General features: G+C 39.2%; 1 protein-coding gene across 1 annotated transcript; it reads left to right on the top strand.

Moving 5' to 3' along the window:
• Nucleotides 1-40,249: 40,249 nt before the first annotated feature.
• On the top strand, nucleotides 40,250-118,784 carry LOC145992635 (gamma-aminobutyric acid receptor subunit gamma-2-like). The gene is made up of 9 exons (XM_083129005.1): nucleotides 40,250-40,434; nucleotides 51,607-51,701; nucleotides 60,421-60,488; nucleotides 62,854-63,095; nucleotides 64,686-64,768; nucleotides 77,131-77,277; nucleotides 82,276-82,474; nucleotides 89,162-89,420; nucleotides 118,129-118,784. Exons 1-9 carry the CDS (start codon nucleotides 40,367-40,369, stop codon nucleotides 118,348-118,350), a joined length of 1,383 nt encoding a protein of 460 aa, XP_082985131.1. The 5' UTR covers nucleotides 40,250-40,366; the 3' UTR covers nucleotides 118,351-118,784.
• The last annotated feature ends 19,106 nt before the right edge of the window (nucleotides 118,785-137,890 follow it).

The following is a 137,890-nucleotide window of genomic DNA, read 5'->3' as shown; positions in this document are numbered from 1 at the left end:
GACCGAAAATTCAAGAGTTCGTGTTAAAAAAAAATCGTGCTAACTGGGGACTCAAATTTTATTGTTGCAATACAGTTCTACATATTAACCATTTACAATACGTATTATGTATGTCGTCATAGAAAACACTAGTACAGTACTACAGTAATTAACTTTAAAAGAAAAGTACTCACAGGTCATTTTCTGGTGAAAAATTCCTTCATATTGCGCTTTCGCAAGATACGATAAGACCTACTCATAAGAGCAATAATGCCTTGATCCAAAGGCACTTGATGTTACTCGTACTGGCTACGTCTTAAAGAATAGAAAAACACATCTGAACACACAACTGAATTTGTTGGTTAAATACGTATAAGCTCATTGTTGCCGAGATGATCGCGATTGTCGAGCAATTGCACCAAAGTTTTAATCTCGTTGTTACTCGTATTGGCTATGTTTTAAAGAATAGAAAAACATATCTGAGCACATTGTTGATCTGAATCTGTTGGTTAGAATACTGTATAAGTCAGTGGCGTGGCGTGGATTTTTAAAAGTGTTACCGGTTATCAGTAGGACATTTAAGGAAGACTTGGACGCCTCCCCACCTCATGCCCCCCCCCAATGTCTTCCAAGTAGTTCATATAATATTAATCTGGTACGTATGCAATTCAATACTAGATTTTGGTAAAGTTATTAATCAGAAAAGAAAAATGTTGACATAAGGACTAAAGTGAAATCGCAAACATTGGTTGTTGACACAATAATACGTAATTTGATACTTACAGAAACATCGAAGGCTACTTATAGAGCAGATCAATCCGACTTTGAAAATAGTTATATGATGCTGGGATCCCGGGTTCGAAACCTAGCTTGGGCATGGGCGTTTGTGATGTCTATTCATCAATTTAATCATATCATCACTCATCCCCATCTTCGCAAATTAGCCAAAAGTGGCACAAGCGAAGCAAAATCAATCAAATCAAATCAAAAAACTTCTATGATGCTGTCATAAAGAGAAGTTTTTCATTTGAATTTGAATTTTTGGGTGCGTCATGGTCCATGTTATCCACATCTGAATTCGACACGTTTTTTTTTTCACCCGAAAATAGAGTACATGGCCAACAAAAGAGTTTAGACAACTGCAAACATCCACATAACCACGGATAGTCGTTATACCACGAAACATTGAAATGTCGGTCATATCCAGCAGACGACTTGGTTTTTAAATCGTTCAAAATAGGCTTTGGCCTCCCTTTCGCCACAATTTCGATTTTTTTCTGCAAAATAACGAACCGAAAGATTGCTTCAAAATATCTACTATCGCACGATTACACACACTGTCCAGATAGGATGAACCCGCAACCTCGGAACTCGGAGCAAGCTTCATAAATTAATTGACAATGCCCGAAAACAACATAAAGACGAAAGACACCAGTCACAAAACTCCCACTGCACAGTCCCTCCCACAAACCGTTGTTTACTATTGTAACACGTAAAGCACCCTCCTTGCCCCCTCCCCTCTCAGCATCGGCCCTTCCCCAATATTTCGTTCGGAACCTGCAAGAAGTCCAGTTCTACTAATGTTGCCATCTTAGTTCTTTTGAAACCAGATTTGCCCAAATCGCGAAACATTTTCGTTTCAAATAAGACGTATGTAGAGTAGATGAAGTCTTCATCTGTTTCCTAACTACTCCCACTCCCATGTTTCGCTAAATCCACTGAAATCTCATTTCTGACACCACTACCATTTCGTATATTTTACGTCCTTTGCTACCTTTAAGGCTTTCGCTTTATAGGATAATCGTGACGATGACGATGCGTGGTGAATTATTGAAATAAAATTATTATTTCTTTGTGTAAGTAATTATTAATTTTTATAATTATGTAAGTAAAATAATAACAACGAACATTGAAATAACCATTTCTTGCTGAGGATTCGAACCTGCGACACCTGACACTTAAGAGCGTGCTAAGATAACAATCGGGAAATTATGCTTGTAAGTATTGTTTTCACCCAAAAACAGTTCTACCACCTCAAAAACATTGCTTCAATCCCAAATTATTGCATTCCTGCGACAACGTATGTCAATGTCAATCAGTATTATCAACAATTATCACAAATTCCCGTAACCGAAATAATATTATATGTGTGAAATATAGAATTTTAGGTTGACATTTTTAGAAGGACAGCGGACCCCTTGACCATACCATTCCCTCTCCTCTCCTTCTCGCCCATGATGTCGAAGAAGGACAAAGAGGACTTTCATAATCGCTGATATTTAGTGTAAATACAAAATATCACTTGGTAGTTTGCTTTTGCCCCAGTGTGATTTGATTTTTTAAAATTTTGATTTGGCGATTTAAGTCCACTTCATGAACAGTAATGCTAATCGGGACAGTTTAAAGTTGGATCCGAACCACTTGTGCCTCCACCGGGTATCGAACCCGGAATCCCTTGATTATAAGGCGGCGACGCTACTAACACTGCGCCATCGTTCCCCAGTGTGACTGGACACCTTCAGAGTAAGATAGACCCGATTAGGCGACTTAGCTCTTTTCTGTCAATTGAATATGGCAACACTGGTATGTTTCCTGTAAGCATCACCGGCAACTGCGCCGGCTAAACAGCCCGCCTCCTCCTCCCGTCATAACAGTCTTTACCGCTACGCGAAGTCTTCCTTGCGTGGGCTCAGGGTCCTTTCCTCATGTTGCCTGTGGAGGGTACCGGATCAGTCAGTCCTCCTCTTCGCTTTTGCCGGTGTCAGAAAAAATGGCAGTTTGCAATGTTTACTTTACGACAATATTACCAGTTTATGTACGTAATAATATTTTAAGACGGGTTCTTCAATTCTTTATATTTTGGTGTTACCTGCGGTAACAGCGGCTACATGCACGCCACGCCTCTGGTATAAGTTGATTGTTGACAAGATGATAGAGATTGTTGAGCGATTTCTTACATACCTAAGAGGAACGACAGAGGAATAACAGAAAAAAAGTTATGAACAACTTTGAAAGTTCGTGTTAAACGAGATCTAATGACGCAACGTACTAAAAAGCAGTTCGTAATTCGTGGTAACCGAAATTCGCGTTAACCGATAAAACTTTCTATAAGATATAATGTCGGGACCAACATTTTGTTCATGTTAACCGAGTGTTCGTCTTAAGCGAGTTTGTGTTAACGAGGGTTTACTGTATTATTATACAGATTTTAAAAGAAAATGTTCAAGACTCATTTTGATCGCAAATAGAAAAACCATAAGGTGTTACATTCTCATCTTTTTCATATATAGGAATATTTCAAATTGTTTACTTTATCTAGGAACTTCTTGTGGTAGCGAGTGAGCTATTTCTTAGCTGTTGTCCCCAACAGGCTCATTGCTAGTTTTAGATGTCTCCGTTGTCCCCTCCCATGGAAGCAAATGAAAACCTAAAACAATGAGTAACAATTAGAGGAGAAGGTCTAAATATGGGCGAAGGTTTAAATATGTATTTTGGAGTTATTAGCGCTCCCGGGTGCTGAAGCCTGGCAGAGGCTATTGTAACTGGTTATCTGTCAAGGACAGGCACGTATCCAGGAATTCCTTTCAGGGGGGGGGCTCAATACCATTTTTTTAAGGGAAGTAAGAACCTCACAATTGTATGTTCAAGACCAGTGGTAGCAATTGGGTTCCAAACCCGGGGGGGGGGGGGGGGGTGCGGAGGGCGTTGCAAGCAAAGTTTACTTTCTCTTGGTAGACAAGGCTTAACATTAAGAGGCCATAATGTTGAGGCAAGAAAATAAAAAATGGGGAGCAACTATCCCTTAAATCGTCGCCACTGTAAGGCTGTATTTTAATCAGAACGTGAAATCGGAACATTTTTTACAACTCGACTCCTCTGTTTCCATGCATTAACATTGTGTGCCGTAACCATCTCAGTATGTGTGTTTGTCCATTTCTTCTCATCAGGCATAAAAACGTCTATGGTGTCTTTGAGTGTTTTTACGTAGCTGTTACACATGCACGGGTTGGACAATCCACTCGACAACGCGAGATTCAAATTGTGGGCTGCGAACTGGACGCAGACAGCTCTCGAATATTTCTCTCTGATTCGAGCCTGAACACCACTAACGTGTCTTGTCATGTTTGCAGCTCTTATAAAAGCCGAAACCCACCAAATTGTTCAGATTCAGGCCTTAGCACTCACAAGTGCTAAGCGGAAGCTGTGACAGGCATTTTTGAAGTGTCTTGTCATATATCGGCACGAAACAAAGGAAGTCTTCTCGAATACAGGTGGATCACGAAACAATTAATGCACAGTGAAAACCCTTCCGTTCCCAACACATCTAATGTTTCGTCTCCCAGTATGATGAAATGCTTACTCATTTATCTCCAGTGACGTGCCCAAGGGAGGGTTGGTGAGGTCATAACCCCATTTGACCCAGTATTCCTTTTTTTTTTTTTAAAAAAAAAAGAGAGGAACGTCAAAGACAGGAAAAAAATGGCAAAATCAGGACTGACAGCCAAAAATAGTATGCGTAACCCCTCTCCCTTCCGAAAATCCTGGACACGCCTCTCTTTATCTCGGACATATTTTTTTTTAAATCAACTCACCAGAAGTTTTTATCATTCCGTATTGGAGATTGAAGTAAGATGCGTTCTTCCTGCAGGTTTGGATATGATCTTTTAGGGTGCTGTCGTCTGCCTGCTTCACACCTAACCTTAACAAGGCCCTACTTTTCCATCCTTGTGTCTTGGATTTTCAAGACTTAAGAAGGTTTCAGACCGAAGGGACACGCGATACATGTCGATTGGAATGGACCAATGAACAGCAACGTTTCACACCGTAGCGACACAAAAGGCCGCACAAACCTAATCTTCAGGCGACACGGTGTGAAATCTCTCTTATTAGGCCACTGTCATTGTCACCTCGAAGTAGTAGCTCTTATTGACCACAGAAAAAAAATCTCCTCAACCGGTGGGAATGCTCCTCAGTTTCCTTCTCTCTCCTATATGTTCTGTGCTTTTTCACTAAACAGGCAACACCTTACGATTTGATATACACAGGACATGTACTATGTAGACATTTTAACGAATAATCGGTTGAAGTCAAGAATAGCTCAGTTGGTAGAGCCCTGATTTGGGTCCTGGTAGAGCCTTCAATTTCCACCTAAAATGTCTACATATGCAACATCTTACTTTCTCTTCTCGACATTCATAAAATTTTCGGCTGTCTCTTTATGGCAGTTAAGTGTTTGAATGTGTTTCGAACCCAGTAGGCTTAAACAAAGTATTTTTTTATACCATAAAATTCTCGGACTGCGTATACGAAATTTAGTTCTGGATAAACTAAATCTCACTCAAAACTTTGATTTTCAGTTGATCTATGCAGCTTATTTCAGCTTATTTCTGTTTTAATAAACCACTCCAATATCCGGTACTGCTGAAATATTCACTTTAGAGAGAGAGGGAGAGACCTTGATCTCTTCGGCCCTCGAACCGAACTAGCACTACAATGAGGCCACGGAAGTTCTGCTGTCGTCAATGTCTTCATTTTCGAATCACTATATCTTATAAAGCAACCAGAGGATGCTGACTGATCTGATCACCAATCGACTGTATGAATTGTCACACTGACCTCTGAAATCTCATTAACCAATTCTTTGTACAGATCAGCCGAAAAATTGAATCCGCGTATTTATATCCTCATAATATTCTAGAATGTTCCGCAGATAAAACGATTCGTTAATATTGCCAGTAGTTGACTCCTTCTCTCATTCAAGAACGTACCCTCTCCCTCCTTCCGGAGATTAGAAATTACAACGAATCGCCTTACGTTAGGCGCTACCTTTGTTGTGGAGCTTCCAAATGCTGACAAGTTTCTACATAGTGCTCAAGTGCACTGCGACAACACCGAAAGCGCAAGAAAAGTTTAAGTGCAATATTATCAACAACATGGTTATAGAACATTCTCCGTCTTGCCTCGATAATTGTCTATCTCCTTAAATCATCGTCACATTATTCAAAAAGCCAAAAACCTAATTTTATCTAGTGTAAAATAAAAAATTTCCTTGGGGGAGGGGGGCTCGAGCCACCTCAACCCGACCTTGGATACATGTTATTAACAATAACAGGATTATAGAACATTCTCCGTCTTCTCTCGATAATTATTTCTCCCAAATTATCATCACATTATTCAAGAAGTCAAAATCCTAATTTTATCTAGTGTAAACAGAAAAAAATTCTGAAGGGAGGCTCGAGCCTACCGATTCCCACCTTGGATGCGTGCTATTGACAATAATAAGGTTATAGAACACTCTCCGTCTTGTTTCGATAATTATTTCTCTCAGATTTATAAATTTATTATCTTCATATTATTCAAGACGCCAAAAATCGAATATTATCTAGTGTAAATTGAAAAATTTCCTGAGGGGGGGGGGGGCTCGAGCCATCTCATCTCCACCTTGGATACGTGCTATTAACAATAACAGCGTTATAAAACATGGTATAAAACATGCTTCATCTTGCCTTGATAATTATTTCTCTCCTTACATTATTTTCACATTATTCAAGAAGCCAAAAACCTAATTTTATCTAATGTAAACTGAAAAATTTTCTGGGGAGAGAGTCGAGCCCTTGTGCCCCATTTTGGATACGTGCTATTATCAATAACAGGGTTACGGAACATTCTCCGTCTTGCCTCGATAATTATTTCTTTCCTTAAATTATTGTCACATTATTTTATTTCACATCACAAGAAACCAAAAACCTCATTTTATCTAGTGTAAACCTAAAACTTTCGGGGGGGGGGGGCTCGAGCCCCCTAAGCCCCCCCTCTGGATACGTGCCTGGTCAAGGATATGATATTAGCTGTACATAAAACAAATGTGCGCTTTTATAATGCCATGATTTGTTTGTGAAATACGTACCACAGAGAGCGAAAATAAATTGAAGAAGAAAAATACCTTGATGGTCTAAATATGGGCTATGACATGAGATCTAATGTTGAGATCACATTTTCAACAAATATTTGGATGTTTTTCTTTCGATTTTTCCCATTCCGCGTGATTTTCAAAACAACAGATTATTCATAAATATGAATTTTATAACGTTTAGCGATAAATGACTGTGTTTTAAAATTTTTATTGTTTTTTGTGATGTTGCCACTAGTAGCCCATATTTAGACCACAATTTTGAAATACATCATTTTACCATTTTTTGAAAATTGCTTTTTTTTTCAAAAACAAAATTGAGACCTTCTATACTTTATCATGCTATTACATTTAAGTATATATTTCATAGATATGCATTTTAAAGGCAGGTGCTTGATATATTATTTTTTCCTCTGAAAATGACAACAGAAAAAGGGGGGCCCATATTTAGACCTTTTTCTCTACTTATATTGACAGCATGTCCCCCAAAATCATCCTCCTCCCATGTCTTGCCGCAGTGAGGGGACGTATACTCTGTCCCAGATATTTCTGGAGCAGGCGAAGGAAAACAAGTCTCTGCGCAAATAGTGACGCGAGACGGCTCCACCAATGAGCACGTGAGAGAGAACGGGATTGCGTGGAGAGGGGGAAAGCGACTGCAGTTACCAGTCTTCGCAGCAGCGTGTACTGCTTCGCTCTGCCCACTCGATTTCCTCCCCTTCTCTGACGCTATGCGCGGTCTTGCTTCAGAGTTAGCTGGGACAGGATATAGTGCTTCAGTGATGATGTATCCATTCTAATTTTTAAAGAACAAGAAAAGTCATAAATTAGTGATAACATAAAATCATGATCATGGACAATTTGGTATACGTATATTGTGTAGCAAATTTAGTACATTGCTATTAAGAATTTATGAGTGATTGGCACTCATCTTCTCCTTCATTTACATTATCTTATTCTTTCCAGGATAACAATGAATATTTGCACGTATTCTCTGGTTACCTTAGTGGTCTTATGTGGTATGCTTCAAGATAATATTGTTGATTCGACAGTGGACAACTCGACAATCGCAGCAGAACGACCACGGATATTGCATAGGAGGAAGAGATATTTGGTTTTTCCTACGGGATCTCAGGTCAAGGTAATTACCTTTCTGATAGACACGTCCACCTTGGCTGATGAACTATTGAATTAGTTCAATTGTAATACAGGGTGGCGCATATTAGAATAGTAATGCCAGTTAGCAACCCTGTCGGAACGAAGGTGCGCATGCGCAGAAGTCTCCCATGCTTAGGCGCCAATCAATCTGCCATGGAATGTTCACCTGTTCAGACACGAATCGTGGTAGTGGAGGCGTTCATCCGAATGGGTTCCATTCAGGAGACGCACAGAGAAGCATCAGGACGCCAGAGAATGCTCCTCCGACATGAAGACATCTGTTCCTGTGTGCCGCCATTGGATCACTATTGTGTGACCCATCGTATCATGTGACGCTCTGGCACGGTTTGACGGCGGTCATCATCGTAATGCTTGCAGCGTCTCTTGAATGTAACCCGTTCGGATGAACGCCTGCCTCCACTGCCATGATTCGTGTCTGAACAGGTGAATATTCCATGGCAAACTGATTGCCAAACTTGCAACTACGGAGACTCTGCGCATGCGCACCTGCGTTACGACAGGGTTGCCAACTGATGTTGGTAGATACAATATGCGCCACACTGTAGTTTTACCACTGAACTGGAGTTAAGTCGTTCGTGAACGAGATCGAGATATGTACTGCTTAGTTTATGAACGATAGAGTGAACGAAAATGAAGCAGTTAATTGTTTAATTTATAAACGATTCACAATGGACTGAGGTAAGGAATTCTTGAACAAGATCAAAGCAGTTCGATTCTTTACTTATGAATAGGGAGCGGAAGTTGATGAAATGTCATCTTTTTTCTTACATCTTGGACACGATGCCCATTAAATATACACAATATTACACTTCGTCTAGAACCCAAAAAATATAATTTTAAAGTGCATTTTTTGCCAATTTTCAGGTTTTAGGTCATTTTCCCAGATTTTCGGCATTTTTCAGTAATTTTTCGCAATATTCAGTGTATAGTTTCGTCATATTTGGTCACTTGTTTCATTTTGGTAATCTTCTTGAGTCTTTTCACCAAGGTGAACACAGGCCTATACATATCTCGGAGGATTGCAGTTTAGGAGAAAAAGAAATGCTGAACTGGTGACAGTCTTCGTTGTGTCGGGGGAAACCACCAGGTGCCCGTCTGGGGCAAACTCAGATATTTCAAACAATTTCTGATGTTAAAAATTACTTTTCCGACGCACTTTTCCCTGGGGGGGGGGGGGGGGGCGTGTCTATGAACCCTTGGTTTCTGATTTTGGTTTCCCTATTTTTTATACAATTTATTAAATTTCTAAACAGAAATTATCTTACGTGGATCGTGATAATTTCTTTTTCTTTATGGTGCCACAGAAACACACCACACTACATCAAAGATGCAAAGATGCGCGAAGAAATTATGAATTTTACACCAATTTATTCAGTGTATACGACTTTTTTTTTATTAAATTGTTTTAAAATTATTCAGTTGCTTCCATTGGAAATCCTCGTTGCATATGTTAATTGAATGTGCATATGGTATCATTTGGTGCCTTCTTTTTACAGCAAGATTGCATTTTGTTTAATTTCCTTTTCATTTCAATTTTTAACCTGAAACTAACAAATTTAATTTTTTTAGGACATTCTATAGGTCATATACCTATATTTTTTAGGTCATCAACTTCCGCTCCCTACTTATGAACAATATAATTTCACTTAATTATTATAAACCTCTTGTGGAAATATAGAGGTAAGAAAATTGAAAGCAAGCGTTTATGTGAAAATTCAAACTGTAAGTATTTCTATAATTTATGGCAAACCATGTCGAAACATGCAGGAAAGTAACTGCCTTGTTGTGTCTAGTTACCTCAAAAGTTATAGTTATTAATTTAAAAATAAAGTAACTACAGTTACTCTAGTAACTCGTTATCCAAACACTGAAATAAAACTTCTTATTATGAGGCTCGAGGTGTATTCTAAAATGAAAAGAAAATGATAATAATAATTTAATATTTATACTTGATTAGAGAGAGAATAGATCGAGTATCGTAACAAATTGTCAACATGGACGTCCGCAGGATTATTTTTAGCGAGAGGGAAGCAAGGTATTTTTTTCCAGGGGGAGCAAACAAGGCACATTTTCCCCCATAATAGTGTTGTCCCCTCAAAAAACATTGCTTCAAATTGAAGTTTTCATGTTCATGCAATAATGAACACATATTATTGTGGCTGAAATGAAATTATATGTGGGAAATATATAATGTTTGGTTGACTTTCAATTTCCAGGACCATTTCCATTTATTATTATTATTATTATTTGCATCGTATGAATTTTCAAGGAATTGATTTCTACGTATGGTGGCGTTGTCAGAAACTTAATGGAATTTTTGTTTCAGTTCTTGAAACTCTTATAGCGCAAAACAAATACAATAAATATGGTGGTGGACACTTTGCTTCGTAATAGTTATACACAACACTCTACGAATCGCAAAACATGCAATATTCCTGGACTTAATTCCACAATTATTCATAGTTTCATTTGTGCTTACGCAGTATCGAAGTGTTTCAGCAGATATTTTTCGTTCCTGACAAGAAAATGGAAGAAATAACATGGAAGAAGATTTGAAAGATGTAAAGAACTGCCAGTAGGAACAAGCTCCCCTGGCTCTAACCTTGCAACTCTTCACTCTTGTGATGTTTATTCCAGTTGACGCTGAGGATCAAGGGAAACACGATCAACTTGGCAGACAGCTTGAAGTATATCTTCGGTCTGACCACCTCCTTCGACGTGCCCTACAATGCTTCGGATGTCGTTTACATTGGTCCCAGAAGGTTGCGAAGGGACGCCTATGAGCAGTTTGAAGGGCTTATTTCACTGTGAGTAAACGTTGCAGATTTTCTGCAAGTAACCTTGAAATAATATATATTTTTTTAAGGCGTTGTAAAATTAAAAGTGGCAACCACTGTCAGGAAGAGGTGATAACACTGTGCATGTGCTATCAGAAGGTGAGCATTTGTCAGTTGGGGACAGTAGCGAAGCGTGGACTGACGAAGGAGGCAAGCGATAATTGTTGATTCATATTTTGCCCCATCCCAATTCATATTAAGGTGGCGCTTCTGACACAGGGGACATAAACATTAAAATATCCATCCAAGAGAAACACATGCATGGATGATGTACTCACCACAATAAATTCCAAACTACTGTAAATGTCGCACAAAGCCTCCATGAGATAATTGTTAAAAGTCAGGTAAATCGGATGTAGGTCGCCTCGCTTCCACGATTTTCATATCTACATTTTTCTCCCTCGAGCTAAACGAAGCAGATATAAATTGCTAAATAATACATTCACCGCTTTGGGTTCCCCGATGGCGTAGGGGTAATGTCGCCTTGTAGTAAAGGGGTCCTGGGTTCAATACCCGGTTGAGGCACATTCAACGATAGTTCGGATACCACATTAAACTGTAGGCCCAGTCCTGATTAACCTATCTGTGCAAACAGTGAACTTAATAATCCAACTGAAACAAACAACACCCGCACTTCGGTGTATTATCAATCGTTCCTAAATTCATGTTCGTTTCGGAGCACAAACACCAGCAACACTCACTCACTTCCTCACAAATTCTTTCCCCAACTAAAAAGCATCCAAGCAAGATCACTTTGAAACGCTCTGAAACAACAGAAAGTGATACCAACCTAAGTATTTCCTTAATCACAGACAAAGGTAGTGCCTTCATTTTATCACTCACGGGAGAGAAGATATATCAGTTTGGATATAGAAATTAAGCTGTGGAATCAGAATCATTACAACAGAAAGAGTATGTATGCAATGTTTATGTAATAAAGTGCCATAATAATACAAAATGTTTCTTTGTTCTTAATGTGTACAATGTATACGATTTAGATTGTGATGTTTACAAGCATCAGAAGATAGTTCCTTTTTCAGAAACTTTTTTCCACCGCAATTTCTATTCAAAAGCCATCAATTTATTGAATTTACTTGTAAAATTTGTTAAACATTTAACTTGAATTACACTGTAAATAATTTGACAGTTGGGAAGAGGCCCCGGCGCCCACCCAGCGTCGAATAACATGGGTACCTGGGGGAAACCCTGGGGGGTAAAGGCGGTCAGGGGCGTGATGCTGATCACATCACCCCCACTCACGACCGGATCAAGAAAGTGTGGAGCGTTACCCCCACACCCCCTATACGCCTTCATGGCGTGGTGCTAAGCACAGGGGATCACTTTACTTTTTACAACACTGTAACTCTCAACACTGTTGACGTAATTCGAGCTGGGTGCAGACACATTCCTCTTCCGGGAATCACAAGCGCTCGCCCTTTCCATTTTTGCTTCAACCACTAATGTCAAATTTTTGACGCGTTTTAAAATTCGCGAAATACAAAATAATTTGTAATTTAAGTGACCTACATGGAATTTAGAGTAGTGATAATGGTTTCTTTAAGTTATTTTATGATTATCAGTATCCTTGTGATCTTCTATATGTGCTCATGAAGACACACATTGGTTATTGGTCTGCTCTCAATGTTTCCTTTCTGCTTTCCGAGAAGCACTAAGAAGCTCAGCTTTTCTGTGAGGGTTGAGGCCCGTTCCTCCAACCAGATTTCACGCGTGGCCATATTATCCTTTTGGGTGCATTGGTTCCCCGTGTCGGCGGCCGCAAGCAGAGAGTCTGCTGCTTGCAACGTATTGCTGAAGGAGTTTGAGGCCCTAAAATCTTGTGAAATCGATTGTGATGGAAACTAAAGCCCCTATCACACGGAACTTGATTTCTAGTAGGAATGCCCTAGTTGGCCCTGAACTAACTATTTAGGTAGCAATCATGGCCGCCTGGCTGACTGCTTGACTGGTTTGGAGGAATAGGACATGTTCTAATTGCTACTTGCTCTCCTCGACTGGATTCTGTGGAACAGCCAATCAGAGCAAAGTTTCGCCATGTGAAGATAATCTGTTAGTGTGCAAAGGAGCGCTTTTGTCTGTGGTTTCCGAGTGTTACTCCAGCAATGTATAACGTATACAGCATGAAAGGCGCTTTGAGTTACACCATCTATGCTGAGTGCACGGTGTTTACATTTGAAACAACTAAAATATTCTTCCATACGTGTACAGTAAACGTTGTAAAGTATGTATTTAAGCAGTGCCATTGTTTTGTACCTAATAACGTTTATACGAAACGTTATTCCTCTCGGTTGAATAGTTATCGGCTTTTAAAAATGTGAAGTGATACATCGTTTACATCTCACGCGGCCGCCATTACAACTTCCCTCGTATGGGAACAAAAGTCTATCGACAAGTACGCTGATATGTATCGTGTGAGGCGAAAACTAGCAAATTGGTAGCCAATCCAACGCCAACTAGGGCATACCTAATGGAAATCCAGTTCCGTGTGATGCGGGCTTAAATAAGGCTAAACCATTAAGTACATTAAATAATATTTTAATAGTGCAAACAGTGCTTGTATTGCTGGTACTGTATATCTTCGCCCCTGGTTGGTGCCCATGTCGATGTGTGGAGTACCATAAGTGGTCGATGCAGCGAGCTTTGTTGTGTATGTACGAGGTTGAAATGAACACCATTTTGCTCACTGCCCTAAAACATGTTTGCCAAGGTAAGACAGCGATTTTTGGATCAAAATCCAGGTGGCCCGTGTCAAAAATTTACGAGAATGTCATCAATACTTGCATGAAGCCTGTAACAACAATACCTAGCCGTATCTGATGTTTGCACAATATTGACAATATAGGGAACCCAGCATGATGCAATTTTCCTCATGTTCTCCCTGACACATTCCAACCTCCTCAAGAAATGCACTTACCCACTGTGCAACTATCAGGTACATATCAGCACTCGCTGCACCGACCACTTTTGGCACTCCACACATCGACATAGGGCACAACTGACAATGCTCACCGTCTGATAGCACATGCACAGTGTTGTCACCTCTTCCTGACAGTGTTGCCATTTTCAAATTTACAACCCACGTATTTTGCTGACATAGAAGCAATATTTTTGAAAATCTGATTACGTAGATACCTTAATATTTTTCGTCTCCTCAAACGTACTCATTATTTTAAAGGCCAACATTACCTTAATCACTCAATGTCTAGGACCTGATGCCAGTGGGCGGAGCCTGATTAGTCAGACTTGACGAAAGAAACATGGCGGTGACGGTTTCCATGACAACGCACTGCGCGATGAAGTTTTCTTCCCATTTGTCCATATCTTGCTTGCTTGCATGTTTGATAGATTCGGTTTATTATACTTCGCTTTTCTGCAATTTTTGGCTAATCGCGAAGAGGAGGACGAGTGATGATGTGATGAAATTGATGAAGGGACACAGACAAAGAGCGCCCAGGCGAGAATCGAACCCGGGGCCGTCGTAACGCGTTGTGATAACCACTCCGCCACGGTGATCTGCTGTCCATATCTTGCAACAGCAGGCGATGTTCGTCACATATACCTAGGTAAACAAACGTAACAGAAACGATAAATAGATTTACGTATTTGCCTACAAAACATTATTTTTTATTGTTTATTGATCCTTCTTTTCTATACTGGTGCAATTACAACTGAACAAGCTAGTGATGCTTCACAAATAATATTTCAAAATGCCAAAAAATCACATGCTTCCTTGTGGTGTTGCGGGGAGGGTGTTCCGTCACATCTCACATCTCCAGAATCAGCGCCTAGAATCTCCTTCAAGCCCAGAAAGATTTTAAGGTTAGCACCCCCATAATCAAGAACATATTTAGGGGGTCCAGGGGGTCCGAACCCCCCCGAAATAATACAACTATATATTCGTTTAGCAGTTGTTGTGTAATTTCCTCTGAACTTATTGGAAGACAAGGATTATATTGGGATCATAGGGCTTTGAGGGACACAAAGAACGTATTTAGTCGGTCCGTGCCCCTCCCCCACACTCACCCGAAAAACCTATTAAGTATGAAAATTAAATGAAAATATGCTCGTTTAGCACTTGTATAATTTCCTCTGAACTTATTGGAAAACAAGAATTATATTTAGATCATACGGCTTGAGGGACTGGAAGGACGTATTTATGAGGGGTCCAGGGGTCCGGACCCCCGAAAGATTTACGAAGTACTTAAAATTAAGTAATGAAAATGGATTGGATTGATTTGGTGTTTTAAGTCCACTTTATGCACAGTAAGGCTAATTGGGACTGGATCCGAACCACTATGTGCCTCCACCGGGTATCGAACCCGGGACCCCTTGATTACAAGGCAACGACGCTACAACTGCGCCATCGAGGAGGCCCAAGTAATGAAAATATTAGCATTTGTTGCATAATCGATGGTTATTAATTTGCTCTGAACTTCTTTTTTAATCAGAAACTTACTTTTCTCCAACTACATGTGACATCATTTTTGTTATTCGATAATTATTCAATTATTAATCTATTTGACATTAATTTCATTGCCAGAGCACTTGTTTTTATGTAAATTATTCCGATCTTAACTAAAGGTAAGCTACGTAATGAATATGAGCTGTTATATCTCTATTTTTAGAGCTACAGGCTTTTTACCTGATCGCAGTAGCGAAGCGTAGTCTTACGAAGGAGGCAAGCAATGTTTCAGTACAACAAAACATGTAGTACAACGACATGCCGAGGGGAAAGATTCAAGGTTTATAGCCTCATTTACCCAGTCGCTGGATTTGTCAAAATATCGTAATAAAGTGACTGTACTAAAAATAAACCATATGATCCGCAAACGTCACATTTACTTTTTTAAAAAAATCCAGGTAACGTTATTCATATGATATTAAACGTTTTGCATATGCGAACTTTCCGCATACGACTAAAGGGAGACGGAATTTCTTACTTACTTATTAGTACCTTTATTTGTTCATTATTATTTAATATGGTCAAACGGTGACCAAACCGATTTAGATAAAAAAAAAATGGGAATCATTTGTTTATTTTACGCTGCATGATGTAATTTAGTATTTTTGGGCACCCTAAAAACCGCATTGGAGTAACTTAAACACTAAATAAAAAGTTAAACACAAACAATAAAAAATTCATTTCAAAGCAAAGAAACACATGCATAGACGATGTACTCACCACAATAAATTTCAAACTCTTGGTGTTGGTCGACCCCCTTCCACGATTTTCATTTTAACACTTATCTCTCTCGAGCTAAACGAAGCAATTTTCAATTGCTCAATAATACACCCGCACTTCATATCAACCGTTCCTAAATACGCGTTAATTCCGATAAATTCACAGCACAAAACACGAAGCAACAAACACTCACACTATCCCACGCGCTTTCCACAACTGCAAATGCAAGCATCTACACAAGATCACTTTGAAAATCTCTGAAACAACAGAAAGTGATACCAACCTATTTCATTAATTTTATCCGTCACAAAGGAAAGATATATCAGTTTGGAGATAAAAATTACGCGGAGGAATCAGAATCATTTCAGCAGAACGAGTATGTACATTAATATTTAAGTAATAAAGTGTCATTCAATGGCGTGCCCGGGGCGAAGGGGGGGGGGTGGATGGTAGACATAACCCCCATTTGGCCCAGTATATCTAAGAAAAAACGTCAAAGGAAGGAAAAGATGACAAAATGGGGACCGTAAAAAGACCCTGGGAACACCACTTGCGTCATAATAATAGAACTTAAAACATATTCGGGCCTCCCCGATGGCGCAGTGGTAGTGTCGTCGCCTTGTAATCAAGGGGTTCCGGGTTCGATACCCGGTGGAGGCACAAGTGTTTCAGATCCCATTTTAAACTGTAGGTCCAGTCCCGATTAGCCTTACTGTGCATAAAGTGGACTTAAAACAACAAATCAATCAATCAATCATTAAAACATATTCTTGTGCTCATAATATGCAGAATGTATACGATTTACTTCTATGCCATGTACAAATATCAGTAGATAGTTCTTTCTCAGATAGCTTTATTTTCACCCCAAGTTTTATTCAAAAGCAGTCAATTTATTGATTGTAAAATTTGTGAAAGAGCTCACTTGAATTACTGCGTAAATAATTTGGCAGTTGCAAACACTGGTAGCGGTCAACACGTCTGGCGTAATTTGAGCTGGACCGACCAGGAAGCAGGGTGCAGGACCAAGGTCCGTCCAATCTTCCCTCCCTCCCTGAGAAAACTCTTCACGGGGGTGCAGAAATTCCACTGCCCCAACTCCCAATGTCAACTTTTTTTACGCGTTTTTCATTTCGCGAAATCTAAAATAATTTGTAATATAATATGATATATATGGAATTTAGAACAGTGACAATAACTTCTTTTAGTTATTTTATGACTAACAATTATTATTATATTTGCGATCTTGTTTACGTGTTCATGAAGACAAATATTCGTTACTAGTCTTTGCTGGCAACGTACCCATAGATGAATCCTTCTGCTTTCGGTTGAACTCGGCTATTTTCGGGAATCACGCAAGCTCGGAAAGCACAGCTTTTTGTAGAAGCTTTGTGGACGGGTTCCACCAGAATTTCACGCTTCGCCATGTGACTCCTTCGGAGGCCTTATTTTCCCGCAGAACGGCTGCAAGCATTGAGGCTGGTGCTTGCTACAGAGCTGCTGGGGGAGTTTGCGGCCGCATTTTTTCGCGAAATCGAGTGCGATGGAAACTAAATACGGTTAGAACATTAAGTACATTAAATGATATTCGAATTATGCAAGCAGTGCTTGCATTGCTTGTACTATATCTTCGCCTCTGCCTGATCGTGTAATAATAATATAATATTAATTTATGTATTGTAATTAGTATTAATTTGATTTAATATAATATTTTAATTTAAACATTATTATTATTATTATTATTATTATTACTCCTGAGACACTTGGTTTGGACCCCCCCCCGAAACATATTACTAGATACGTGCCTGCCCATAACACACCCTTTAGGTGTAGCCTACTTATGAACACTCATTTGTCTCTTGGAAGCATGCTATTGTTTTAAACATGAGGAAACGAGGCCGCCTCCGTGGCTGAATTGTTAGCATATAGCGCCACGACGTCAGGGCTTCCAGGTTTGAATCCCTGCCTGGGCATGTGTGTTCTTTGTTAGTGTCATCAATTTCATCATATCATCACTCAATATAAGGGAACGGATTTATATGTAAATACATATTTATGTATGAAGCTGAAATCAGTTATATCTTGTATTATCTTTGTATATCATGACATGTAGACTCGAGAATTTAGTTTCTATTTTCATATTTGTACATATATTAGGTTTTGGCTCATATTTTACATATTTTAGTTATTTTTACTTAATATTTCCACATTTCAGAACATTTCTCAACATATATCCATATTACTACATGTCCCCGTGTGACCAAAAGAGTTGGGTGAGCTTCTTGCGAATAACTGACAAATTTGAAATACCGTATCGTACCCAAGGTATTGGGTAAGAAGTATAAAGTCTTAGTATAGCAGGAAGCAGATAAAGGAATGTGAAATAAGCAATTAGGCAAACGTCAGGTTATTGACTTGGGAGACGAAGAGGCTTTGAGTGTTGGAATTGTCAGGGGGTGTGATGAGTTGGCGAGAATACGAGAGAGAGTAAGGACTGCGGATTGTGAGAGAGAAGCAAAGTGGAGAACGATTATTGGACGATGGTGTGTGATTGAATCGATGTCTGACAGGGAGGTCAGACAAGTGACATTTGAGAGGACAAGTGTAGGAACAATCTTCATGTATTTGTAAGGCAAGTAATATCCTTTTCTAAACCAATCCATATCGGTTCAGTCATGGAGAATACAAAAACCAAAATCTAACTTAAGTTAATTTCTATTGCCATTCCTTTAAAGGTAATCTCTCGCATTTATCACATTTAGGCCAAGCGAGTGATAACCATTTGAAAGATGAATGAGGAATAACTACATCACCCAATACAATCTACAGGTTCTTGATTCGATCCCAACGTAGTTTTAGAGTTGCATTACGATACACTCCTATTACTTCTTGCGATATTCAACGCAGTTTTAATCAATATAAATCCATCCTAAGAGAAAACAGAAGGAAATTCCCGTTCGGACACTAACGGCAAAATTTTGTTATTCATTGTTTTGGAAGTGTTGTTTTACAATTAATGTCAAATGCAAGCGTACTGCATTTTATGTATCTCATGAAGTGTCTTATATTATTAAAAAGGTAAATTTTTACAATTTTGAGTCCATTTAAATTCATATTTTGGTGAAAATAACTAAATATGTATTTACATATTTAGCACATTTTTATTACATATAAATCCGTTCCCTACTCATTACCATCTTCGCCATTAGCCAAAAGTGACAGAAAAGCGAAGTATAATAAAAGCAAATCAATCAATCAATCAATATGGAAAAAATGAAAGGCTTCACACTAAAATAGTAAGGTATTATTGGACTTAGATACGAAACCTGTCATCGTGGCATTTACCTGCTGATCTGAATTACGGAAATGAAGCAATACCCATTGAGTACAATAATTGTCACATCGAATTCGTGCAACAAACAAACGAAACAAACAAGAACAGCAAGAATGTTGAGTTTTGAATAATTAAATATTTTGATAGCTGTATTCGATCAGCGCTTGTCAAAAAAATTCCTTTAACAGAAATTTAGAATTGTTGGAAATTGCATATTTGTGTAATTTTACATATTTAACTGCATATGTCATCATCAGTAGCGATGATTGGGAGCTAAAATTGCTTGGGAGGTGGCAAGGAAAATTTACTTTCTCCTTATAGACAATACTTATCATTAAGTAAGGAGGCAACTGCCCCCCTAAACCCCGCCGCTGTTATTTTGCTATTATATGTATGCACATATTTCATAAGTGAGCACGGTGCAAATAATGAAGCTCCTTTTATTACATTTACTGCAGTCTATATGACTTCTCTATCCCTTGCTGCATCGTTATTGCATGTCTTTAATAGCAGTACTAACAGAATCTAAACTATTTTGTAAGTGTTGTAATTATTCCTTATCCTTCTATTAAGGCTTGGCCTGGACGGCCGCGCATGCGTCCTGAGGAACATTTGTGAAGCGTCACAAATAATGTCTCCTCGCAGGGGTGTTATACACGATGTGATCCACAGAATATTCTCGTAAGTATAATGACAATTCAACTACTGCTTAACTTTACGCAGAATGATGTTAGATATTAAATAATTCATTAAGTTCTATATTCTAGTTTAGTATGCCTATATATATATATATATTTTTAAATGGCTGTGGGGATTTCGTACTAGAAACGACAAATCGTGAAATTTATTCTGTTTCATAAAAAAGTGCAATATCTTGTTAATGGGGCTAGAGTTTTTGCATATTTTATTCGTAAATGTGATATGTTCCTGAAGAATATATCAATTTATGTTATGAAAAAGTAATTTGATTAAGGTGCTTCATTACAGCATATATATAATATTTCTATTTCTGACATATTTTGACCGTTTTTGGATCACATTCAGTATGTTGTGTTTAGTCCAAGTTGATAAACGATTTTCTATGTACAAGTCGCACTTTAATTTTCCATATTATTGTGATTTTTATGTCATAAATACCACAACCCTAGTTATTAAACGCAAGAAAACAGTTGACGAGGTTTGAGTTTTTTTTTTTAGTTTTTGAGTCCACTTTATGCACAGAAAGGCTAATCGGAACTGGACATACAGTTTAAAGTGAGGCCAGAACCAGTGCCTCCACCGGGTATCGAACCCTGAATCCCTTGATTTCAAGGCGAGGGCGCTTACACTGCATCATTGGGGAGGCCACAATTGATCACTTCTTGGTCTTGAGATCACCCATGTCTCTATATTTGTGCAAGTTTTGGAAACTGGACTCGGACAATCATATGGGTTGGTTACATTACACTAACATAGTTTCACATGAAAGCAATGAAAAGGTCCATAATGCTTTTATTCCAGGTACCCAGATGTAGTGGATCCAGACGATCCACCAGCTGGCCCCCATCAGCTGTATGACGCTGCACGCCACAGGGGACTGCAGGAGGACGATTGTGAAGGACTCTTTCCTGAATGTCCTATTTCTTTCCTACAAGAGTTTTAGCCAATCTCATCGTGAAATTGTTGACGCGTACGTAACACTGACAGTATCGACATTGTTGAAAAGGCATCTTCATGGTAAACGCATTGTTCAAGGTCTTTCAAGTCTGTCGAAATGTGCTGTAGTATTACACAGAGTTTATGACGTAATATGGAAGTTGCAAGCAGCTCTTTAATACGAACATGTTACTAAATAAACCTTATTAAAAAGAGAACATTGATAATTTCATAGGGAATGAAAACACTCCCAATACGTTAGGTGCGAACATTGTACAGGGTCAAAGAAGTTAGTAATAACACAGATAAGGGTATATAAGCAGATCTGGAAGCAAGGCAGGAAACAGGTGGACTGACCTCCTGCTGGGAACGGCCTATCACAAGAAGTTTCGGAATAATACGTTGAGAGGCGCTGTCAGACACCACTCGAAATCTTGCTTCCACTACTTCTGCCACAAAAATACAAGAGATGGCACTGCTAAATATACCCTTGTCTGTGGTAATAAGTTGTGCTTTATACAGCGTATATTGAAACACTTGTATGTTGAATTGTATCTTCTGCAAATATGCTAATTAAAGAAACAAACTGGCGGAGTAGTAATTGAGGCGAGTGACACACACAAAAGTAAATGCATCGTTTGAAACAAACAAATGCTTGTTTGTTTGAGTTGGTGTTTTAAGCCCACTTTATGCACAGTAAGGCTAATCGGGACTGGACCTACAGTTTAAAGTGGGATCCGAACCACTATGTGCCTCCACCGGGTATCGAACCCGGGACCCCTTGATTACAAGGCCACAACGCTGCTACTGCGCCATCGGGGAGGCACAAAAAACAAACAAATGCATAAAGTCTGAAGCTCAGACCAAACGTTTAAGTGCATCATCGAAACAAATGCAGGAAGGTGCATCAAATCGCATCAAAACGCATCACTGATGTATTAAAGTGCATCCCGACTGAATTATATGATGCACTTTAGTGTTCTTTTTACTATGTACAAAAATCCACTAAAATGTATCAAATGTGAATCTGATTCTTTGCAGATGCCATAAAACACACTTTAGTGCGTTCCATGCTTTCTGGTACATCAATCGATATGATGCATTTAGTTTTCTGTACCATCACCCCACCTCCTCCCCAATCAAGCAAGAAGAGGCTATCATAGAGCAAATATAAACTTTGTTGGGTATTATGGAAGTGTACTGCAGCCCAGAAAATATAACCACCTTCCCTCTCCCAACCAAATATATTTTTCCTGCTGCTGGCACTGTTTCTGATGACTTCTCGTTTCGCCTAATATGCTGACCATTGCAGAGTGGGTAGCACAGCGCGCTACGACGCCAGGGGTTCCGAGTTCGAATCCCAACCTGGGCATCGGTTTTCTTTGTAAGTGACCCTTCATCATTTCAACATACCATCACTCATCCTGATCTTCGCGAATAGACAAAAGTTGCAGAAAAACGAAGTGCAACCAAATAAATCAATAGTTTCGCCTCATGGTTACGTCACGTGTCCCCCATTTCAAGGGAAACGAACTTTCTATCAGGTGTTTTGTTCAAAGAGTAGACTAAACTATTGCTGGTAGGGACGAATCCTTGAACTCCAAAAAAACAATTATGTTAGCACGCAACTTCTTTACAGTGTTGCCAACACGTGAGAAGAAATATTGCCTGCAACAGGTAAAAATATTACCCTTCCAGTGTACAACATTTGAAACTAAAATACGTGCGTTAAGTGCGTGGTAATGATATGGGTGTTTGCCTAAGATTATTGAACTGAATCTTCTATAATTCTTTCATTGGATGTTATCCACACTTCTTGAACAAGAATAATTATCCTCTTCTCTTTCTCGAACTCTCGTCTCGTTATCTCTTTGGACTCGAAAGGAAAGTTTCGATCTCGCTCAGAATCTTGATGCAAAATTATACAACAATGAACAAAGTACTTATTTGACCACACTACAAACGTGACATTTTACACTCAGTTACAGTCGTCGACAATGAGTGTAGTCCACCCAGTGATGTGCGTCTACTCGTTTAACAACGATAGTCTACATTCTACACGTAGATTACGTAATCTATGTAAACAACATGGTGAAAGGTGATAACTTAGCAAAGGGCGTCGTGAAATTAAAATAAAATTATACTGTGTATCAGTTGCTGATGTGTGAGGAGAACTTTTCATACTCTTTCCTCCAAATTCGAACAATTTCTCACCTAGGAAGAAATCTAATATAGAAAATATTCTAGTGTTTTATGGGGAAAACACCGCTCTCGCCTCACGACTGCCATCTGTTGTTGTTTTTTTCATACTATTTATCTTCTTCCATTGTTGATAATAGAAGAGAAGATCAATTTTGTTGCAAATAGGATTATTTTCATTTCGTTAGGAACTAATATAGTTGAAAATGTCACTTGCCTTTCATGAAACCCTTGAAAATTAATTTTAATGCTCTCTGGATTGTCTACGTAGTTTATGTAAACTACAACCCAATGTAATCTACGCGTAGATTACGTGTAGACAACACATGTAGAATTAAACTTATAATCTACGGCACATCACTGAGTCCACCCTCGAAATACTTTACATGAGGATTTTTCAGAATCGTTTACACTTGAGCACGAGTTACACACATACACAGAGAAGAATAAAGAGGGAGAGAGAAACAATAAGACAGAAAAAAAGAGGAAGGGAGAACAGATATAGTAAGAGAGAGAGAGAGAGAGAGAGAGAGAGAGAGAATGAAACAGAATTAGATGAAGGGAGGAAAGAGATAAGAGAAAGAACGAAAAAGAGAGAGAGAGAATAAGACAAAAAACAGAGGACTAGAGATAAGAGCTAGTTAGAAAGAGAGAGAGAAAGAGAATATGACAGAAAATACAGGAAGGAAGAAGAGAGATAAGAGATAGTAAGAAAGAATAAGACAGAAAATAGAGGAAGGGAGAAAATAGATAAAAGATAGTAAGATAGAGAGGCTATGTAATATCCATCTTTAAAACTCCAATAAAAAAATACGCGTAGGATAGTACCCTTGGGTAATGCTTCTGCAGTGCTTTAGTTTTGAATTAAATTTTCATACTTTGCATTTCAATTTACTTAAATTTCTAACGAAATAAGATGCTCGGACAGAACGTCTCGGTCTTGTCTTTGTGGGATGAGTGTGGGTGACCAACTTCATAAATATAATGACAAAACATTTAAAGAGGGGGGGAGGGGGACGGCAGTTCGAGTTTCGATAAACGTCTCTAAATCTCTACCATTTGCGTTTTAAGAAGTAGAAAACTGGTTCAGTATACTAAAGATGAAACGGTGAATCAAGAATTTCCCATCTCAAGTTAGATCAGTTGATCCTCTGATTGCTATCTTCAAAAATTGCCACCAATCGAAATGATCACGTCATAACTCGATTTCTATGCGTATAACGTAAAAGTGTAACGAGATCAAAATTGTAGATTGTGATTTTTTTCTTTCCTTTCTTTTCTTTTTTTTATAACATGTCGAGCAAACTTAAAAGAGGGATTCTTGAATTTAATGTTTAATTTTACGTAGAATAAATCAGTTTCTATCGCTTAACGCAAACGGCAGAGTTTATAGAAGTTTCAGTTTCACAGGTCCACAATTTTTAAAACTCGGCGCCATAGCTGCCTTAAGACCGCTTTAGACGAAAGCATTTACTTTAACATTTTTGACAGCATAAATGCTATGTAAATACTTCCAAAAATCTTGTAGCATGTAGTACTTTACACGCTAGCATCTCGTGTAACTTTTCGGCTAGCTTTTGCGATTACAATGTATAACATATACAGCATGAAAGGCACGTCGAGTTACACCATTTATGCTGAGTGCACGGCTTAGGTGCACTGTGTTTACATTTGAAACAACTAAAATACTCTTCCATACGTGTACAGTAAACATTTTGAAGTATGCGTTTAAACAGCACCATTGTATTGTATCTAATAACGTTTTGTACGAAACGTTATTCCTCTCGGTTGAATAGTTATCGGCTTTTAAAAATGTGAAGTGCTACATTGTTTACATCTCACGCGGCCGCCATTACAGCTGCACTCGTGACCTAGAGGTCGCTTCTGATTGGTTATGCTACGGATATAGGACAGGTTCTAAATATGGCATGTGAAATGCCATAAGATTTTTCACTTTACACGGTAGCATTTTAGTCATGACATGAATGCTAAGAAAAACGCTAAGGAAAATGCTTTGGTCTTAAGCGGGCCTTAGATCCGTTCTGAAATCCCTTCTCTTACGTAAAGACACTGTGCGAATTAAGTTTTATGCTTTGTGTTGGGGTGGGGGATACCTACTCCGTGTGATTTCATTTTGGGAAGTAAGTTTGTCTCTTGTATTTAAATTTGTGTATATGTTACCAGTCAGTAATCTAAACTATTGCCTTGTGGTTCTAAGTACGTACCTTACAACATTGGTTCTAACCTAGGTCATTAAATCTTATGATAACATTTACATGTAATTTAGAAACACTTACTATATTTACATTCACATGATTTCAATTTTATTTTCATTAACAGGGATAAAAATAATTTTCTTTCTTTTGATGGGGATCAAGAGAATGAAGAGAATGCTTCTCATCCGAAAATTAAGTATGGGTGGGGGGTGGGAGAGGGGTACAATCCTACTATCCGGAGCAAGGTGTCAATTAAGGGAAGTTGTTTGCCTTAACAACCCTCTATAGTCTATACCCTCTGAAATTTTGTACAATAAGACACTGATTTTTTTTTTATTTAGCGTTACTTTTCTGAACCAACAATGAGGATGAGAGATGATATGATGCAACTAATGAAGGATCATTCACAAAGAACCTGCCATTAAGAACAATCATTCGAACCTTGGACTACTGGCGTCATGCGGGCTTTACCAACAACTCTGCAACAGAGTTCAGTAAATGATATTTACATAAGTATAATACGTACTTGCCGTTTGAGACATAGACGAGATCGAGACGGGTGTTCACAAATCGAGTCAAATCGAGTCAAATCGAGGCGAGATCGAGAATTCCAAGCCCCGTCTCGCATAATTGCTATCAGTGATGATGAGTGCCGCGCCAGAATTACTGGTAGAGTGTTGTTCCTTCGTGTAACCTCATGGTACAACTTGGGACCCTTCAGATCCGGGGAACTATAATAACCACTTTATTTCAAATCCTTGTGAAACTATTCTCTCCAATCAAACCTTGATTTTTAAAATTAAGTTTTAAGATTTTAATTTCTTCCGTCCGGAATTACTACAAAGTTAGTATTCGAAATGTTCTATTTCGAATCTGAACAAAATGAATTGCAAAATCAGCTCCCAAAAAAAGAAATATTAAAATATAAAACCCTTCGTGATTTATGAACCATCATGTATTTTATATATGAAATAAACTTCCTTAAGATATTAAATGTACCAAATATATCAAAATTCTCATAAATTTTGTGTAAATAATAAACTATGTAACTGAATTTCTAACTGTTCAGCGGAATTTATCATCAGGTGGCAACATTATTCCCTCCTTTATTAGCAGTGGCTTTTACACTGATAATAATATTCCCTGGGAAGTGGACAAAGACCTTATCTTCGCACGCCATCACCCTCTGGTGCCAGTTGTACGGAACATAGATAATTATCGTGCAGAAGTTCCCAAATGTTCGTTATTTTGATTCAATCTTTCCATTGCATTTTATTCTATCTGTGTCAGTTTAGCATGCAATTGTTTCCTGTCAATATAATGACTCCTCATTAATGTTTGATTCGAAAAGAAAGCAACGTCTCTCTCTATATGCTTTGTTGAAGTGGTTGACATGACTACATTGATTCAAGATATTAAACTACGAAAATATTGAACGAAATATATTATTTGCAGGTTGTGTATTACCAGGAGGTGTCGGGAATCCCCTTTCCTCAGATACAATTATGATAATGAAGTCAGAGGCGGTGGCAAAACCCCACAGGAAAGCCGGGGGGGTGGGGGGTGGGGAGGAGCAGTTAAATTGTCACCATTGCTAGTTTTGTATATTTAAAAGACGTGAATGTTTCAAATGGTGGATTTGAAAAATTTGAAAATTTTCATAAAGTAAGGTCTTTTGGTTTGATTTGGTGTTTTAAGTCCACTTTGTGCACAGTAAGGCTAATCGGGACTGGACCTACAGTTTAAAGTGAGATAGGACCACTATGTGCCTCCAACATAAAGTAAGGAACAACTTCTTGTTATTCATGCATCCCTACAGTATTGGGTGCCAAAACTGGGGAGGCAAGGACAGTTTACTTTCTCTTGCCGTACAAGGCTTAGCATTAATAGACCATAACATGAGGGGGGTGGGGGCAAAAAGTGGCAAAAGTGTGGGCAACTGCCCTTCACCCTAATCACCGCCATTGTTGCTAATGTTGTATGGGAAGACATCTTTCGTTAAGTATGCATGAATATATGCATAAACCCTTAACAGTATGCACAACATATGTAAAATAAAAATTAACAAAGAAACACGTAGTGACGAATGCAATTATATCATCGTCCTACAGAATTCGAAGAAACTATTAAGCTCTACAGTCAAGAAATTTGATAGCACTGTGTAATTTATACTTTGCAATTTTAATGAACTCGTTTGAAGGTTTTGTAAAATTAATTACAAAAGTTTTCACTTTCACTTAGAAGTATTAAAGACTAATCATCTAAAATAATAGAAAATTATATTGATCAGCAATTGAATAATGACAGTCGAATTGAATCTGGGACAGAAATGCTGTATATAAAAGCGAATCGAGTGTAAAACATGAAAATTTACACTATTTATGTGTAAATTAAATTTCTCCCCGTTCCTGAAAGGTATTTTGTAATGGGGGCATATTTCAGTGGTGGCGATTGGGTTCCAAAACTGGGGTGGGGTGACAAAGACGGTATATTTGTAGATAACGTTTAGCATAGTGCGGGATCCCCTAATCGCCGCCATTGTGGACATTCCACGAAAAGTGGTCCTACTCGATATAAATAACAAAATGAATTAATATGGACATTTTTATTGTTCAAAATGGCATTAAGGTTTAGATGTTTGTGAATGCATATAATTTGCACATTTCTCCAATAAAAGTTACTAACATCTGCAACCTATATGCTTCACAGACAAATGAAGTCATAATTTGCTATATTTTTAAAGCATCACACAGGTAATGCATTTTTGCTAATTCTTTTCATGCATTCAATCTATGCCATCATACTCAATTTTTTTTCATTTGTTAGCAGACACCCCAGAGTACTTCATAATTCTATGAAATCAGTTCATTATGAATATTTTAACCAATCATGTCTAGAACCTTAAATTTTGTGTGTAAAATGTCACACAAATAATGCTGGAAGTCCCAATAGCTATTTGTCAGATGGTAAAACCTGTAGTAAAACTAAAGGAATCGTCATTGCGTGTGCACCAAATGTATTTACACATTTTGGAACACCTACGTCATAACAAGAATCATCCTATACATGCCATAATTTCCTGCTTTAACAAATAATGATTTGATTTGAATGTTATTGTCATATGTGGTGGCAAATACCATCTCTGTTTTTCTATTTAATTATTCTTTAATGAAAATTAATGTTATTTTTCTGTTGGCCGTCAGTGCAAACTAAAGAACAACTCGGGTGGTCATAAAAACTGAAACCAATGGTGATGGTGTTTTCTGATTACAGATGAGCGATTCCACTGAAAAACAAAAACATTAGGAGAACGGGTCCTGTGGAATGGGCACCACAGTCACTTGATCTCAACCCCATGAACATTGTCACACGGGCAATTTTGAAATTTGTAGACTTGTCGGGGATCTGTATCATCTCAACGTCTGTTCTGGATGCTCACATATTGAAGAGAATTCAAGAAAATGTTTCGAAACGTTTGAGAAAATGTGTTCAGACTGGTGGAGGACACATAGAGCACGGTTTGCAAAAGAAAATGTGCTGTTCATCACTTCTTCCATTGGTTCTAGACTTTATAGCCACCTTGTATCTAAAGGTTGTTTCACTCGCTCTCGGCCCCTGATTTTTGTTTATAAAGATCAAACTATTGGTCATAATTTAATGAAATTTGCTACGGACATACCTAGGTGTATGAAAAGCATGATGACGTCATTGGCGCTGCATTATTGGCACAATCTTTTTCGACAGATACAGATACAGAACTCTACGTGGGAATCTTCCACGAGTATGTAAATCACTTGGTTGACTTGGAAGTTCGTAATGGCTCGTATGTACCCTATGCAACAGTTCCAACGCCAACATGCAAACAATTGTGCCCTTCTTTAAAGATATTGTCATTTCCAAAGGACTTTGGCCACCCAGATCGCCTGACCTTACCCCACCGGATTTCTTCCTATGGAACATGCTGAAAGGAAAGGTCTATTGCAAACAGGCTGTGAAAGTAATTCAGGGGCGATTCCTCCATGTAGGAAGCGAGGAACTTCCTACAGTTCATTTATACTAATTTCCACTTCTTTACTTTCTAGGAGTTTAAAGAGGGTTTAAAATTATGAGCGCAATTTAGGTTCGCTACTCAACTGTCAAAAAGTTAATTGCTATCACTCGTTAGCTCCAGATCTGCTGCCCAAAGACGACCGTCTTTGCCTGCAGCTGAGCGGCTGAAAAGCTTTCTCGTCATCCTACAGGCAGATGGGTGAAGGGCAATGCAAGGGAGGGAGGGGGTTGCCCAGTTATACGGTCCGTGAGGAAGCTCCCGTGGTTTCCTCAATCAGTGATGCCATCCCTAGCATGACAATTCTAAACCTAGCAAAATATGAACTTCATTGGCACCTAGCGCTCTGTGTTTAGCATAATGGTAAAATCCAGCATCATCTCCAAAAAAGGGGGTCCCTGGGAAACAGAGAAATTGAATTCTAATGAAGATATTTTGAGGAAATATATATATATTTTTAAAACTCTCCAGATATTGATTGTACTTATTCAACGGACTTGTTTCAAACAAAATATAGTATTCCGGCCCCCGTGGCGAAGTGGTTACCGCATCGCGCTACGACACCAGGGGTTCCGGATTCTAATTTCGGCCTGGGCATGGATGTAAGAGTTGAAGCAATACTTCTTCTTATCAGGAGGTTGATATTGTCAGAACTGTCCTCATTTCACATATGACAGGCAGGGAGTGCCTGCAGCTAACATTATAAATGCAATGGCTAGTACAGTGTCTCTCAAAAGTTTTAGAACAACGACATTTTAAACTAGGCAACCCAATTTACACAAGGCGTTGGTGGGTTGAAATGGAGACTTTGTAATTTAATATTTCCCCTCCCCCCATCGTTAATTCGAAACTGAATTATTCCGTTTCACACGGCGTGGACAATGAACACAATGGGATAGGTCTAAAACTTACGAAAATTTTCTGCCAACGGAAGGGTTTGAACCTACGACCATCAGATTGACAGTCCTGAACGGTAAACACTACCCTACAAGCTTTTGCTCCTGAAAGTAAGTAGAAGGAGCTGACCAATGTGAAATGTAGATGCAACTCTCCTCCTACATGTAATGTGCAAACAATACTTGTTTGTAACAAAGAAAACGAAGGTAGTACGACTCGGCGAAAACATTTAATGGAGAATTGCACATGATGAGAACTTTTCATTCGATATTTGCGGATGTATCCTTGCATTAAACTCGAGTGGGAAAAGGGGTAAAATTACACGTCCTGTATTGCACAAATGTAAATAGTTATTTCATTAATATTTTTCAATGTCTTTGAAGCAGTACACAGTTATCGTTAGAGTACCATAATTCACGATCTTATACATGAAAATATCCCTTTGAACGTGTTAAATCATTTATTTTTTTATAAATTCCATATGCAGAACAATGTAGCCACTATACACTGCTATTACAAATAATGTTATCATGCTCTTGTTTATAATAAAATGAGAATTAAAAAGAAAATACCTCCAAAGGAGGGCCTCCCTGATGGCGCAGTGGTAGCGTCGTCGCCTTGTAATCAAGGGGTCCCGGGTTCGATACCCGGTGGAGGCAGTAAGTGGTTCGGATCCCACTTTAAACTGTAGGCCCAGTCCCAATTAGCCTTACTGTGCATAAAGTGGACTTAAAACACCAAATCAATCAATCAATCAAACCTCCCAAGGAGGATCGAACGTGGGACCACTAGCAACCCAATCGACAACTCTAACCACTACACCACGCCCTTACCATCGATTAAAACAACGATTTTTAAGTATTCTGTCCCTCCAATATTGTAAATGTCGTTGGGTATACATGTAGTTGAACTTTTACTTTGATTTTGAATTGCTTTCTTGTAGTATAGCACATATCTTCGAGAAATAATTTTCGAAGTGATGAAGAAAAACGAGAATATTGGTAGTTTTAAAATGCGAGTTATTTCTTCTAACATATTATTGTGTTTATACATTATTAATAGAAAATATCTAGAGGCTTGAACATTGCAGGACGATATTCTTTTCCTGTGATACTGCAACGGACGAAATGCTTGTTTACTGACGCAAGTCTCGTGTTCAGAACAGTCTTATGAAATGTATTTGCTGTTGCGTAAGGTAACACGAAATAATTACACCGTTTGCGAACTACCAAATCTGCGCAACGTTAGACGTAAACAGGCGGAAAATTTTATTCATAAAATCACTTCACATTTGACAGTATTAGTCAAGAGAGTCTCGTGGGACATTGTGTTAAAGTGCTGGAGTAAATCCTTCTTATTTTTCTTCCTGGAAGAACAACAATTTTTAACAAATTTTAATTCAGCTCCTTCTACTTACTTTCAGGAGCGAAAGCTTGTAGGGTAGTGTTTACCTTTCAGGACTGTCAATCTGATGGTCGTAGGTTCAAACCCTTCCGTTGGCAGAAAATTTTCGTAAGTTTTAGACCTATCCCATTGTGTTCATTGTCCACGCCGTGTGAAACGGAATAATTCAGTTTCGAATTAACGATGGGGGGAGGGGAAATATTAAATTACAAAGTCTCCATTTCAACGAACCGAGAAGTGGACAAACATTGGATAATTCTTATAAATATTAAAATTACATTCATGCTTTTAGTGGTATAATCGCAGGTAAAATCAAAGATCTTACATGGAAGATTTTATCTTGTACTGAACTAAGCGAAAAGGTATTTCGCACCGATCTAATACATTCTCCAATACATTTCAAAATGTTATTGAATGTTTCATGTCGACAATTTCACCAATGCATCAATTCTTGACGCTGAGACGATATTTTCTGCAACTACCTCTTCTCTTCAGTCTCTTCTGTTCTTCTCTTCTCCTTCTCATTCTTCACTCCTCTCCTTCTGCTCTGCTTTTATCTCATATCGCCTTCCCTACTTTTCTCGCATCTTATCTCCATCCCACTCATCTCCTCTCCAGTCTTAGATTTCCGACTCGACTGCACTTTTCTCCTCCTCTTTTCGTTCTTCTCTTTTTCTCTCCTTTACTCTACTCTCCACTCCCCTCTTCTCGTCTCCTCTTCTCTCATCTCGTTTTTCTTCTCTTTTTTCTTCTTTGCTCATCTCTCCTAGAATATTTTTCCATTCTCCTCACTACATCTCCTCTCCTCGTCTATCCTCTCTTTCTTCTCTCCTCTACTTTTCGTCTTCTCCTTTCGCTTTCTCTTTCTCCTGTCCTTTGTCACCTCTTTTCGTTTCTGTATATATCATCAGCGATGAAATACTAGAAAACCTATTTTTTTTTTATTTGCGAAGGAATTTTGTCACACGAGATATTATAGTGATATTTTTAATACTTTATACAATAATACTTGTTTTTATTTCTTTCGCGTATTTTATAAATATCTATTGTGCATGTGGCAACCCTGAAATTGAGCCTAGCTCTACACGCAACCCACCAACGCCTTGTGTAAATTGGGTTGCCTAGTTTAAAATGTCGTTGTCCTAAAACTTTTGAGAGACACTTACAATATACAAGCGATACCTGAGACTGTGTAATTGAACGCATTTTCGAAAATTTTCCTCGGTCTGTTTATCATAACTTCCTATACCCAAAATAATCCACGAGTCGCCACTGAAGTAACTTAGTTACTTTTAAAGTAATGGTATCTCTAATTTACTTTCTCTATTTCTAATATGGTTATGAAACTTTGCTTTTCTACCTTTTGGATTAATGACGACGATGAGGATGAAATGATACATAGGGGAATGTTAGGAAAAATACCTTGATACATTCATGCTTTGACCAATAACCCCAAGATTCGCAGCGAGGAAGGCTGACCATCAGCGTAACTTGGTGGGTGAAGGGGGTGGGGGGGGGGGGTCACCTGCTACCACATCCCATAAATTTTCAGGCTTATTAAACTTTGCAAGTTAAGTTTTTTTGTTAACTTCTGGGGCCTGAGGAACAAAGAAATAAAGAGTAAATCTTACGATTTTTCAAATGTTACAATTATTTAGGAAAATAGCGCTGGACGTAATTTTTATAGGTTGGATAACTTTATGATTCTGTCCTCTAAAGTCAGTCTAAAGTCAGGTCCAACGTTTTGCCTATGATTACACGACGCAATAAGAGGATCGTTTACCACAAACGTGTATTTTACGCGCACTATTTAAGTGTAAATTAAATGACATCTGTGTTAACTACTTCGAGTTTCTGAAACGAGTAACAGTAACTGCGAGTTGAGTGAAGCAACTGGATCTGTACTTTTGAACAAGTAACGTTCTAAAGAAGGCATATTTCGATTTTATTATTGTTTATATAGCTAAAATAGTGGATACAATTTCTTCCAAACTTGAGGAAGTAGTTTAGGTACATCACTAATTTGTGTGCCTACGTCAATAATCCGTTTCTATGGCGTCTGAAAGAAGTATGAATAATACATAATATTATTGACTGCACTGTGTCAGGGAATATCACGCAATGCATTATCGATTCGACTATCGGATGCTGCAAAGAACGCAGCCGTGACAGATATAAACCGACGGAGAAAACTAATGTGGGAATTAGCATCTGACGATATTTTCATTTACTGGCCTTAGTATCAATGTATGCTGAAGTCGTTCATACTAGTCAAAGTTATTGTCAATGCAAATGCCTTGTCAGTTCAGGCATTTTGCCAGTTTTATTTTCCTATTTGGGGTGAGGGTATTAATGCCCCTTCATACAGAGTGTCCCAAAACTTCTTAAACTTTAATAATTGGAACACTAATAACAGCAAGTATGAACTTTTCTGCGTGCCACGTACCTTTAAGTTATAGATGTTCATTGGCAGCAATACTTTGTCTGCAATGCTGTAGAATAGATCGACAAATCAACAAACAGCAGATATGGTTTCCACAGGAAGGGAAGCACAGGTAGTGACATGTTTTCATGTCATCCTGTGACGATGGCTTTGTGCGGTACACATCGCTCTTCAGTTTCCCACAGGTAGAAATCTAACGTGTGTTAAATTGGGAGATCTAAGTGGTGATTTGACACTTCTTACATTGCTCAAAAGAAAAATTGCTCACCCCTGCCACTTTGGGTACACAAATGCCTACCGCCTGTTGGGCTGTAGTGGAACTAAAAACAACAGAATGCCTACACACGCACACACACACTAAATGTAGATATTGCAGATTCAAATACAAATAGTTCAGTCAAGTTATCTTTAATTCCCTCTGCTATTAACATTCAAAGAGTGTAAACACTATATTGGGACACTCTGTATGTTATTTTGATTACAATTCGATACTTTGGAATTGCCGTAGAAATATCACGCTTCCCCATCAGCAGCTTCGAGTCATTGTTGCCACCTTTTCTATCTTCTCTTTTCAATGTTGCCATCTAATGATTTGTTACAAACTGCCTAGCTTGTTACAGAAAAGTCGATCTTGTAATTACAGTGTATACTCACCAAAGATCTTGTAATGAAACACTAGATTAACTGGCATATGCTGAATGAGCGAATAGTTGAACATCAGAGCGTAAAAAATAAGCAGAAATTGCAACATGTTAATTTGTAGACTGTAATCTATGAACAAAGCAATTTTTGAATTGTCCACTACTGTATATCACATTCGTTGTTGGAAAGTAAAAAATCATCGAATTTTAACGAAGTTTGGACGAAAGAAGTTTACCTAACATTCATACAAACAATATATATACACAGGGTGTCTAATAACTCAATACCTATTTTTAAGTTGGGAATACATAGTGTACAACCCATTATAATGGTAACTTTCACAGGGAATGAAAACTTATTCTGTACCATTGATATTCCAGGTAACTGAACATGCCAACAACGCTTATCACAGACGAGCGAGAAAGAATTGCTGCAAGGTACGAGGTATAACTCGGTAGTTCAAGTCCAGCGTTGGTGAAGATCTGACAATGGTCGAAATGATTCAAAATCATCAAAAACTGCCACAGTAAATGGTTGAGAACATACTCTGTGTTGGATGCGCGAGTACTGGTCTACCCGCCAACTACACGGTCGGAAGAGAATATTACACACGTGCGGGAAATGCTTGAAAGAAACCGTAAAAAGTCCACCCAACAGGCAATCAAAGAGAGCGTGCTAACACACTATAGCCTACCATTGAGATAGTTTTGATAAAAGAATTAAATGCCTCATTGCGTCCAGTAAATCTTTCCGGAGGACTGTGTCCACCGCATGGAATTTGCAGAAATCGTGGTCGGATGGAAAGAAGATAATCCTCTAACGATTTCCATGCCTCGTACTTTGCAGCAATTCTTTCTCGCTCTTCTGTGCTAAGCGCTGGTGGCATGTTCAGTTACCTCTGGAACATCAATGGCACAGAATTAGTTTTCATTCCCTGTGATAGTTACCATCATACAATGGTTTCTATGTATTCCCAAAGTGTGGAAAACATTCACAGGCGATTGTATTCTGTCCACAGAAGTGTTAGCCCGCATCACACGGAACTGGATATCCAGTAGGTATGCCTTAGTTGGCGCTGGACTGGCTACCAATTTGCTAGTTTTCGCCTCACACGATACTTATCAGCGTACTTGTCGATAGACTTTTGTTTCCATACGAGGAAAGTTGTAAAGGCGGCCGCGTGAGATGTAAACAATGTATCACTTCACATTTTTTAAAGCCGATAACTATTCAACCGAGAGGAATAACATTTCGTATAAAACGTTATTAGGTACAAAACTCTGGCACTGCTTAAATACATACTTTACAACGTTTACTGTACACGTATGGAAGAATATTTTAGTTGTTTCAAATGTAAACACCGTGCACTCAGCATAGATGGTGTAACTCAAAGCTCCTTTCATGCTGTATACGTTATACATTGCTGGAGTAACGCTCGGAAACCACAGACAAAAGCGCTCCTTTGCACACTCACAGATTATCTTCACATGGCGAAACTTTGCTCTGATTGGCTGTTCCACAGAATCCAGTCGAGGAAAGCAAGTAGCAATTGGAACATGTCCTATTCCTCCAAATCAGTCAAACAGTCAGCCAGGCGGCCATGATTGCTATCTAGAAAGTTAGTTCAGCGCCAACTAGGCCATTCCTACTAGAAATCCAGTTCCGTGTGATATGGGCTTTACACTCGATTGAAGGCTGTGTCAGACGTGAAGTACAGTCTTTACGGCAGTGACGTCACCTAGTACGGTTCGAAAGCGCCAAGTACACGAGCAATCGAGACCACAGCTCGGAGCACGGATCGTTGCAGGCTTGATCACGTGATTCCTGTACTCGTTGTTCATTTGTTTGAAATCAAGGAGGTAGAAAGCTAGCAACACATGTTTAGGCCAGCAAGTTGTTGGTTGAAGTTCTTCTAATGTGTGTAAATGTATATACAAAAACATTTTGAAAATGCTATGTGATTTCTATGGTGAAAAACAAGGGTTTTAAACGCAGGGTAAACAACGTGTCCTCAGTTTTATCTACTGATCGTATATGGTGCTCCAGTCGAAGTGCAATTCCAAAGATTTTCACTTCCAGTCCACGATTTCAAGGCCGCATTGCAAGACCATTCTCGGAGGATGCTCGCTTCGATACGGTCTTGCACCTTTCGGACACGACCGGAGTACAGTCTGACTCTGGGCTAAGCGAAGTTGGATGATTTACAGCGATTTGGACAACCATCTTTTGGGATATGCTGCCCCGAAGTGCTGTGGTTAACTCCGGCGCTTACACATCACACTCCACAAACTCCAGAAGCAACTCCGGCGATTGCGGGCTAACAGGGATCCCGGAGAGATCTTGCTCCTCCACGACAATACCTACTCGCACACAAGCCTAAGGACAATGGAAGCAATCGCTTAAATTTGGTTTGATGACATACATGTCCTCGACCAACGTCGGCGCAAGACCATAGAACTGAACGGATAACTTGGATAAAAATAACATTTTTATCTAAAGCATGTACAGTCACCGCCAATAAAAATGGGGCATCTAGATCCTAAAATACTCGCTTTCCTGCAAGGCGTTATGTGTGTTGCCTAACTTTAAGCTGATAAGTGGATTTTAATAGCAAATTTTCAATGCAACTTCTGCCTTGCAGGGAAGCGAATATTTCAGGATCTAGATATCCTACTATAATTGCCGGCTACTGTACCTTTGTGAGTATGAATTTCATTTATGTTGAATCAACAGTTCTCAGTAGAAAAGTTGTACTTTTTGAACACTCCTATTGTAATGAAAATGAACGGAAATAATAGGTAATAGGTATATTACTGCTTCTAGTGCTGGAATGCTTGTTAGTCAGTGTCGAAACAACGCTACGGGAGAAGAATAGAATAATCTGTCGTGGTGAAAAAAGTGGTACTAAGTTTATTGATTTGGCATATTTCACTTCGCATTTCTGCCACTTTTGCTAATTGCGAAGATGAGGATGGCTGATGATACGATGAAATTGATTAAGGGGCGCACACGAAGAACACCCATACCCAGACCGCGATTCGAACCCGGGAACGCTGGCGTCGTAGCGTGCTGTGATAAAAGTGGTAGTAAGTAAGTGACACTCGTGCACATGATACGCAGATGCGAAAAACACTTTAAAAATAATTCCACACTTTATAGGTGCCCGTGCATTACTTTCTCCTTCACCACCACCGCCAAGGGAGACCGCACGGGGCACTTGCCCCCCTGAGATATTTGGAAAGAGTTAATGTAATTAGAATGGTCAAAAGGGCCTCCCCGATGGTGTAGTGGTAGCGTCGTCGCTTTGTAACCAAGAGGTCCCGGGTTCAGCCGGTGGAGGCACATAGTGGTTCGGATTCCATTTTAAACTGTAGGTCGAGTCCCGATTAGCCTTACTGTACATAAAGCGGACTTAAAACACCAAAATCAATCAATCAATCAATCGAATGGTGATATTGTAGTGATATTTTATTACAACAATTTTATTTTCTGTGACTTAGAGGCCGTAAGTTACAGCAACTATTATATATATATATATATATATATATATATATACACAGGGTGTCTCAAAAGTAATAGCGCAAACTGACACAGGTGAAAGTACACAATAACAGAAGCAAAAATAGTCTCAGTAAATATTGGTCTGCAAACGAGCCATTTTAGAGATAATCGCGATTATGTGTGATTACAAGCCGCCACTGAGTTCATTGCTTGAAAACGTTGTCCTAAGCCCCGTGACAGGTTAAGTTCGCAGCACATTTTATGTATTAGTGGCCGCGGTGGCTCAGTCGGTAACGGGTCTGATCACCATGCTAAAGGTCCCGGGTTCGATCGCCGGCCGGTTCAAATCCGGGAACTTTTCTAACGTTGGAAGCGGCCCCGGCGCCCACCCAGCGGCGAATGATATGGGTACCTGGGGGAAATCCTGGGGGATAAAGGCGGTCAAGGGCGTGATGCTGATCACATCACCCCCACTCACGACCGGATCAAGAAAGTGTGGAGCGTTACCCCCACACCCCCTATACGCCTTCATGGCGTGGTGCTAAGCACAGGGGAGCACTTTACTTTTTTTTACTTTAGTCTGTTCGAGAATGACACTCAGCATCTCCCGTGCCAGTCTTGCCTCAACCACCAAGCTGTTGATATCACAGACTGTGAGAAAATTGGCAGCATTACAGCTCAACTACATTCTGTGTGCACATTTTGTTCTATATATGCGAAAAGTTGCTGCAAACTCAACCAGTCGCGGGGCTTAGTTGGTAAAATGCTAATAATACAGTAATAATAATGTTCTGTGAGGCGCTGAGGCGCTTGTAAATGTGCGACTCTCGGGGTGCCTTCGAGCAGGGTATTTTTCTTGGTACAAGCGTGCAGTCTCCCGTGCATTGCCATTAGCCAAACCATACATCAAATGCATATCCGCATACTCTTCGTTCCATTTTCACTACGCAGGACAGCACAACTGACGTGACTCCCACAGTACTATTAGACTGTGTACTGATTGTATCCATCCTGTTTGAATACAACGCCACCTCTCGGAAATGTTGTTTTGTAAACAAAGAGCAAACTCGGAACGCGTAAGGAGTAAAGCACTCGGTGTTTACAAAATGCAATCAGTGACGGCTTCTAACCACACATTCGCACACATTATTAGCATTTTACCAACTAGGACGACGTTTACAAACAATGAGGTCAGTGGCGGCATGTAATCACTCATTTGCGATTATCTCTAAAATGGCTCGTTTGCAGACCCATGCTTACTGAGACTTTTTTGCTTCTATTATCGTGTACTTTCACCTGTGTCAGTTTGCGCTATTACTTATGAGACACCCTGTATACACACACACACACACACACACACACACACAGAAAATATGTAAATTACAAACGTATGTAATTAAAAAAAACATAAGAAAGAAAAGTAAATAAAGTTTAAACAGTTTTTCAATTAATAATAATAATAATAGTTTATATGACTTTGCTCTATCTGAAGAAAAATCCTATGAGGGCCCTTGACCACCACCACCACCTTGAAAGCTTTCTGTGGCTGGTTTCTGACAAAAAGTATGGGAAGCAACAATAAGCAGATGTCCTATTTTAAAGATCGATTCCCCTACGCAGTTAAATGTGCAGTCCTTCCGGTTCTTTTGCGTCTGCCATGGCTGTCATAATGTCAACTTGTTTCGTGCCGAGCAATAACAGAATCTGGTCGATAATGTTGATAAAGGCAGATTCAACTTAAACGCCACACTACACTGCAAGGGGGAGGTGACGTGTACTACAAGCAGTACCTGACGTGTGCTTTTGTATTGACCAAAGGTAGGCCGACCGCCCAATGAGATAGACGTGTAATTTCCATATTGTGTCAGGTGGAGAGAATACGTTGATTTCGTAATAATGACTGTATGCAAATTTGATTCAAAGGAGAATTGTGAAGATCTCAACAATGTTTATTCATAGTCTCAAGCCAACAATGTCGATGTTCTTTCTAGTTGGATTGTTGCTCTCAATACCGTAAGTAGGCTTGGTTGATACGTGTGTTTATTTTCACGCGAATTACAGTGACGAGGCCAGAGGTAGAGGCGCCAACTTTAAAAAAGGGAGGGCAAGCAAGTGCGCCCGCTGGGGAAGGGGGCTAGAGGGAGCGCTCGCCCGCTGTGAGATTTCTGGAAAGAGTTAATGTAATCCGAATGGTGAAATTGTAGCTATCTTTTCTGCTTTCTGAATTGTAGCTCTATTGTTTTCTGTAACATGCAGGTCGTAAGTTACAACAACTATTATTATTATTATTATTATTATTATTTGAAGTAGGGTTACATTTAAGCTTACAGTCTATTTTACACTGATTATCTAACTATTAGAAACATGAATTCTGTCTTACATGAATTAATATGTTAAATATACAGTTATGCAAATTATATATATATATATATATATATATATATATATATATATATATATATATATATATATATAGGAAATATATAGGAAACGGTCTAAATATGGGCTCCCCTTTTTATTTTGTCATTTTCGGAGGAAAAAATGAATATATCAAGCAACTGCCTTTAAAATGCATATCTATGAATTGTATACTTAAATGTAATAGCATGCTTAAGTATAGAAGGTCTCATTTTTTTTAAAAAAAAGCAATTTCCAAAAAATGGTAAGATGATGTATTTCAAAATTGTGGTCTAAATATGGGCTACTATTGGCAATATCACAAAAAGCAATTAAAAATAAAAACAGTCATTTATCGCTAAAATAATATAAAATTCATATTTATGAATAATCTGTTGTTTTGAAAATCACGCGGAATGGGAAAAATCGAAATTAAGAAAAACATCCACATATTTGTTGAAAATGTGATCTCAACATTTAGACCATCACGCTATTTTTCTTCTTCAATTTATCTTCGCTCTCTGTGGTACATATTTCACAAACAAATCATGGCATTATAAAATCCCACATTTGTTGTATGTACCGCTAATATCATAACCTATACAAAGCAGATGACATTTCAGAAAACGCTGAGTTAAAACATGCCTGCAAAATGTTTTCGGAGGTCTCAATTCTATAACAGCGTCCAAGGCCGAAACTAACCGCCACTTGACATCGGAACCTTTGTCCTTGTCACCCGGCAGCGCTGATAACTCCAAAACCCATATTTAAACCTTCGCCCATATTTAGACCTTCTCCTCTACAGGGTGTCCGAATTGAAACGCCATAATTTCAAATACTTATATTAAACATAATATACAGGCAAGAACAGTGTGGTAGGTGGTATATGGTAGCTTAGCTGTGGAAATTTTAAATAGGTAATGAAAAATAAGGATTCGTTTATTTTGTATCGTTCCAGATGGTGAAAAGTGAAAATGACAACCAATGCTGAAAAAACGCAAACTGTGTGCTGGTACGCGGAACTGGGATCCATTATTGTAGTACTACGACTGTTACGTGCAGAGTATCACAGAGACCATCCCGATGCCAAGAGAATCAAGGCGTGGAAAGCAGCATTTCTAGAGACGGGATCTGTCGGTACAGGCATGGTGGTGCCCGATTACGAACATCAGAGGAAAACGTTCAGCGCATTGCAGTTGTATTTGCACGAAGTTCCAAGTCCCAAGGCGTCAAATGAGATTGCTCTCCCAAAATCCACAGTCCACGATGTGCTTCACAAGCGTCAAGCTTTATGCATCCCAATTCTGCGTACCACCACGCAGTTTGCGCTCTTTCAGCATTGGTTGTCATATTTACTTTTCACCACCTGGAACGATACAAAATAAACGAATCCTTATTTTTCATTACCTATTTAAGATTTTCACAGCTAAGCTACCATATACCACCTACCACACTATTCTGTATAGTATGTTTAATATGTGTATTTGAAATTAGGGCGTTTCAATTAAGACATCCTGTGTGTGTGTGTGTATATATATATATATATATATATATATATATATATATATATATATATATATATATATATATACAGTATATGGAAATTACAAAAGTACCGTATGTAATTTTAAAAAAACAAGAAGTCGTAGTAGTGGTAATAATAATAATAATAATAGTTTCTATGAGTCTGCGGGTGCCATAGGGGCATGGTTGGCATAAACAATATTTTTATATATGTTGAGAGAGGCAGATATACATATAATATCTCTACGTGAATTTTGAGGGGGCAGAAAGTGTCTCCCCCTTCAAGTCCAGAGGGCAGCACACTGGTGTACGCAAGGGGCTGCTGATGGGGATGCAGCCATTCCAGAAATGTTGAAAAAATGAAAATTTTCAAGTGAAAGCAGTACAAAATTCGGAGAAAACCAAAGTGATAAATGCAAACTCCTCTTAAAATGACAACCAGATTACCATTGTCGTCTTCGAACATATTTTGAAACGAAGGTTAAAAATGGTAATTAGGTAATATTTTATAGTGTTTCCCACCGTTCTTGAACGCAGCTATGTGACAACCACTTCCTCAATTCCTGCCCCTCCGAAAAATAACCCTGCGTACGCCAGTGCGTCATGTAGATCCAGCATTCAAAACAAAATTGGTAATTTATCAAACTTAAGCTCAAATACGCATTTTTAATGCACTGTATTTCCTTCTAATAAACGAGGGTTCTTTTCATTAAAAAATCACACTACATTTTCACGTTTTTGTATTTTTTCCGAGTTTTAAGTCTCTTTCTGCCATTTTACTAATCGCGACGATGAGGATGAATGAAGGTCAGGACTAAAACCTGGAGTTCTTAGCTGGTTATTTTTACTCTGGACGTAAATTAACGAAGTTGTTTAGCAACAATGATAACATAGTGAAAAAATCATTATGCCTTGTGTATATGTAATGATTTATGTTAATCAAATGGCTGGTTAATAGCAATCAAACAGGCTGAGTGACAGAGAACCTCGTTCTGGTAGTATCAAGGGTTATTTTCAGGGGGGGGTTGTTCAGTGCCGGATCTACAAATCTTGGGCCCCCCCGCAAAATATTACCAAAGGCCTACCTACCTTCACACAGACATACACACACACACACACACACACACAAATTATGCATATACGTATGTATATGTATATTTACATAATAATATATATACATATGTGCATTAATTTTGCACTTTTCAGTCTATATGTGAGTGAATTTTTAGTATAAATAACCACCCACAGAAAATGTGGGGCAGAATCAGCGTTTCCCTATACTACTTGCACCACAGGGGCCTTATACCCTTATGTATGTACATACATATATGTATAATGTATGTGTGTGTGTAATTATTGATCTCATGTTGATAAAGTCACATACAAAGGCCTACAGGGTGATTCAAAAGTCCCTTAACACCCCTATAAAAAGTAAAGAAGCTAGGTTGGGTATAACAATATGGATTTAATTTATTTGGTCATGATAGAAACAGGTTAGGCTTAGGAGGAACCACATTGGTGTGTTCCAAGAGGACGTCCGCCATATTGGTGGCCGCCATCTTGAATTCAACTCATTTTTAATGGGAAGGAGGTGATGTGCATAGGCGCCGATTTCTTCAGAGATTTGGAGGGCGCAAAGCTAAGTAAAGCATAAATACGGATTTCTTTCTGTTTGGGGGGGGGGGTAGGAGTTTTTTTAGTCATATTCGGTTTATAATACTTATTCCTACAATCCTTTATAGGAGTTTAATGCCTTTACACATATTTATATACAAATGGAAGGCCCAAATTAAAATTTTCATTCAGGCGAGGTCAATTTTTTGGCACCCCAACTGTCCACGCTGTTAACCCCTGCCTCAACTTTCCACCTTCGGCCAAATAGCATTGGTTTTTCAATGTCTTAATATCAAAGAACACGTATATTGAAGGTTGATATCAAAATAACAGTGGTCTCTTAATTTAAATTGCTACATGATTTTGCAATATACGATACGTACATTTGTCGTTGAGAAGTGACTTCAATTTATTTTTCTCTACAAAAAATCCAACTCTTCATAAGACAAATATACTCAGAAATAAGGATTTGGCCGCCGTCGAAGGCGGTGCCCCGGCCTATCGTTTGGGTCGCCCGGCCCTTAAGCCGCCCAAACACACACACACACACACCTATTGTTTTGAATGTTGGTTAAGCATTGGTATAAATATGTAACACTGCAACTTTCAACCACATTATGAAGTAGCACACACATGTTTACAGGTACGTGTAAAAAAAGAAAATACTAATCCTGATTATATACATATAAAACCGTGTCACATTGAAAATAGAATATTTTCAACTTCTGCTTGACTTTTCCGAAGGGAAAAAAGGTGCCTATTTTGCAATGGCCGGGCTCATTCAAGAGCATGAAGACTACAGTATTCCCATGCATCTTCCTTTATTCTCGTACATATGCATTCATAATATACCATGCGTTTTACTTAATTCATTGTCGTTTTGGAAAAGGAAATACTGAAATACTAAACGCACAAAAACAAGAAAGACACTCAAGCTTAGTGATAGTACCACATTATTGATTCTGCCCATTTCAGAGCAGAATCCTGCGTAATTTTCCACCTGCTGCGTGCGAAGTTTCGGTGTGTAAAAGTTATGTAATACCAGTTGTTGAAAGTTATACATTGCCCCCTCCACCCCTATAGGGGGGTCAAACGAGAACTGGAGGAGCCCGGGCCCCCTGGCCTACTTGGTTTTGGCGCCCGTGGTGATGTGATATATACATACATGACACTGTTTTCTCAAATCTGGAAAATGATACCTTTGTTACAATCATGCAGCCATAACTTTTTTCTGATTAAAGATAGGCTATAGAAACCTTCACCACTGCATTTCTCGTGAAATTCTATCCTGATTGGATTCTTGTCTGACTCCCACGCGAGAGACCCGGAGTGGGTGATCTAAAGTTGGAATTTTTTGGGCTTTGTCCCCGCACAAAGCGGCTCCAGGGCTCACCCAGCCTTAAATCAAATGATACCTAGCCCTACCCCCACATACTCTAAATGTGCCTCCATGGCAAGGTGCTATATGCAGAGGAAACACTAACTTTACGTTTATTCTTTACATACACGAACCCTCTACTATGACAATGGCCGAGGGCCCCCTAAAGACTTATTTGTCTCCGCCCCCCCGCGCACTCCGGGGTTTTGTGGCTTGTAGATCCGGCACTGGGATTGTTTGTTTTCGTGTTCATGGCAACTAAGATTAATTTTCTCCTTCCAGCTTTTTCTATCTTTCTATCTCTCTCTCTCTCTAGCAATTCTACGTTTCTTTATCTTTCCCTTAGTTTTGTTTTTTCGTTCATTTTCTCCACTTCTTTCTTCGTTTGTTTCTATCTCCCTCCCTCTATCTACTTCTCTTTCTCTTTCCTTCTTACTCTTTTCCTGTATATTTATTTCTTTCTTGATTTTCATCTTTCTATCTCTCTCTGCATTTCTGTGCATTTTTTCTTTGCTCCTTTCTCCACCTCACTCTCTGTCTTTCTAACATGTGCTCCCTTCATTTCCCTCATTTTCTCTCTCTGCCTATCCCTCTGTGTGTGATTCTGGGTGAGCAAGAGAGTGAGCTGAGACTCTGTGTGTGATTCTGAGTGGGCAAGAGAGTGAGCTGAGACTTTGTGTGTGACCTGGGTGGGCAAGAGAGTGAGCTGAGACTCTATGTGTGATTCTGGGTGGGCAAGAGAGTGAGCTCAGATTCTGTGTGTGATTCTGGGTGGGCAAGAGAGTGAGCTGAGACTCTGTCTGTGATTCTGGGTGGGCAAGAGAGTGAGCTGAGACTCTGTTTGAGATTGTGGTTGGGTAAGAGAGTGAGCTGAGACTTTGTCTGTGATTCTGGGTGGGCAAGAGAGTGAGCTGAGACTCTGTGTGTGATTCTGGGTGGGCAAGAGAGTGAGCTCAGATTCTGTGTGTGATTCTGGGTGGGCAAGAGAGTGAGCTGAGACTCTGTCTGTGATTCTGGGTGGGCAAGAGAGTGAGCTGAGACTCTGTGTGTGATTGTGGTTGGGTAAGAGAGTGAGCTGAGACTTTGTCTGTGATTCTGGGTGGGCAAGAGAGTGAGCTGAGACTCTGTGTGTGATTCTGGGTGGGCAAGAGAGTGAGCTGAGACTCTGTCTGTGATTATGGTTGGGCAAGAGAGTGAGATGAGACTCTGTGTGTGATTGTGGTTGGGCAAGAGAGTGAGCTGAGACTCTGTGTGTGATTGTGGTTGGGCAAGAGAGTGAGCTGAGACTCTGTGTGTGATTGTGGTTGGGCAAGAGAGTGAGCTGAGACTCTGTGTGTGATTCTGAGTGGGCAAGAGAGTGACCTGAGATTCTGTGTGTGACCTGGGTGGGCAAGAGAGTGAGCTGAGACTCTGTGTGTGATTCTGGGTGGGCAAGAGAGTGAGCTGAGACTCTGTGTGTGATTCTGGGTGGGCAAGAGAGTGAGCTGAGATTCTGTGTGTGATTCTGGGTGGGCAAGAGAGTGAGCGGAGACTCTGTGTGTGATTCTGGGTGGGCAAGAGAGTGAGCCGAGACTCTGTGTGTGATTGTGGTTGGGCAAGAGAGTGAGCTGAGACTCTGTCTGTGATTCTGGGTGGGCAAGAGAGTGAGCTGAGACTCTGTGTGTGATTCTGGTTGGGCAAGAGAGTGAGCTGAGACTCTGTGTGTGATTCTGGCTGTGCAAAGAGTGAGCTGACACTCTGTGTGCGATTCTGGGTGGGCAAGAGAGTGAGCTGAGACTCTATGTGTGATTCTGGGTGGGCAAGAGAGTGAGCTGAGACTCTGTCTGTGATTCTGGGTGGGCAAGAGAGTGAGCTGAGACTCTATGTGTGATTCTGGGTGGGCAAAGGAGTGAGTTGAGACTCTGTGTGTGATTCTGGGTGGGCAAAAGAGTGAGCTGAGATCATTTCTCTGTTGAGCACGAACGTTCGCAGGTTTCTTTTTTCGGAGGGAGCTGGAATTATAAAGGTGGATAGTACATATGGTATTTCACAGCACAATTGTCGCACTCTATTTTTTCAGTCCAGCAATTACGTATAACCTTTCATCGCGTAAATGTCGCATCGGCGTGTCAGATAAGGAAACCAATTATATCGGTGAAGAATATTCGGACACAGATGATTATATTTTGTGAGTCTGTATTTCGCGACACTGGTAAATTTTCGCTTGTGTAATATTTCGAAAGTACTCCTCCGTGGCCGTGCAATATAAAAGGCGCTGTTCTTTGGACTCCAACTGCGTGACGGCCTGCAGTGTCCGTGACTGTGGGAGGGATATTAGCAGTCGGGAGATAGGACAAGGCCCTTCGAGGACTGTCGAGCCGTGGGATATTATTATTAATATTTCGATTATAACGTACAAATCAATAACAACTAATGTCATCATTTTCTTCCAGACCGGGAAAATGTTTGCTAAACTGTAACGAAGAAATTATGTCCGTCGATTTGGACTTTTCAATTTTAACGTATATTATATTCATGAGTATTCCGTACAACCTAATCTTGCGCAAAATACACTTTACGTATTAATAAATGATTTTTAAGTTCAGGTAAAACCGGTACATTTTTTTTTAAAAAAAAAGCTTCACGTAATGGCCGCACCTAACTTTTTTTTTGAATGGCTTAAAAAGTGCGACGGTTATGCGGTGAAATACGGTAGCCGCTTTTTTAGAGGGTGGCATGCACAATATTTAGAACTTTCCACTCTCAAAAATGGAAATTGGATGTCATTTTAAGGGCGGGTTGCATTAACACTCCGGTTTTTTCCAGATATTTTCACTGCTTTTATTTGAAAATGTCGATATTCTCAAAATTTCCGAGGGGCTGTAGCCCTATGAGCCCCTCTCTGCGTACGCCAGTGCTGCTGAGTGTTCCGTTCTCATTTAGTATTGGCATTTATCTCAAAACTGCAGTTTTAGTCAAAATATACTTATGAAACTGAAAAGTCAAACTCTTTGAAATTATACTGAACCAGTACCAGTACAGACTCTATCATGAGTCCGTGGTGTTGAAATTAATGAAAAGAAGGGCAAACAAATATTCAGCAGTCATTAACATAACTTGGAATGTTTATAGAAGTTTCATTTGGGGTGTTTTTTAGTTCAATAACTTTCTTCTGTATACCTCCTGCTTTACAATCAAAATATTGAATAGGAATGGGAAATACCTTGCAAGTTCCATGATTAATTCCATCCGTATCAACCTCAAAGATAAAACATAGACAAAGAAATAATCAAGACAAGAAGGGGAGGCAATAGCAGCAAGAACGATATAAAGAGACGTAAATATTGGAAGAAGATGCAAAGTGGGAAATAAATATAATGAAATTATCAAAAGGGGGGCAAGTGACTCCCTTGACCCTCTCTGCAGACGTCTGTGTACTGCATGCTCCCTTTGCTCAGGCAACCACATAACCAAAGCCTGAGACGTCGAATTAGATTTACTTTCCCCACAATATCATAGCATGACGATTGCATGTAGAACAAGCACGTCATCTTGTCAAAACAGCGAGTCAATTTATTTACCTTCGTTGTTTGGCAGACAAATCAATTACGGGAAATTGCTGCCGGAAATTGAAAGACAAATCATAAGAGTACGGGATTGATTTTTTTATTGACAAGTAATTAGCTTTACTGCTGACCTATATTTTTCTTGCTACAATATATTAATATAATATAATATAATTTATTACAAGCCTCATTTTATTGTTACAAAATTACAATTGAACAATTACCCCTCTTCCTCTTGCAGTAGGCCGGCCGAGTGGTTAGCACATCGCGCTACGACGCCAGGGGTCCCGGGTTCGAATCCTGGCCAGGGCATGTATATTTGTGAGTGTGCATTCATCAATTTCATCATATCATCACTCATCCCCATCTTCTCAAATTAACCAAAGGTGGCACAAAAGCTAAGTGAAATAAAGCAAATCAATCAATCAATCCTCTTGCAGTGAGTAAGACGACTCAACCAGACTGGACGTCCCCAATGATGCTGTGGTAGCGTCGTCGCTTTGTAATCAAGGGGTCCCGGGTCCGATACCAGGTGGAGGCACATAGTGGTTCGGATCCCACTTTAAACTCTAGGTCCAGTCCCGATTAGCCTTACTGTGCATAAAGTGGACAGTAACCAGACACTGATGTACCTTCCCAAGGAGTGAAATTAGCTTAAAATATATTTAAAAGTTAACTAGAAGTATATCCCTCGTATAAGAGTTACAAACAATACAAAGGTTTATATCTTTTATTTTAGTTTAACCAGTTAAGGACTAGACTCTACTTTACGTCCTTATTGCGTTTTGGTGGTAACCGATGGGAGTTAACAACACTGCAGGTTCGTCTTTGTGTCCGCGTTGTGAATGCGTGTGCTTTACTCGTTTGCGTTCTGCGTGGTGATTGCTTCTTTGCGTTCGCGGTCCGTTGTGCGTGTGTATGGTGCATGAAGAAGAACAGGTTCCAAAAACTTGTAGATAGTGTAAAATACGTTTATCCCAAGTAATAATTTAGTGCATCGTTCAAAACCGTGCTTGCAGAGAGCCGGCATCTCTTCGGGTAAGTGCCTTTTTCTTTTTACACTTTCTGTTCACGATAGCCCCACGAACCATTCACGGGTAGCCCCACGAACCATTTACGAGTAGCCTCACGAACCATTCACGATAGCCTCACAAACCATTCACGTTAGCCCAATAAACCATACACGGGTAGGCCCACAAACCATTCACGTTAGCTCCAAAAACCATGCACGGGTAGCCCCACGAACCATTCACGATAGCCCCACGAACCATTCACGGGGACGAGGTATGCCTACGAGGTTAGGTTAGGCATGTTAGCTTAGGTTCCATTAGCACTCATTTCACCCCTAAATATGTGCTTCATCATCGAAAAATTTGCTCAGTACGTTCAATCACGCATATCCGGACAACATCTGTTTTTATCGATTTCCTCCTCCATGTAATTTTTCCTCGCTTTGGTATTTACGTTGTTGAATTCCTTATACAATAAGGTTTCCAACGATATATGACACGTATTCCTTAGGAAAAGGACGTAAAGTAGAGTCTTACCCAGTTAAGATCTGAAGAGAGAAAAAGGACGATTTTTATGACATACCACTTCGATCACGATCAACAAAAACACCATTAAGTACACTCACAATCAACGTTGTACAGGTAACACGAAACACGAAAGTTTCCATACATAATCACTCCCGTTCACTCCCCCCCTTCTCCCCCAAAAGCGTCAAAACTGTTCTTCGGTCTTCCCTTCAGATCGCCATCTCCTTGACATCCCTCATTTGATAGTAAACGTCATAAGTCAGAAACATACAGGTTAGTCCACTTGGGATAGGGATTTGATCCATAAATGTGATGTCATTGGTAGGACACATTTTGAAGAACAAAGTTCAACTTGTTTAAATAAGAGATTTTCTTTCTAAATTAAGTTGATTGTGACGTAATTAATATTCTACTAAACAATATTACCTAGATTGATTTGCTTTATTTTACTTCGCTTTTGTGCCCCTTTTGGCTAATTTGCGATGAGTGATGATATGATGAAACTGATGAATGGACACTCACAAACATTCGAACCCACATGTCCTGCCGTCGTAGTGCGATGTGCTAACCACTCTTCCACGAGAGCCAATATTAACTAGAATACAGTAGAATCAACAATTCAAGAACACAAAATTGCAAAATGTGCAGACATTATCATACCGAACAGTGAATAATTGCCCAATATGTTACATCAAGAACTCTTTCTTAAAATAAAATCTCTAATATTAATAAAAACATTAACAAAATATTTTCACTTTTCCCTTGTAGCAAGCCATAGAAGGTAGCTTTCTGAATTAAATGAAAAATTGAAACTCTATATTTTCCTCGAACTCTCGTGGCATGGTCAAAAGTTATAAAATTTAGTCAAGTCTTAGGAAACCCTCTGGAGATCTGCACACCTCAGATTGCCTAATTGCCGTTCATCATCATCGCTGCGATTAACCAAAAACCGACGCAAATTAAGAAAAGTAAAATTGGCATCTAAAAAAATCAAATCGATAAGTGTACAATTGAGAACGGAAATCTATGACAACTTTCCGTTTACAGTCTGTTTTGAATGCCTCTTTTAAGCGTCTATTGTCGCCATGCTTTGTGCCTATTTCTCTGCTTGTTTTCTACAAGTTTTCAGTGCATGTAAACCCGCACTTTGTCAATTATTCTGCATAAACTTCTAGCTTCTTTCTTGCAGAATTGTAGGAGGAGAAGTTCCTGATGAACAATCGAAAGTAAGGATGTTCAGACTTCACCATGGCTACAACAACAACGTTCCACCCAGAGATGGAGGTAAATAAATACCTTTTATTTGGTTAAATACCATTTTATTGATTAATTTTTACAGCTTTGAAAATAAACGCCAGAGTACAATTCAGATGTTGTGCATTATATGTGCGTTGTATTGTAAAATAAAATTTATATTTGGGTGAAGTGAAGAAAGTGAAAATTAGTGTTTTATCAAAAACACCTTATCGAAACAAAATCAATTCAACTCATTGGAGCAAGTTTTGTAGTGTATTGTGTATTGCTGTTTATTCTGCACCTACAAAGGTTACAAATCAGATGTTATTATGTCATTAATTGATTCATATAAAGATTTCTGTCCTTTCTTTAGCGATTCTGTTATAGTTATCTTACTGTTAAATTTGTGAAGTATAGACGTCCCTTTGCCGTTAGTCCAATGATCTGTGTTTAGACCAGTTCTTTGAGAGTTACTTTTTACAAGTAACTGAGTTACTCTTAGTCCCTTTCCTCGAAAGTAACTCTGTTATATTTAGAGATACTTCGTTAAAGTTAGAGGTATTCGTTACTTCAGAAGTAACTAAATGTTACTTTAGCGGTTTACTTAAATCTACATAGGATGAAACTCAAATAACATGTTTTATTCAAGAATTTAAGCCGGTTGTTCTTTGTGTTTTTACTGATGAACATATAAACTTTATAAAATATGTATAACCTTCAAAACTAAGTTTGCTATGATGATATTTGTATTTGTACTTTAGTATTTAGCGTCACTTTCTGCCACGTTTGGCTAGTCGAAACGACGAGGATGAGTGAAGATAGATAAAATTGATGAAGAAACACTCGCAAAAAACTATCATGCCCAGGTCGTGACTCGAACCCGGGAACTTCGGCTGTGAAATCGACAGTCTACCACTTACTTTTTATTCAAATTATGTATATATTTACCTATATTTTTTATACTCGAACTCCTCTGATGGAAGAGAAACAGAATGAAAGAGCAGAAGTAAGGAAATGACTCCAGGGATTGACTCTACTTCGGTGCTTCTTACTTTTCATGTTTCTATCTTTCTCTCTCTATCTCCCTATCAACGTCTGCTTCTCTTGCTCCCTTGTTCCACATCTCTCTCCTTCTCAGTTCCCCTTCTTCTCCATTCTTCTCTCTCTTTCATCTTAAATTATTGTACTTCCTCTGCTTCTCTCTTTATCACTCTCTCTGCTCTCCCTATCTATCTATCTATCTATCTTCTTCTCTCTCTTTCATTTTCTATTGTTGTTCTTTATCTGTTTCTCTTTCTCTATCACTCTCTTTTCTCCCTATTTTTCTATCTCCCTATCTCTTTTATCTTCTATTTATATCTTCTCTTATTTTTCTGCATCTCTTTTTTCTTCCTCTGTTTCTCTCGCTTCCATTCTTTATATATATATATATATATATATATATATATATATATATATATATATATATATATATATATTCTTCCTATTTTGCTATCTTCTTCTTATAACACCATTAAGCCTTGTTTCCATGATTATGAAAAACTAAATATGCTGACCAAGGCAGTAATTTATTTTATTAAAAACATAAACTAAACGTAACGTTTCAACCTTCTAGCAAGGTCTTCTTCAGACTCTGTATCAAGTACAAAAGTAACAAAATACAAAAACAGGGCATTATATATACACAAACATTACTCCCTCCAGACTATTTAGAAAGTTGTTTGGAACTTTCTAGCAGGTGACTTTTACTTTCCAACTTTACTTTCACCTAAAAGGCTAAACACAATTACTTCCATATAGAATGTGGTTGGACTTTTAATCTCACGCTCTTTTCCCTTCATTTTTCTTCCTTCTCCTCTCCTCTTTCTCTCTTGTCCTTTCCACTCTTTCTAACATCTTCTTCCATTCTTTGTTTAACTTCAATCCCCCATTCCAGTTCATTGTGTCTTCTTCACCTTTCTTCTCTATTTCCTTGGCTTCCTTCCATTTTCTCACTAGCATTCTCTTCTCCCTTCCTATCTGCTTAGCCTCATCCCACTCTATGTCATGTCCTGTTTCTCTCGTGTGTTTAAATATTGCATTTCTTTCTCTCTTAAGTCGTACATCATCCCTATGTTGTTTCAACCTGTCTTTCAGCCTCTTTTTCGTTTCTCCTATGTACACACTCTGACATTCTTTACATTTCACTTCGTAGATAATCCCTTCATCTTCCTCTTCTCTGTTTTCCTTTTTCTTGTTTGCATTCCTCTCTATTCCTAAGATGCTTCTCCCTCCCTTCCTGTAAGTTTTAATTCCCGCTTTCTTAAGCACTTTGCATATCTTTTCTGTGGTCTTCCCCATACTCCTTATTCCAAACCTTCTCTCTTTTTCTTTCTTTTCCTCTTTTTCTTTCTCTTCCAATTCTTCCCTGCCCGTTTTCTTCCTTCTTCTGTTTATGTCCAGTCTATCCTGCTTCTCATAGCCATTCTGTTCCAGCTGTTTCCATAGGCTATTTATTATACATTATATGAAATGAAAATCTGGCAGGAGAAATTTAGAGAGAAAATGAAAATAAAATTGAAGAAGAAAGGAGAGGAACTAGGATGGAAAGAAGAAAGAGGAGGAGAGGAAGAAGAAGAGGATACCAGAAGAAGAGTTGTGGTAATAGGGAATGTAGACCTAACAAAAGAAGAGGAAGCTTTTTTAAAACTAGGAAGAGGTTTCAAAGTTAAAGAAAGAAATGTAGATTATGAGGAAGTTATATATGACATTGAAGAAGCAGTGCTCCATATAAAAGAAGAACCAGAAAGAGACAAGATTAGAAGAAGAACAGCAGCCATACTGAAGAAAGAAATGGGAAAACAAGGAAAAGTAGATAATTTGAGTCAAAAAGAAAGGGAAGGGATGAAGAAAATCAAGAAAAGAAATGATGTGGTGATAGAGCAGGCAGATAAAGGAGGAGCAATTGTGGTGATGGAAAGAGAATGGTACGAGAGGAAGTTTGAAGACCTAAAAGAAAATGGATATGAGGAGATTTGTGGAAAAGGAGAAGAACAAACTATAAAAGAAAGAATCATAAAAGACTGTAGGAGGAGAGGATTCGAGAAATGCATAAAGGAGACAGGAAGACTACCAAGTTTGAAAGGCTTTCCAAAGATACACAAAGAGGAGATAAAGTTAAGACCAGTAATGAACTGCAGAAACAATATTTTGGAACCCTTAGAAAAGAAATTAAAGAAAGTTATTGACGTGTTAGTAACACAGCAAGAGAGCCGAGCAGTTAAGAACAGTGAACAAGTAGTAGACCTCATAAAAGGACTTAAGTTAAATGAGATGAAGACAACAATGTTTAGCTTAGACGTGAAAAGTATGTTCCCGAGCATCAAGAGGGGACACGTTTTGGACATTATTAAAAAGAGAATGGGACAAGAAATTATAGGAGAATGGGATAGTGAAAGGGTAGTGAAGGCGCTGGAAACCATTTGGAATAACGGTTACAGTATAATGGGAGATAAAATAATGTTAATGAGTGAAGGACTAAATATAGGTTCCAGTCTAAGCCCAGCATTAGCTGAATTGGTTATGAATGAATGGGAAAAGAAAGTGATAGAAAAAGGAGGTGACAAAATAATTCTGTTTTGCAGATATGTGGACGATTGTTTTGGCATATGGAAGGGAACGAAGAGGCAGCTTGATATTTTTGCCAAAGAAATACAAGATGAAGAAAGAGGGATATTATTGGAACTTGAAATAGAAGAAGAAGACAAGTTAAGCTTTCTAGATATATTGATGAAAAGGAAGAGAGGACAAGAAATTGAAACCGCTTGGCATCAGAAGAAGTGTGCAGCAGGGGTATTCTGCCACAAAAGAAGTGATGTAAGGTGAGGTGACAAAAATAAATTTTATAAAGAATATGGAGGACAGAATCAAGAAAATATGCAGGAAAGAATGTGAAAAAGAAGGCAAAATAAATAGCCTATGGAAACAGCTGGAACAGAATGGCTATGAGAAGCAGGATAGACTGGACATAAACAGAAGAAGGAAGAAAACGGGCAGGGAAGAATTGGAAGAGAAAGAAAAAGAGGAAAAGAAAGAAAAAGAGAGAAGGTTTGGAATAAGGAGTATGGGGAAGACCACAGAAAAGATATGCAAAGTGCTTAAGAAAGCGGGAATTAAAACTTACAGGAAGGGAGGGAGAAGCATCTTAGGAATAGAGAGGAATGCAAACAAGAAAAAGGAAAACAGAGAAGAGGAAGATGAAGGGATTATCTACGAAGTGAAATGTAAAGAATGTCAGAGTGTGTACATAGGAGAAACGAAAAAGAGGCTGAAAGACAGGTTGAAACAACATAGGGATGATGTACGACTTAAGAGAGAAAGAAATGCAATATTTAAACACACGAGAGAAACAGGACATGACATAGAGTGGGATGAGGCTAAGCAGATAGGAAGGGAGAAGAGAATGCTAGTGAGAAAATGGAAGGAAGCCAAGGAAATAGAGAAGAAAGGTGAAGAAGACACAATGAACTGGAATGGGGGATTGAAGTTAAACAAAGAATGGAAGAAGATGTTAGAAAGAGTGGAAAGGACAAGAGAGAAAGAGGAGAGGAGAAGGAAGAAAAATGAAGGGAAAAGAGCGTGAGATTAAAAGTCCAACCACATTCTATATGGAAGTAATTGTGTTTAGCCTTTTAGGTGAAAGTAAAGTTGGAAAGTAAAAGTCACCTGCTAGAAAGTTCCAAACAACTTTCTAAATAGTCTGGAGGGAGTAATGTTTGTGTATATATAATGCCCTGTTTTTGTATCTTGTTACTTTTGTACTTGATACAGAGTCTGAAGAAGACCTTGCTAGAAGGTTGAAACGTTACGTTTAGTTTATGTTTTTAATAAAATAAATTACTGCCTTGGTCTTCATATTTAGTTTTTCATTATCTTCTTCTATCTCTCATCTTCTGTTTTCAACCTCTGTTCTTCCTCTGTATCTCTTTCTTTATTTCTCACTTTTTTCTTCATATCTATCATCTTCTCTCATTTATTCCGTTCCTGTTCATCCTCTGCTTCTCTCGCTTCTTTTCTATATCTTTTTTCATCCTATTTTTATATTTCTCTCTCATTCATCTATCTGACGTACGCAGGATTTTTTCCTGAAGGGGCTGCAATTGTAAAGGTGGATAGTACATAGCGTCGTTGTGCTGGGAGGGGGTGGATATAAAATAAAATATTTTGTATTTTGGGTTTTTGCTTTAAGTCGACTTTATGCACAGATAAGCTAAACGGGACGACTGGACCTGCAGTTTAAAGTGCGATCTGAACCAGTATGAACCTTGGAGCTTTTTGTCACTATTAAAATTGGACTCTAAGAAAAAATTGGTAATACCGGGTTATTTTAAAGGAGGTTTAAGTTGACATTTCCCCTTTTTAAATTTTTTATCTTATTTCATTTGAAAATTTTAATTTTCTCAAAACTTCTGGAGGGCCTGTAGCCCTATCAGCTCCCCCCAGCGAACGCCAGTTCTTCCTCTGTTTGTCTATTGATGAGAAATGATGGAAAGTTTGTAACATATTTGGGTGGGTAGAAGGGTGCAGTACACTCTGACACCATCTCAGTAACAACACTCCTGGCTCTCTTCTAGAGTTGTATATATCTTGGGCGATGAAGTATTCACTGCGAGGAAACAGTCTGAGGGCATAAAAGGCAAGGACGTATTTACGGGGGTATCTAGGGTGTAAGGACCCTCCCCCGAATGGTTCCCTAAGTACAAAAATTTAATAATGATAATAATGAAATAATAAAATAACTAAAATTAAATACAACATACTTGTTGTTCAGTGGATGGTTATTTATATCCGACAAACTTATAGGAAAGCAAGGATTATATTGTGATCATACGACTTTGAATGATAGTACCAAAGAAGATTTATTCAAAATTTATTACCACTTATAACATTCATAAAATATCACCAGGAAATTTATTTTTCGTCAACTGGATCTAACACACTTCTTTATATTCAATAAATATTCAATTCTTTATCTATTAGACATTAATTTCTTTCCCAGGGCAGGTTTTCTTCTTTTTATTATTATTATGTTTTTTTACAAATTTTGCCGGCCTTAACTACATGTAAGCTAAGTAATGAATACGTGCTGTAATATCACTATTCTTATACCGTCCTTTTACCTATTCATGTAATGAAAATATAATATTAATTAATTTGAATATTTTAATTAATACCATTTTAATTAATTTAGTATAATTATAATTATTTTAGTTTAAACATTAATAATATTATTATTGTTATTATTATCATCATCATGGAAATTTGTATTGCTCTAATTATTATGTTAAAAGGAAGGCTGAAAAAATTGTTGAAATCGCAACACTTTCAAATCTAAATCAGCACAATGTATCGTATGACCCTTCACTGCCTTTTAATGTTTTAGATCTTCTACTCACTAACATTTCTACTTGTAACATTAGTTATAATAAACATCCTTTATCTAAAATTGACAAGTTTCATCCACCGTTCTCATTTATTTTGAATTGGATAGGTCTAAAAAAGACAATACAGATACAAGGGAAAATAATATTTATAGATGTCTTAATTTCGCCAGAGGTGATTATGTGAATGTTTATAATGAATTGTTACATTTTCCATATATGGTTGAAATATCTAATGATGTACAACAATCTGTTATGGAACTAACTAGAAATGTGTATGCAATATTAAAGAACAATATTCCTTCAAAAGTTAAAAGAACAAACAATCAACTGCCTTGGATGACAAGGAAACTAAAGAGAATGATCAATAAAAAGAGAAGGTATCATGATAAATTTGAACTTACAAATAAGTGTGAATATTACAGTATTAATTTCCAATTAAGGAAAGATGTTAAAAAGGAATATTCTAATGTAAAGGAGCATTACTACTCCTCCTTAGAAAACAATGTTAATGGTGACAAGAATGCTTTTTGGTTTCACTTTAATAGAAAGAAGAGAGAAAATACTATCACTGAAAATATTTATGATAATGATGTACTGTTCAATGAATATGATATTGCTAATGCTTTTAGTGAGCTTTTTCTCAAATCTTTATCAAAAAGAAGTCATGTAAATTTTAAAAATATTAATCTACATTCATACACCAACTTCATTGATGTACCTGTTATCTTGGAAAAGGATGTAAGTGATACAATTAACAAACTAAAAGGCAGGTCTTCAATAGGTCCTGATGGCATACCTAATTTTATTTTGAAAGCAAACAAAGATGTTTTTGAACCATTGTTAACTAAAATTTACAACATGTCACTAACTTCTGGAATATTTCCAGGTATCTGGAAAAATGTGTTTATTGTACCTGTAACTAAAAACAAAGATGGAAAAGCCAATGATCTTAATAATTATAGCCCAATTACTATATTAAATTCCATGGCAAAGGTTTTTGAACATATAATTGCTGACTATTTGTCTTTTTATTTTAAACAATATATTGATGGAAATCATCATGTTTTTTTAGAAAAAGTCTACTATTACAAATTTATTGGTTTTAATAGACTCTCTGGAAGCAATCCCAGACCGATATTTTATTTATTGACTTGGCTAAAGCCTTTGATAGTGTCAGCCATCAGCTTTAATTTACAAACTCGACCAAATGGGATTATAACCACAATTTCTGAAATGGTTTTCCAACTTTTTAGTAAATAGAAGTTTCTCTGTTAAGATTGGTGAAACAACTTCTTCTAAAAAATAAATACTTTGTGGATTACCTCAAGGGTCGCTACTTGGCCCAATTCTGTTCGCTGCTTTTATCAATGATGTTACATTATGTTTTAAATCTAGCCCATGTTTACTATATGCAGATGATATAAAATTTTTAAGAGTATTTTAACAAATAATGATGTCGTTCAACTTCAGGCTGATCTCGATAGAATGACATATTGGTGCAAGATTAAAGAAATGGAAATTAACTTGAAAAAGTGTAAAGTTTTAAGATGTTCTAAGAAAGTTCATTACATAGTCTCCAACTATTTTATTTATCAAAATAAAATCCAAGTGTGCGACAGTCGGAAACACTTATGAATATTAAGAGACTCCTCTCTCATATTTGATTAGCACATTTCAGAAATTTGCAAAAGAGCAAAGAGAATGCTTGGTTATATATTTTAATCATGAAAAGTTTTTTTTAAAAAAGACGATACCTTAATATTCCTGTATAAAACGATAGTTCGTCCTATTCTTGAATATGCAAATAAATTATGGTTTCTGACTGCAACCAGTCACCTTCAACATAATCGTTATCATCACTTAAATAAATATGATTATTATTATTATTATTATTATTAGAACAATACACAGTTAATTGCACAATATTATATAACAATAAACAATTATTAGTATCAGAGATATAATAGATCTCGTTGAAAACTGTAACTTGAAGTGTAAATATGCTAACTTGTTATGTTATGTTATTCTACAGCTTATGTATTTTATTCGTGTAACTTTGTACTTTTGTATTTGACTTAGTGCTGTATTAGGTTTCATACTGTGCTCAACACTTAAAATAAACGATTATTATTATTATTTTGAGAAACTTGGTTCGAACCCCCCCCCTCCCCCCCGAAACATATTTCTACTAGATACTTGCCTGATAAAAGAAGGAAAGCAGCATGTTCAGTTCAGTGTATCGTGTCCCTCTGGCACGAAAGGTTGTATTGAAGTGACAAGTGTCGCTTGTAGCTTTGTAGCTTGACACTTCGGTCTGAAAGCTACCTCACACTTGTATGTTTCAGACAAGCCGACCGAGTTGAACATCGACGCACGAATCATGAGGATTGCCGAAGTGGACGAGTACAGACGGGTAAGTAGGGAGGGGAAGCAACACGATTTATACAGAGTTCGTGTGATATAACGCATTTGCATTTTTGCTATTTAGTGATGCTTTTCTGCAACTTTGGCAAATCGTGAAGATGAGGATGATTGATAATTAATGTGATGAATGGATTCACAAAGAACGCCTATAGTAAAATAGGTCTCCTGTAATGATTTAATTTATATAATACAGAATAACTACTGAAAGTAATAAAGTGGAAGTCTAAAACAATGATTTTGAAACCAAATCGCCAGAAAGGTCTATTGTAGCCTACTTGGTAGGAATGCTTTGAAGTTTTCGTTTATGTAAGTTGTGCGACTTGATTTCAAAAATCAAGCAGAAAATATTTCTCGAAAAATTAATTGTTTTATGGAATGCACTTTTAATTATGTATTCTGAGATAAAATCTTGTGTGTTTAGACTTTAGTGTCAATTTATGCCGTAAAGCTACCCGTTATTGCTGCTATACTTTTGAAAAAAAGTCGAAAATAGAACCGGCTAACTTCAGGTTTATACAGAGTGTCCGAAAAGTCACGCAACCCGGTGTTTACGACCGTATAACGGAATAGCGAAACGGAATGAGAAGAAACGCTTTCTGCCAAGATAATGCCCTGTATATTGGGAAAATTTTGAGAGACAAACATATGTAAGAACATGCATGTTTTAATAACAAATAAGCAAAGTGTTGCCAAAGGCGGAAAAAAAATATTTGCAAATCGTGTATATTGATGCACAGAACTCACTGAGGTAAATTATTGCAACATTTCACAATACCAACGAACAATTTGGATGGCCATCTAATGAATTTGACAGAAAAAGAACTTTGACGAAGTTTCAAAAACATTGCAGAAGAGAATAAATGGGCTCTTCCAAAAATCGATGTTTTCACAATATTACGAGGGACACTGGCAACACTGTTGGTGTCACGTGTCACTAACAGACGTGTTTCACTTCAGGCTATCGCACTAGGGCACTTTTAACGACAAAGGAGAAAGTTGGTTATTCTCGAACATATGCAATAAATTACATACACCTTGCAACCCTGAAATGTGGGTATCCCTAAATGCTTCTCTTACGCAAGAATATGACGATCTTAGGATATATTCTTCAACAATAAACACTCTTTCCTATGTAGAATATGGCATTTTAAAAACACACACACGACGTCAGCATAAGTAGAGACAATCTGGAATGCCGTTCGCGGCAAACAGCAACCACCTAAGGCACAGAAAACAGCAATTGATACACCTTCTTCTGTACCCACATTTCAGGGTTGCAAGGTGTATGTAATTTATTGCATATGTTCGAGAATAACCAACTTTCTCCTTTGTCGTTAAAAGTGCCCTAGTGCGATAGCCTGAGGTGAAACACGTCTGTTAGTGACACGTGACACCAACAGTGTTGCCAGTGTCCCTCGTAATATTGTGAAAACATCGATTTTTGGAAGAGCTCATTTATTCTCTTCTGCAATGTTTTTGAAACTTCGTCAAAGTTCTTTTTCTGTCAAATTCATTAGATGGCCATCCAAATTGTTCGTTGGTATTGTGAAATGTTGCAATAATTTACCTCAGTGAGTTCTGTGCATCAATATACACGATTTGCAAATATTTTTTTTCCGCCTTTGGCAACACTTTGCTTATTTGTTATTAAAACATGCATGTTCTTACATATGTTTGTCTCTCTAAATTTTCCCAATATACAGGGCATTCTCTTGGCAGAAAGCGTTTCTTCTCATTCCGTTTCGCTATTCCGTTATACGGTCGTAAACACCGGGTTGCGTGACTTTTCGGACACTCTGTAGAATTTTACATGTGTTGGCTTATGCTAGATTGGGTTCATCTGGATTGGCCATTCTAACACTCCATATTTCTCTTCTCTTGTTATTAATAGTAAGTTCACGCACTGGGTGTATGATAGAGCACTAACCTCTAAAAGGAACAACATATCTCACTTAAAATTCAACTAGATTTTATTCCGATTCACAGAATAACTTCACTTAACCAAACTCGCCTAACTAAACCTTATCCAATCCAGACGAACCCAATACAACATAAGCCAACATATGTAAAATTTTATAAACCTAAACTTTGTTGGTTCGATTTTGGATCTTTCTCCAAAAGTATAACAGCAATAACGGATACCAGAAACCAACACTAACATCAACTTAGTCCTCTCCACTTTGGAATGACCATATTTTTTGGAAATATAGGAACACTAATGAAACTATTGAAGCTGGAATCTAGCACTAACGTGGCACTAAAGATGGACACAATGTGGTTAATTTCCTCGACAGTTGTCGGGCTAACTCCACGGGCCTCTGGGCTCAGTGAATTCAACATATTTATCTTCGCAGGAGGTTGAGATGGACATCATGCTGAGGATCTACTGGCTGGAGACGAGGGTATCCGTGAACGAGTCTTTCCTGGACAAGGAGAACCTGGACAAACCCGTTTCCCTGGATGCAGACGTCGTCCCCAAGTTCTGGTTCCCCGATCTTTACATCCGCCAGATGAAGAACATGAATCTCCTCCAGTTCTTCTACCCGCTCCGCTCCATGAAGCTCTCCAGGGACCGCACCGTCGTCTACAAGATGTCGTGAGTAGAGACATTGCTCGGTTTTGTCTCGGACACATAGGAGCTGTATTATACGTAGTGCATCTCCAATGTGAGCGAAATGATAAAGTAAGATCTGTAGTTGATGTTTTTACACAACAATTTCAGTCTTGGTTTTAAATTTCTCCACCGAAATATGACATGAGAGTATTGCCGACGCATATACGGCACGAGATTCTTGACATTCTTAATCTTACAGAAATCAGAGCTTCGGACATTGAAAATGCAATCAAGGCATTAAAGCAGAAGAAATAAGCGGATCTCACAAGTTACTGACTAACGTAATCAAAGCTTGCGCAGAAATCTCAAAGTACGCGCTCTATTTAATTTTTAATCTAAGTATTGTCAACACGCGAATTTCCAGAAAAATGGAAAGCAGCAACTGCCTGCTCTCATTCCTGAAACTAAGAATATCAATGATGGGTAAAAATTCACATCTTACATTATCAACCTCGGTCAATATTTTCGAATCCATGTATAGCAAGTTATATCAAAGTTCCAACATGTCTTATTATTTCCTTGTATGCCAGTGGTAATAAATTTCTCTCTGACATTACTAGTTTTAATAGCAGAACTTTCGATAAACTGGTTGATGCGATTTGTACAGATGTTATTAAAGCATTTGATATGGTTAACCACGATGTACTGTTAAGGAAATTATCACGTTTAAACTATCCGAAAAACTGCATGAACCGTTGGCTTACTACTTGCAGCATTGAAAGCAATGTATTGCATACAAAGGTCATGCATTAACTGAGATAAGTGTTACTTCAGTAGTACCGCAGAAGTCTGATATCGGGCCAGCACTTTTTACATTAAGTAAAACGATTCATCTGACTGCCTTGTCAGAAATTACACATTGCTGACGACTTGAAATTTTACTAGAGAAAGTAATGATGCCAGAAGACAATACTCAATTACAAAATGTTATTTTAAGATCTGAAAAAAATGGCCAACTGGAAATGTTACGCAAGAAACATTATGTTGTATACCTATCAGTACTAATCTTAATTTCATTAAACACATAGATCGCATAATTAGAGAAATCTAGGGTTTATTCTTAGACAGGGGAGAGATTTTCAAAACATAAAGCATCAAAGGCATTGTGTTATTCGTATGTAAGAACAAAGCTTGAATATATATCCGTTGTATAAAATATCTATAGATACGGCAAAATGCATACAGGTAATCTAAAAGGTTTAGAAGAAATTTCTAAGATACATAAAATATAAAATTCAGAAAGTATATCCTGCATTTGAACACTATGACAATCTTGTTTAAGAATTTAAAGTCACGTTTTTGGAAAGAAGATTATTTCTGCTTCTAAACGAAATACAGTACTCGACTTGCATATTGGGCCAAGATAAACAATTACTAAATTTTAAAACTTTGAGCACGTTGTTCGAGAATTTTTCCGTAATTCCTTTCATTTCGTAGCTTGATACCTCATCAATATACTTGCGGGGTTTGGTGGATGTGATTTTCCTTTTGAGGGAGAATTCAACTCTGGGCTTAGCAAAAACACCGAACATACTCCTGTATTTTCGTTTTTCGTTTCTACTCTCGTTACAGAGCGACTGTGAAGCTGCATTGTGAAATGGACTTCACACTTTACCCATTGGATCGGCACGAGTGCAAGATGGATTTCGCCAGCTGTGAGTACAAATATTTGTAGAAAATATCAAGTCAAACAAGGTTAATGAAATGGTATAGATCAGAAACTAAAGTTGTATTTTGATACTAGTATTATTCTATCGCAGTTTCTAACACTAAATGAAATATTGTTGTAGTTCAATAACGTTATTTTTTTATTTTTTTTTGTGTGTGTGTTGAAGTCCATTTTATGCAGAGATAGACTAGTTGGGACTGGCCCAATAGTTTAAAGTGGGACCTGAACCAGGCACGTATCCAGAAATTCCTTTCGGGGAGGGGGGGCTGAACATCATCTTTTCAAGGGGTATAGATAGAACCTCACAATTGTATGTGTAAGGTCTGTGGTGGCGATTGGGTTCCAAAACAGGGGTGGGGGGGGGGGTGCAAGGAAAGTTTATTTTCTCGTGGTAGACAAGGCCTAGGATTAAGAGGCAAAAAAATGGGGAGCAACTATCCCCTAAATGGTTGCCACTATTTAAGGCTGACATTTTAATCAGAACGTGAAATCGGAACGTTTTTTACCACTCGACTCCTCCATGCATTAAGATTGTGTGCCAGAACCATCTCAGTATGTGTGTTTGTCCATTTCTTCTCATCAGGCATCAACACATCTATGGTGTCTGAGTGTTTTTACGAAGCCGTTACACATGCACGGGATGGACAATCACTCGACAAAGCGAGATTCAAACTGTGGGCTGCAAGGTGGACGCAGACAGTTCTCGAATATTTATCTGATTCGAGCCTGAACACTACTATTGTGTCTTGTCCTCCCATGTTTGCAGCTCTTATAAAAGCCGAAACCCACTAAATTGTCCATATTCAGGCCTCTGAAAACCCTCCCGTGCACAACACATCTAATGTTTCGTCTCCCAATATGATCAAATGCTTACTTATTTATTTCTAGTAACGTGCCCAAGGGAGTATCGGTATGGTCATAACCCCATTTGATCAAGTATTACTTAAGAAAGGAATGTGAAAGACAGGAAAATATGGCAAAATGAGGACTGACTACCAGAAATAGTATTCGTTACAAATCTCCCTACCGATAATCCTGGGCACGCCATTCTTTATCTCGGACACATTTTTTTTTTTAATCAACTCACCAGAAGTTTTTATCATTTCATATTCGAGACTTAGGTAAAATGCGTTCTTCCTGCAGATTTGGATATTATCCTTTAGGGTGCTTTCGCCTTCGCACCTAACCTTAGCAAAGCCCTAATTTTCCATCCTTGTGACTTGGATCTTCAAGACTTAAGTAGATTTCAGACCGAAGGGATACGCGATACATGACGTATGGAATGAACCAACAAAAACGTTTCACACCGTAGCGACACAAAAGGCCTCACAAACCAACGTTCGACTTGTGAAATCCTCAAGCAACACAGTGTGAAATCTCCCTTAGTAGGCCACTGTCATCGTCACCTCGAAGCGGCAGCTCGTGTTGACCACCGAAGAAAAATGTCTCCTCAACCGGGAATGCCCCTCAGTTCTCTTCTTTCTCCTTTATTTTCTGTGCTTGTTAATAAAACAGGTAACATCTTACAATTTGACATACACAGAACATGCACTATGGAGCTTATACATTTTAGCGCAAACTCAGTCGAAGTCAAGGGTGGCTCGGTGGTTCAGTTGGTAGAGCAATGGCACGGTATGCCAGAGCCCAGATTCGGGTCCTGGTAGAGCCTGCAATTTCCGTTAAAATAACTACATATGCAACATCGTCTTGCTTTCTCTTCTAGACATTCATAAAAGTTTCGATTGTCCCTTCATGGTAGTTAAGTATTTGTGTGTGTGCGAACCCAGTAGGCTTTAACAAAATTATTTCTTTTATGCCATGAAATTCTCGGATTGCATACATGAAATTTTGTTCGGGCACAACTAAATCATCACTCAAAACTTTGATTTTCAGTTGATCTGTGAAGCTTACTTCTGTTTTAATAAACCGCTGAAATATTCACTTTGGAGAGAGAGACCTTCGATCTCTTCGGCCCTCGACCTGAACTAGCTGCACTACACTGAGGCTCCGGAAGTTCCGCTGTCGTCAATGGCTTCAGCTTTGGACCCGAACTAGTAGACTTTGTTACATTACGATATTCAGTCCTTTTTATTTTCGAATCACTAGATCTTACAAAGCAAGCAATGGACACTCACAGATCACTAATCGACTGTATGAATTGCCATACTCTGAAAATTCTGAAGTCTCATTAACCGATTCTGTTGTACAGATCAACCGGTAAATTGAAGCCGCATATTTATATCCTCATTATATTCTAGAACGTTCCGCAGATATAACGATTCGTTAATATTGCCAGTAGTTCGACTCCTTCTATTATTCAAGAACGTTCCCTCTCGCGTTTTCCAGAGATTAAAAATTACAACGAATCGTCCTACTTGTGGTGCTACCTGTGTTGTGCAGCTTCCAGAAAGTTTGCTGCGACAACACCGAAAGCGCAAGAAAAGTTTTCGTGCAATATTATCAACAACAGGGTTATATAGAACATTCTCCGTCTTTATAATTATGGATCTCTTTAAATTATCGTCATAACATTCAAGAAGACAAAAACATAATTTTATGTAGTGTAAACTAAAAATTTCCTGTTTGTGTGGGGGGCTCAAGCACCCTGATACCCACCTTGGATACATGCTATTGACAATAACAGGGTTATAGAACATTCTCCGTCTTGCCTTTATAATTATGTATCTCGTTATATTATCGTCACATTATTCAAGAAGACAAAAACATAATTTTATGCAGTGTAAACTGAAAAATTTCCTGAAGCGGCGGTTCGAGCTCCCTGATCCCCACCTTGGATACATGCTATTAACAATAATAAGGTTATAGAACATTCTCCGTCTTGCCTCTATAATTATTATATATTATATATATTATTATATATTCAAGCACCAATAACCTTATTTTATCTAACGTAATCTGAAAAATTTCCTGAAGGGGGCTTGATCCCACTGATCCCCATCTTGGATACGTGCTATTAACAATAACAAGGTTATAGAACATTCTCCGTCTTGCCTCGATAATTATTTATCTCCTTAAATTATCGTCACATTATTCAAGAAGCCAATAGTCTAAGTTTATATAGTGTAAACTGCAGTGGCGTAGCATGAGCATTTCGGATGGGAACGCCAAGTTAGAAGGAAGGGTAGCCCTTTTTTTTTTTTTTGCTTAAGAGTTTACTTATGGAATTAGCCGACATATGTATTGTCTATTTAAAATCACAATCTCATTGTGTTTATTACATTAAGTCAGCCGGGTTCCGATAAAACATGATCCATGCTTGTTTTATGTAGGAAATAAGATGCCTCAGTGTGCAATAAATGCTTGGAGCACTGGTGTTTTATACCATTTTTAATTAGATTGCTCAAGTCAGAAACACCGCACGCCATTCGGAGTATTTTGCTCCACACGTAACACATCTGTAGCAAAACAGTATTTTATAATCAAGGAAACCTTTCGGCATGACGCAAGTAATTAAAAAACCTACCTCAATCACAAGCGCCTTTAGAACAACAGTAGACTTCATTGTTGTGGATGATACAACTATTGAATGATTTGGTTTATTTTACTTCGCTTTCTATCACTTTTGGCTAATCGCAAATATGAATATGAGTGATGATATTGATGAAGTTGATGAAGAGACACTCACAAAGAACAAACATGCGTAGGCTCGGGATTAGAACCGGAAACCTCTCGCGCTGTGCAAAACACACCGACACGAAGGGGGGGGGGGGTGGATGATCCAACAATCGTACACTCTACTGACGTAACAGTGCCTATTAGTAGTAATTCAGAGTTTCAGACCACTGTTTATTGTATCTTGAGAATGCTGATAAACATTTTAAAATAATTTTGTCAAGAGATCATACAATGTTAAGAGTTTTGAAACGAATACTAAACATTTCCACTGGCACAATATTAGGCAGTTAGGATACTAACGAAAAAAATATTTTTTAAAATAAATAGTTTTGCGGGTTAGGTGGTAGAGCAGCCACAGGCTGAACTTCTACCACGAGGACTTTATCAACTTGTTTGACAAAAACTGTTTTGTTCTTTTAGTTTTTAATGCACTTCACTGTTCTTGCGATAAATTACACGATGCAGTGGTCATTAAAGAAAGATACGTCAGTCAATATTGCTTATTGTAGCATCACACAGCATGAGCAGAGGCACGAGCGCTAAAAACCGGGTAGGAATTCTACTTCTGTCGTCTGCATCTTTTTTTTTTTTTTTTTTGACCAAATGTGGTCGGGGGGTCATCACATGTGGGGAACCTGCTTCTTGTTTATTGATTCATTTACAGGTGTCATTTATTTATTTGAATTACAACAATAAAAATTTAACAATCAACAATAACCATTCCTCTGCATCTGTCGCAAGAGGTTACATTTTCAACTGTTCCCCAAAAATCCCAATACATACTATATTTAACAATACAAGACAATACATACATAAAGGTGGTAACTATTACCACTGGTTCTGAGAAGCCAGTCAGATTAGCTTTTATACATAGGGAAGTGCGATTCTATTGTATTTAGTTTTGATATTCCCAATTTGTTGAATCAAAGGATTGGGATGAGTAGCTAATTTGTCCCATAATTTAAATCGATGGTAACTAAGTACATCTTTACATATAACGTTTCTAAATCTTCATGTAACTGCACAATAGTAGTTAGCCGAGGATAACCCCCTATTGAACGAAGTACACCATTTTGAATTCGCTGGATTTTATTCAGGTGCGTATGTGCGGCCTGCATCCATACGGCACCTGCATATGTTAAAATGGGACGAACCATCATTGCATATAGATGTAATTTTGAAGAGATGGCCAAAACTGGAGATCGCAACATTGGGGTTAGGTAGCCAATCCGTTTCTTCGCTCTTGTGCAGACTGCATTGATATGAGGGCCGAAAGTAAGAAGAGAGTCTATTTGGACTCCCAAATATCGTACTGTTCTTGCAGCTGGTATAGCGGTGCCAAATAATGTTAGGTGTGCTTGATTTTGATTGAAGCTTCCATAACCAAATACCATACTGTTGCATTTTTCCGGATTTAATTTAATTTTCCATTTGCTGGCCCATCTTTCTAATATTGGCAAGAACTTCTTCATTCGGTCTTCGCAAGTGGAAAGTTTTCGCCCATGGACGAAAAAGGCAGTATCATCTGCATATGTTGCGGTAAGTCCATTTGGTATTTCCGGAATGTCGGCCGTGTAAAGAGCATACAGCATAGGAGACAACGCAGAACCCTGCGGGACACCTGCAACTATGGCATAAGCATTGGAGGATGAACCTTGCACCGCTACCCGGAATTGGCGATTCGATAAATAGGACAAAAAGAACTTTTTGTAACATAGTGGCATTGGTAATTGTATCAATTTATGTAGTAAACCTCGATGCCAAACTCGATCAAATGCTTTGCGGACATCGATGTATAGTCCTAAAACTCGATGTTTTCTGTTGAGGTGAGATGCAGAATAGTCGATAACCCTAAGGAGTTGTTCCGTGGTTCCGTGTCCCTGGCGAAAACCAAATTGATGGTTAGGGAGAAGATGATTGTCTTCAACTATCTTAGTCATTCGATTTCTTAGTACTCGTTCGAGCAACTTGCTGACGTGAGAAAGAAGACTGATGGGTCTATAATTGACAGCCTCTTTTGGGTTTTTGCCAGGTTTCGGGATCGCGATAACTTTGGCTGTCTTCCAGATGGTCGGGAAATAACTGCTTTTCAAAATAGCTGTAAACAGTTTAGAGAGAAATACAAAGCCTTTTCTAGTTAATTTTTGTAAAGCAGAAGTGGGAATTCCATCTGAACCTGGCGCTGAAGTTGCTTTTAATGTCTTTGTAATTTTGCTGATTTCTCTTGGAGAAATATGAGAGGCATCTAATTCAGTTGGTAATTGCTTTAGATGCAGATAGCTATGTGCTACAGCTTGTTCAGTGTCCAGGTCTATTAAATCTTCATTTACTTGAAAGTTGTTATAGAATTGGCGAGCTAGAAGTTCGGCTTTGTCCTCTGGAGCCAATACCGTTTGATTATTATCAGTAAGTACAGTTGGAGCTCCGGAATCCCTGGCATTTAGGTGTCTTGCCAATTTCCAGAAAGAAGGATCTTGCACGGTAAGATTTTGCAGGCGTTCGTCCCACTGAGAAATCCTGTCACGTTCGAGGTATTTGTGTAGTTTATTTGCGATAAATTTCCACTCGTATCTGTGGTGGAAAGCAAGTGTTCTTTGCCATCTGCGTCGGGCCCGACGAGTAAGTTGTAGAAGAATCGTAAATATTGGTGATACAGTAATTTTTCTGGTAGTTTGTTGTTCTATAGTAGCTTGTTTATATGCTTTGGCTACGATTGATGTAAAGTGTAGAACTGCAGTGTCGATTTCTTCTGAAGTTTCCATACGTAGATGCAAGTCAAGCTTTTGATGGGTATTTCGTTGAAATTGTTCCCAATTAGTAAAGAACACTTGCGGAGGCTGGAGACGATAGCAATAGACTCCCTGAGCCAAAGCTGTAAAAACCGGCAGGTGATCCGAAGTTAAAGCATCCACCACGTAAGGAACGATGTGCACTCCAATTCCTTTACATAAGAGTATATCCAATACGTCTGGAAGGCCTCTGCCTGTAGGGTAGAAGGTGGGGTCCTTCGGTGCAGAGATCGAAAATGAGGTAGTTGGTAAGATCCGACGAAGAAGATTACCAGCTGTATTGGAAACTCTTGAATTCCACTCAGGATGTTTCGCATTTAGATCTCCAGCGACCACCACATGAGATCCAAGAGAATTTAAGGTAAGAATGTCCTGTTCTTGTAAGGGAAAACTAGGAGGTCTGTAGGCTGCGACAACAATAAGTTCTTTGTCAGCTGCATGTATACGAATTCCTATGGCTTCTATAGATTTTAACTGTGGGAGAGCTATTTGAGCCACATTCATTCCTTTACGAGCTAAAATAAGGAGACCCCCTTTTGGTCGACCAATTCTGTCTTCTCGTATAATGCGATAATCTGGCAAACTCCAATGAATATTAGGCTTCAAATGGGTTTCATTAATAAGTGCAATATCCACTCTCTTTTCCTTTATCTGCTGATATAACTCAGGCGATTGTTGTTTTAAGCCGTTATCGTTGTAGAACAGCAGATTTAATTGACGTAGCAAATTTCGTTTACGAAAAGCAGCCATCAGATTGCATGTCCAATAATATTTGAATAATGGTGCTGATGACTGACATTCCAGTAGTAGCCTGGGAGATATGTTGAAGCCCTCTGGAAAGATGTTGCCAGATTCTTGTTAGGTTCCAAGTTTTTGCTATTTCCAAAAGGGCAATAAAACCATCACCAGTAGTAGTAGGGAGTGGAACGTATGATTTTCTTCTTTGTCTGTTGTGAAGATCTACATATTTAGCATACGTCAGCGGTTGGGATACTGCTGAAGGTCTAGAAGCAGGCTGCGATGATGTTGGGAGTTGATCGGCTGGTGGTGCACTTGCAGACCCTGCAGAAGACATAGGAATGTTTGCAGTTCTTGGAGCAGTTAAAGGCACTGATCTATTAGTAATTTGACTTGATTGTACTGCCTTGATTGAACGAGATTGACTAGCAGTGAACACTAGACATCCACGATAATTAGCAGGATGAGCACCCCCGCAGTTGACACACTTCGGGGGTTGGTCTTCTCGCAAAGTGCAGTCTTTTGCCAAGTGGGCCTTCCCACATTTCACGCAACGTGGAGTTGTAAAACAATTTCGCTGCGTGTGGCCTAATCTTTGGCATCCAAAGCATTGCAGAATCAACGGTGGACGGTAAGGTTCTACTAGTACGCTATAGCGGCCAATGGAGTCCAGTTCATAGATGCTTGATACATCCGGCGATTTCAGAAGTGTCACCAAAAATAGTGGAATTTTCTTCCTCTGTGTTGATGTTGCAGCTCGTTGGGTCATTTGTTGTACCGTCAGCGCTTGATATCCTTCTTTATGTAACGCAGCACAAATTTCCGAAATAGATAAATCGATCGGTAAAAGGCGGAGAACAACTTTTACTTTGTCATTGGTTCTCTCTGGAGCAATGGCATGCTTTATATTCTGTTGTTTCAGAAAATTACACAGTCGAGTAAATTCTGATGGAGAATTTATATGAAAACGAATGCTATCTCTGGTGATCCTGATTTTCGGATTTATATTCAACTTTGCCGACAACACACTAACAAAATTGTGTGGTGCAGGCTGGTCATAAACATAAAGCAGCGGACATCGACGTGTAGTCGTAGGATTTTTATTTGTTAAATCTTGGGGGACATCCACCCCTCCTACTGCCCCATCGATTTGCATTTCTATGTTATCTTTTTCTGTATTTTGCTCATCTTGTTGCAAACTAGCATACATATTAGAGATTTCTAGCGGAGGAAGCCCCATTGTATCTATTGACTTCGGAAGATTTGTTTTCTGGGGTGGAGCCGGTTGAAATCCTTCCGCGTCGACTATAGTAATTTGGGATCTCGAAAATAGGTGTTGTTGTGCGGACGTATCAGAAATATCCGTTTCATCGGATTGTGCTGACTTTCTTTGTCTTGTTTTCCGTCTTTTTAGAGGTGGATTTTTAGAGATGGCCCCTGTAGAACTGGATATATTCCTCTCTTTAGCTCCCGACTGATCTGAAGCAGCTGGCGAGACGTCTGAATGGTGTTGGCGCTGGCTATTTATAGTCTGCTGTGGTTGGTCGTCTTGATTAGTCCAATCAGAAGATAGGTGCTTGTGAATGGTTATTGTATCCGACGAATCACTGAAGTGGTCCGTACGTCTTCTGTGATTGGTTCCGCGAGATTCGCGGGAAGAGCTGCGACTGGTTGTCTTCTCTGGCTTCTCCATCACGCCGATGCTGGCCGCCGCTCGGCGCGATGCTCTCTTGTCGAAACTGGCGCTTCGTTGGGCACCGTGAGGTATCCACGCCAGGTCCAAGAGGACAGAGGGTCGTCTGCATCGGAAGTACAGCGCCTTAAATAGGAAGGCAGGAAAGGTCACATGGCCCCTAGAACCAATCAGGTCTCCGTACGCCCGTGTATGGCGAGAGCATTTCGCTCTTGCTGTAGAGATCCAAGCCACAAGCTTTCCCTCCTTCTCTCTGCCTACAGGCAGGCATGGTCCTGTACGCCAAACCTAGCCGGCGTCCGGCAAGCAAAGACATTAGAGAAATGCTACAAGGAGAGCTGTTAGTGGAGCGTTGTAGACGGATCGCGAAAAATAGCTTTTATAATGCCATTATGCTCAAACATGTATATAATTAGTCACGTTTTACTTTATATTTACAGCATTTACGCATTTTTAAAATTTTAAATCAGGGAACGCCGGGCGTATGGGCGTATTAGGACGCTACGCTACTGGTAAACTGAAACATTTCCTGGGGAATGGCTCGATCACCCGGATTCCCAACTTGGATACGTGCTATTATCAAAAATAGGGTTACAGAACACTCTCCGTCTTTCCTCGATAATTATTTATCTCCTTACCTCATTTTATTTTATTTCACACCACAAGGAACCAAAAACCTCATTTTATCTAATGTAAACTGAAAACTTTCGGGGAGGCTCGAGCCCCTAAGCCCCCTTGGATACGTGCCTGACCTGAACCACTGTGCCATGTATCTCCACCGGGAATCGAACACGAATTTCATTAACGTGGAATGATATCTTGGGACGTTAATTACTTTTTATGTGAAGGTATGTTTAATTTATCTGCTCTTAATATCTTATGTGTAGTTGTTTCCAACTTTGTGTTGACAAAGCATTAGTACGAGATCATTCCTGAATGTGACTAAGCTTTTTTCTTTTACCAATAGAAAACTAATTTAGTTAGTAGACTGAATAAGAAAGACAGAAAGGGAGGGAGAGAAATGAAGACAGAGGGAAAAACGCACAGTGTGTGTGTGTGTGTGAGATATATATATATATATATATATAATTACAAAGGCATATAGAAAGAGAGGGAGAGACAAAGGACGGAAAAGAGAAAGAGATAAGTTAGTGATGCATGGATAGAAAGAGAAGGAGAGAGAGAGAGAGAGAGAGAGAGAGAGAGAGAGACAGAAAAAAGGACGGAAAGGAGAAAGAGACAAGGTTGGTGATGCGTGGATAGAAAGAGAGAGGGAGAGACAGAAAAAGGACGAAAAAGAGAAAGAGATAAGTTAGTGATGCATAGAGAGAAAGAGAGAGAGAGAGAGAGACAGACAGACAAAGGACGGAAAAGAGAAAGAGATAAGTTAGCGAGGCGTAGTGAGAATGAGAGAGAAACAAAATAGGAGTCAGAGCGGTTGGTCCTTGCAGACCCTTCAGCGAAAAATCAGAACTAGATGTATCTATAAGTGCTCTATTAGCCCATATAAGTCTCCCCACCTCTTTTTCTGGCGTAGTTGCTACATACAGCCACACATACACATAAACACTCATAGTGTGAGAAAGCAAATCAGAGGGAGAGGAGGAAATGATATTTCAAGTCCACTAATCTCTTTAGAGATAGAAATAGCGGGAACATTCATGGGGTAGGAGATGTATAGACATAACGTAACACAGAAGAAAAGAACACAGAGAAAGATAAAAAGCGAGAGAAGCTTTCGCGGGCTGAATACTTTTTGTCGTATCTCCACTCTTGGTGACGTTATGGTGTTCCTTACAGGTTAATGCGTCACGTTCCAAAGTGACGTATCTGGTTGTCAAGTGGCATAGGCGTAGCTAGAACTTTATATTTGGGTGTGCACAAAGAGAAAATATGAATTCTTGTACCTTTTTAATAGCATATTTTGCAACACAATCACTTGGCTCTTTAACTGCACTGATGTTTGTAAAGGAATATAAATTCACTAAATGACAGTGTTGAAAATTTCTGAATATATGTAGTAGAAAAAATCAAATTTCATAGAAATTACACACACACAAAATGTTCGTAAATGTTACAAAAAATACATCAAAATACACGTCATCTATAACAATAGACGTCTGTCAAATGGTACAATGTTCTTAAACTCATCAATAACTTCATTTAAATCAATAGACTAAGCTTTTTTCTGTTCCACAAATAGCAAGAGCAGGGCTTCCAATCTATCCTGCTTCTGAGTTGATCTTAATTTAGTTTAAACTTGGGTAAGCTTGGAGAAAGCTCTCTGTCACACGTGTAGCTTTTGACAGGTATAGAAGAAAAGCCCTGCAGTACAGAGTAGAATGCAGTAAATATCTTCTTTCTCCAATGACATCAGAAAATCGAAAATCTATAGACACCCGTTTCATCAGCGATAATGCACACGTTTGTGCCAAGTAATGACATTTTCAACTTCTTACAAACTGCCGCTTATTTTCTCTCTTATTGAATTATCTGTATTTAATTCTTTTTGATAAAGCAGCCCATTAGGGTGTGCCTAGGCACACCCGGCACACCCCGTAGCTACGCCTATGTCAAGTGGTGTGAATTATCAACAACAATAAAATGTTTGCACAAATCTTGTAGCGTAAGGTACGAGGTGAACCAAAGGGGGCCGTACTTATTTCCTTTAATTTCAGAAATTTCATTAGAGATTTGTCAATTGCCCTAGACGTGTAACAATGGCAATTTACAAATCTGTAATGAGAGATAAATGTCTGAAATTAAAAGAAATGACTCCTATGACTAATTAACAAAGTATACGAAACGGATATTTTGCAACATTGCTTGTAACTTAAAAGAAGAAAAGAATTACGAAACCGTTACATCTGTTCTTAAGGTGGCCCATGGCTTCTAGTTGGGTTAGAAAATGATACTTGTGCTAAAGAAAACATACCAATTCATGTTTATTTACGTTTTTACATCTTATTTTAGAAAATTGTTGGTGTCATACTTTTGATTGTTAACATGCACTGTATACAGTAATGAAGAATAGCCGACCTCCGTGGAGGACTGGTCTGCAGAGTCCCTACGACGCCAGGGGGTTCACAATAACTTATAATAAAATGGCTCCTGGCAGCCCGAGACTGTTCGTTTTCTGTATAGTGTACCTGAGGGAGACTGGGTATATTAATGTTGTGCCATTTGTTAGCTGTGTCAAATACAAATATGTTTCTCGTAATGTGGGCCACCTTGGGAACACACGCTACCTTTGGCTCACCTACCTTATTGAAAATCCACATACGTCAAACTTGAATTAGCACTCCTGCAAAGTCAGTGCAGATGGACATACGACAATATAGTTTTCAGTTGGCGATATGTATATGAGAATTTGCTTCGTTAAACATCGATGTCACAACAATCGTATTTCCGACCTTGCCAAATATCCTTGTTGGAGATTTACTGGTTCGTATAGAGTCGTCCTAAACCACCAGTTTCCGTCTTGTTTTCCAGTTAACTTCGCCAACGGCACTATACGGATGAGCTGGCGTAAGAACACGTCTCCCTTATTCAAGCACAAATCGTCCACTTTCGCTCTGCCCCAGTACGTGGTCCAGTTCAGCAGAGTGGAGGAGCCCATCAATATAAAGTATGTGGAAGGTATGTCTGAGCCAGGTATCTGCTTACATTTGTAAACAATAGGATAAGGTGTGGGGACTTAGTTTCTTCTGTTCAATGGGCTACTAGCTTTGCGAGATGTCTGTGTTATTCGTCTTCGAAATTGTGTACCCTGGTGTGGTTGGCAATCTCAGTTGAGAACATCGGCTGTCCTTTAATGAAGTTGCCAAGAGTAATCCTGCCTTTGCTTGTTATGACCCAAGACCCATCGACAGTTACTTTTCCCCACGCCCATGTGGGTCCAGTGGCGCCGGTTTTGTCTATTGCGGATTATTATTAATACAAGCTCATGAAATGACGTTTAACCCTAATCCCTGTCAGCCACACCACCTCTATTTTTTCGATCTTTCAACTGTGAAAATAGGGTGTTCCAAATATTTCTGTATTACTTTTGTTTATAAAAATATAAATGTATTGTAAATAAGAGGCGAAATGCACTACTATCGGATTAAAAATTATACATACTCGAGTTTAGACTGCTATTAAAAATTAACCAGTAGACCTACGAAAATACGACTTACATCAAAATTTAGCTTATTCAATTCTGCGTTAATCTATGCTAGCCAATTTCTTTTTCGGGTAGGCCTTATATTTTTTATCGTCGTGAGAACAAAAAAATGGCCGGTTTTCATAGTTTTGCAAACGATCGCTCTTTTTGAAATTCTATAAATAAAAAACGGGTTGACCAATCGTGATGAAATTTTGGTATGGTGCAGGCAGAAAGGTTTTAAACACAAATCTTGATTTTAAGATTTTCAAAGTTTATCAAAAAAACGTTATCATCAATTTTGCGAAATAACTTTTTCTTAGTATTGGGTAGTCCTACAAATACAGTATTGATTTTGTTTGAAAGCTCTTTGAATCTGTTTTTAAAATCCATTATCGTTGACAATTCACATTGAGGTACTGGTTTGGTTTGATTGGGTGTTTTAAGTCCACTTTATGCGCAGTAAGGCTAATCGGGACTGGACCTACAGTTTAAAGTGGAATCCGAACCACTTGTGCCTCTACCGGGTATCGAACCCGGGTCCCCTTGATTACAAGGCAATGACGCTACCACTGCGCCATGGGGGAGGCCCACATTGAGGTACTGACTTCATTCCGATTGTTATTCAGCGGAGTAAAGATGAGCCCCGAACATGGCCACCCGGCGCGATGTCCGTTAAACCGTGGAAATTGCAGGCTGTCACTGTGAGCGGTGTTTCCACGTTCGGCGTACAGCTTCACCCCGCTCAATAACAATCTGCATAAAGTCAATATCTCAATGTGAATTGACAACGAAAATGGATTTTAAAAACACATTCAAAGAGCTTTCAAACAAGATCAATACTGTATTTGTAGGACTACCCAATACTAAGAAAAAGTTATTTCGCAAAATTGATGATAAAGTTTTTTTGACAAACTTTGAAAATCTGAAAATTAAGAAACAGGTCCTTATTTCGTTCTCACGATGCTACAAACTATACGGAATACTCGAAAAATGATTGGCTAGCATTGATTAACGGAGAATTGAATAAGCTAAATTTTGATATAACTTTTTTTTGTTGTAGGTCAACTGGTTAATTTTTAATTGCAGTCTAAACTCCGATAGTAGGTAGGCCTATTATCAGGCACCATCTTTGAATGCGTATTATTCAAGACACTCATGCCAGTTAGAGTGTACAGTTGGTTAGTAATGGTGGTAGTTTGGTAATTATTATAATTAATGAACAAGTATTCCTCTACAAACAAAAAAGCATTAATGATTTTTTTTATGGTTTTGTGAGTTTTAGTTAATGGTAAAATATCCGTGACATTCATGCAATAATTGGTTATTATATCTTATTGATGATAATATTTTTTTTAATTATTATAATAAATAAATAACTGCACATATACGTATAATAAACAAAGGAAGCAGTGATTCAATATCAAAATGGTTTCATGAATACTAATGATAAAAACAAGTGTGGGGCTGTGAGCCACCCCCCACCCTCTGCTCGGGTAAGTACGTTTCTCGAACGGCACGGGTGCACTCAATCTTCGCATGAAGTGAGTCAGTCATCTTTGTGAGGGCCTCAGCTGATAACATTCTATGTAGTTCATGTGGGAAGTCTAATTTCAGGGGCGCTCCTGCCTTAATATACAAGATGAGGCTGGCCTCACGGTGCTTCTTACTAGGCCGAATAGACTTTCTGCAACGTTCATTTCTAGACATGGTTGGAAACCCATTGCGTCAAATACCATAACATTCATCAGATCGTTGCTTCAAACGCGCCTTTGAAGAGGCAGCCAGTGTAGTAGTTTCTTTCACAACGAAGATGGCATTAGCTACGTCACTGTTCCAAAAACCCTGGATGTAACCTATGAAGTAATTCAAGTATTGGTCATAGGCAGGATTAGAATGTGAGGCCCTCCTTCATTTTTTAAATTCGAATTCTTAATGTAAATCGATATAAGATCTTCAGACACACGCCAGAAAAATATTATCAATTTCAACCAACAACAACAACAATAATAATAATAATAATGATAATAACAACAACAATAGTGCTCCCCCGTGGCCGTTCGGTCTAAGGCGCTGTGCTTTGGACTCCGACTGCGGGACGGCATGGGTTCCGTCTCTGGGTTTTCGGCCTGTGTATAGCACCGGTGGCCACCCACCTTCTTGAGGAAATTGGGGAGCTACGAGTGAGTAGCGTAACCCGGTCTGGGATATCTCCTACCACGCCTGAGAGTTCGACGTGCTGACCCCACGTCACCGGTTGAAGATCTCCACACCTCTAGGTAGGATTGTGGGAGAGAGACTGGCAGTCGGGGGATAGGCCAAGGCCCATACATGCTGTAGAGCCACTGGTTTGATTGATTCATTGAGTTGGTGTTTTAAGTCCACTTTATGCACAGCAAGGCTAATCGGGACTGGACCTACAGTTTAAAGTGGGATCCGAACCACTATGTGCCTCCACCGGGTATCGAACCCGGAACCCCTTGTTTACAAGGCGACGACGCTACCACTAATCCATCGGGAGGCCCTGTAGAGCCACGGGTTATTATTATTATTATCATAATAATAGTTACTGATTACGCAGTAATGTTAGGTTAGTACAGTGTTTTGCCTATAGAGTCTATAATGTATTTTTCTTTGTTTTTGCATTGATTAGTATTTTTCCATTATTTGGAAGCAATTTTGAAAACCTTGATTGTAATTTACTTTAAAGGTCAAATGATTATTATTTTGATCCTTCGTCGAGGACAAAGCATTGTGCCCATAGGCCGATGCCTACTCTGCTTGTATATTAACGTCAGTTGCAACTCGTTTCCTTACATTCGTTTTCAAATATTTCATCAGTGACCCACATAAACGTTTATTCTGCTTTGCTATTTCATCCTTTCATTTTCTTTTAGATGTCCGATGGGAGAATTTTGTTCCCACATCGCGATTCCTACCCGACATTATTGATAACTTTATTGTTACTACACCATTTACAGTTACCTGGATGGACCCACCTGCAAAACCGAACACGTGCTAACATACAGTGCGCAATGTCACAACGTTCAGTGTGCATTTGTTACCGATTGCAACCGTAAAAGATCACTTTCGACTTTCATCAAAATGCATTACATGAGCAATTACAGATTCATCAAGATAAATTATTTTATTCATAGCTTATTTACAGCGGATTGGCTTCTAAAATCAGACAGCTACCGCCCGGTTTATTTAAAATATTAAATATTTGTCGTATTCATTCAAATTGTAATGTTTAACTAGAATTTATAACCGGATTAAACAGAATGCTGTAGTTGTTGTATCACCCACAAAAATTAGCCTTTTCCATCAATTATTCTGACTTCTATTTATTGCAATGTTTTATTGTACTCTTATAAATCCCATGGGACGCGAGGCCCCGGACGGTAGTCCACTTCGCCCACCTCTTGATACGTCTACAATGTTTTTCTTGAGACGGACACAGAATATGCTGCAAGCTTGTGAGACGTAACACTCGAAATATAACGTGCATATTTATCTAGTTATAAAAAATTCTCATGTGTGTGTGTAATATTCGCATCAAAATAATTACAAGGGTTCGTTTTAAGTTCAGCTTGAGTTCGGATAAGCTAACTGAGACTGGACTTTCAAAGTTGCCGGACCACTATACGTACGTACAATGTACTTCGACTTGGAAACGAACCCATGACTCTTTGGTCATAATATGATAGCATTAGATGATTTTTGTTGAGCAGAAGTAATTCTACTCTATTTTTATTGACAATGATTTACTAAAAAAAAGTATGAGTTTGAGATTTCATTTTCACATGAGAAACTAACTATCGCAAAACTTCGGAAATATTTGGCCTAGATTGATTGATTGGTTTGCTTTATTTTACTCCGCTTTTCTGCCACTTTTGGCTAATTGCGAAGATGGGGATGAGTGATGATACGATGAAATTGATGAATGGCCACTCACAAACATCCATGACAAGGCCAGGATTCGAATTCGGGACCATTGGCATTCTATTGCTAGAATGCTCTTTGTTCCATTAGTCAACCAATTAACGTTATTGCCTTGTAATTAAAAAATCCCGAATTCGACGTCGACTCATTTAAGTGTCTAGTAAGTCTAGTTTAAGCCGATTAATGCATTTGTCTACATTTTCATTTTTTTTCTTTTGATGCCTCAAACATTTATTTTCTTTAGTTGTAATATAATGCTATGAATACTTTTTACAAAGATAGTCATCCTTTTTGGGAGTGCCCCCATGCCAATCCCGCTAAATCCGCCAATAAGTTTTAAGAATTGATCATGCAATTAGCCGAAATAATTGACGCATTGTAGCTCGCACGTATTTAAAAAGAATAAAATATCTACACCCTTGCAGTACTGCAGTACTGACAATTTGACTTAACAAATTCATTATAAGTAAAGTTGAAATGTTACTTAAGTACTACTTTGCACGTACATAAATATTTACAGTTAAATAATATTAATTTCCTTTCTCTAGATTACCACTGTGTGCTGCGAGTGATTTACACTTTGTCTCGGCGATTCCCGAACCATCTTTTGGACACTTACCTACCTAGCACCATCTTTGTCGTCATCTCGTGGATCAGCTTCGCGATTCCCAATGACGTCATTCCCGGGAGAATGGTGCTGCTGGTCACCACTCTGCTCACGCTGGTCACCCACTACAACTCGGTGAGGTAAGAGGAAACTCAAATAAAATATAGGCAAGAACCTGTCATACTCGTGTGTACATTTTAAAGAAAGTTTAACCAATCTCACACGGTACTTACATCAAAGATTTTAAGTTCACTTGATGCACATGTATATAGTAGCTACAAGGGCTGATTTTTTAGTAGTAGCAAGGCAACTATTCATTTTCTAGACACATAGCATACATACATGGCTCTAAGTTTTACAGGCCTTCGATGTAGTCCCCAGCGTTGCGTACAACTTATAGCCAGCGATGTGGAAGCCGTCGGATGTCGTTGGCACTGCCTAATCTGACGATAGTGTGAAGAATGTCTCGAACTGTTCGGAAGTGAATCCCACGAAGTGGTTCCTTTATCTTAGGGATTAGGTCGAAGTCGCGGTGGTAGAGCACTTCTCATCCCCACCGATTGAACAAATCAGCCACAGCTCCTGCTGTATGCGCCCGAGCTATGTCATGCAGAATGATGGATGGGTTATGCATAAAGTGTCGCCGTTTTCTTCTGAAGAGCTGCTCGCAGGTTGTTTTGTACTGTTTGTGACACTGTCGTGCTGTGCGATCTCGAGCACATTCAGCTATGCTCCTCCTGCTTCGTAAACATCGTGACTGCACTCCGCGACCGCTCCGTTCTTGTTGTCACTGCGCACGGGCATGGAGTGGAAAGGGTGAGTTCATTTGCTCTGAGGGAGGCTACGCTCGTAACTAATCTTTGGTATAAACGACATTGCCTGGCTCCGTTGCACGGCGTCGCTATAGCATAGCTGCCACTACTAAAATATCAGCCCTTGCATGTCCCAGCAGTTTGTGGAGCAAGCGAACTAAACGAGTTCTCCGCGTAAGCAGTAACTGGAGAGTGCTCGACCAACGAATTGCATGAAGTGGACAACGCGGCTGCATCTATCAGCCGTTTGCAGCAGCGTGCATTGCTTTATTGCATCCACTAGCTTTCTCCTCTTCTCTATCGTTATGCGCGGCCATGCTCTACAGACTCCTGGGACGTAGTTTAGAGTGGGATTCGAATCATTATTTAATAACATCGGTATCGATGTAACATGATTAAAAGGCGCCAGCGGTATTACTACGTCATCAGGGAGGTTCGGGTACTTACACCTGCTTAATTTTGAGGATGGAATATCTGCTTGAAATTTCCGAAAAAAAAATTTGCATCCTCAGTTTAGAAATGCAGCATGGGTGTTTCACACGATCCTTAAAATCACTTCCTCAATAATGGCGACTGCAAAAGCACAAAAAGCACAATAAGAAGAAATGTACGTATTAGTGCAACTCCACTACAAAAGTTACGGTCCTTTCCGGAAGAAAGCACGAAACTTGACTTGCACGTAGCTTTCATGTATACGCTTCAATTTGGATGTGGAAACACGTCGAGAAATCATTGTTTCCCGCCAAATTGAACGAAATTCAAAATGGCGGCTAAAACAAGGGTAACTTTGCTGCAGACATAATCGGTTGACACTGGAAGGTAATATAGGTGTCCACATATATGTTTTAGAGTACTAGGAATCCATTTGAATTATCATATTTGGTATACAATTACAAAATGGCTGCCAAAACTCAAGATGGCGGTCGAAAATTCCAGAATTTGCTGCTAAAGTACACCAAATTTACGTTTAGCAGCGAATTTGGGAACTTTTGGTGGTCATCTGTAATTTTGGAAGCCATTTTGAATTTCTAGATGGATGCCGAAAACCAAGATGACTGCCGTCAACACCTTACATTAATAACACTAATGCTACACGAATGTTATAACTGGTCTACAGTATACATACAAAGTTTACAATATATTTCTACTCCACTAAATTAATGTTGATTCCTGTCGCAGGAATCTCACTCACACACATAGAAGGCCTGACTGTCTGCACAGACAACGACCTCTAATACAGCTTTTGCAAGAACACTTTGTGAGCTCCTTCACGGAGGCAGTGGTTCCTTCTTTTGTAGTCCAGAATGGAACCCAAACACTACCTTCCTTCTTCCATCCCCAATCCTCGAGGTTGGAATATTCTGGATTTGCAACCAAACTCTGTCCCCAGATAAATCCCGCCTGGAAAAAATGCTCGTTTAGTATGCTGTAGAAGTGGAGCGAATGTCGGTGGTAATCTGTTCATTGCCCGTCCCCGGACAAACAGCGCCTTTCTTGCTTGGTCGATATCATCCAAGTCGCTTGTGATGTTATAAGTCAGGATAACGTACCTCGCGAGAAGTTTCAAATGATGTTCCTCAATTGCTTGAGCAGGCCGTGACAACTCTTGGAATACTTCGGTGACTTCAGGAAATGACTTCCACGTTTTCCACAATGACTTCTTCCCCTTTCCACAGAATCCGGACACGGTATCGCAACCCGTAAATGCGTGGAAGAACAACATGCTACTGCATCTGTCGGGACCAAGCCTATTCACGAGTTCGTGAACGGCGATAACATGTAAGGCTTTTCCGACACCGAAAGAAATCCAACATTTCCTGGAGCTCACCGAACGAGGAAACTGCAATAACAACCACATCTGTATCCACAGTTCTAATTAGAATGTGTGTGTTACCTTCCTTCACATCATGAAAGACATGAAGGAAGAGTCTTGAATCAGCTTCTTCTTGTTTAGACTTGAGAGAGGACACGTCTGCATTTCTGTTACTCACAACTTCCTCCCCTATAATGACGAAAATTGTTTTCACATGCTGCACTGTCTGGAGGCCGTCGGCTAGGAAGTTAAAGAGTTCAACCTTGTTCTCCGATGAACGAAGAAACTTTTGCCAATTTCTTGGTAGCTTTCCTGCAGGTGTGACCCGTTAACGAAGTCCTGTTCCACGCTTCTCTTGTGTACAGATTTTGAGGCTTTCGTCAGGATAGACATAAAAAACGACATCTACTCGATTTTCCTGCTGGTTTGGAACGTACTTGATGAAAGCGTTGCGGTAATCGGTGAATGTCACGTTTGTGCCCGGCTTTATTATTTGGACGATAGCAGGCCCATCCAAGAACACTGCGGTTATATCTACGGATAAATTCCCATCACGAGCTTCAGTACTTTCTTTATCGTTATCTGGCTCGTCTATGCCCAGCGCATCTTCGTCTGCTTCCCCTTCTTCGTTGAAACATTTGAGAAGTTCAGATTTCACTGCTGGTCTCAATTTTTCTGTCACGGAGAGGGACGGAGGGAACGGCTGGTTTTCATTTCTGAAAAACTCGTCGATATCCCCCTGCCTGTGCTGACAGGCAATGTACAGTTTGAAAAATATGGCAGCGTCGGTTTTTGCCGTCTGTTTTAAATTAGGAGAAACTGCGCCGCCAAATATATTCACATTGTTTCTCTTGATGGGGTTGAAGATGGAAACCTTTCTTGAAATGATTCGATCCTCCATGTATTTTGAATATTGAGTATTGCCAAGACTTGTCAATGATCTCATACATTCTTCAGCTGTTTCTCCAGCAATGATGCGAGAATCCATAGATTGTAATTCATCATCCAATAGTGGGTTATCCATTTCCAAAAGTGCAGATACAAGCATTTAACATGTTTCTGGAACCTTTTCTGGTGGCTCTACAAATCTTCGTGATGGCCTTCTTCATCGTTAACTTAATTGCCAGAATAATTTCTCAGTGATCTATCGTAGTCTCGCAGGATGGAAGCTATCTCAGGTCCAGCAATCATCCAGCGCGTTAATGCAGCTGCATCCTCTGTTAGTCCCAATGCGCCTCCTGTGATCTTGACTAGCTTTTTTTCCTACTCATGAGCCTGGTCAAGCGCAATCGAGGAGAAACGTGTATTGGATTTCTTGACTGTAAATTTCCCAGAACTGAATGCATCGTAAACTTCAGGGGTGACGACAGAAAGTAACTCCATTTCACGGATGTGCACAGGTACCCATCTGCCATAATTCGTGTGATCAACAGCAAAGAATCATGGAGCCATGGCCTTCAATGTCTGAAGGTAGAGGCAAAAGTTTGAAGAGCGGATAGAGAGTACAAAACTAGCTCTCAACACTTGCAGACGAATAATCATATGCCAGTAGTAGAATGCTGCTGAATCTTCCGCTTGTTGTTATTTCCAATTCTCGTAATGAAGCTGTCTGTCTGGATTATCTGCTATGTAGGCATCACAGGCGAGCATTGAGAGAATATGCAAAGCAGCTGAGAGAACTTCATGAATGTATCGGGCTCGTCTGGGATGAGAGGCTTTCAAAAATGACTGAGCCCTTCCCTTGCCACACACTTCGGCATGTGTCAAGGCTGAAGTAATTCCTGATTTTTCTGGAAAATCCCCAATTACAATCATAAAGTTCATCTCGATGTGGAAATCACCCATCATAAGCAAAACCTTGTTTTCGCTGTATTGCTGTTGGTTATTCCATTGAAAGATCTTTCCAAGAGCGTAGAGAGGTTGATCCATGGTGATTATTGTCGCTTGATTTGGGTTCACAGATGCAATGGTTTTGGGCACGTTGCAAATAATGTGCTTCACAACGGCAATTGAATGAGAAGGATCAGGAAAAAGGGTCAAGAGAACAGACATTGAAACCCCTTTCGCTAAGTGCTGTTGTTGACATGAATGGTAGGCAGCCCATGAAATTGCTTGGGGTTCTCTTGTTCCACTGCATCCAGGACATGCTGAAGCCATGCGTCCTCAACCTTCATCTCAGCATCTAGATTTACTGTGAAATAGAACAAAATGCTCTCAGGAATGGGAGGTATCTCTGGTTCCGTTTCTTTCATGGTATAAGGAGCAACATCAGTGTAAAATGTCGGTAAACTTTTCACACGCAGTGATGATGAGATTCCACTGAACTCTGGTATCGGGAGTAGACGTCGACGCATTATTTCGGAACCTTTTGTTCACCATTTACAATTTTTTTTCAAAAGACTCAAAAACGAACACTGTCCTGGAAACATTTTCAGAGTAGTTAGACCCCTGGAGCGAGTACTGGCTCCAGTTAGGAGAGGCCAGTACTCGCTCCAGAAGTCAGGACAGTCGAGTGGCTGTCCACGGAGGAGAGCGACTCGACCGAGTTGCTTCCTCTCCCATCGATTTTTTCACTCTCGCGTAAACTAGACAGACCAGTCGATCAATGTAAACGCTTTCTGAGGACAGTATAGAGTCTGTGTTGTGTGAGTGTCCATGGAATTTGTGTCGTTTATTTGAACAAACAAAACAAACTACGGGCGTATGAGGCAATAAGTGTTGGGAGATGAACTTGATGTATTTGAAGTAAAATTAAAAATAAAGAATTTACGTTCTACGTACAACCAAGAACAATTGAAAGAGAAAAAATCAAGGAAATTAGTTTTCTTTCCCGACATGTCCTCGTGCAATGTTATTCATTTCTCGTGAAAATAAAAGTGTGTAAACCTTTTCAGAACTTTTTTTTTAAATCGCCAACGACGTCCATCGGTTCATTTTGTCAAAATAGCACCAAACAGCTGCAGCCACTATCTCACTTTGCTGGAGTCGAATAGAAAGTGTGTAAACAGCTACTCGCCATAGAAGGGTCGAGTCGAGCAGACAGGCCAGTTACTCTCCCGCTCACTCGACAAATATAAACCAGCCATAAACCAGACTTGAAGATCAGTAGTCCGGGTAAAGGCACAGGCCGACTCGTTGGGCAGGAGGGATCGGTCAGGAGAAAGCTCGATACTGCACGACACTCTGCCCAGCAGTAGTATTCCTCAAATCTTCCTAATTCATTTTTAAGCAAAATTGTAGTCAGCGGCAAAAAAAAAAAAAAAAAGGGACTAGATCCTGAAATACTCGCTTCAATGCAAGGCGTTATCTGTGTTGCCTAACTTTACGGCGGTGGTAGAAGTTTTCATTGAAAAATTACTATTAATATCCACTTACAGCCGTAGATTTAGGCAACACACATGACACCTTGCAGGGAAGCTAGGATTTCATGATCTAGTTGTCCCATTTATATTGGCCGTGACTGTACATAATCTCGTACATCCTGAAAAAAAAGGACAACAGAAAAGGTGAAAGTTAAAATTTGAAATTACCCTCTGCATATTGCAATATCCTGTGAAGGCATATGTGAAGGGGGTGTGGAGGCAGGGGGCACACATTCACAATTACTTCGATTTGTGAAGGTGATGTGATCAGCACCACACTTGGGTCTGTGAAGGTACCCATTTTTTTTTTTAGCCTGAGTGAACTCGAGAGCTGATCCATGGAGGTATATTGCTGGAAAAATTCCCACGTGAAGATACAAACCTAGGCAATCGAACCCGGGCCTCCCGTGAAGCATTCAGACACCCTTCACTGATGACTTTGACAATAATTTATTATAACTTTTGGAAACTAAAAACAAACAACGTCTAATGTGTACGTAAAATTGTAAAAAAAAATCTAATTGTAACATATAATTATATTTCAAAAATAGTTTTATATTTTTTTAAATTATTAGTAAACATTAATATTTATATTGAAATTGCTAATAAAAGAACTATTTTATTTGTTAATTGTAGCTTGATTAATAAGCAAAATTGAACTTGACCTCCCCGATGGCGTAGTGAAAACGTCTTGCAGCGATCTAGATAAGTCCAGTCCAGATTAATCTTTCTATGTATAAATTGGACTTACAAAGACAAAACTAACGAACTCAAAGTTGAACTCTCACAACTTCTCCTACATACGTATATATATCTGACCTGTGTTATATCTGCCCGCAGAGCCACCACCCCTCAGGCCCTGGGGATAAAGTGCGTGGAGGTGTGGCTGATGTCCTGCGTCTGCTTCGTGTTCATGGCGCTGATAGAGTACGCGCTCCTGCTGATCGGGCAGCGCTACGAGACGACCCTGAGGAAGGTGTACGACGAGATGGCGCTGGAGTCGGACGACGAGGCCGAGGCCAAGGAGGCGCCCCAGGAGGGGAAGGTGGGCGTCGTCCTAAGGAAGAGGGACAAGGTGTATCCGGCCACCAAGACTTCCGTGAGTCCTTTGTATTTATATCCTTATAAATTGAACACGCACGATGAAAGCTGTAACCAACTGACAAGGGCGTTTTATTGCGATATATAATTGAAATTATCTTAGCTAATTTTAGGTGTAAAAATCATCACAAAATATCAAAACATTAATATTCAAGTTTGAATGAGATGTGCTCACATGCTGGATATTCAAAATTTGATATCCTTTCCATACATCCAAAAAAAAATATTTTCTTGGGTATATAAGGGGACGTCAAATTGATATCTGGAAATGCATATCTAAAATTGTAATATTTAATGAATGTTTATAATAGGGATGTGCCGAAGCCGATTACAGATGTATGAAAATCGGCAGAAATTGACACATCGGCATCAGTATCGGCAAAAATCCGATATTTAAACCGGTACAGATTATACTAGAGTTTTTACCTTTTAATAAGTTTTATATTCTAGTTTTGTAAGATTTATTGAAAATTTGGTTAGGATTCGTCATTATTGTAGGGTTTTTGTAATACAATTATTGCAAACTCCCATTCAGAGGATCAACCTAACTATAAATCGGAAATAAACAGTACATTGCTGAACCAGGATCTGCTGTTGTATTGGAAATTCAGAAATGAATATTCAAACCTGAAGCAAGTGCTGAGAAAATACTTGAGCATACCTGCTGCATCAGTATTCAGTGATTGAGTGTTCAGTGTCGCTGAACAGATTTGCGATAAGAGAAGAAGTAGGTTACTTCCTGAAGTGCTTCCAAATCTCGTATTTCTGAAGTTGAATCTGGCAGAACAGGAATTCGTTTTGCATTTTAAAGAACTGCTTGTGTACTAATGTTAAATCTCTTGAGAATCCATGTTCTTCTTAAAGGTTCACATAACATTTTGTAGATGCAAATGTACATTCGCATCTCTTGAGAATATATATGCATATACATATGATATGCAATAGAAATGTAAGTAGGTGAAACCCAACGTTCTGGAGCGGTCTTTTGACCTACTTTTCGCCTTACGACATTTTACTATAAGGCTGTCTCCCCTTACGATATTTTTCTGTAAGGCTAGACCGGTCCTTTGACCTACTTTTCGCCTTACGACATTTTACTATAAGGCTGTCTCCCCTTACGATATTTTTCTGTAAGCTCAGTTCTAGAGCGGTTCTTTGACCTACTTTTCGTAGTAGGTGGAATCGCCGATCCTAGGCCCATCCTTTGACCTACTTTTCGCGCGCAGTGTTACCAACTCCTCACTCGAAAAAATCACCAAGGTTTTTGTTTTTGGGTATAACCTAACCTAAAGCAAGGAGGTGGCAACCTTGCTTGAGGTATTTTCTTGCAGTGTTGCCAACTCCTCACTCGAAAAAATCACCAAGGTTTTTTTTTGGGTCTAACCTAGCCTAAAGCAAGGAGCTGGCAACTTTGCTCGAGGCTTGCCTTACAGTGCATAAAGCAAGGTTGCCAACCCGCTGGTACTTTTGCCATAGCCTTTTACAAGAAAAAAAAGAGAAAGGGAAGAGTTAAACAACCGACAGCTTACCCACAGCCTTTTTTGCTCTAACCTAACCTAAAGCAAGGAGCTGGCAACTTTGCTTGTGCAATCAACCCCGGTTGACCACCCCTCAAGTAAAAAATCAGCGTTGCCAACTCCTCACTCGAAAAAAAAACCACCAAGATTTTTTTTTGGTCTAACCTAACCTAAAGCAAGGAGCTGGCAATTTTGCTTGTGCAATCAATCCGGTTGACCCCCCCTCAAGTAAAAATCAGCGTTGCCAACTCCTCACTCGAAAAAAATCACCAAGGTTTTTTTTTGGTCTAATTTAATCTAAAGCAAGGAGCTGTCAACTTTGCTTGAGGCTTGCCTTACAGCGCATAAAACAATTTTTACCAACCTGCACACAGTGGGCAAGGAGAGCCGGCACTGCCGTAAAAGAGAGAGAGATGGGTGGATGGCAACGCAGTATGTGTGTGCGTGTGTGTGTGTATAATATGTAGCATTATTAACTAGAGTGTGTTGGCAATTTACTTGCAACTAAAAAAAAAAATAGAGATGCCAACGTTGGTGTAAGATGAAGAGAGAGAGAGAGAGAGTGAGATTTATGGCTGGCAACGGTAACGAGCGAATGCGCCATATCGTAATTTTCCAACTCCGTATATCGCGACCTTTGTAAACCTCTCTCGGGGGAACGACGTGTGCCACACACACGCGCGCGCGCGCCTGTATTGTGACGCAAACAAACAAATAATAATTGTCGTTTTTAGGATACCTGGCCCCTATAACCTCGCGAGGGTGCGTGGTGCCCAACACGGTTCTAATGGCCGCGGCTAACAAAGTCGTGCCTCTGTAGAGTTTCACGTGTTTTTTTTTCTCAAACTTCTATGAAACTCTACAGAGGACCTCCGTAATGCATGCAACGTGTACTAACAACTCTAGTGTTATTTGATGTTGTGATATTTTTGGATATAGAGTTTTATTGTGAGATATAGATAAAAATAATTATGTTTATTATAATATTTTCTTGATGAAGATGGAGAATATGTGTGTGTTACAATTAAAGTTGCATGCTTTTTTTCTAGTATATGTGTATGTGTTTTTGATGTTTCGACAGCATCTGAAACAATAAAAAAAGAAATTTTATTGTTAATTTTCACGTGTAAAAAACAACAACAAATTTTTTTGTGCAAATTTTCTGATTGTCTCGTGCTATAGTGCAAAAAAGATATTGTAACTGATAACTGATGAAATTGATATTGCAACTGATCTGAACTAGTGAAATTCGTATTGTGCCATTGTAACTGATTGTGCTAGTGCAGAAAATTTCTTATTGTGCAAGAAAAGATGTTAAAAAACTTGTTAAAACTGCTCTGTGACCCTCTCGTTCTTCACGTCGTAGGCGAAGGACTTCTCTGCAATCAGGATGACACTGCATAGGGTATCCTCGGGCAAGGCGTCGTGGAACTCGCAGACGACCTTGATGTTGGTGCGATCGTTGACTACCACCTGCTTCCTCTTAGATGTATTGATGACGAACATCGGCCTGCGGATTTTGAATTCGCTGGGGGTGTAGTACATGTCGACGTTTCCCTCGGTCACGCGTTTGTAAGCCGTGTAAGCTTCGTAAAGTTTGAGGTAATCGTTTTTGGTTATGTCCAGGTTGTAATTTTCGCGCGGGAACACTTCGTTCCTCCCGTTCTTCAGATAAACGTTCTTGATCTTGCAGTCGTCGAACTTGCTGGAATCTTTTTCCTGATTGTTATTGCGCCCGGTCTGAAAGAGCACTACGACGAAATCTGGCATGTCGAACTGTATGTTGTTGAACTGCGTCGTCACGTCGAATTCCATGTGACTTCCGGACGCTATTTTCTGCACGCACTGGTAACCGTGAAAGTGAATCGGCACCTGCGGACTTTTCAAGATCTCCGCTTTGTACTTGAGGGCGTAGTTCGTTTCGTATTCCACCACCGGCATTCTCAATTCCATGCTCCGGATGACGCACTTGGCTGCTTCGGGTAAAGTGTTGGCTATCGGCGTGGTGCCGTCCGGACCCAAAGTAGCGTATCGCATGAGTGCGTCGTTGTCGTTGGCCGCTCTTCGAAACGTAACGCGCAGTCCCCCCTTCCACATGATCTCCTTGTAGTCCGAGAAGAATCCCGGCAGCAGACGCATGGGAAAGAGCACCGTGTGACTTGTCGTCGATATTTTGGTTCCTGCTTCGAATCCCCCGGCCTGATAGTATGGTGCGTCCGTTTTGGATAATTTCAACGTTCCTACTGCCGTCGACGTGATGCCTGGATAATCGATTCTGTCGATGACGGTGTTGTGTTTCCTCACCTCCACCTGCGAGAACAGGTGAGGCACGAAGTTGTCCACGAGTATCAAGTTTGCTGCTGCGGGAAACGCGTCTCCGCTTTCCTTCTTCACCACGTCGAATTGAAGGTAGAGGTCCGCTCTGTGAGGATGAACGAACCCATCGCCTACGTCCACGTCGTATTCGATCTCCCTGTTCGCCTCGTTCAGATTGGCGAACGTGCGACGGTTGGGAGGGAAAGATTGCAATTCGTAACTTTCGATTTGCTCCATTTTACATGTATGGTTATTTATTATACGTTGATCTCCACGATGGCCGTCGTAGTGGCACCTGCGAAATCCACCACGTCTCCTTTCTCGTTCGTCACCACCAACTCTATGTCGTCTATGCGGTTGCGACATACTGGAAAATAGATCGGCGAAGAGGGCGTGTAGATGATCGGTTCCATGAACTCGGAACTTGGTTTGAAAGTGGCTATGATTCCCGTCTGCTTGTGACTTCCTAATAATCCGTCCGAAGATTTCGTGATCATACCTTCCGCCACGTTGCAGTGAACGTTCAGAGTTTCGATGGCTAGAAATTTAGGAATATTGACTGCCGTGTGCTTGATGCCAGCTTCGAGTTTGGTGTCATTCTCGAAACCTAAAAGTTCTCCCATGGTGCCCAGGTCCACGGTCTCCGTCGCGGATAGGATTTCCACTCTGTGCGTGACCGAATTTTGAGAAAGGTACGTGCCTTTGGGTAATTGAGCTTGCAAAGTGGAAAGATTGTATTGGCCTGGCGTGACGACGATGTGTTCGCTTCCGACGCTAATTTTGTTGTTGTGCTGCGTAACGTTAGGTATGAGGTACATGCTGTAGAATGCACGCAGAGCCACGGATTTAGGATAGACGATGTCGTCGTGCAACGTGAGTTTCAAGATCGAAGATTCGCTCGTGAGATGGAACACGCCCATCCTAGTGATGCTGTTTGAGGTTCCACAATGCTTTCTGGAAATCCTCGATCGTAGGGTTATTTATTTTAGAGAGAAACTCGAGCACGGAGAGGCAGAGATGACCGCAGTTCACGTCTCCGAAATCTTGAATGCGTTCGTCGTTGTAGTATATGGAGGTTTTGTTCGTTTTCAGATAATGAACCAAATTTGTAGGTGGAACACCTCCGAAAGAATCGAAAACGAATGCTTTATCATCATTTTTGTGGTAACATATCCAATGCGTGCCTGGATTTTCTTGACCGTCCAAGTTGACTACTCCGCATTCTCTTTTTTTGACGCTTGAAGGTAACGAGTCGGACATGAAAACTCCTCTGAAGTGTTTGATTCGTAACGGTTCGATCAGAGATTCAATGTCTCGGTTGGTGAGTGCCTCTGTTTCTTTTTTTTATATTTCTTCAAAGCATCGAGGTTGCTTTTTTGTTTTTTGGTTATACCTTTCCCCTTCTTCTCCATGGCCAGGTTGTGACGTTTCTGTTCTTCCAATTCCGCTTTGTTCTTCTTTGAGTCGATGACGGTTTTCGCGATGGCGGCACTTCCGCCAGCCAAACTTCCAACGGCCCCCAATGCTGCTAGGATGGCCGGGATGCTGAATATGAAACCTCCGATCTTTTGCTGTTTTCGCGAACGCTGCAACCGTCTCAATTGAGGTGTGCTGAGCAGTAATTTCATTCCATGTCCTTTCGACAAGCAAGAACGTTTCTTCTCGCGTTGTTTCTTGGTGAGTAACCCATCGAGGGCACCTAGATTTTTAAGATTGGAGTATGGTATCTGGTACACGACACCCTTGGGCTTCATGTTGATGCTCTATGTGTTATTTTCACGGTATGTTATTTATATATATTCTGAGATTTTTTCTTGTGTAGTTTTTTTTACGGTATGTTATTTATATATAAATATTATGAGATTTTTTTTCACGGCTCTCGCAGTCGCTACACAAATTCTATTACGTGCTTCGTTTTCTTCCCAAAAAGTTCCTTTGTCCCCTTGTACACGATTTGAGTTTTGTTCTCGATTAAAATAGATAGCTTCTCGTCCGATAACATGTTAGCGTATCGATCTGGTAAAAATAGACTGTATTGTGCGTTGAGCAACAGGCGTACCTTGGGACCATACTGGGTAGAAACGATTGAACCGGAAGTTATCGTGTAAGATTTGTCGACTTCCAATTCCCGAATTTTTACATACTCGAATGACAAATTTAGCATTTGTTTTAATGCTTGGAGCTCACTCATTTTTTCAGTTGTCATTTCGAAGAAGAGAAATTTTCAGTGTGTGTGTTAGAGAAATTTAATTGTTTTTCACTATGTGTGTTATTTATATATACCGAAGATTATTTTTTATGATGTGTGTTATTTATATATCAAGTTTTTTTGACACGTATATATATTATTATTTTTTTAACAGAGGAAGAAAGTCCGTGCTTCGGAAAACGCGATGATGTGCGTAATGATATTTTTCTTCTCCTGCTCAGACTTGTACCAATCATCAGTATACCGCCTTCTTCCCTGCATCGCCTCGTGCAATTCATCTAACCTATCGTTTAATTTCTCCCCCGCGGCCGAAAGCAGAATGTTGAGATCACCGCACCTCAGGCCACTGATCTCCCGAAGATGGTCCTTGAGAACCATTTCACAAGGGATGCGAAATTCCGGCATTGTTTTTGCCATGATTACAAGTTTATTAACATCTCCGTTAACTACCTTTTTGAATATTTTAGATAGTAGCTCGGGTGGCAAATCAGTTATGCAAGCCATGTTGTTTTTTTTACTGTATGTTATTTATATACCCCACCCCAATTTTTGTTTCGTGTTCATGGCGATGGTGGTACCCAGTGCAGCGACCCGTTCACCCAACGATGCGTCTCTACTCACGAACCTTTCGAAAGCTGCGTGCTCTAACTTTCTGTCTGCTTCGTGACGTGCATTCAGATCCGTCTGCGTGGTGTTGTAGGCGATGTCGTGATCTTTGCATGCGGCATCCAACGGATTCACACCCTTGTCTCCTCTCTCCAATCTTTTCTCGAGTTTGGTACCCGGTCCGCAGTACTGGTAGCCAGGTAGATGCATCTCGAAAGGTAACTTGTTGATGATGTCGTTCACGAGTCCCTTTCCTTCGGCCACGTTCCAGAATTTCGGAGGCAGCGTGTTGATGATTTTGATCAGGTAACCTATGCCCTTGTCGTCGTTCACGATGAAGTTGGAAAGTTTCGTGCTGATCATGTCCACGATGCCAACCTTCTCGTTGTAGAAATTACGGTTGCCTGCATTCTCTTCGCCGGCTATCACCAACAATCGGTCCACGAGTTTCCTAACGTCGTCCACCCAAACGAATTCTTTGGGTAGCGTGTTGTAGCGTTTGACGCCGCTGCCTGTTTTGACCTGGTTCCAAATCGGTTTGATGAGATTCCTGTACTTCTCGCCGCTGCTCGATTTCACCCTATTCTGCGAGGCGTCGTTGTTCTGGTACAAGGCATCCGTCATGATCAGAATTTCCTTGTAACTTTGGTAATCTTCGTCGGTGTAATCTTTCGGCTGCTTTTTGGCGACGAGTTCCCACAGTCCCACCGTACCCGGATACCTGTTCCAACTATCCTTGTCGCCTAAATTGACTTTAATGTCGTTGCCTTCGAAGGTCACCTTCGATTTCCCAATCTTCCACACGACACCACCCTCGTTGGTTTCCATGCTGGGATACAATCCGAACACTTCATCCTTGTCGAATTTCCCCGTGCTCAGGTAGTCTCGTGCCAAAGGTCCCAACTCGATTTTATCCGAAGACGACGACGTGCTGCCTATGGCTCGACGTCGTGCCGGTGCATCCTTCAGTTCGAAGGGTGTCGAAGGAATGCTCGAAATGGGCGTGGGTACGGCGTAACTTTTAGCTGCGAGCGATACGAGTTCGTTGATCAAATTTTTATTTTGTTCCGTGACACTTTTAATTTCTTTACCTAGACCGCTGATGGCATCGATCACGGGTTGATCCTGACGTTTCTTCTCTTCGTAGAATCCGCGATTCTCGGATTTCCAACCTTTGAAGCGTTTCGCGAGGTAATCGCGAAGCTTGAGATTTTCGCCTTCGATTTTTCGTTTCGTCATGACGTTATTTATATACGTCGTTTCTCACAACGTCGCAACGTTTAGAAAATCGTTGATTTTGTTTCTGTATTTTCCCTCGTTGGGTTTCCTCGTCATGTCGATCGTCGCGAATCCGAAATCGTCACCGTTCCAGCAAGTAGAGCAGCAGCCTTCCGAAAATTGATTGTAGTTCATGTCTCCGCCTACGTAGTCATCGTACGCGTGCTTGAGGTTGGTGTGATCTTGACGAAACAAACATATGAAATTAGCGTTGTCGCGCACTAACTGTTTTGGAATTTTGGAAAACGTTTGAGCTAGGTAGAAGCAATCCATTCCTTTGTGACGACCTTGCGTGAAAAAGTTGCGAATTTCATTTTGATTTTCCAGGATGGCGTCGTCGAACACGACGACTGAATTTTCACGACAATCGTCGAGTGGTTTTATTTCCGAGGCGAACGTTGCAATATCCAGACCATCGTACAGTTTCATCAGTTGCTGGTATTTGGATTGCTCCAAACTTTTCGAGAACACGTACAGGTGCCTGTTCTTCCAATCTAACCAATTCGGTGCGAGGAGAAAATTGTCCACGAGCAGTGTCGTTTTCCCACACCCCGAAGGACCTACGATCAGACAGCGGATGCTGTCGGGAAGCAACTTGCCGTTCTTTTTTTTTCTTGTTTGACTTTCCGGATCCGGTAGACGCTTCACCACGTTCCACGTACTCACAAGATCACTTCGTTCGCGTCGATCCAACTCTTTTCCGGAAGTCCCAGCCATTTGACAAACAGTTTGTCACCTTTCCTACGCAATACTTTCTCGATGAGGTGCGTGTCGGGGTGTTTTGTTTTAGAGAGTTCCTCTTCGTAAAATCTTCCTTTCAAAATCTCGCCGCTACTATCTTTTATTATATACGTGTGTCGGTTTCCGGGTAGAACTCGAACCACCGTAAAGAGTTCCGTGCTCCAATTTTTTGTGAATCCCTTCTCGAAGGTGCGTTTGAATTTGCTGATCCTCACCCGATCTCCAATTTTGTATTTAGCTTTTTTTGTCGTGGGTGTGTACTTTGGACAGTAAACTGTAGAAATTAAACGCTGCTCGTCGGATTTCGTAACGTCGGCTGGCTTCATGCCTATCGTTCTGTGTACTGTATCATTATAGGTGTCAACGAGTTCCGGCAGGATGTCGACCCATTTGTAATTTCCCCGAAGCGTGAATCGTTTCCACATGTGTGTTTTCAAGGTTCGATTGAATCTTTCCACGATGCTGGCTTTGATGTGACTGAAGCTCGAATAATGTCGAATCTTGTGTTTTTGAATAAACTTTTGGAATACGGCGTTGTAAAATTCTTTACCGTTGTCCGTTTGCAGAAACCGTGGTCGTCTGCCGCCGCTTTCGCGAAAAATTAATTTGAATGCTTCCGTGACGCACGTTCCCGTTTTCGCCTTCAAAGGTAGAGCCCATGCGAATTTCGAAAACGTGTCTATGACGGTGAGAAGGTACTTGTTGCCCTTGTTCAATTTATGCACGTTTTTCAAATTGCCGCTACTCATCTCCACGAGGTCACTTTGCCAGAGGTCGTCGATGCCCTTGGTTACCACAGCCAAACGTTCGTAGTTGCGGCGTGCAGATTTATGCAATTCTTCGACGATGGCTTGCCTAGACATTTTTTTAGAGATTACGTTTCAAGAGAAGCACAAGCGTGATGGGATTCAAAGAGGGTGGCACTTCGCTCGTGTTTTGAATGATCAGCTTATCGCCGGCACTCACGTCGAAAACGGTGAGATCTTCGTCTTCGTGTATTTCATATATGTTGCGCGTTTCGTTCCAACGTGCCAGAGGAATGTTTCCTGCTTTCTGGACACCACGATTCGATATCAAAGTCATGGTGGGAACGCTAGCTTTTCTACCGTGAGACCAGTACGAAAATTCGTTTATCTGAATCGTGCCATCGAGGAGAAACTTGTAGTACGGATGATAAGGATGTAGCATGTACAGTTTGTTACCTTCGACGAACGTGGAGATTCTCTGTTGATTGGGAATGCTGTTGATTTCGATGGCTTGCAGAGAATGCAGTTTAGCGAATTTAGTGTCGACGCCGAGCAGATTACTGTGAACTTGTCCGAGTTTATTTTCGATGGGCAGCAAATGCTCGATTATGGCATCCGTTACGGTAGAAAACGACGGTTTGATTTTCACTTCCACGTTCAACTGCTTGTAGCTTTCGTTGAGTTCTTGCAACTTGGCACCGAAAGAGGCCAGCGTCGATTCCTGCGTGGATTCCAGCACTCCGACTTGATCTCTGATGTTGACGACAATACTCTGAAGGTTCTCGACTTGATTCAATTTCGAGCTCTTCTCGGTAAGATCGTTCACGATGCTTCGCATCTCTGTAAACTGCGTGTGAAGGTCGGCGACGCTCTGCGAAGTGGGCAGCGTCGACACCAGCGAAGCAAGTTCGTCTCGAATCTGTTCCACGTTCGCCGTTTCCGTTTCCAGTCGTTTCAGCATTCGAGATATGTTTCTTTTCAAAGCGTGCAATTCTTTGGAGGTGGGGAGATTGGCCACTTTACTCTCGAGATCGCTCAACGAACTTTTGATGTCGCTCGAATCGGATAGTGCCGTCACCGCCGTTTTCAATTTTTCCAAATCTTCGCTCGAAGGCACGCTCGTCCGTAACGATTCCAAGTCACCCTGTATGTTGTCGAGTACGTGATGAAAATGAGCGAGATTCGTTTCGACGTTCAAATTTTCTAAATATTGGATCTTCTGCTGAACCGTGCTCAACGTGTCCTGAATGCTCGTCAACGCTCTCGCTTCAGCGTGAATATTTTTAATTTCTTCGTTGATCAACTCCAGAGACGCCTGAAGCGTAGCGATGGTGGTTTGAATGTGTTCGAAATCTCGATAGGCCTCCAATTGAATTTTTATGTTCGCGACGCTTTTACCGATGACCTGCAGTTCGTCCGACGATGGTAGGTTCGTCATGGTATCTTCCAAAGTCTGCAACTTGGATTTAATTTCTTCCAACGTGGCGATGAATTCTTCTTGTAATTTGGAAACAACAACGTGCAAGCGTTCTACATCAATATCGTTCACGACGGTTTGAAGTTCAGAGAAATTCTTTTCTATTGCGGAAGTTCGTTCTTCGATTTCGAGTTTCAATTTTTCCAAATCTTCATTTTTCGCTTGAAATTGCCGTAATTTGGCCAAATCATTTTGAAGCGAATCCACGCTCAACTGTATATTTTGAACGTTGTCGTAAGAAGGTACGTCGACATAATTTTTTATCAGCGTTTTCAGTTCGGAATCGATTTTCAGAATGGGGTCGAGACATTGCGTTTGGAGCGTAGCGATTTCCGACTCTAAACTTTTGTTTAAGGTTTCCTGCAAAGCGATCAAATCGGTCCTCAACTTCTTAACTCGAATGTCCAACATGAGAATCTCTTCTGCGTGGTCCACACGCTTGGTGTTGCCGAAAATGTCGTTAGGCATTTTTGGTTAACGGTTATTTATAATAGGATAGACGATTCGTAATTCTACGAAGAGAGGAATAAGTTTGTCGTAATCTCCGAGGAGTTCTATGTAAAAATAATCTCCTGCAGACACATCGTATGCCATGTTAGAAAGCATCTTGTCGTGCTTGATTCGAAAAATATTCTTGCCGGTAGATATTTTGATTTCGCCTGCGTTTTCCGGATTCACAGTGATTTGAAGTTTCCCGTCGATCGGAATTTCGTAAAAATGTAAATTGTTATTAAAAACATAAAATATCTTGCCCACGTCCTCATCCAATTTCGTCCAAATGCTGTTGAGGTGAATGATCAACAGACCGTTGAGTTTAGTTAATACGGAAGGTAGAAATTCATGATCTGTCGTCGTGGGGTGTACAGTCTCCATTGTTTGCTTTCGGAAACCAAAAAGATTCATGTTGGTTATTTAAGAAAAAATTGAGAACGTATCTAATATAAATAACACCACAAAAAAATGTGTGCAATTTAGTAACCATCTTTTTTTCTTAGCAAAAGAATGGAGAAGAAGGAAGCAAAACGTGCATGCGACCAATGTGGGAAATATATATCCATTTCTAACTTGAGAAGACATCGGAAGGATGTGCATGGCAAAGGATCAAGTAAGAGAGAGCTCGATGTTGACGATCAAGCGCCACGAAAGAAGCAGAAGAGTGCCGGCGAAAGTATTCGAAATATTTTAACCGAGGAGACTTTCCGATCTGAAGAAACATCTGATCTAAACAACTTTTTTCGCTCGGTCAAAAGCAAGTTAATTTCGTCTATCACCGAAGCTTTGTTGCAATGCTCGTTGAAAATCCACCTCATCGTTTCCGCCATTTACGAAAACGTAAAAAAAGAGCGAGAAACTTTCCATCATTACACTGGTGTAAAGAGCCTCCACGCCGCCGACGTCGATGAGGTGGTTGCCATTTGCAACCAGATGATTGACGCTTTGTTGAACAAGCACGAGACTTTCCAAAAACGTGGATCGGGTTGGACACTTTGCGGTTCGTCTCACACTTTAACTTTGAAGGTGGCACGATACAACCCGATGGGAGCATCCAGCTACATCAATTTGCCCCCGGAAATAGCCAGTAAGAAAGCCATCATCAACATTCAAAATGAGGATAACAGATGCTTTTTGTGGTGCATCATTGCCGATCATCACCCAGCCAATGATGATAAACATCGTTTATACCACTACAACAAGCCGGAATATCTCTCAGAATTTGAAAAACCTATGGCTGGCATTAATTACCCCGTAAATCTACGAGACATTAGTAAATTTGAGGCACAGTACAAGACAGATAAAAACGAAAATATAGCAGTACACATCTTCGGATTAGACAAAAACAACACCATCTACGTTCTCAGACACAGCAACATTAAAAGTAATCGTGTCATCAGATTACTCCTGATCGAAGATGATGATAATTATCATTACTGTCTAATTCAGAATCTTCCAAAATTAACAAGAAGTCAAATTACCACAGATCACCATAAAATTGGAGTATGCGACAGATGCCTGAGTATATTCTACGGTCAAGGAAAAAAGAATGCCGATGAAGAACTCCGAGATCATCATGAAATGTGTAGTAAACATTCGGCTACGACTATCAAAATGCCTTCTCGAGACATGACATTTTCCAATTACACCGCATTGCTCTGGCATCCCGTGGTGATATGTGCCGACTTTGAAAGTTTCCAACTTCCACTCGCCACATGCGAACCGAATCCCAGCGTATCGAGCACTACCGAAATTCTACATCACGAAGCCTGCGCTTTTGGATTGATGGTCAACAACACAGGCAATGTTATTTTACATCGTGGCAATGATGCTCCACAAAAATTCGTTCAAACCTTGAAACAGATGGCCATACGATTAGCTCCTCTACTAAGAGAAGACAAAGCAATGGAGCCTCTTACCCAGGAAGAGAAGGAAGCATACGACCTTGCCTCTCAGTGTGATGCGTGCGAATGTAACTTCACCCTCGAAAATGTCAAAGTTCGCCACCACAATCATCACACGGGAAAATATGTGGCCCCCCTGTGTAACAACTGTAATCTACAAATCAAAAAACCGAAATTTATTCCTGTATTCATTCACAATTTGGAGGGCTACGACGCCAAAATCTTCATAAAGGAGATGGGATGCGACGCTCAACCCATTAGCGTCATAGCTCGCACCAACGAGAAATTCATTTCATTCAGCAAGAAGGTGGACGTTGGAAATGGCAATCGCGTAGAAATTCGCTTCTTGGACTCCTACAACTTTCTGTCTTCGAGTTTGGCGACACTCGCGTCTCAACTCACCAACGATGATTTGATCGCCACCAGGAAATGTTTCGGCGACCAACATTTAGCACTGTTGAGACGCAAGGGTGTTTACCCGTACGAATACATGACGGATGCTTCCAAATTCTCAGAAACATCATTACCACCGAGAGAAGCATTCTACAGTCGTCTTAGCGACACCCGTTGCAGCGAAGAGGACTACCATCATGCTCAGCTCGTGTGGTCTACATTCTCTTGTCAAACCATGGCCGACTATCACGATCTGTATCTGAAGCTGGATGTTACGCTATTGAGCGACCGTTTTCATCTCCATCGCTCGAGAGGAATAGCAGCATATGGTTTGGACCCCGCTTTCAGCTACACCACACCGGGTTATTCTTGGCAGGCGATGTTAAAATCCACGAAGGTGAAGATAGAACTCATCAAAAACGTCAATCAACTTTTGTTTGTCGAAGAGGCAAAACGCGGTGGAATCGTCCAGTGTCCCCTTCGATACGTCAAAGCCAACAATCCATATGTTGCCGATTTCGATGCAGGGAAACCGACAAACTTCTTGGCATACTGGGACATGAACAACCTGTATGGTTATGCCATGTCCGAGACTCTGCCCATCGGAGAATACGAATGGATGAGCGAGCAGGAACTTCAAGATTGTTTGGAATGGAGCGAAGATCATGAAAATGGATGTTTCCTGAAAGTAGATTTGGAATATCCTGCATCGCTTCATCGAGAACACCATGGATTTGCGATGGCACCTGTGATGGAATCGACTCCGGAGAAGAAGCTGATGCTCACCTTCAAGAGCAAAGAGAATTACGTGGTGCATTATCGTCTCCTACAATTCTACCTCCAGCATGGATTGGTTTTGAAGCGCGTGCACTCGGGATTGAAGTTTAGACAGACCAGGTGGCTAGCGCCCTATATCGACGGCAACACTCAACGTCGAGCATCAGCTTCTTCTTCCGCAGACAAAGACCTATACAAATTAATGAACAACAGCATCTACGGCAAGAGCATGGAAGATGCGAGGAAAAGAAGAAATATCAACTTGGTCTCCGACCCGAAGAAAATAAACAAGCTCGTCGCTCAGCCCACGTACAAGAACTTCACGATACTGAGCGACACGTTGGTATTGATCGAACGTGCTCTCCGCCACATAACATTTGACAAACCAATCGCCGTGGGAGTTGCGATCCTCGAGTTGTCGAAGCTGGCCATGTACAAGTTTCACTACGACATCATGAAACCACGCTATGGAAAGGCGATCGAGGTGGCGTACACCGACACGGACAGCTTCGTGTACAACATCCACACCGATGATCTATACGAAGATCTAAAAAGCATGAGCCACCATTTCGACTTCTCAAACTATCCCAAAGATCACGCTCTCTTCAACGACAGCCAGAAAATGACGATCGGGAAGATGAAGGATGAAGTCAACGGCCGCATCATCGCAGAGTTTGCTGGTCTTCGAGCGAAAATGTATGCCATCAAAATTCAGGATGAGACCGAAATAAAAAAGGCAAAGGGGGTGGGGCGTTCGAGCACAAACAAACTGACCGTAGAAGATTACAAGTCGTGCTTGTTCGACAAAAAAATCAAACGCATGACCGAACATCGGATCACGAGTACCATCGACCAGTTGCATACATCCGCAATCAACAAAGTGGCGCTTGATCCCGACGACACCAAATTGAGGTTGCTGGACTGCAACATCCACACCCGAGAATGGGGATGCCATGACGAGGAAGAAACCTGCTCGCACCATTAGACTTCTGCATCAAAAAAGTACGTATTATTTCTTGCACCACTTTTGTTTTTAAAAAAAACACAATCATTCACACTTATTTTTGCATTCGCATTTTTTATATTTTTCTATTATTTTTTTAAAAAAAACAATCATTCACACTAATTTTTGCATTCACATTTTTTTTTATATTTTTCTATCATATTATGTACACTATTTTGAGGATATTTTTTTTTCTTTCAGATGCAGCACCCAACGGAAACTTTTTTACTTCTTACACTTTCTATTCTTAACCAAAATTTTTTCTTCTCTTCAATCATAAAACACACACATTACACACGGAGGTCCTCTGTAGGGAGTTATGGGGGGGTTAAAAAAAAACACGTGAAACTCTACAGAGGCACGACTTTGTTAGCCGCGGCCATTAGAACCGTGTTGGGCACCACGCACCCTCGCGAGGTTATAGGGGCCAGGTATCCTAAAAAAACAACAATTATTATTTGTTTGTTTGCGTCACAATACAGGCGCGCGCGCGCGTGTGTGTGGCACACGTCGTTCCCCCGAGAGAGGTTTACAAAGGTCGCGATATACGGAGTTGGAAAATTACGATATGGCGCATTCGCTCGTTACCGTTGCCAGCCATAAATCTCACTCTCTCTCTCTCTCTCTTCATCTTACACCAACGTTGGCATCTCTATTTTTTTTTTTAGTTGCAAGTAAATTGCCAACACACTCTAGTTAATAATGCTACATATTATACACACACACACGCACACACATACTGCGTTGCCATCCACCCATCTCTCTCTCTTTTACGGCAGTGCCGGCTCTCCTTGCCCACTGTGTGCAGGTTGGTAAAAATTGTTTTATGCGCTGTAAGGCAAGCCTCAAGCAAAGTTGACAGCTCCTTGCTTTAGATTAAATTAGACCAAAAAAAAACCTTGGTGATTTTTTTCGAGTGAGGAGTTGGCAACGCTGATTTTTACTTGAGGGGGGGTCAACCGGATTGATTGCACAAGCAAAATTGCCAGCTCCTTGCTTTAGGTTAGGTTAGACCAAAAAAAAATCTTGGTGGTTTTTTTTTCGAGTGAGGAGTTGGCAACGCTGATTTTTTACTTGAGGGGTGGTCAACCGGGGTTGATTGCACAAGCAAAGTTGCCAGCTCCTTGCTTTAGGTTAGGTTAGAGCAAAAAAGGCTGTGGGTAAGCTGTCGGTTGTTTAACTCTTCCCTTTCTCTTTTTTTTCTTGTAAAAGGCTATGGCAAAAGTACCAGCGGGTTGGCAACCTTGCTTTATGCACTGTAAGGCAAGCCTCGAGCAAAGTTGCCAGCTCCTTGCTTTAGGCTAGGTTAGACCCAAAAAAAAACCTTGGTGATTTTTTCGAGTGAGGAGTTGGCAACACTGCAAGAAAATACCTCAAGCAAGGTTGCCACCTCCTTGCTTTAGGTTAGGTTATACCCAAAAACAAAAACCTTGGTGATTTTTTCGAGTGAGGAGTTGGTAACACTGCGCGCGAAAAGTAGGTCAAAGGATGGGCCTAGGATCGGCGATTCCACCTACTACGAAAAGTAGGTCAAAGAACTGCTCTAGAACTGAGCTTACAGAAAAATATCGTAAGGGGAGACAGCCTTATAGTAAAATGTCGTAAGGCGAAAAGTAGGTCAAAGGACCGGTCTAGCCTTACAGAAAAATATCGTAAGGGGAGACAGCCTTATAGTAAAATGTCGTAAGGCCAAAAGTAGGTCAAAAGACCGCTCCAGAACGTTGGGTTTCACCTACTAATGTACATAGCAAATTTATTTTTGACATGCTGAAAATAACATCTCATTTCTGTTTAATAATCTTATGTATCGGAATCGGTTAAATATCGGCGTCCGTATCGGTTCCAAAAATTATCTGTGAGTACATCGACATCGGTAAATTTTCAGCTTCGTCACATCCCTAGTTTATAATATTTATGGACCACAACTGAATATTGTGAATATCCAAACTGTCTGGAAAAATATTTGTAATTTTGGTAGTATTGTGATCCCTGAAGTGGTAGTATTTAATAGCTAATTCGTACTTTCTGCTAACGGTGGCAAGAGATGCCCGTTTACACCAACGTCAATTTACTCGCGAGTAAGAGTAAACTCAGAGTTAACCGATTCAGCTGTTTATCTGTTGCACTAACGGAAACACCGGGTAGCTGGGAGTAAAAGGAGGGTCAACTTTACCCTCCGAGATCGTCGAGTAAAAGCGGCGTAAACCCACGGGCAGCGGAGTAATGGCTGCCGTCCGCAACCTGTAATGTATCACTTCAGAATTTCAAAACTAAATAAATGTAAAATGGGGAGTAATAGACTCAAACTGCGTATATAAAAAGCAAGGAATATATAGTATGTTATTAAATATATACTTTGGCAGATGTTTACTGTGCACATTCTGCAGTACAGAGTTCGTAAAATTGCACGTGTAATATAAACGTAAGCATAATCCAGAAACACGTAGCGATGTAAACATTAGCTATGAAACGATCGTGAATGCTACGTGGAGATACATGTATATGTATCAGTGTTCGGAAACTTACTTTTAAAAAGGTAACCTGTTAGAGTTACTTGCTTAAAAAAAGTAACAGTTACAGTTACTCATTTTAAAAAGTAACTCAGTTACAGTTACATGTACTTCAAAAGTAACTGTAAGTTACTTTTAGAGTTACTTTCTGCTGAAAATTTTCTTGCAACCAAATTACAGAAATCGATCATTAATTGTTATAATTTTTTTTTGAGAAGACTAACATGTCTTTTACTTATGTTACTGGTACGTACATAATATAAGTGTTCGTATATTTATATTTCTTACAATATAAAGTGCTCTCCTGTGCTTTGCGCGACGCCATGAAGGGGTATTGAGGGGTGTGTGGAGTTAGAGCCCTACACTTTTTTGACCATGGCTGAAGGTGGGGGTGATTTTTCTGTATTCTCATTGGAACAAACACAAACATCCATGTCCGAAACGAACTAGAACCCGGGACCCCTGACATATAGTGCGTTGTGCTAACCACTTCGCCACGGAGGTTAACCTGAGTTACTGCGACTTGAACATTTGTATTTACTATCATTGTTGTTCTTAAGGAATGTTCATTGGAGGGGGGGGGGTCTAGAAACTGTATAGAAAGAGAGAAAGAGATATCACTCACGTAGAATATATTCTAAGAAGGGAGGTCTGTTTCGCATACAGGGTGTGTCATAGAGAAATAAATTTGTTGTACAATTGCAAGTGCTTATGAACCAGAAAATGATAAAAAAAATTATAATGTAGTAGCCTATAATTGTGCGTTATCAATGAAGGTGAAAATGACATTTTAAACTTACCCCTTCAGTTCTTCTCTGAGACGATTACATAAACAAGCGAGAATGATGGTTAGGGTCTTCCTGATTCTTTCGTTTGCCACTTGAGTGTTGTAATTCACTGTTGTATCAATAATAATGGTGAGATCTGTTATTTCAAGAAAATGGGTTCTCATTTAATTCTTAAACGAATAGCGCTTACCAAAATATATCACTTTTTTAAAAATGTCCAGAAATGCTGAATAATCATAAATAAGCGAATTCTAACCGGAAATATTTTTCCTTCCATTTTTAAATTATCAGGAACTGAGATAAAGGAAATCACGTGGAAACAATTACATTGTTTTCCATTCATATACGTATTTGCTAGCTTTCGTCTTCTTCAGTTTCCTTCACACTACCAGTATCGTTGAATTTTTTCGTAAAAACACTGAAATATTGCAGTACGAGTATTTCCTTTTTCAGCTTAATCCGATATTATAGCAAAGAAAGAAACTATCGGATGCTGCTTACAGAAGGGGGAAGTTATAAGGTCACAGAGGAACAAACTACAGAAACCAGGCACACTTCACAGCACACAACTGACAATTGCAAACTGTCAGCAATAGGAAGGAATTCTCCTCCTAGGAGCTTATCTTCTCGCTTCTGGGAAATCCACCCCTCTTCCGAGGTGTGTATATCGCTTTGGAATTCAGGTCTACCAAACGAAAGATGAAACATACGATAAACCTTGAAATTCCTGCACCTGGCTGGAGCATACCGACTGGCCACCGCCAGGAGACAAATTTAATATAACAACTTTCTCTTTTCCTCTTCATCTATTGTTTGCAAGAATTAATGTATCAAAGGATGGGCTTTTATATCACAGCTGAAACTAAATTCCGGCTCGCTTTGAGTCCTAAATCGTCAATAATTTATGACACTTACATAGCAATTTAAGTGTCGCAAAGTAACTGTAAAAATAACTGTAGAAGTAACTGTTAAAACGTTACTTCTATCGTAAAGAAGTAACTCAGTTACAGTTACTCACTTTTAAAAGTAACTAGTTACAGTTACATTTTCTCAAAAAGTAACTGTTACTTGTAACTGAGTTACTTGTAACAAGTTACTTCCAAACACTGATATGTATATATAGGTATATCGAAAGCTAATACAAATATAACTGTGACACTACTTACAGCGATTGCAAGCTGCATCAATATATCAAAATTTATTCACGTAAATATGTTTTCCCCATCTTTATTCCGTGCTTGAAATTTTCTCGTGCCCGTTGCTTATCACTGTTTTGTACCGTTACTTCCTCTCTTTCCTTGTTCTACACCACGTGTAGAACCGCGCCAACCACGGCCTCTCGAAAGAGGTAACCAATCACACACTTCCATCTGTATGACGTTTAGGCACTTGCTTTGAGGCTAGCTACACTCCATGGGTTAATCCAGAGTTTCGTGACTCGCGAGATTCATGAAACCTTTCATGTTGGTGCAACAGAAAATGATCGTTACTCGAGGATTACCCTGACTTTTTACTCGCGAGTTAGTGCAATGTTGGTGCAAACGGGCATTAGTGACCAGATGATGTCTGACTCTGTGTCAACGTTCCCAGCCGACATCCCGTTACGAAGTGCGCAAGTCCTTGGTACTGGTGCAGAGATGGTGGCGGACCTCGTGCTTCAGTTGATGCCAAAACCATCAGAAAGTGCCACTCCAAGCTGATTACAGGACTTCTAAGGAACATATTCTGCACCACATGCAAATTTTCCTGTAATCTGGATGTTGAGAGACGGCCGCTTTTGCGAGTATCCACCACAGATCGCATAGTCATCACCTTTTAATTGCACAAAATCTTCCAAATTGACACTCTGCCTTGGGTCAATCTTTCTTTCTCTTTTGTCAGACTTTGCAAGTAACATTGTCATCTATGTTTTCTAACGTGAACTAAATTATACTATCATCACTTTTTTCGTAGCAACGTACTACTAGTAATCCACAAGGTAAGATGGCCGCCTTACCGGGGAAACGTGTACTTCGATCAGAACAATTGCTATACCTGGAAGATATAAGTGATTGTGAAGATCCATCGTTCAAACTCTCAAGCAATAGGAGTTCTGCAGATAATGAAGAAAGTGTACGTGTTAGTTTCTTCCTACTATTTATTGCATTCGTTGTGTTGCATACCATTCTATTGCTCCGGGAAAATGTTTTCTGTTGAATGCTATTATCTTGTTCTTGATTTATCTGTGTTTCTTTGCTATTATTGCAGATAGTTCTCATGGATCAGACGCAGACGATACAGTTACTGGTGCATCAGATCTCCAGAAAACTCCTCAAGGAACGTAACCTAGAAAACGACAAAGGAAGTGTAAAGCCAACCATTGGATGAGGTAGAAACGGAAGGATTTGCGAAAGAGTGGATGGGAATACATATCAACTGCAAAGGAGAATATGAAACCAGTCTTCCTGGTGAAGACTGTATCTGCCCTAATTAATGTTTAAAAGAATTGACTACTAATCAAGAGAAAAGCTATTTGAGGAGTTTTGGAAGTTTTGTAATTTTGAACTCCAATGTGCATACCTCTGCTCCAGTATGATGAATCTCATCCCTGTTAAGAGACACTACGAAATCGGAGGAAATCTAGAAGACGGAACACTATAATCTATAATATGAAAAGATCAGAAGAAGGATCTGGAAGTAAGAGAAGTTTCAGCAGCATCGTGGATGGGTTGAAAATCTCCAGAAACGATTGAAAGTGAATGAAGAAACCACAGCCCTGCTGAAGACAACATGCTACAAAAGGGAACAACATTTCAGATGGAGATATTGCATTTGTGAAGAAGCACATTAGAATCATACCCTGCAAACCAGTCCCATTATTCAGTTGCAGTGGTGACACAAATAAAACATTTAAGACCTGAACTAAATGTGATTAAATTGGATGAACTGTATATTTTAGAAAGGACTTGACATTCAGTGTCATCTGACAAATATGGTGGTGGATTAGCTGTTTTAAGTCCACTTTATGCACAGTAAGGCTAATCGAGACTACCACAGCGCCATCGGGGAGGCCCTAGATGACAAATATCGACGAGTGCTTTTCAGCTGGTATATCAATGGATTTTGAGAACCAGGCAGCCATTGATACATTCTGTGACGAAATGCTGACCAAATATAACCTGAAGATAATCCAAAAATGAAAGGAGTTAGAAGAACCCTCACATTAAAAGTACATTAAAAGCTGATAGCGTTGCAAACTTAATGAAGATGAACAAAGAAAAAACAAGAAACAAGTGTTAATACAGAGGATGTTTAAGTTTTAGACGTTGATTTACAACAAGTCTATCTAACCCCAAACTTGCCTACCACCGTTGCTTACTACAGAAAAAGGTATAGACATATAATCTCTATATAATTGTGCATCTGGACAAGGATTCATGTAGTCGGAGGGGCTAATTTTGAATATGATTTAATATCTACATTAAGACAGCAAACAGGGTTGCATAGTAAATCATGTCTTGCTTACTTCATGGTGTTAAGTCATGCTAAAAAATGGAAGGAGAACCTGGTTTTGTATGTTCATAACAAGGGCTAGGAAGTTGATGAAAAATAATCTTTTTTTTCTGCTCCTTCAAGACAATGCCAAACCTGATAGTAGTTTCTTTTCCTTTAATTAGAACCAGAAATCTTCGTTTTTATTTTAAATTGTCCGGCCTTTTTTTGGCTCTTAGTTCATTTTTCAGTATTTTTCGTGTTTTTGTTGCATTAAAAAAAAAAAGCAATTTTAAAGTTTCTTCTTGCTCCTTCCCTATTGTTTCATGCATTTGTTAGCACATGTTAAATATTTAAATGTCTTAACAAGTGCGCCATTAATAAAAAATATGATCAATACAAAATTACAATCTGAACGCAGCTATATTTTCAGATCCTGACCGACTACTGTAATCGTTCAAGCCCCACCCTGAAAGGAGGTGAATTACTTGTGCAGAAAAACTTACGGTGCATTTTATGTAAACTTGAAGTAAGAATTTAAAAACATATAGCACGTAGTTGCTATTTATTTTTTGCTTCGGAAGTTTAAACCAGCAAACAACGGGTTTTATCGAATTATTCCACCACTCTCTTTTAATTTATGAAAAATTAAGAGTGAAAATTATTTTTTAGGTCATTAAAAAATAATTATATTTAATAATCTTGAGGTTATTCTGAAGGTAATTTCTTGAGATTTTTTAGATCATCAACTTCCGAGCTCAATGATAACTGTGCAAGATAGAACAAAAATTACACTATGTTGTATATTCTGAGTGTAATTGCTTCGTGTTACTTTTATGGCACTGTCATCCATCTTAAGCCTCCAGCTGCATATGAGCTCTCCTCTTAATTCACGAAACGAAAAATTGTTGCTGATGGTCAGTAGCTCAAATTTCATGACCCTTACCTTCTCAAGCCGATTTCGCTTGTAAAAGCCTTCCTTCCCAGAGTGTTTTCGGCGCGAAATTTGAAATTCTGCACTGCTGGTAATAAAATGTGTTATCTTCGAAACTACGTAACCTAGAGTTACGAATCATACCTCGTTTTGTTCAGAATAAATCAGGTTATAAGTAAAAATAATAAAAATTGCAATTGCGCATTATTGTTTAAAGAAGAGAAAGAAGAAAAGGAACAAATGTAAATTTAAAAAAAAAAATGAAATTTGGGGGAGCGGGCGAGGACAAAGCCTGGACTGGGTGGTTAAAAATGATCCAGGTGGATTGCACCATATGTGTAGCAGTATGATGGATAAAAATATCCGCTTGTCTTCCATAGAGTTGGAGAATTTTGTTTTCTAATATTATACAACACGCCTCGTACATACGGAAAAAAGTAATTGTGCACTGCTGGTAATAAAAAAAAAATCTTGGAAACTACGTATCCTAGAGTTACGAATCATATAAAATTACTTCTGACACTCAAAGAACATGTAGAGTCATGTAGCAATCGCATTATTAGACCTGCGGGTAGTCAGAAAACTGACATCTTGCATGACTTTACGTCATGGGACATAGGCTGTCCCATGCGGGAAGGAAGGCAAATACCTGTATGGGATATACGTTGTCTCAAACGGGAAGGAAAGGGTTGAAGCCTGCTCGATTCAGATTACAAAAGGAGATATTTGGACTGCAAAATGTACTAACACCTATACAGCTCGTACAGTAAGATGGAACCATTACTTTGTCAAGCATGGCCTTCGACCGAAGATTGAACTCCGTGTTTCAATTTCAGCAAAGAAATATGAGGATTTACAATTTCTGCTGCCGTAGGTACCTCCGGTGTACAATGATTTCTACAAAAACCTTATAATGCACAAACTAAAGATGAAGATTACTTGTAAATATATTAACCACTCTAAAAGTTACAAAGCAAATCAGTTTTGTAGCTCACTTGTTGTTTTCCTCAATTAAAAAAATGTAATTCATAATTTGTATCAATCCAAAGTGACTAAGATTATTTCAAGATACCTATAATTGTAACATAAAGCATTTGTAGCATATTAATCGCTTTTCGAAATAAAACAGTAATAGTTCATTTATGTAATTTAATTTCAGCTTACCATGTTTCTTTTACAAAAGTTGTAACAAAACAATGGCAAATAACACTTGGATGCAAGATAATGGTATGCCACATCAATCTGTCATAATTAGACCTTGGATTTTTAGGTTCTAAAATAGTGTGTCTTTAAGTTCCTAAAATAGGCTCTAAAAATCCTAAAATAGGTTCGAAAAATCTTTAAAAAGTTCTAAAAATCTTAAAAATAGTTCTGAAAATCTTAAAATAGGTTCTAAAAATCCTAAAATAGGTTCTAAAAGTCTTTAAAAAGTTATAAAAATCTTAAAAATAGTTCTGAAAATCTTAAAATAGGCTCTAAAAATCCTAAAATAGGTTCTAAAAGTCTTTAAAAAGTTATAAAAATCTTAGAAATAGTTCTGAAAATCTTAAAATAGGTTCTAAAAATCCTAAAATAGGTTCTAAAAATTCTGAAATAAGTTCTAAAAATATTAAATTAAGCTTGAAAAATCCTGAAGTAGGTTCCAAGAAACTTAAATGGTACAAAATTCCTGATAAGTACTGATTCGACACAATCGTTATAAAAATTCAAGAACCGTAAGAAACTTTAGTAAGTATGTGGAACAACCAAATATTGTTTTTCCAACCAAATTTTCATTTGTATGCACCATTTTTAAAATGATCCACAAATTACTGCGATACTATACTTGTTCTATTAGCAAAAGTTACTTGTTGACATGAAAAATGAATTAGTATGCAAAATTTGCTGCACAATATCAGGGTGGCTACTCATTTGGAATTCTTTCAATTCCAAGAATTATGCGAGAATTACTGGCTCTGGAAATCATGTGTGAATTTTGGTAAAACATGAAAAAAAGGTACAAACAGATGTTTTATTTTATCTTTTAATTATCTTTCAACGGAAACATAGTCAGTGGTGCAAATTTGAATGTTGAAACGTTACTTCGCAAGGCGTGAATGGCACAAAACGACCGAACTGACGCGAAAGTGAGCAAGACCACGTGGATCAGAAGTTTGCACTTTGGACTGTGCAGGCAGTAGAGGCGATTGGCTGCCAAAACTGGGATGGGGTTGGGAGGGGGCGCAAGGACAGTTTTCTTTCTCTTAGTACACAAGCCTTAGCATTAAGAGTTCATAATGTGGGGGCAAAAAGTAGGAGGCAACTGACCCCTCTAATCTCTAATCGCCACCACTGTGTGCAGGTAAGAGCAGTGGCGATTCCTCCAGGTAGGAAGTGAGGAACTTTCTACAGTTTCATTTATACTTATTTCCAGTTTTCTACTTTTTAAGAGTTTAATGAGCGTTATAAAATTTTGAGCGCAATCAAGGTTCGCTACTCGACTGTCAAGAGTCAATGTGCTAGCTATCACCCGCTCGTTCTAGACCTGTTGCCCAAAGACGACCGTCTTTGCCTGCCGCTGAGTAACCTTTCTCGTCATCCTACAAGCAGATGGTTGAGGGACAGTGCAAGGGAGGGCGGGGATACGCAGGGGGTTGTCCAGTTATATGGTCCGCGAGGAAGGTCCCGTGGGTTCCTCAACAGTGATGCCAACTCTAGCATAATGGTTCTAAACCTAGCAAAATTTGAACTTCGTTGGCACCTATAGTGTAGGAGGCCTTAGAAAGAGCGTTTCGCGGGCTAACAGCAGACGTCACTCGCACACTATTGCCGATACTCTCGTGTCGTCTGCTCCTCAGCTGAACAAACAGGCCGAGGTAGCAAGAGGCAGAGGTCACTCAGCCTTCCAGAAGGGTGCAGCGAGCAAGCTGTGGCAACCGGGCTCGCTCATTCGCGGACCTGATTGGTTCTCGCAGACACACCCCCATATTGTCGTCTGCTGCAAGCGCGCGAAACGATCTTTCTAAGGCCTCCTGCACTATAGCACTCTGTGTTTGGCATAATGGTAAATCCAGCTTCATCTAAAAAACGGGTGTCCCTGGGAAAAATAGAAATTAAATTCTAATGAATATATTTTGAGGAGATTATTTATTTTTAAGAAACAGGTTTGTTGTTTCAAACAAAAGGAAGTATGCCGACCAAGGGAAAAGCTTTTACAGGCCCTGATCCATCCTCTTGTTTTCATATATTCTTTATCCTTCCCGATTTAACAAGGGAGGAATATTTCATAAAAGGAAATCGGTATAAAGAGTTGGAGGTCACAAATAAAACAAACGGACGCCGTTACCAGTCATGGAATTTTCTTCAACTTTTTTCAAGCACTATGCTAAAACCATTTTATTGAATGGTCGAAATTCCTAATGTTGCTTAACTACAATAAATAATCAATAACACAGTTCAGAACTCCAAAATAGCAAAATAAAATTCCCTACAGTCATCAGAAAATGATGATAATAAATTATTAATAATTGTATAATAATAATAAACCCTGGCACAATTTTATCACATTTAGCGTAATTTATGAGTTGAAACAGCACCTTTTCTTATCAGGAGGTTGGTATTGGCAAAGCTGTTCTTAATCCACACATGACAGGCAGGGAGGGCCTGCCAATGCTAATTCAAGGTGCAGGCGATAAATGTCACTGTGTAATTGAACGCATTTTCGAAAACTTTCCTCGGTCTGTGTACCATAACTTCCTACACCCCAAAAATTCCACGAGTCGCCACTGGGTAAGAGTGGTGTGTCAGACATTTTGTTTTGTTTAGAGCTTTAAAAAACATCATAGACTTGGGGGGGGGGGGGGGGCAGAGAGATAGACAGAAAACTTGTTTCAAGCATTCAAGTCATTGAATTGTTTCGTCACCAAACCGAGTAAATACCTCTGTGAGATATAAAAATCCTGTAAAACCTAAAACATATAAACGTAAAAAGAGGTTTGCTTTATTTACATAAACCTAAAAAACGTTCTAACAAGCAAAATAGGTTATTTTAGGCACTATAAAACTTCGTCAGTTGTTGCATTTTTTAATGAATTAATGTCTTTTTTAGTCCACTTTATGCACAGATAGGCTAATTGGGACTGCACCTACAGTTTAAAGTGGTATCCGAACCACTGTGTCATGTGCCTCCACCGGGTATCGAACCCGGAACCCCTTGATTACAAGGCGATAACGTTGCCACTACGCCACCGGGAAGACCCTGCATTTTGTAATGATACGCTGACATAACTTGTTATTTCTTATTTACCTGCAAAGGAAAAAAAATAGGTTAAAACCTTAAAATCAGAGGTCTCATAACATGTATCTCAAATTATGTCAAAATCATTTTTTCAAGTCCGAAAATCGGATTATATATTATATTGTTATTAAATGTATAAGATTTTAAGGTGTACATTTGGCCGCAGAAATCCTCCAAATTTCTAAAGCTCATATCGTCGTTACTAACAAAGATAAAGGTCAACGCTCTCTTTCGGATTATACAAGAATTTTCATTCCATGCATCATTTTCCTGCCACGATACCACGGAAACCATCCTAACAATAATAAAAAAATTGAATTTAATTGTGCGCGATTGTAGTCGTTGCCATGGAGATTTATAATATATATTTTCATTGTCCAAATATTGGAAAACGAACTTAAGGTGTACATTTTGCTGCAGAAATCCCCCAAATTTCAGACGCCCATATCTTTGTTACTAATGAAGATAAAGAAATGATTTTACACTCAATGGAATCATGTAGACGCTCTCTATCGGTTTATATCAAGTGATTTTTTTAAAAAGTAAATAAAGTACAGATACTGGTACTTGAAAATTTACTATAAGTTACATTTACAGTTTCTTTCTGTTGGAAATTTTCTTGCAAATAAATTAAAATAATTGTAATACAATATTACGTTCTGCTATGTAATATATTCATACATACATACATATATATATATATATATATAAATAAATATATATATATATATATATGTATGTATGAATATACTATTATATAGCAGAACGTAATATTGTGTTACAATTATTTTTGTTTGCAAGAAAATATATATACATAAATTCATACAATAATTACAGCAAACACGTGATGGGACAAGACATCAGCTTTGCTTCAATAATCATTCATTTAACTTTACTGTCTCTATATGTGCACATACCTTCAACACTTTATCTTATTAAAAAACGACTTCTTGCTGGCTCAACTATACCACGTTTAAATTAAAGCAGCAATCCACCCACAAGCGCTGAAGGCTCGTATTTATAAGAGACGAATTACAATTAAGCGCGCATGTTCTAAATTGAGCACACAGTGAATCTAGCTTCCGTGACTTATGCGATTACACGAAAATTCTCTCACTTTAGTATCCAGAAAAGATACATAGTTGCATAGTTGGAAAGAGTTGCCTTTATTTCTAAACGTGGCTATTTACAGCTGAAATTCTTGAAAGAAAGTAACTGTTGTATGTATATGTGTGTGAGTGTGTGTGATATATATTGTATCCTTTCAGAACGGAAAACACGAACAGGGAAGAAATACCAGGGCCAACAGACAGTTTATGGAAGATAAGAAGACCATGAGGTTTCGCTGGTTGAGGAATCCTGAAAAGGGAGAGCTGGACAGTGTCGCCATCATACTCTTTCCTTTCCTGTTCCTCGTCTTTAACATCGCCTACTGGACGTCTTATGGGACGGCTTCCTCTACCACGATGCACACGTCCAGTGGAGATTGAACCTAAGGCGAGGTTCCACAAATCCATCGTGAGCAGTTGGTTTGGAGTGCTTTTCAGAGATCGAACAAAGAAATAATGTTATTTCTACATGGATAGTGCTATTTCTTAACGGTCGTTACCATTTCGCAGATTGTATCTGCTAACACTGCACATAATATCGTGAAGTACACAGAGGCTGTGTCCGAATTAGCAAGGGCAGGGTTACCATTTTCGAAGTCGCCCGAATCGAAAGACTCACGAGAAGTGCAGTTTTTCTTTTCCTGCAAAGTGCCAGTTCGAACATCTTCCCCCTTTTGAGACTCAGGCGCACTTTACGGTATCAGAACGCAAATTCCAGCCAACTAATGCATTCCACACATCTATTACAAACAATGGACACCTGGCATGTGATTTTTTGTGTGATAATTTTTCAAAATACAATGTGACCTTTTTAAATGTACAAGCAATACAATAAAGGTTGTCTCTACAAAGTTGAAAGTTGCAATATGACTGCCGACCGTTACGCCATAGTGAGTTGAAGAGTGCACTTGTGCCTTCTTCCAGGGACGTAGCTAGGTTGATCAGTGTGTGTGTGTGTGTGGGGGGGGGGGGGGGGCAAATGTCAAAAATTTCTCTATCAAACCATTAAGAAAATTGCCAACAAACAACATTATGTGTATATACGCGTATGAGAGACAGAGAGAGAGAGAGAGAGAGAGAGAGAGAGAGAGAGAGAGAGAGAATGAGAGACAGACATGTTAAATTTCAAACAACTTTCACATAGGACACGCACGCCACTCACCAGCGTACGCAGTTTGTTTTTCGGGGGGGGCTAGAATTGTAAAACTGGATAATTAGTTGCACTCTAGGGGGTTAAAATTGTACTCAGAAAAAATTGCAATCGTGGCTAATTTTAATGGGAGTTTACTTTATTGAGTTGGCGTTTTAAGTCCACTTTAAGTAAGATGAATCGGGACTGGGCCTACAGTTTAAATTAGGATCCGAACCACTATGTGCCTCCGTTAGATATCGAACCCAAGAACCCTGGATTACAAGCCGCGATGCTACCACTGCGCCATCGGGCAGGCCAGTAATGGGGGTTTGCTTGCTTGATTGATATGATTTATTTTACTTCGCTTTTCTGCCAATTTTGGATTTTGGCTAATTGCGAAGATGAAGATGAGTGATGATATGATGAAATTGATGAATGGACACTCACAAACACACATGCTCAGACCAGGATTCGAAGCTGAGACCCCTGGCGTCGTGGCGCGATGTGCTAACCACTCCGTCACGGCGGGTGGATAATGGGAGTTTGCATTTGCCACTTTTGTTTCTTTCTTAGACTACCAGTTCACATTCGCCGAACAGTCCGACACCGAACAGGGGCATATTTATTGTATTTGTGATACAAATTTTCTAACGATTTCCGGTCATAAACTATTCCTGGAGAAAGTACATTCATGATTCTTTTGTTGAGGTTGACAGAGACAAATTTGAGGGTTTACCTCCGCGCGTACTTGCATTTAGGATGTAGCCGACGTGAGGAAGGATGAAAAGAAACGGACAGACCGTCGGCATCAGGAAGGTCCACTGGGCTCTTTTCCACTCTCTTGTGTTTACAACCGCGGGAGGGTTTCTCTGACGTCAAGACGAAACGAGCTATCTCATACTTCAGTACTACAAAGCACGTAGTGCTGTTGTTTCTTAGAGTAATGAACAGGGGTGCATATTTATAGACGCTAAAAACTTTTAAAACGGCAGGCAAATAGGCACTCAACATGATGAAAATACACGTAAACACTTGATGGTACAAGTATTGACTTCATTGTTTTGGTATTTTATTGAATTTTTCTTATTTTTGAGTCACTTTCTTTACATTCGGTTAATCGCGACGAATATGATGAATGGTAGCTAGATGAAATTGATTATAGGGATAATTTTTTATTCAATGAAATAATAATAATACGAAAAAGAAGAAATGTAAATTTATGCATATTGCAGGGAAGAACTTGTAAATTGTGGATACATTTACTGCTTTGCTTCATTGTTATCCTCCCCTTTTATTCCTACGATAATATCTTGTTCTCCAAAACTCTGGCTTTAATCGCGGCGTTGAGGACGAATGGTGATAAAATGAAAGGACAATTACAAAGGAACATGGACTAAACAAAACAGAATCCGTCATAGGATTACACTGGCTGTGGTTCCACATATCGGAGCCTCATTAATCTGCATCAATGCAGTCCACGGTGCACTACGTGGAAGAAAGATTGATACTTGAGTGCCCTCAAGTGTGTGTGTATGTGTGTGTGTGTGTGTGTGTGTGTGTGTGTGTATATAAAAGAGAATATGTGTGTAATTACCCGAGTGTGCTCTTACATAAATTGATAAAAAAACAGCAATATAGAACCTGATAGAATAGGAAATAGTAAAAAATAAGGTTTTTAACATGACATAATAATTAGTTTAGTTTGTTAATTATAAGAAACATAAGTTACTTACAAGAAATATAAATGAAATGCGCTAAATAAGTACAATTGTTTGCTTTGAAGGTACTGAATATATCGAAAAGTGTGCAAAACTTTGCATTATAACCAGTAAATTAAATAACGTTTGCCTTAGAATAGCACAAAATAGCATACTTATTATATTAATAACAAACTTTCTGATGCAGTAAAGTATTGACTAGGGCTGAATGATTCAATTACTGTAAAGTAATAAGGCTCTGGCGTGTGTTCCTATGCCTCTTACAAGCCTCTGTAAAGTTCATATTGACCTGTGATTAACCATTCAACATGCTATAGAGCCTAAGCTTTAAGCTTCAGTGAGTGGAATTTAGTCCTGACTGTAGTAAAAATAAAACTCGCATGATATAACAGATACAAATAACCCCGGATATTAAATCTATCCCTCCAAAAAAGTCAGTAATACTTGAAAAGTACTCTGAATAAAAGACTCTAAGGGTAAATATTTCTTCTAGGATAAAAAAAAAGTTTGGCAGGTGGACCTAAGAGCCACGTAGTCATCTGCTAACATCGACTTGTCCTGTGATTTGTCATTATATTGTTATATTTAAGGGGAAAAATAAACAATATTAATAACGTCCAGTTATACACCTCTTGGTAAAGGGGTTTCAGTCTCAGACACATAATAATTTTAGTTACAGTAAAAGTTTGGCCTCTTATAAATGCAAAAAAAGTACAAATATTAAACATTTCGTACAGTTTATCTAGTAAGAAAAAACAAAAAAATACAATAAGTGCGCAACATACTTAAAAATTAAGCAAGCACATTAGTGGCACATAATAAGTCTAAAATATACTCGAAAATACTCTGACATATGGTTGATGGTTATCTGAGATCGACATTTTCAAGCTTTCTCTCATGCATAAAGTGGCTCTAGGAATCACTAAGCCTCAATAAAATGGAAACATAGAGTAAAAAAACACTTGGAGAGTCGTGCTGATCACATCATATGAAAAACATGCAAGAACAAGAATATATGGAACCCTACTCATATATTTAGGAAACTTTACCTACCCTAACAGTAAGAAAATACCGAGGAAACTCTAAAATAAACAAACTTTCCTACGAAGCAAACCAAAAATAGCTTAGTGAAAGTCAATAAACCCTAACAACAACAACATTCAACAACTACGTAAATAATAATAATAATAATAATAATAATAAAGTTTGTGGCTAAAGTTTTACTTAAAAGTACTTCTTCCTTAATGATTAGTGAATTTTTTTAAATAAAAAACAAAACTCAAAGTTAGAAAATAATAAATATAAGATACAAAAGCCAATAAATAGAAAAAATAATAAAACAAGTTGAAAAAATTATCTTTGCAAGTCTAAACTGCAATAAAAAATGTAGCCTGAATAGATGAAATTGTGATATTAGAGTAAAAAATAAGTCTAAACTTGTAAATAATAAGTTAAAAGTTGAAAAAATCTCTTTGTAAGTGCAAAATGTAAGAAACACTCCTGCCTGAATAGCTTAAATTGTGTTATTTGAGTAAAAAAATGGAAATAAACTTTTAAAATAATAAGTTAAAAGTTGAAAAAATGTCTGTGAGTCCAAAATTTAATAAAAAATGTTGCCTGAATAGTATAAATAGCGTTATTTTTGGTAAAAATAAGTCTAAACTTCAGCTAAACTTGAAGAAACACAGTTTGTGTGTCTAAATTGCCATACAAACTCTTGCTTGAATCGTTCAAATAGCGTTCTCTGAGTAAAAAATGAGAAATATTGGCCCTAAGAGTCAAAATCTGGTCAATTTTACGTGAATCCTGCTGTTTGTAAGGCAATAATCAAAGGGTCCATGGTTCGATACCTAGAAAAAAGAGCAAAACCTTAACCTGAAAATACTGGACCTGATTGTTCCTAGTTCAGACAAATCCCATACGCTTTAGGTCAAATAGTCTTTACAATGATACGAAAGGAGGAAGAAAACCCCGCCTAAATTACTTCCGCAAAATAAAATTGGATCCTCAAAAAATAAAAATACAAGCGTGTTAGAATATTGGCGGCACCTAACTTCCATTACAAATTATTATCCCATACAGTTTCCGTAAGGGGGCCGCGGGAACTAACAATAGAGACCCTTTCTCACCCTCGGCCAGCAAAGATCGCTCGCGGTTTGGGGTTGGCGGTGGATGAAATATTCTTCTTTTCTGGTGCGAATTTCGTCCGCAACCTTGTAGAGGGCAGTTGCGGTCAACGTATTCTTCCCTTTTTTAAGATCAATTATTATTAATAACATGCATTCTGCCCGTATACTTCGTTTTCATATAGGCTACATCGTTCAATTTCTTCGACTTTAAAGCGAACGTAGGCTAACGTCTTATATTGTTTTATAATATCTTCTACCCCAGATCCCTTCAGGGCCGGTTGAATCCGGATAAATCCAGATCCTTAATGCCTAATATGATCCAGCACCGAAGTCAAAATGGCCGGTCATGACGTCATCGGCGACTGCAAACCTTGCCTGACGACATCAATTGGCTTAGAATAGGCCGGAACCGTCTCCTCATTAGTGAATAAAACGCATTAACTTCAAGTTCGCCAACTGCATAAATCATCCATGACTCATATACAGGCGTAACACGTATAAGAAAAGCATAAACTGCGTTAGAATAGACCGGAACTGGGTTCCTTGGGTTAGAATAGGCCGGAACCGGGTACCATAATAGTATCTATTATGCACTAATGGAAAACCATTAATTCCAAACTCACACGTGTGCTTGAGTCATCGATGACTCATCTCCTCCTCCACCCCCGACACGTGCCGCTTGATTAATTAACAATAGCGTCACCCCTCGATAAGGAATAAAAAAGCCATTAATGTCAATTAAAAGGTCTATTGTTAGGTTCTAAGTATTATCAATTCTACTCGCGCGCAAGACATAAAACCAACAACACAGAAAGCGCGATGAATTGTTTCAGACTACGAATCAGTTGAAACAGTGTGCATCGCGTCCTATGCTTACTCCACAGAATTCGTGTGTCCTTGGGAACCACGTATGGAAAAGCATAGAATCAAGCAAACTCATGATTCAAAGAAAGTCAGCACTTCACTGTGTCAGTAGATTATGCTGACAGCCTAGAATCGCTGTGTGTATGACACAGTTTCGGCTGAAGAATATAACAAAGCTTACAAAGCATAAATAAAGAAGCGCATTCATGTTAGGAAGCTACAATTGTTTGCTCAGGAATACTCGATTCTTCTCGTTTCAAACTATTATTTAATAACAACAATAAAAATCAAAAGTGAGAAATAATAACATTAATATTAACAACACTAACATTATGCACAAATGTCAATAGTGCATAAACCTATGCTTTATTTTAGTGTCACTCATTCATTCATTACAGCAAGTTAATAAGTAAATCACTAATAAATAAGTAAGAATGTAGCAGTGAACATTAATTATTCTGCAACGACACATCTAACATTGCTAGCTAAACTAACATTCGCTTTTACCATCTTTGCATAACACTACGAAAACGAAATGGGTGCCATCCTTCTCTTCTTCCTCACCTGCACCGTTGCAATAGGGCGAGCCTCCCAACAATTAAGAATCTTATCAGGGCTGTATCTCAAGGAACTACCCGGCACAATTGCTTACGACTACACGATCCCTTTGCATTATTACATCCCCATTGAAATTCCGAAACCCCAACAACTTTCTTCGCTTTGCATAACGTGTTGTGTGACCCACGTCAATTATCCATAAAACTACAGAACTTACACGCCCATTTGTTCAATCATATTTCCCTTTTTTCCAGACAAAACCCGTCCTCTAAACAGAAGCGATCCATATTAGGCTTTGTTAGCACAATGGCGAGCTACTGTTGTGATTTTACCACAACAAAGCAGATCGAACCACTGTTTCAAAATGCCTAACAAATTAATCGCACAATAACAGGCATGCAGCTTCAATTAGAAGCCAATCACATATTTTTCCAAAATATCAGTGGCGAAATCACATCATTTCAGCATCAAAACCACGATGTCTTCCGTGCTTATAACAACAATTCAGAGGCATTGGCCTGTAATCATCAAGAATTGCTTTCCAAATTACAAAATGTGACAAATAAGAGCACCTAAATCAAGCGTTTGTTCTAGAATTAATGACAATTATGGTACAACTAGGCCAGTTTATGCAAATTTCACAATTTGAAGATGCCATCGCCAATTGTAAACACCACTTTGCAAGCGAGCATGTTATCCAGGAAACAGTATCGTTCAGGGACCTTATCAAAATTAGAAAAAGCATTTTTAGTGAAGGTTTTGACTTGGCTAATTCGATCAAACTTGTTGACATGTATTATCAGATGCCACTGACGCAGTGCAGAATATCTGATGGAGTCGTCAACATGGAGGTAAAAATACCAATCAAATCAAAACAAAAGAATTATAAGTTATTCTCTGCTATTCCTATTCCATTCGAGTTTAGGAACCTGACATGTCTACTTTCACATAGTCCTGCTTATGTTGCAATTGATCAAGATCAAGACGTCATAACAATAAGTGGAACTGAGCTGGAAAACTGCCAGATTCACACGCAAAAGTTGTGCCCACTGCCTTCTTACACTAGAAGACAAGACGGGCAAAACTTCTGCTTTTCAACATTAATAAAAGCGAAAATAATAGAACAAACTAGACAAGCCTGTTCATACATATGTCATGAGTCCTCAAACACGGATATAATTCATCTAGATCTAAATTTATTTGCTATTATCAAACCCCCTCCCAACATTACTTATTTACACGCACGTATGAGATAGTAGATCCCGAATATCACGAACACCCAGGAGCAATATTGTTACATGTTAAATGCAATGTGGACGTTATAATATCAGAAGACATAATAATACATCCCATTTTTCCCTGTGGATTTGACAATTCCATCCTTCACCACACAATCCATATCCTACCCGCTGCATGGACAAAAAACTTGATTTTCAACTTAACGTTACTTATAAAACTTCCCCTATATTCAATGCTACCATGTTATTCCACCACGATTGGTCATTTGAAATTCCCCACCTCAACGTAACAAAATTCCGTGTCGTCACCATTCCGCCCAATCTTACGGTTTCAACACTTTCCCAACAATCATACTATTCATATGACTCACCTGTCTCACTACCTTTACATTATATCAGCATAAAATATTTCATTTGATTCCGTTATTTTTATGCCCCAAGAAAGCTAATGCTCTCTCGCCCCATGTTCTCCTCCAATCCCCAAGTCATGTTGCGTCATATTTATCCATTGCCTTATTCGTTATTCTAACGCTCAGTATAATCCTCGTTTACTTGTATTACAAAATCAGAACTTGTAGAAAACCCATTCGAAAGGTTAACGACTACGAAATTCCAACTATAAGTGCACCTTTGGCGTCGTTATCTCGCCCATTAGTAGCCCCCCCCCTCCGCCCCAAACAATCCCTATGGCAGTCCCCAAACATCAAGCTCCCCCAATCCCATTAGTAGCTCCGCAAATTCAAATCCTCAAATTGAAACGCACCCCTCCCCCCCAGTCTATTTACTCGCAAGAATATATTTCCCACACTCTCCTTCTATAATCACCCCAACTCTCGGCTAAGGGACAGACGTCATTCCATCCGGAATCAGCCCAGAGGAGTACCAACATCTTCGACGCCAGGACTCTAACCCCCCTCCCCCCTCCGCGTGTTTCAATCAGTGCATTGAAACGAAGCCTTGGCCTAAAGCATGGCACATTTCACAGTTTAACGTGGAAAACGGTGTTTGAATTATTGTGGCACTTACAGCGTTTACCAATTTTAGTCTTCAATTCGAAATATCATAGTGGTCTTTGGTGATAGTAAAAATTTCGAAAAGTCTTTAATGGATCAGAACATAGAAAGCTTATGTTTTTTTCTATATTTTTCCTTCCCTTGTACAGTCAACTGCAAAGATAATGGTAGGCCAAATTGTTCATCGCTATTTTCATTACTTTTTTATTCTACATCCTGTGTTGTTTCAAGGAATGAAACTATGTTGGTTCGAAGCAGGCATTGTTTGTTCTCTGCTTATTGATGCACTTATTTCAATTCATTGTCAGGAACTTTCTAAGGCGAAACGGGTCATCCCATTTCACCTTATCCTATTTCCCCTTACACACACAAAATTTCCCAGGTTAGGTTAGGTTATATCAATGTAGCATGGTGATTTATTACATTAATAATAATGACCATTCATGTCGATAATATTCCCTGGTGGGAAATTTTGTGTGTGTAAGGCGAAATGGGATGTCCCGTTTCGCCTTAGAAAGTGTCACATAAATCACGCGAAATTGTATTGGGGGAGGTAAAAAGTAATAAGGTGAAACGGGCCGTAATCCTTTCAGATATCAACGACGGTACGCGCTGTGGTTTCGTCAAGACGGCGAAGGATGGAGCACAGTCATCATTTTCTGGCACAGATATTGTTCCCCATGGGCTCAAGGTTTGAGAAATTTAGCTATTATTCGATATTTTGATGACCTTGAAATAGCTACAGAACTACGTATTCGACAAAAAAAGTAGGAAAATGTTTTAATTTATTAACAAAAAAAATAAGACTTCTCTGTTTCCTGGCGTTAGAAATGTAGAACTTGGACTGTTTACTCTCCCTTCGTAGATAAGGTTTAGCATAATGCGGGGGCAAAAGTGCCCCCTCACCCTTTTTTATCGCTGCCACTGATTGAGTTCGTTTATGTTTAGTTGACCTATTATTTCTAAGTCTATCAGTTTATGAAATTGGCACTTTCTAACTCTGATATTTACTTAGATCCAGACACAGACGAACAGATGACGTCACCGTTGCCAAAGAAAAACTAATACAAAGGAATTTCATGGTGAATTAGAGTGCCACACACGTAAATTTGCCGTTGCGTAGAAACGAATTTTCGTTTCGTCTCCCTCTCTCTTAGCATCATGTGTTCTACCCTGCTCGAAAACCTTCGCTATTGTTGCCACATTGTCATTCCATTCCTGGACACACTCGCGCAAACATCATTGAAAATAATTGAATAGCGCTCCAGCCCGCGGTTCCCACCGTTCGGTAGGGACGCTAATGTGGCAATATAGCATGGCGTAGTGCTTGCTTCTTTTATGCAGTGCATGTTCATTGGCTAGCTAGTAACTAGTGTTGCCAACTGTAATAATGAAGCACTATTTCTGTCACGGAAGGGGAAAAGGCAGGTAAAGTGGCGGTGAGTTTTGTTGGATTGGAAGCACCATATTTTTATTTTATACTAAGTATTTGACCGGTTTGACGTTGTGTGCGTGTATTGCATGTGTGTATGTAAAAGTGTGTGTTTGCTAATGAACGTTAAATTCCATAATGCCTCCAGTTCTGTCGAAGTTGAAATCAAAAACCTTGCATAGCCAAGCTCGGGGAAATTCTAAGCAACGTGCACGAGTTCATGAAGGAGGAAGCCAGTCATGGTGTTAGCATCCCAATAAAGCATTTTGGCAAGAGAGCAGCGAACAGCAGCAACAAATTGTTCATATTTCATAATTTTGGAATTATTCAAAATAAATAAATTATGTGGCTCCAACATCATTTCAACTCTGGCTCCGGCACGTGTTCTTGTAGAAATTGCATAGAGGAGGCTGTCATTTTTGCTGCTTAATGCGATACATATTGTTTTCTGTGTTAAAATTGCCATGCTTTGATGGGTGACCAAGTTCATAGCAGGGCCGGCGGAAGGGGAGGGCGAACCGTCCCATCGCCCAGAGCGGCAAAATTTGAAGAGAAGAAAAAAATAAGCCTATTGAAAACTGTGATCGAGCGAGATATTCTTTTGCGCTGAATAGTATTGAAATAGCATAAGAAGTCTCATTATTTATTTTATATTTTGATGTTTTAGTTAGGAATATATTGATTTTCAATTTTCCGTTTCTGCGTAATGACCGGGGGGGAGGGGGTCGAAATAGAGCGGCATCTGCCGCCACCTCCCAGGGAGGCAAAATGACTAGCGCCGGCCCTGGTTCATAACAAAAGAAAAAACCGCGCAGCTTATCGTCTAGTGACAGTATATGTACTTGTTATTGTTGTGGAAGCCGGCATCCTTTGTAAATGTACAACAAAGGCAACCGACTGTCGCCGATCTCAGAGAGGAAATAATAATACTGCTTCAGGAGGAGTGTTATGGTGCAATTGTAGCGGTTTAACACGTTGGCATGTTATTATCTGCCGTTGCAGTTCCATACCAGTGTATACGGGTTTTGGGAGTGAAAAGTTAGAACGCCACCAGTGCATTAATGCAATGAAAAATAATATATATATTTTTTTATTTTGTTTGAAATCACTCAAATAAGGAATCGTATGAAGAAGTCTTCTTTGCAGCATTTTTGGTAATTTTACTTATGTGTTAGTTCATATTTTGCGAATTCTTAGTCCATATGTATGTAGCTACATACAAAGCCACTTGTTAGTACATATTAATCCTAGTCCTGGTATAATGCATGACGTTTAAAACTCAACGTTAGATAGACCTGAATTCTCTAATTTTATTGTTGTACGTAACAGCTGTGCATCGGCGCACTGCAGCGATTTTTCTATCTGCTCCATTAGCAACACTGCTTCTTTAGTTGTTTCGCGCACCGCACGGCAGAATTATCTGCGCTGGACTCTAACAATGTATTTTGACATTGTCTTTACTCCTTCAGTTTCCACGATGGCATAGTGGTAGCGTCGTCGTCTTGTAATCAAGGTGTCCCGGGTTCGATTCCCGGTAGAGACACATAGTGGTTCGGATCCCACTTTAAACTGTAGGTCCAGTCCCAATTAGTCTTACTGTGCATAGAGTGGACTTAAAACATGAAAGCAATCAATGTATACTCCTGCTTGTAATTTTATACTTGTTTTAGTATTTTCCCACCCCGATAGCGTAGTGGATAACGGTGTAATGAAATACTCCTTGGTTTGATTCCCGGAGGAGGTGAACCATACATTTGAACCGTAGGTTTAGTCCAGATTAGCCTATGAACTGGACTTAAAACAACAAGACTTGTACGAGTATTGTTTAATTTTTAGTTCTTGGTCCTCTTTATGGTGAGCTAATCGGGACTGGACCTACATGTTTAATGTGCGATCCAAACCAAAATGTGAATCCACCGAGTATCGAACCAGGGACCCCTTTTATTACAAGTCGACCATCTATACACTATGCTTTCAGGGAGACCATGTTGTTTAATCTTCATGTATGCATATTGACCATATTGTGAACTGGAAAAGAATGCCTTGATTTATTTATGTGCCCGAGATTAACAAGATATGAAGCAACAAGATAATCATAAAGCGTATAGGACTGAACGCTCTTTGAAGATAATAAAGCAAGTCCAGAAAAATGTCAACCTTAAGGCTCCTTCATACATTTGACGAAAGTCGAATCTGAGGAAGAAGAAGAAAAAAGGAGGGTCATATGGGTTGGTTTTTGCGTGACTTACTCTGTACGTATCTCTGACGTAACAGAGTACGTCACGAGATTGGCAGTCTTCACAGTTCTCTTGGGTCTCAGCTTCTACTGCCTCGTAGAGCTCCGACGCAGTAAATAGTCCCTAACGAACCTACACAAGTTATGTTAAAGAAACAGCGAAATGATTTTAAAAAAGTATAAAAGATTACCTACACATGGAAACAGATCTTCATATGAGATCGTTGAAGGTAGTCATTCGTTGTTTAATGTTCGCGGCTGACGGGAGAGCAGTTGGGGTGGGGTGGGGTACCTGGGGGGAAACAAACACAATCGCTTGCAAGTGAGGAAGGACGAAATGTGTTTGTTGTGAAGCAGTTGACCATCTGGCGCGAGGCGAGCGAAGAAAACAAACATGAATTATCGTTCTTTTAACACGTAACGAATTTTTCATGGATAGTAAAACCGTAATTTGATGACAAAAGATTCTTAAAACATTTATGAAATGGAAGATAGTAATCACAGCCGCGCTTTCATGTCTTGAATCTTGGCTATATCATTATGTGGGAGAGGCAGGAAGGGGAATAGGCACTTTCTCTCTCTCTCTCTCTCTCTCTCTCTCTCTTTCTCTTTTTAATCTTCCATAAAGAGCAATGAAAGGAAAACCGAAAACTGTTCCTATTTTGTACCTACAGTTCCTAAATAGAAATTACAATTTTTGTAACTATAATTGGCTTACGCAGAATTTTGTCGCGAGGTGTTTCAAGTTTGTTTAGGTTTTAGTATTTATAGTAATAAAAACAATACATTGTTTTTTGATTGATTGATTGATTTGCTTCGCCTTTTGTTCCACTTTTGGCTAATTTGCGAAGATGGTGATGAGTGGTGATATGATGAAGAATGAACACTCACATACAACCATGCCCAGGCCAGGATTCCAACCCGGGACCCCTGGCGTCGTAGCGCGATGTGCTAACCACTCCGCCACGGGGACCGGCAATACATTGTTTTTATTATAACATTTATTAACAATAGTAATCTAGTAATATGAACTGTTTATATTTTCGCTGGATGTGACACTAATTAGTTTAAAACAGAGCACGAATTAAACATTTCTTCAGCTTGCCCAGTCAGTGATCACAACAGGTTCATTGACCAGACCAGACCAAACATACTATTTTTAAGAGTATTATACTCTTTTAGAGGTTCATATACTCTATACTCTTTTCAATTTGCAAAAATCCCCAAATATACTCTTTTCCTTGCTATTTAATTTCATTCATTATTTTACGCGTAAAAATGCCTTAAAATCCACAGAACGGAAAACGTCAAGATGTCAACAAACTGAAGCATTTACTCTTTGACTCAAGACTTTCCTATGAACAATTTCAAGAGTCATTTTCATATTCCATCAACAAGCAAAACATATTTCAAATTCATTGGAATTTAATGATAATGATTAGGGCTGAGCCGATACCATTTTGAACCGATTCTCTTATCAATTCCCACCGATAGTGTAAAATAAAAAGGAAGTTTTAATTTTGCATAATTTTCAGGATAAGTAAGACTGTCAAGAAGTCGCACGGGATTTTTGCGGACCCCGTGAAAGACCAAAATGCCGGAAAGTATCGGCTGGTATCGGTAGCTGAATCCCAACCGATACTTTCCGATACCGATACATCGGCATCGGTATCGGCTCAGCCCTAATAATGATATTTTTGAAACTTACTGTGTAATTTCAAAAGCCGTTGAAAAACATCTTGAAGATTGGGGGGAAAGAAAAGAATCAATGATGTGGTGGTGGAGGTCAGTGTGCAAAGATTTAGTACAGGCTGGGTCAAATTTAAAAGTGATTGTGCCTCTTATAAAATTCTTGTTTACTCTGCCTGGTACAGATGTTGGTTGTGAAAGACTCTTCAGTGTTATTAAAACTTATTGGCGAGAGGGAAAAAGTACACTCCTGGTGTCAACAATCGAACAAGTAATGGAAGTGAAATTCAATGTGAACATGACCTGTGAAGAGTTTGGACTGGCAATAAAGGACGACTTAAACATACTCAAGAAAGCAAAATCATCCCAGAAGTATGAACGATGGTGTCATTGGTGAGAAAGTATTTGAAATTAGCTAATTACATTGGACCCATAAAATTTAAATCTGTAGAGTGTAGGCCTATTTTATAGGGGCTATAATAGAAGCAATAACAAATAGCCACCCTTATTTTAGTTTTCTTTTTGTTTTGTGCATGCGCACCTTCAACCTATAGACTATACTCTTTTTGGTCAACAAATATCTGGTCATCGAATGCTGTGATATTTCATCTGGGTGCGTTTGTTTGTGTAGTTTTATTTTCGCTCGCTGTGTTGTGTTCGTGATAGCTCTTACACCTCGTAATAAACCGTTTCGAAGTGGAACAAAGAAAATTCTGCACAATCAGTGGCATATCCAGAAATGTTTCGGGGGGGGGGGGTATGAACGAAATGTCTACAAATAATAATAATAATAATATTTTAATTGAATTAAAGTAATACTAATTTCAATATATAAATTAATATATTATTATTACGTGACTAGGTAAAGAGGCAAACAGTGTATATTCATTCTGTAGTTTACCTTTTATAACTCCATTAAGCCTTGTTTCCATGATTATGAAAAACTAAATATGCTGACCAAGGCAGTAATTTATTTTATTAAAAACATAAACTAACGTAACGTTTCAACCTTCTAGCAAGGTCTTAATCAGACTCTGTATCAAGTACAAAAGTCTTTTGTACTTGATACAGAGTCTGATGAAGACCTTGCTAGAAGGTTGAAACGTTACGTTAGTTTATGTTTTTAATAAAATAAATTACTGCCTTGGTCAGCATATTTAGTTTTTGTAGTTTACCTGTAGTTAAAAGTAGAAACATTTACATAAGAACAAGTGCCTCGCAATTAAATTAATGTAAAATAGAAGAAGAATTCAATACTATTGCATAACGAAATAAATGTTAGATACAGTGAAGTTTCTGATTAATATTGTATACATATTGTTATGAGTTGTAGTATGCATAAACCTTCTTTCTAATATCATTCAAAGCCGTACGATCCCAATATAATCCTTGCCATCCAATAAATTCACTAATGCTAAACGAGTATTGTTATTATTTTATTACTTGGTAATCTTTTCGTTTGCCCTAAATAAATACTTTATGTCTTTCAAAGCCGTATGATGTCAATCCTAATCATTGCCTTCCAATATATTCAGAGTAAAAATAGTAGTACTTGATAAGTATTTCAGGTGCTATACTTCAAAGCCGTATTATATTTATAGCTATAATCCTTCCATTCCAATACGCGTTCAGAGGAAATTATCCATCGAATATGAAAAAATTGCTAAAGGAGTATATTTACATTATTTAATTTTAGTACTGCATAGTCCTTTCGGGGAGGGTCCGGACCCGCAGCAAACTTGTTCTACGTATTATAGCGTAATATTTGCCAAGGAGACAGATTTAATTGAATTACTCAAAATAACGTTACTGGTTTACGTACGTACAATGTAAACGTCTAATGGAAAGCGCTAAATAAACGGATAGGTATTATTCATTCTGAACCCTTCCACAATACGTGAACGTCTGTGTAGTTATTTTGCCGGCGATTTTGTAGCGCTTGAAACTTCATTGTTGTTTCTGCAGCAGACGATTTTCTCGGAGCCCACATCTTACGCCAAACACACTTTCTGCCGTCACCCATATTTTGCAATTGAACACGTCCAGTTGACGCATGCACACTTCCCTGCCACTTGCGATCGTGTTTTGTCTTCACGAACTATTTTGTTGTATCCCTCCGCGTTCTACTGTGGGTGGGGTTTAGAACGCTTCTAACTATCTGCACGAGATGTCGCCACAGTGCAGGGACACTTTTACGTATTGCAAGGGTTTCGTTTTCCTCAAACAGTCTCAAAATAGGAAAACTGACTTCTACAGTGATGATGTTAATGTCAAGTACAATGAACATTGCACGTCCCCAACAAAACAGTTTTCCATAAGCTTGTGTGGTTAATGAGATAATTGCATGTGAAAATTACGGTTTTCCCCATTTTTATGCCCAATTTACTTATTAAGCAGGGTATTTTTTAAAATTTCTGCTTTGTAGGAATCACGCAGCCATATTTTCTGAAGGATAGAAAACAAACCCCGAGATCCTATCTTTGCTCGTAACTGAAAAATCTGTTTAAAACGGAACGTCTGCACTGCGCGTTTTCGTCAATGTATGAAGTATGGTCAAGATTATATATTAGTGAAGAGCAACGTGCTGTACATTATTTTAAAGAACATCTTTCGATTGCGAATAAATCGTACAATACATGTTTCTGAACTGTAAAATTTGTCTGTAAACAATTACTCATGAAGTACTACTATTCCACTAACTTTGTTTCAGAAAATTCAGATTCATAGGTTGCCAATTGTACCAGGTGGTTATAATTAAAGTGACGATGTTCAGAGTGGTACAGCACGGGCTGTAATGAGAGTAGCAGTCTGAAACTTCGTAGATATGCTAATGAAGCAATGCGCTCGCGAATTATGCCAAAAAATAGTTCCAATTCTCGCCACCAGGGTAAAAAACGGCGCTGTAAGCAGTCAAAACGTGGAATTTTCCATAACTCTGACGTCAAAGTCGGTGAAATTGCCTAACCATTGTGTGAGCTCCCTGGTTGTTGTTGGTGACGCTTGTTGCTTTTTCCTTTAGTAATGTTCATGTAATTCGAATAGTGAAATTGTAGCGATATTTTATTACAAAGAGTATTGTTTTCTGCGATTTATAGTGTTTTTTCCTGTAACTATACCAAGTTTTGACTGCTTACAGCGCCATTTTTTACCCTGGTGGCGAGAATTGGAACTATTTTTTTTTCATAATTCGCGAGCGCATTGCTTCATTAGCATATCTACGAAGTTTCAGACTGCTACTCTCATTACAGCCAGTGCTGTACCACTCTGAACACCGTCACTTTAATTATAACCACCTGATACCAATCTGTTACCTTTAATTTTTTTTCGCGATATAAAGCTGGCAGAATACATTTGAAGGTATTTTGCTATGCAAGAAGAAATACTGCTACTTGTGTTTCATGAGTTACATACAAGCAAAAAATATGTAAATAAAACTACTTTTAAAGTGTCACCTCTGGAATTGCTCAATAATTTAATTCCTTTCTCTCAACAATGCTTTAACTTTTGTTGCCCTAGTTTCCATTACTGCCCTTAATGGACATAGAAAAAGATACAAGTAACAATACAACATAATTCGTGCTGCATATAATATATAGCAACAACAAAAAAAAGGATATGGACCAAAAAAAATAAATAGGATATGCAACTGTAAGGTTAGCATCAATGTGTTGAGTAGAGTCGAATGATAACATGAATATGTAATTGTTGTATAGAGTGATTCAAAGTCAGAATATTTCATTTGTAAGGTCGACGAAGTGTTGACAGCAACTTGGGGCAATGGGACAGCCGCCTCCACTATCCACTATAGGTCTACGCCTCTACCGACACTACATTAAGTGACTAATTTGGTCATTTTACGTCGCCATTATGCCAGTTTTGGTTAATTGCGAAGATGGGAAGCTGTGATAACCACCCCGTCACGGATGACGGCACTGTCATTCCAGAAAAGAAGGGCTTCTCCAATCGCGTAGTGGTAACAGCGTCGCATTGTAATCAAGGGATTCCAGGTTCGATAGCCACTGAAAGCACAAGTGGTTCGAATTCCACTCTAAACTCTAGGTTAGTGGTTCTCAACAAATTGATTCGTAAATACCTTTCCTTTTTTAAGAAATTCATACTAACAGTAGGTATTAATAATTAATTATGTTTATATTTTATTGATTACATAATATATATATATATAGGCTGCTAGTTTTCTTGCTCTGATTGTGTTATTTCCTCTGCGACAAGCATGGGAAAGTCGAGGATTCGAAGTTGTAAAAATTGGCGTGGCAGTTGTTGTCATGTGTGCGAATATTTTTTTCAGTCACAGAAAGGAGTTATTGGATAAACAGTGAGAACAGCATGCAAGCTATACTTTGAATGTGGGGTTAGCAATGAGGAGAAAGACTGGCGATCCCACATATTCTGTAAGTCATATAAAGTCAATTTATCAAAGTGGTTGCATGGTAAAGAAACGTGTGACATTTGCTGTACCAACAATTTGGCAAGATTGATTGATTTGGCGTTTCAAGACCACTTTATGCACAGCAAGGCTAATTGGGACTGGACCTCCAGTTTAAAGTGGGATCCGAATTACTATGTGCCTCCACCAAGTATCGAACCCGGGACCCCTTGATTACAAGGCGACGATGCTTTCACTGCAACATCGGGGAGGCCCCAATTTGACAAGAACAAACCAACCACTATAATGACTGTCTTTTGTACGACTGATATGTCTGGGAATTACAGAATAAGGAAACGTAAAATTTTGTACCCAATCTGTTTACCTACCATGAGGCCTGTGTCACATGACGACACTATGGCTGTTCCAAGGGCATGAATTAAGCATGTACTTGATGATGAAGAGATGACAGCATCACCAGTCAAGTGTGCTTTAGAGTCTTCTGATGATTATTATTTTGTTATTTGTAACTTTATATGTATTAGTCATTTATATCTTGCTATTCAAGCTTCCTCAAAATTTCCGAGACTAACTGCAAAAACTAGCCTGAAAGCTATTGTGCAATGTTCGACTTGAAGTGTAATGGAAATTTTCATTCAATTTGCTACTGTGAGTTTTAGAGCACCCTGTTCGAGGAAAAACTAAAATTAGGCAACATATTTTAATAACTTTAATAATATTGCTAATTGCAACATGTCTTACTTTTTTAGTTCTCTAGGTGTTTAAAACTGTGATACATACAGCATATACCTCAATTGTCGCGTTTAACTATTTAGAGCCTTTATAGTTTGCCGCCAATTGTTGTAGATAAGAGAAACAAAACATTGTTGAGACTTTCGCATCACACTTGCTCGATAATTAGAATTCTCAAGTCTCTAAGCTCACTGGAATTATGCCCAAATTACAATGCAAACGAAACGAAAGTAGAATGAGTACGGCCAACCAGAAGGTATATCCCCATATACAAATCGACTACACCCTAATCCCGTGGTTTCCAAAGTGGGCGCCGTGGCTGGCTTACAGAGGCGCCGCGGTATGTTCTAATATTTTCACTGAAATGACAGTTATTGTTATGAATATGATTGTTCCAAATATGTGCTTATTTAGTACTTTTTACATATAATATGTATCTGAATTTGAAATATGTGTTTATTTTTTAACTTAAGGTAAGCAACCTAACCACACTAACTGAGAGTTGCAATTATTAGGTAGGCCTACATTCTTGACTTGATTTTGAAACACTAAGGGTGCCGTGAAACAAAAAAGTTTGGGAACCGCTGATCTAACTTAACTTAACCTAAATCTACAATAACTTCGGATTCCATTGGTATCCCATTTTTAAATTTTGTACACTTATTGAGTCGCCGCTTATTCTCTATCGAGGTGACAGGGGAAACTGACGAGTACACGACGTAGAGAGTTACAACCTCTCTCGCTTTAAACACACGAGTCACAACCACCCCCTCCC

Source organism: Lepisma saccharinum, chromosome 9 (assembly GCF_977018435.1).
Source record: "Lepisma saccharinum chromosome 9, izLepSacc3.1, whole genome shotgun sequence".
Classification (NCBI taxonomy): Eukaryota; Metazoa; Arthropoda; class Insecta; order Zygentoma; family Lepismatidae; genus Lepisma; species Lepisma saccharinum.
This window is presented reverse-complemented; position numbering and strand designations above follow the sequence as displayed.

Coding starts and splice junctions, on each gene's coding strand:
- LOC145992635 (XM_083129005.1), top strand. CDS start 40,367: ATGTTTATTCATAGTCTCAAGCCAACAATGTCGATGTTCTTTCTAGTT. Junction 51,702..60,420: donor CGTTCCACCCAGAGATGGAG/GTAAATAAATAC, acceptor TGTATGTTTCAG/ACAAGCCGACCGAGTTGAAC. Junction 89,421..118,128: donor ATCCGGCCACCAAGACTTCC/GTGAGTCCTTTG, acceptor GTATCCTTTCAG/AACGGAAAACACGAACAGGG.